This window comes from Saccopteryx bilineata, chromosome 4 (assembly GCF_036850765.1).
Source record: "Saccopteryx bilineata isolate mSacBil1 chromosome 4, mSacBil1_pri_phased_curated, whole genome shotgun sequence".
NCBI classification, from domain to species: domain Eukaryota; kingdom Metazoa; phylum Chordata; class Mammalia; order Chiroptera; family Emballonuridae; genus Saccopteryx; species Saccopteryx bilineata.
In genome coordinates, this window is record NC_089493.1 from 154,274,249 (window position 1) to 154,417,996 (window position 143,748).

General features: G+C 45.5%; 2 protein-coding genes across 7 annotated transcripts in view; one reads left to right on the plus strand and one right to left on the minus strand.

The window, feature by feature from the left end:
• Window positions 1–24,521: 24,521 nt before the first annotated feature.
• FAF2 (Fas associated factor family member 2) lies at window positions 24,522–102,820 on the plus strand. 2 transcript variants are annotated; one of them, XM_066272269.1, is made up of 12 exons: window positions 24,546–24,659; window positions 57,780–57,880; window positions 60,151–60,219; window positions 78,002–78,136; window positions 78,770–78,846; window positions 81,363–81,501; window positions 83,995–84,080; window positions 84,167–84,258; window positions 88,846–89,023; window positions 90,404–90,575; window positions 91,649–91,792; window positions 99,703–102,820. In XM_066272269.1, the coding sequence occupies exons 3-12, from the start codon at window positions 60,172–60,174 to the stop codon at window positions 99,883–99,885; spliced, it is 1,254 nt and encodes a 417-aa protein (XP_066128366.1). In that variant the 5' UTR covers window positions 24,546–24,659; window positions 57,780–57,880; window positions 60,151–60,171; the 3' UTR covers window positions 99,886–102,820. The 2 variants fall into 2 exon arrangements, with proteins under 2 accessions (XP_066128365.1, XP_066128366.1); XM_066272268.1 differs by lacking the exon at window positions 57,780–57,880 and having other exon boundaries at window positions 24,522–24,659.
• Window positions 102,821–129,127: 26,307 nt separating this feature from the next.
• RNF44 (ring finger protein 44) overlaps window positions 129,128–143,748 on the minus strand; it is a 17,980-nt gene continuing 3,359 nt past the window's right edge. The window contains exons 1-12 of one of the 5 annotated variants that reach the window (XM_066272276.1): window positions 139,591–140,261; window positions 134,220–134,413; window positions 133,874–134,054; window positions 133,299–133,466; window positions 132,774–132,950; window positions 132,516–132,677; window positions 132,332–132,444; window positions 132,054–132,141; window positions 131,845–131,966; window positions 131,611–131,710; window positions 131,331–131,408; window positions 129,128–131,229 (exon numbers count right to left, since the gene is read on the minus strand). In XM_066272276.1, coding sequence (XP_066128373.1) covers window positions 131,346–131,408; window positions 131,611–131,710; window positions 131,845–131,966; window positions 132,054–132,141; window positions 132,332–132,444; window positions 132,516–132,677; window positions 132,774–132,950; window positions 133,299–133,466; window positions 133,874–134,054; window positions 134,220–134,413; window positions 139,591–139,782 — 1,560 coding nt within the window. In that variant the 5' untranslated portion in view covers window positions 139,783–140,261 and the 3' untranslated portion in view covers window positions 129,128–131,229; window positions 131,331–131,345. The other 4 variants (XM_066272275.1, XM_066272277.1, XM_066272278.1 and 1 more) reach the window with 4 other exon arrangements.

Consider the following 143,748-nt stretch of genomic DNA (forward strand, 5'->3'; position numbering starts at 1 on the left):
GAGAGGGAGAGGGAGAGGGAGAGGGAGAGGGAGAGGGAGAGAAGCAGATGGTCACTTTTCATGTGTGCCCTGACTAGAAATTGAACCTGGGATGTCTGCAAACTGGGCCACGCTCTATTCACTGAGCCAACAGGCCAGGGCCTTTTTTTCCATTGATTTCAGTGAGACAGGAAGTGGGGTATGGAGAGAAAGAGCTGTTCCTATAAGTGCCCTGACTGGGGATGGAACTGGCAACCTCTGCACTTCCAGATGATGCTCTAACCAACTGAACCATCCAGCCAGGGTCATTGGTTGATTCTTATATATGCCCTGACTAGGGATCGAACCCACAACCTTGGCATATTGGAATGATGGTCTAACTAACTGAGTTACCCAGCCAGGGGTTGAATTTTCACTTTTTTTTTTAAGTGAGAGAGATAGAGAGAGGAACAGACAAACAGGAAGAGGGATGAGAAGCATCAACTCATAGTTGCATCACTTTAGTTGTTCATTGATTGCTTTCTCATATGTGCTTTGACCAGGGGGCTCAGCTGAGCCAATGACCTCTTGCTCAACCCAGCAACCTTGGGGTCAAGCCAGAGACCTTGGGCTTCAAGTCAGCAATCTTTGGGCTCAAGGCAGTGACTATGGGGTCATGTCTATGATCCCATGCTCAAGCCAGCAACCCTGTGCTCAAGCTGGTGAGCCTGTGCTCAAGCCAGAAACCTCAGGGTTTCGACCCTGGGTCTTTTGCATCCCAGTCCAATGCTCTATCCACTGTGCCACTGCTTGGTGAGGCTGAATTATTTTCCTAATTTCCTTTCCAAATTGTTCATTGTAGTATAAAGAAATGCAAATGAAATTCATGTTTGACTTTGTATCCTGTTACTTTATTAAATTTATTAATTCTAACAGTATTTTTGTGAACTCTTTAAGGTTTTTTACATATAAAATCATATTATGGCCCTGGCCGGTTGGCTCAGTTACTAGAGCATCAGCCCAGCATATGAATGTCCAGGTTTGATTCTTGATCAGGCACACAAAAGAAGTGACCATTTGCTTCTCTCTCCCTCCCTACTCCTTCTCTCTCTCTTCTCCTCCTACAGCCAGTGGCTCGACTGGTTCAAGCATTGGTCCCAGCCGCTGAGGATAGCTCAGTTTAGCATGTCAGACACAGGTGCTAAAAGTAGCTTGGTTGATTCATGCATTGGCCCTAGACAGGGTGGATCCTGGTCAAGGATAATGCAAGAGTCTGTCTCACTATCTCCCCTTCTCTCACCAAAAAAAAAAGAAAGAAAAAAAAATCATGTTATTATATACAAATTATTTGGCCAAAGATTCAAGGGCAATTTCTATGTGTATTTCTGAAAGTCTTGCCCTGCCTAGCTGCCTCTTCTCCAGTATTCTATCTTGTGAATCCTAGCCACTTACACCTCCCTGAACTCCTATTTGTCTCTTTGACACTTGAGACCATTGGGCTCTGTTAGGGTTGCCTTTTCCTATGCAGCAGTTTAGACATGTCCTCAGGTAGAAAGCCTGTAGAATCATAAGGCTTATTTGTTTGTTTCTCTTCTCTCAAGAATCACAAAACTATGCTGCCTATTGTTAGCCTTAAAATAATTACATTACATATTTTTTCCAGTTTTCTAGTTGTTTACAATGGGAAGGTAATTTTGAACCTTGTTACTTCTTCGTGGCCAGTAGAAAAATCTCCTCTTAATCTTTTTTCTTCTTAAAAAATGTCTTTTGGCTTAACCAGTGGTAGCACAGTTGAAAGAGCATCAACCTGGGACACTGAGGTTCCAGGTTCAAACCCTCAAGGTTGCCAGCTTGAGCACAGGGTCACCGGCTTGAGTGTAGTATCATCAGCATGATCTTGTGGTCACTGGCTTGAGCCCAAAGGTTGCTGACTTGAAGCCCAAGGTCTGTCTTGTAGCCCAAGGTCACTGGCTTGGCTGGGGCTCCCCAGTCAAGGCACGTATGAGAAGCAATCAATGAACAACTGAAGTGCTGCAACTATGAATTCATGCTTCTCATCTCTCTCCCTTTTTGTCAGTGTCTCTTTCTCACTAAAGAAAGAAAAGAAAAGAATCTAAAAGAAAAATGTGTTTGTGAAGGATAAATATCACTGCTTACAAAAAGCAGAGTTAAAATTCATTAGAGATATACTCCTGTGAGAGTTACTGGACTTGTTGACACTGGGCAGAGACATTGCTTTGAACAAAATTTTTTTTCTCATAAGGGACAGCGGAGGACATTCTGGCTGATACATCCCCAAAGATAGAGATGGCATTCAGAAGTTCCTGGCATCCTTGGTGCTATGGCTGGTGCTGGATGGGGCACAGGATCCCTGAGGGTCATGGAAGAAAGATGCCTCCACCATAGTTGTTTTGTTTTGTTTTTAAGATTTTATTTATTGATTTTTAGAAAGAGGAAAGATAAAAAGGCTGGGGAGAGGATCAGGAAGCAACTCATAGTTGCTTCTCACATGTGCTTTGATGGGGCAAGCCTGGGGTTTTAAACCGGTGACCTCAGCATTCCAGGTTGATGCTTTAACCTGGCTTTAACTGTGCCACCACAGGTTAGGCTACTATAGTTGTTGATTTTCACAATATTCCTGGGACATCTGTCTCTGTCTCTGAACTGCCTGTTTCTGCCTAGAGGATTCAGGCCCTCAGAGGCCACATGAATCCTCTCTAGGGACATCTAACTAAAGGATATACCTTCTCGAGACTTTCTCCTTATGCTCAAACATGAACTTCACATTTTCTCCTCTAAAATCTTCCCAATGCCTTTCTTGTTCTCCTGACTTTTAGCATCTTTACTGCCTAGAAAGGTAGCCCTGCTTTCCCCTGGGGATCTGCATAGAAGCTACTCTGACAATCTGTATTCAGGAAATGGGTTTGGCCCTGACTGGGTAGCCCAGTTGGTTAGAGCATGGTATCAATAGTCAAGGTTCCAGGTTCAGTCCCCAGTCAGGGCACATGCAAGAATCAACCAATGAATGTATGAATAAGTGGAACAACAAACTGATGTTTCTTTCTCTCTCAAATCAATCAATAAATAAAATTTAAAAGAAAAAAAAGATGTGTTTGCCCTTTGTCTTTTCTGCAGGGTAAAAGTCAGTGAAACAGCTTGACCTGTAGTGGCGCAGTGGATAAAGCATCGACCTGGAATGCTGAGGTCACCGGTTCAAAACCCTGGGCTTGCCTGGTCAAGGCACATATGGGAATTGATGCTTCCTGCTCCTCCCCCTGTTCTCTATCTCTCCCCCCCCTCTAATAAAAATGAATAAATAAAAGTCAGTGAAACAAACTAAACCTTGGCTCTAAATTAGCATTTTGAGGAGCCTTTCCTTGGTGTGATGTGAACTAGAGTGCTTCCCTTACTATGGCCTCTGTTAATGTCCTGTCCTGAGCAAGAAACTGGTCTCTAGAAGTAGTTCTCAACCTTTTTACACTTGGGGGACCAGTGAAAATAGGAGAATTATTTCAGGGACCGCTAGGGCAGAAATCACACTGAGCATAAGTGAATCTTTGGGTCTATAAGATCATTGGGTCTATAATCTTCATATAACATTGGGTGGTTAGCTCTTTCACAGACCAGCACTAAATTTCTGGCAGACCAGCCCACAGGCAGTTGAAAAGCACTGCTCTATAGTAAGGGAGATCCATACCCTACTCCTCCTTATAGTTTTCCTGGTTTGGGGGTCTCTTGGGACCTCAATCTCTACATGTGTAGTTAAATTTAACTTTGGGGACCTTCCTAACTCATAGGCTTTAAGGATGTTTCTCTTCCAAATCTTTTGACACACACACCCCTTTTTTCTTCCGATTTGTTGTTGTTAAGGAAAACCTATTGTTCTGTAGTTTCTCTCTGGTCACATTCCTGCATTGGCATTTCATATGCTCTTTGGAATCTTTACTATTTCCTATAAATTGGTAGTCAGTTTAGAGTAGTGGTTTTAAACTAGGATTGAGACCTGGGGCCAACACCATTTGGCAAAATTTAGGCACGTGTGTGTGCGTGCGCGCACATACGTGTGTTTAGAGATCTTTTTTTTTTTTTTTTTAACAGAGACAGAGAGAGAGAGAGTCAGAGATAGGGACAGACAGACAGGAACGGAGAGATGAGAAGCATTAATCATTAGTTTCTCATTGCGCATTGCAACACCTTAATTGTTCATTGATTGCCTTCTCATACGTGCCTTGACCACGGGCCTTCAGCAGACCGAGTAACCCCTTGCTAGAGCCAGCGACCTTGGGCTCAAGCTGGTGAGCTTTTTTGCTCAAACCAGATGAGCCCTCGCTCAAGCTGGCGACCTCAGGGTCTCGAGCCCGGGTCTTCCACATCCCAGTCCGATGCTCTCTCCACTGTGCCACCGCCCAGTCAGGCTAGAGATCTTTTTGTATTCTCACAATTTGCAGGGGTGCTACTAACATATAGTGGGTAGCAGGCAGGGATGCTGCTTAACATCATAAAATGCATAGGACAGCCCCTCATAAAAAAGAATTATCCTTCTCAAAATGTCAGTAATGCCCAAGTTGAAAAACCCTGGTCTACAAGCTTGATCAGATTCCAGGTGAATCTTTCACAGCAATGTTCCATTCATGGTGCTGGGTTAAGATGACAATACAGCCCAAAATGGTCTACAGATTCAATGCAACCTCTATCAAAATCCCAATGACCATTTTTGCAGAATTGGAAATGTTGACTCTAAAATTCATATGGAATCTCAAGGAACCATAAATAGTCAAAACAATTTGACAAAGAAAGATCAAAGTTGAAGGACTTACACTTCCTAATTTCAAGACTTACTACACAGTCACAGTTCCAGTAATCAAGAGTATGGTACTACCTGACCAGTGGTGGCGCAATGAATAGAGCATCAGCTTGGGATGCTGAGGACCCAGATTTGAAACTCTGAAGTCACTGGCTTGAGTACAGGCTCCCCAGCTTGAGTGCAGGGTTGCTGGCTTGAACATGGAATCATCAACATGACTTCATGGTTGCTGGCTTGATCCCAAAGGTTGCTGATTGAAGCCTAAGGTCACTAGCTTGAGCCCAAGGTCACTGGCTCGAGATCAGGGGTTCACTGGCTCAGCTGGAGCCCCCCGGTCAAGGCACATATGAGAAGCAATCAATGAACAACTAAAGTGCTGCAACCATGAGTTGATGCTTCTCATCTCTCTCTCTTCCAGTCTGTCTGTCTGTCTTTCTCACTCACTAAAAGAAAAAAAAAAGAATGTAGTACCCTCATAAAGATAGAGATAAATCAGAGGGCTAGTATTGAAAGACTAGCCTCTTTAACAAGTGTTGCTAGGACAACTGAATATGCACATGACAAAGAATGAAGTTATACACTTGCCTCCCATCATATATAAAAATTAAATCAAAATATATCAAAGACTTAAATTTAAGACTTAAAACTATAAAACTCTTAAAACATAAGTGTAAATCTTCATAATTTCGTCCTGACCAGTGGTGGTGCAGGAGATAGAGTGTCAGCCTAGGCTGCTGAGGTCCCAGGTTCAAAACCCTAAGGTCATCAACTTGAGTGTAGGCTCACCAGCTGGAGCATGGGATCAGCAATATGATCCCGTAGTTACTGGACTGAGCCCAAAGGTTACTGGCTCAACTGGAGCCTCCTCATCAAGGCACATATGAGAAACAATCAGTGAACAACTAAAGTGACTCAACTATGAGTTAATGCTTCTTATTTCTCTCCCTTCCTCTATCTCTCTTTCACTTAAAAAAAATCTTCATAACCTTGGATTTGGCAATAGATTCATAGAGATGACACCAAAATATAAGCAACAACAAAAAATAATTGGTAAATTGGATTTTATCAAAATATAAAACTATTTTTTTTAATTATTTTATTTTATTTATTCATTTTTAGAGAGGAGAGAGAGAGGGAGAGAGGGAGACAGAGAGGGAGAAAGAGGAGAGAGAGACAGAGAGAGAGAAAAGGGGGGAGGAGCTGGAAGCATCAACTCCCATATATGCCTTGATCAGGCAAGCCCAGGGTTTCGAACCAGCGACCTCAGCATTTCCAGGTCGATGCTTTATCCACTGCGCCACCACAGGTCAGGCAAAATATAAAACTATTACACACCAAAGGACACTATCAAAATAGAGAAATGGCCTGATCAGGCAGTGGTGCAGTGGATAGAGCATCAAACTGGGACACGGAGGACCCAGGTTAGAGATCCCAAAGTCGCCAGCTTGAGCATGGGCTCATCTGGTTTGAGCAAAGCTCACCAGCTTGGACCCAAGGTCGCTGGCTTGAGCAAGGGGTTACTTGGTCTGCTGTAGCCCCACAGTCAAGGCACTTACGAGGAATCAATCAATGAACAACTAAGGTGTCGCAACAAAAAACTAATGATTGATGCTTCTCATCTTTCTTCGTTCCTGTCTGTCTGTCCCTATCTATCCCCCTCTCTGACTTTCTCTGTCTCTGTAAAAAAAAAGAGGGGGGGATGACAACCTGCAAGATGGGAGAAAATATCTGCAAATTATATATATATATATAAAGGATCTAGTATCCAGAATATATAGTGAACTCTTACAAATTCAACAACTAAAAGACAATCCAATTTAAAAAATGAGCTAAGTACTTGAATGGACATTTCTCCAAAGAAGATATACAAATGACCAGCAATCACATGAAAACATACTCAGTATCATTAGTTATTAGGGAAATGCAAGTTGAAACCACAATGAGATGCCACTTTACACCCACTAGGGAGGCTATAATTTTTTGTAAAAGGATAAATCAGTGTTGCCCAGAATGTTGTAAAATTAGAACCCCCTACCTGGCTAGTGGACTCTAAAATGGTGCAGCCTTTGCGAAAAACTGTTTGGTGTTTCTTCAAAATACAGTGTGTCCATAAAGTCATGGTGCACTTTTGACCGGTCACAGGAAAGCAACAAAAGACCATAGAAATGTGAAATCTGCACCAAATAAAAGGAAAACTCTCCCAGTTTCATACCTATTCAGTGCAGTTTGATGTGGGCTCACGCACAGATTTTTTAGAGCTCCTTGGGTAGCTATCCCGTATAGCCTCTACAGACTCGTCACTGACTGATGGCCTTCCAGAACGGGGTTTCTCCACCAAACTGCTGGTTTCCTTCAACTGCTTATCCCACCAAGGAATGTTATTCCTATGTGGTGGCACTTCGTTATAAACGTGCCGATATTCACGTTGCCCTTTGGTCACAGATTTGAATTTAGCAAGCCACAGAACACACTGAACTTTTCTCTGTACCGTCCACATCTCAACTGGCATGGCCGTGGGCTGCTGCGCTGTATACACGGTATTACGTCATCATCTGCGCATGCGCACATGCTGCCACATCATCCTACAGAAACTGAGAGGATTTTCCTTTTATTTGGTGCAGATTTCACATTTCTATCATCTTTTGTTGCTTTCCTTTGACCGGTCAAAAGTGCACCATGACTTTACGGACACACCGTATTAAGCATAAATTACCATTTGACCCAAGAATTTCACTCCTATGTATATCCAAAAGAATTGAAAAGAGATATTTAAACTAAAAGTTGTCCACAAATGTTTATAGCAACACTATTAACAATATCTAAAATGTGAAAACAACCCAAAGGTTCACCAACTGATAAATGGATAAAAAATATGATATATACATACAATAGAATGCTATTCAGCTATAAAAAGAAATGAAGCAATGATACTTGCTACATCATAAATCTATTTGTGCTTTAATTTTTGTATACGGTGTAAGGCAAGTGTACAGCTTCATTCTTTGGCATGAATATATCCAGTTGTCCTAACAAGATTTGTTCAAAAGGCTAGTCTTCCTCCCTGATGGTCTTTAAAACATTACGCTATGTGAAAGAAGCCAAACACAAGGGCCACACAGTGTATGATTACATGCATATTAAATATCCAGAATGGGCGAATTCATAGCGGATGTAAATTAGGGGTTGGAGGAGGGAGAACTGAGGAATGACTGCTTAATGGGTATGGGGTTTCCTTTTGGGGTGCTAAAAATATTTTGGAACTAGATAATGGTAATGGTTGTACAACGTTGTACTACAACCATTCAGTTGTATAAATTATACAGTATAAAGTGATTTAAAATTTAAGTTTAACCACAATTTTTAGAGACTTAGTCAATGTAATTCACCATATTAACAAACCAAATGAGAAAACCGTGTCATCATCTCAATGCAGAAAAAGCCTTTGGCTAAATTCAATATCGATTCCTAATAAAAACTTATAAGCAAACTTTTTAGAAAACTAAAAATTTAAAGACCTTCCTCAGCCTGATAAAGAACAGCTTTGAAACACCTTCAGCTAACATTACATTTAATGATGAGCCTGACCTACAGTGGCATAGTGGGTAGAGAGCATCGACCTGGAACGCTGAAGTCGTTAGCTTGAAACCCTGGTCAAGGCACATATGAGAGTTAATGCTTCCTGCTCCTCTCCTCCTTCTCTCTCTCTCCTCTCTCTAAAATGAATAAATGAAAGCTAAAAGAAAACCATTCTAAAATTTAAAAAAAACTAAAAATATTTTAATTATGAAGGATTAAACTTTTTCCTCTAATATAGAAATAAGACAAGGATGTCTGCTTTCATAACTTTTATTCAACATTGTATTAGGAATTCTAGCCAGTGTAATAAAGAAAAGACAGAGAGAGAAGGGGGGAGGAGGGAGGGAGAGAGCAAAAGGGAATCTGAATATAAAAGTATAAGTATATATACATACAACATGATTGTCTTCTGTAGAAAAAGATTCTATTCAATACAAAAAAGCTACTAGAGCTAATGTGTGTTTATCAAGGTCATAAGAGGCAAGATGAGTATATAATATGAATTGTATTTTTATTTATTAGCAATGACCAAGGGGAAAAGTGAAATTTTAAAATGTCATTTACAATAGCATCAAAAATATAAATATCTGGAGATAAATCTGACAAATAATATGAAAGACCTGCACAGTAAAAACTACAAAATACTGCCTAGAGAAATTAAACAAGATCTAAATAAATGGAGAGATATACCTTGTTCAGGGATTAGAAGACTCAATATTAAGATGTAAATTATCATCATATTCATCTATAAAGTCAATTCAATCACAATAAAAAATTCCATCAGAAACTAAAATAACCAAAACAACTTTAGAAAAGAATAAAATGGAGCCCTGGCCGGATACCTCAATTGGTTGGACTGTAGTCCAGAAGTGCAGAGGTTCCTGGTTCAATCCCTAGTCAGGGTGCATACAGGAACAGCTTGATGTTCCTGTCTCTCTCTCCCTGCCTTTATGAAAAGAAAAGAAGAGAAAGGAAAACAAAAGAGAATAGAAGCCTGACCAGGCGGTGGCGCAGTGGATAGAGCATCAGACTGGGATGTGGAAGACCCAGGTTCGAGACCCTGAGGTTGCCAGATTGAGCGCGGGCTCATCTGGCTTGAGCAAAAAGCTCGCCAGCTTGGATCCAAGGTCGCTGGCTCGAGCAAGGGGTTATTCGGTCTGCTGAAGGCCCATGGTCAAGGCACATATGAGAAAGCAATCAATGAACAACTAAGGTGTCGCAATGCGCGACGAAAAACTAATGATTGATGCTTCTCATCTCTCCGTTCCTGTCTGTCTGTCCCTGTCTATCCCTCACTCTGACTCTCTCTCTGTTTCTGTAAAAAAATAAAAAATAAAAAAAAGAGAATAGAAAAAAGAAAAGAGGCCCTGGCCGGTTGGCTCAGCGGTAGAGCGTCGGCCCAGCATGTGGAAGTCCCCAGTTTGATTCCCGGCCAGCGCACACAGGAGAAATACCCATCTGCTTCTCCACCCTTCCCCCTCTCTTGTCTCTCTTTCCCTCCCACAGCCAAAACTCTATTAGAGTAAAAGTTGGCCTAGGCGGTGAGGATGGCTCCATGGCCTCCACCTCAGGTGCTAGAATGGCTCCGGTTGCAACAGAGCAACAGCCCAGATGGGCAGAGCATTGGCCCCTGGTGGGCATGCTGGCTGGATCCCGGTCAGGGGTATGCGGGAGTCTGACTGCCTCCACACTTCTCACTTTAGAAAAATACAAATAAAATAATTAATTAATTAAAATTATATAAAAAGAAAAAAGTTGGAGGACTAACATCTGACTTCAAGGTGCATTATACAGTTACAGTAATTAAGACATGTTTAGAAGCGCAATAACAAGAAATTAAGCATGACGAAACAGAGGAGTGAGACAGGGGAAAAGGAGCAGATACAAGGGGCTGGCTGCTGCTTGGCAGGAAATACATTACTCTATTGCTGGGTGGGGGATGATACTCCAGAGACCCTATTTGAGTGACTGCATATCAAGACACCTCATCAAGAAGCAGAAAATGAGGTTCCTTCTTTTCATTTTTATTTATTGACTTGAGAGAGAGAGAAACATTGATTTGTTGTTCTACTTATTTAGGCACTCATTTGTTGATTCTTGTATGTGCCCTGACTAGAGATCAGCCCCATAACCTTGGCACTCTGGGACAACACTCTAACCTACTGAGCTACTGGGCCAGGGCTCCTTCCCCTTCTTCCCCCACAGGCATGCATCCCTAAACTCTAAGGGTCCCTAGGAGACTTGCAACAAGGGAGCAGTGGGCGGCAGCAGCTCGTTCTGGGCTCACCCCCTGAACCTGTCTCCATGGCCCCTTTTCTCTGACTTCCCAGTGAGCTGACAGCAGCCCCGCTTAGGCTCACTTCTTTTCCTGTGCCTTATTCCTCGGTGAGACCCAGCAGCCCCGCCTAGGCTCGCTTCTTTCCCTGTGCCTTATTCCTCGGTAAGACCCAGCAGCCCCTCCTAGGCTCACTTCTTTCCTATGACATTTCTAGAGAGACAAAGCTGCCCCACTTGGGCTCTCTCCTGTTGCTGCTTCTGTCCTAAGTCCTTCTTTAATTGCACTGTCCCAGCTTTAATAAACATGCTCTCAAATTCACCTGGACTCGTGTTGTGAAATCTTTCCTGCATGAAGACAAGAACCCACACACTACAGGTCGGCCGAGGCAGACCTACTCTGGGCTGGTCCCTTTCCAGTAACAGCCTGGGACACAAGATTATGAGAAATTTTTATTTATTTTTATTTATTTTAGGTGTGACAGAGACAGAGAGAGGCACAGGTAGGGAAAGACAGGAAGGGAGAGAAATGAAAAGTGTCAATTCTTGGCCCCGGCTGGTTGGCTCAGTGGTAGAGCGTCGGCCTGGTGTGCGGGAATCCCGGGTTCGATTCCCGGCCAGGGCACTCAGGAGGGGCGCCCATCTGCTTCTCCACCCCTCCCCCTCTCCTTTCTCTCTGTCTCTCTCTTCCCCTCCTGCAGCCGAGGCTCCATTGGAGCAACGTTTGCCCGGGTGGTGAGGATGGCTCCATGGCCTCCGCCCCAGGCGCTGGAATGGCTCTGACTGCCGCAGAGCGACGCCCGGGATGGGCATCGCCCCCTGGTGGGCATGCCAGGTGGATCCCGGTCGGGGCACATGCTGGAGTCTGTCTGACTGCCTCCACGTTTCCAACTTCAGAAAAATACACAATACACACACACAAAAAAAGTGTCAGTTCTTTGTTACAGCACCTTAGTTGTTCATTACTTTCTCATATGTGCCTTGACAAGGGGTGGGGGGCTGGGGGGGCTACAGCAGAGCAAGTGACCCCTTGCTTAAGCCAGTGACCTTGGGCTCAAGCCAGTGATCACGGGGTCATGTCCATCATCCCATGCTCAAGCCGGTGACCCCACGCTCAAGCTGGTGAGCCCGCACTCAAGCCAGTGACCTCGCGGTTTTGAACCCGGGTCTTCCGTGTCCCAGTTTGACGCTCTATCCACTGGACAGGCAGATTATGGAAATCTTTATTTTTGTTGATTTTAGAGAGAGTGGAAGGGAGAGGAAGAGAGAGACATCAACTTGTTTTCCACTTATTTATGCATTCATTCGTTGATTCTGGTATGTGCCCTGACTGGGAATTGAACCTGTAACGTTGGCATAGTGGGGTGATGCTCTAACCACTGAGTTACCTGGCTAGGGCAGATTGTAGAGAAAACTTAAATGCATCTGGGTTAGCTAAACCATATGTACATAGATATACTGCTTTTATCCCTTTCCCATCCTGCCAACTGAGATGTTGTTTGAATTTTTCACAATTCATGAATCATGTTATTTTTGAACATGGTGTTTTAAAAGAACAATAAAGCCTGACCTGTGGTGGCACAGTGGATAAAGCGTCGACCTGGAAATGCTGAGGTCGCCAGTTCGAAACCCTGGGGTTGCCTGGTCAAGGCACATATGGGAGTTGATGCTTCCAGGTCCTCCCCCCTTTCTCTCTCTCTGTCTCTCCCCCCCCCCCCCGTCTCTCCCTCTCCTCTCTAAAATGAATAAATAAAAAATTTAAAAAAATTTTAAAAGAACAATAAAATATCTCCACTTTAAAGGACAACTGTTACCAGGATTTTTTCCGCATCATTCAAAATTCAGGTGATATTTTTTTGTTCTGATTTGAGGTGCTCTAATTAAAGACCAACCCTCTCTATCCCAAAAGCCTTAACTATATTTCCCGATTTAGTTCCCATGGCTTAATTCCCATAAGTCCATCCACATTTATGAGGACTTTGTTCTAAGGATCTAGCTGGACCCAATATTTATAGATCTTGTACTCTGTGTCCAGTGCAGTTCTCAGCACTGGGGACTCAGTGGTGGCTGAAGCCAACCTGGTCTCTGTTATCTTCATGGAATGCAGACCTGGAAGATAAACAGTAAACAGGTAAAAAGGATAAATCTAGTGGTAAGTACTTTGAAGAAAACATTACATATTTAGGTATTCTCTGAGTATGCAGTATACACATGCTGAGATCTGAATGCCAAAAGGAGCTAGTCATGTGAGGACTCAAGGAAAGAGCTCCAGGCAGAGGATACAGCCTGTGCAAAGTCCCTGTGGTATAAATGAGAATAATGAGGAGGAAGCTCGCAGCTGATGAGTTTCCAGTAATGAGGTCAGAGAAGCAGTAGGGGCCAAATTACATAGGACCTTATAGGCCACAGTAAGGAGCTTAGATTCCATTCTAAAGACAATGGGAAGCCAATAGGAGGGGATTTTAATCTGAGGGGTGATAGGATCTGACTTTTTTTTTTTTTTTTAGTGAGAGAGAGTAAAGAGAGACAAAGACAGAAAGGGAGAGAGATGAGAAGCATTAACTCATACTTGCATCACTTTAGTTGTTCCTTGACTGTTTTCTTTTTTTTTTTTCTAGATTTTAAAAATTTATTCATTTTAGAAAGAAAGGGGTGAGGAGGAACAGGAAGCATTAACTCCCATATGTGCCTTGACCAGGCAAGCCAAGAGTTTTGATCCAGCGATCTCAGCATTCCAAGTCTACGCTTTATCCGCTGCGCCACCACAGGTCTTAACTGCTTTCTCATACATGCCTTTACCAGGGGAGTCCAGCTGAGCCAGCGACCCCTTGCAAAAAGACAGATTGCCGCAAGTGCTCTGACCTGGATTCATCCAGCAACTTGTCTGGGGCCGATGTTCTGCCCATCTGGGGGCATGCTCGCAACCAAGCTGTGTTTAGCACCTGAGGCGGGGTGGAGGCGTTCCATGGAGCCATCCTCTGCACCCAGGGCCAATGTGCTCAAATCAGTCAAGCCTTGGCTGCAGGAGGGGAAGAGAAAGAGAGAGAGAGAGAGAAGGGGACAGGGTAGCCGATGGGTCCAGATTGGGGCACATGTGGGAGTCTATCTTTTCTATTCTCACCTGGAAGAAAAAAATACATATATAAAACACTAAAGTTAATTTTCACCTGTGTTAAATGTAGCTATTTAAGTATTTAAACTTATGCATAGCTCACATTATATTTAGATTGGAGAACACTGCTCTAAAAGGCAAAATAAAGATAAAGGAGAGAAATTATTCTTTAAACAAGAGGGTAAGCCAGGTACTCTCCCTCTTGGTAAAATGCTCATGCCTTTCTTCCCTCTCAGGAGTGCATCTCCTAAACTCTAAGGGTCCCCACAAGATTTGCAACCAGGGCACACTGGGCAGTGGCAGCTTGTCCTGGGCTCACCCCCTGGACCTGGGGCTCCATTTTCTCTGACTTCCCAGTGAGCCAAAGCAGCCCCGCCTAGGCTCACTTCTTTCTTTCTCTTTTTAATTTTTTTAAAAATCGATTTTAGAGAAAAGGAAGGGGAAAAAGTGAGACAGGAACATCGATCTGTTCCTGTATGTGCCCTGACCAGGGATGGAACCGGAAACTTGTGTGCTTTGGGATGAAGCTCTAACCAACTGAGCCATCTGGTCAGGGCACTTTCTTTCTTTCTTTTTTTTTTTTTTTTTGTATTATTTCTGAAGCTGGAAATGGGGAGAGACAGACTCCCGCATGTGCCTGACCGGGATCCACCCGGCACGCCCACCAGGGGGCGACACTCTGCCCACCAGGGGGCGTCACTCTGTTGCGACCAGAGCCACTCTAGCGCCTGGGCCAGAGGCCAAGGAGCCATCCCCAGCGCCCGGGCCATCTTTGCTCCAATGGAGCCTCAGCTGCAGGAGGGGAAGAGAGAGACAGAGAGGAAGGAGAGGGAGAGGGGTGGAGAAGCAAATGGGCGCTTCTCCTGTGTGCCCTGGCCGGGAATCGAACCCGGGACTTCTGCACGCCAGGCCGACACTCTACCACTGAGCCAACCGGCCAGGGCACTTTCTTTCTTTTAAAAAAATTTTAGCTTGGCCTGCAGTGGCACAGTGGATAAAGCATTGACTTGGAAAGCTGAGGTTGCTGGTTCTAAACCCTGGGTTTGCCTGATCAAGGCACATATGGGAGTTGATGCTTCCTGCTCCTTCCCCTTCTCTTCTCTCTCTGTCTCTCTCTCTCTCTCTCTCTTTCTCCTCTCTAAAATGAATAACTAAAATCTTTTTTTTTTTTAATTTTTCTGAAGCTGGAAACCGGGAGGCAGTCAGACAGACTCCCACATGCGCCTGACCAGGATCCACCCGGCACGCCCACCAGGGGGCGATGCTCTGCCCATCCGGGGAGTCACTCTGTTGCATCCAGAGCCATTCTAGCGCCTGAGGCAGAGGCCACAGAGCCATCCTCAGCGCCCGGGCCAACTTTGCTCCAATGGAGCCTTGGCTGCAGGAGGGGAAGAGAGAGACAGAGAGGAAGGAGAGGGGGAGGGGTGGAGAAGCAGATGGGCGCCCCTCCTGAGTGCCCTGGCCGGGAATTGAACCCGGGATTCCCGCACGCCAGGCCAACACTCTACCACTGAGCCAACTGGCCAGGGCCATAAAATGAATAACTAAAATCTTAAAAAAAAAAAAAAACAAACTTAAAATAAATGCCTGACCGCGTGACCAGGCGGTGGCGCAGTGGATAGAGCATCAGACTGGGATGTAGAGGACCCAGGTTTGAGACCCCAAGGTCGCCAGCTTGAGCGTGGGCTCATCTGGTTTGAGCAAAGCTCAGCAGCTTGGACCCAAGGTCGCTGCCTCCAGCAAGGGGTTACTCGTCTGCTGAAGGCCTGTGGTCAAGGCATATATGAGAAAGCAATCAATGAACAACTAAGGTGTTGCAACGCGCAATGAAAAACTAATGATTGATGCTTCTCATCTCTCTCCGTTCCTGTCTGTCTGTCCCTGTCTATCCCTCTCTCTGACTCACTCTCTGTCTCTGTAATAAATAAGTACATAAATAAATAAAATTAAAAAAAAATAAATGCCTGACCTGTGGTGATGCAGTGTTTATTTTATTTTTTATAACTTATTTCTTTTAAGACCGCCTCCTTGCAATTTCCAGAGAGAAAATACAAAACAAGAAACAGACTTGGTTTCAAATACACAGACAGTGTGCTGGAGTTGAGAGCACTGCTGATAACATCCTTACAGAAGAATGCCAGCTTACTCCAGGGCACTTCAGTATTCCTGAGGAATAGACACTTCTCCTCTCCTCCCACCAGGACGTTCTTGGGTGCAGTCACTGCTTCTGCTCTTTGATATACTTTCCATGTAGAAGATATGGAGCCTGAAAATCATGCTGACAGTTGGAGTAGGCCATTCCCAATCCCATGCCAGAGCCGAAGGCCAGGGGCCACATTCTCCTTTTAAAGAAGGTAAGTGAGAAAACAACTCCTAATCCAAAACCAGTACCGTTTTCCACTGGAAGAGCTCAGCGCCTCTCCTGCCACCTGCCAACCCAACCCCCACCTCCTCGGGGCTGCAACTCCACTCCTCTCCCTCGAGCGTGGCCGAGGCTCCCCCGGCCCTGGTGCCCCGCCGCCCCAGTGACCTACTGCCGGGTCTTGGGCAGCTCGCGCTGGCTGGAGGGGCTAGGACAGGCTGGGAGGCCTGACCTCTTATGGAGCTACCCTTCCGCCCTCCAGGTCAGCGGAGCCTTGAGCTGGCAGCCCGACTCCAGAGGGGCCAGCCCGGAGCAAGAAGCCCCTTACCTATCTTTGGTGATGCAGTGTTTAAGCATTGACCTGAAGTGCTGAGGTTGCCGATTCAAAACCCTAGACTTGCTCAGTCAAGGAACATATGAAAAGCAACTACACTACAAGTTGATGCTTCCCACTTATCTCCCCTCTCTTTCTTTCTCTCTCTCTCCCTTCTATCTAAAAATCAATAAATAATTTTTTAAAATTGTTTTAATTGATTTTAGAAAGGAAAAAAGATTGATTTCTTGTTCCACTTATTTATACATTTATTTATTTATTATCAACTTTTTTTTTAGATTTTATTTATTCATTTTAGAGAAAGAGAGAGAGGAAGGGGGAGCAGAAAGCATCAACTCCCATATGTGCCTTGACTAGGCAAGTCTCTGAGGTTTTGAAATGGCAACCTCAGCATTCCAGGTCATTCGACACTTTACCCATTGCACCACCACAGGTCAGGCCATTTATACATTTATTGATTGAATCTAATACATGCCCTGGCCAGGGATCAAACCTGCAACCTTGGTTTACTGGGATGTTGCTCTAACCAAATGAGATACCCAGACAGGGTGGCTCATTTCTTTCCTGTAACATTTCTACAGATCCAAAACATCCCGGCCTAGGTTCTCTCATGTTGCTTCTTCTATCTTAAGCCTTTCCTTGTTTCACTGTCCCCAGCTGAAGGTCATCCCAGCATGTGGATGTCCTGGGTTTGCTTCCCAGTCAGGGCACACAGAAGAAGCAACCATCTGCTTCTTTATCCCTCTTCCTCCTCCTTTTCTCTCTCTCTCTCTCTCTCTCTCTCTCTCTCTCTCTCTCCTGCTCTTCCTCTCCCGCAGCCATGGCTTGATTGGTTTGTACACATTGTTCCTGGGCTCTGAGGATGTCTCCTTGGAGCTTCTGCTTCAGGTGCTAAAAATAGCTCAGTTGTGAGCATTGTCCCAGATGGGCAGAGCATCAGCCCCAGATGGGAGTTACAGGGTGGATCCCAGTTGGGGCACATGTGGGAGTCTGTCTCTCTATCTCCCCTCCTCTCACTTGGAAAAGAAGAAAAAGAAATAAGTACGTAAATAAATAAAGAGAAGAGGGCAAGCCAGTAATTGATGACATTTTCCACACTCTTAATCTTGAATTTATCAAAAATAATCTTAGGTTTCTGGCCCTTGGCAGGTTGGCTCAGTGGATAGAGTGTTGGCCTGGTGTGCAGACATTCTGGGTTTGATCCACGGTCACAGCACACATGAGAAGCAACCATTTGCTTCTCTTCCCCTCCATCTCCCCCTTCTCTCCCTTTTCCTCTCTCATAGCCAGTGGCTCAGTTGGTTCTAGTGTCAGCCTTGGGTGCTGAGGATAGCTCAGCTGGTCTGAGCATCAGCCTTAGGCACTGAGGATAGCTCAGTTGATTTGAGCATTGGCCCCAAACAGGGGTTGGTGGGTGATCCCAGTCAGGATGCGTGCAGGAGTCTCTCTCTCTATCTTCCCTTCTCTCACTTAAAAAAAAGAAAAATAAAATCTTAGGTTTCTTACAGGTCTGGCTTCTCTCATGGCAAAGGAGGCAGGCTGGCATAAACTCTAGGGGCTGCCCTGGCTGGTTGGCTCAGCGGTAGAGCGTCGGCCTAGCGTGCGGAGGACCCGGGTTCGATTTCCGGCCAGGGCACACAGGAGAAGCGCCCATTTACTTCTCCACCCCTCCGCCGCGCTTTCCTCTCTGTCTCTCTCTTCCCCTCCCGCAGCCAAGGCTCCATTGGAGCAAAGATGGCCCGGGTGCTGGAGATGGCTCTGTGGCCTCTGCCTCAGGCGCTAGAGTGGCTTTGGTCGCAACATGGCGACGCCCAGGATGGGCAGAGCATCGCCCCACGGTGGGCGTGCCGGGTGGATCCCGGTCGGCGCATGCGGGAGTCTGTCTGTCTCTCCCTGTTTCCAGCTTCAGAAAAATGAAAATAAATAAATAAATAAACTCTAGGGGCTGACAGAGTAATTTTCCTAAAAACTGAGTTAATCACCATTTTATTTATTTTTCTTCTTTTTCAAGTGAGAGGAGGAGAGATAGACTCTTGCATGCACCCCAACCAGAGCCCACCTAGTGACCCCCATCTGGGGCTGATGCTCTGCCAGTCTGGGGCCATGCTCGCAACCGATCTTTTTTTAGCGCCTGAGGCAAACGATCCTTGGGAGCCTGAGGCTGATGTGCTCAAACCAATCAAGCCATGGCTGCAGGAGGTGAAGGGGGAGAGAGAAAGAGAAAGAGAGAGAGAGAGAGAGAGAAAGAGAGAAGGGGGAGAGGGAGGGGTGGTGTTGGGCAGACCAGTGTGTTACAAGTGTGTTAGGTTTGCTCACTTGCACTTTGCCTGATTGGTGCATGAGCACGGGGCAGTGCCATGTGTGTACAGTCTATGTAAGGCTGAGGGTGCTTGCCCACAGGGTAGCAGATTGCAAATTGCGGATTGCCTGCCACCATTGGGAGGGGCCATTGTTTGCTATTGTTTACCAGAGAAGGGGTCCTCATCCCCTCACCTGTTTTCCTTGTGAGTTCTGAGAGAGAGGGGGAAGCTGTTCTCCCTGCCTGCTTGCTTGTCTGCCATTGGCAGACTCTAATATAAACGAAATTGGCCACCATCTTCCAGCTTCCAGTTCCTTTACCGTCTGCCTAAATCCAGTGTTAACCTGCATGGCCATGGACACCACCAGCCTTACAGGTGGAGAAGCGGATATCACATCTCCTGTGTGCCATGACTGGGAATCAAACCCAGGACATCCAGACACTGGGTCAACGCTCTACCACTGAGTAAACTGGCCAGGGCAGTTATCACCATTTTAAAATGGGGAGAATTCACATGTAGACCCAAATTTGTAGGTACTCTCTAAAAGTGAGTAGTTCTGACAGTAGTGGTCTTACAGGGAAGCCATTGGCTACAGCTAAAAGCAGAAACCACCTTTGAACAGAAAAGGGACTTCCAAGTTTGCCATTTTGTATGCCCCACATCGAGGCAAATTCCTATGGTGGAGTGAAAAAAAAAGGAAGCCCTCTGTTGGGTAAACAAATGTTTTTTTAAGGTTTGATCCCCAGCCAGGGCACATACAAGGATCAACCAATGAGTGCATAAATGCGTAATCAATATTTCTTTTTCTCTCTTGCCCCCTTCCTCTCTGTAAGGCCAGTGGCCATGGCCATGCAGGTTCCCATTAGATTTGGGCAGACGGTAAAAAAACTGTGGAGCCAGAAAATGGTGGGCCATTCCATTTATTAAAGTCTCATAATAATGGATGTGCAAATAGGCAGGGAAAAACTGCTTCCCTCTCTCTCAGGACCCACCAGCAAAACACACTGGGAGAAATAGTCCTTCTCCAGCCAACAATAGCAAATAATCTACCCTCCCAATGGAGGCAAGCAATCTGCAATTTGCAACCTGCTGCCCTGAGGGCAAGCACTCTCAGCCTTACATAGACTATCCACACATGGGGCTGTCCTGTGCTAATGCATCAACCAGGCAAAAGTGCAAGTGAGCATTATTTATTTTTAAATTAACACACTGGTTTGCCCAACACTAACTATCTCTACAATTTTTTAAAAAAGTAAACGGTTCAATTATTTGTATATTATTATTATTATTTTTTTATTTTTAGTGAGAGGTGGGGAGGCAGAGACAGACTCCCACATGTGCCCCAACTGAGATCCACCCAGAAAATGCACTATGGGGTGATGCTCTGCCCATCTGGGGTCCTTGTTCCATTACAACAGGAGCCATTTTATCGCCTGTAGGCAACGAAGCCATCCTCAGCTACTGGGGACAACTCACTCTAATTGAGTCTTGGCTGCAGGAAGGGAGGAGAGGAGAGAAAAGAGAGAGAGAGAGAGAGAAGCAAGAGGGGGAGGGGTAGAGAAGCAGATGGGCGCTGCCCTGACCAGGAATCAAACCCATGACATCCACACACCTGGCCGACGATCTACCATGGAGCCAATGGGCCAGGGCTTATCTGTATATTCTTTTTTCTTTTTTTTCCCGAAGTTAGAAGCAGGGAGGCAGTCAGACAGAATCCTGCATGTGCCTGTAAAGCTAGTAGCCACGGCCACCATCATAGCCGCCTGGCCCATGCAGGTTTGCATTTGATTCAGACAGTGGGTAATGAAACAACGGAGCCAAGAACTGGTGGGCCATTACCTTTAATCCTAGCTTGCACCCAGCAGGCCAGTAAAAACACACCCTGGGCTCTAAAACCCACTCATTCAGTGCTCACAAACCCACTGACTTATCCGAGTTTTCCTAGGATGAAAGGTTTCTACCTCACCAGCCTTATTCACCTCTGTTCCCCATCTCCTTCTTCCCCCTGAACAAACTGGCTTCTCCTTCAGCACTCCACCATGTTGGCTGCTTCTCCTCTCCTCCACATGGTCTTTCTCTGCTCTCTCCTCTAATGCTAATCTCAGGAACCAAGAGAGAGCAAGCTCCTGGTCTGCCCCACTTTATAGTGTAGATTCAAACCTTTATTTTATTTTATTTTAATTTATTTATTTTTTTTTGTATTTTTCTAAAGCTGGAAACGGGGAGAGACAGTCCGACAGACTCTCACATGCGCCCGACTGGGATCCACCCGGCACGCCCACCAGGGGCAACGCTCTGCCCACCAGGGGGCGATGCTCTGCCCCTCCGGGGGGTCGCTCTGCCGCGACCAGAGCCACTCTAGCGCCTGGGGCAGAGGCCAAGGAGCTATCCCCAGTGCCCGGGCCATCTTTGCTCCAATGGAGCCTTGGCTGTGGGAGGGGAAGAGAGAGACAGAGAGGAAGGAGGGGGGGGGTGGAGAAGCAAATGGGCGCTTCTCCTATGTGCCCTGGCCGGGAATCAAACCTGGGTCCCCCGCACGCCAGGCTGACGCTCTACCGCTGAGCCAACCAGCCAGGGCCAGATTCAAACCTTTAATCCAATATACAAACAAGGAAGTCTCTGATACAAAGTCACTTATCAGAGGCATAATGGGATTCCTCATGAGAGTGCACCATCCTCAGCGCCCAGGGCCAACTTTTTTTTCCAATGAAGCCTTGGCTGCAGGAGGGAAAGAGAGAGATAGAGAGGAAGGAGAGGGGGAAGGGTGGAGAAGCAGATGGGCATTTCTCCTGTGTGCCCTGGCTGGGAATCAAACCCGGGACTTCCCCATATCTGTATATTCTCAAATAGTAAAATATTTCACCTGACCAGGTGGTGGCGCAGTGAATAGAGCGTCGGACTGGGATGCGGAAGACCCAGGTTCAAGACCCCGAGGTCGCCAGCTTGAGCACGGGCTCATCTGGTTTGAGCAAAGCTCACCAGCTTGGACCCAAGGTCGCTGGCTCAAGCAAGGGGTTACTCGGTCTGCTGAAGGCCCGCAGTCAAGGCACATATGAGAGAGCAATCAATGAACAACTGAGGTGTTGCAATGCACAATGAAAGGCTGATGATTGATGCTTCTCATCTCTTCATTCCTGTCTATCTCTCTCTGACTCTGTCTCTGTAAAAAAAAAAAGTAAAATATTTCTTGTAATTATGTCTTTACTTAAAGAAAAAAAACAGAAATGTAGACCAAGAAGATGTCTGTGATTTTGAGGAAGTGAAAAACATCCAGTGGTGTTTAATATAACGACAAAGTATGTCTGTAGAATCAGAATGATGCAGCAACACCAGAGGGCATCTGACTTTGCCATCCCTCACCTAGTTTGTCTGAATCCAGCTTTGTTGAAGATGTTGAACAGTACTACATCTACTCTGAGCTTGGAGTTAAAGTAATAAGTTCTTTAAAGTCACAGGCCTGACCAGGTGGTGGCGCAGTGGATAGAGCGTCGGACTGGGATGCGGAAGGACCCAGGTTCGAGACCCCGAGGTCGCCAGCTTGAGCGCGGGTTCATCTGGCTTGAGCAAAGAGCCCACCAGTTTGGACCCAAGGTCGCTAGCTCCAGCAGGGGGTTACTCGGTCTGCTGAATGCCCACGGTCAAGGCACATGTGAGAAAGCAATCAATGAACAACTAAGAAGTCGCAATGCGCAACGAGAAACTGATGATTGATGCTTCTCATCTCTCTCCTTTCCTGTCTGTCTGTCCCTGTCTATCTCTGCCTCTGTTAAAAATAAATAAATAAATAAATAAAGTTAAAAAAAAAAAAGTCACAGTTATTTACTTCCAATTTTACCTTAAAGGTGTAAAAAAATTTCCAGGATATTGAAGTTTGTACAAACCTGTTAAAAGCTGATACAGGCCTGAAAGGAAGAAATAGCCCAAATAGAAGTCCTTCCATCCCTTAATGTGTTTTTATAGAACTTGAGCTTTCAAAGCACTTTCTGTCCTGTTTCACCCTGTCAACCCTCTGCAATGGGCAGTCGTGGGGTTCCGCAAATGGGGAGAACATTGGGGCCTTGCTAGGAGTCACACGGGGCATCTGTGGAAAAGTGTGTACTGGAACCCGACCCTTCTGCCTCCCCAAGGCCTCCTGGATGGTGGCCAGAGGAGGCATATGTCAGGAGGTGTTGATCAAATAAGTTGGTAAATATGATATATATATATATATATATATATATATATATATATATATATATATATATATATTTGCTTGCTTGTGGTTTGCATTGGGCATGGGGGACAGGCTGTAGGCAGACAGGATCCTTATAGCCCAAGGCTTAGTTTTAAAACTGGGCTTTTCCCCACACCCTTGACTGTTGCATGGTGGGAGGTGGTGCACTCTCATGAGGAATCCCATTGTGCCTCAGATAAGTGACTTTGTGTCAGAGACTTCCTTGTTCATGTGTTGGATTGAAGGTTTTTGTTTTGTTTTGACAGAGACAGAGAGAGATAGATAGGGACTGACAGACAAGAATGGAGAGAGATGAGAAGCATCGATCATCAGTTTTTCGTTGCAACTCCTTAGTTGTTCATTGATTGCTTTCTCATATGTGCCTTGACCGTGGGGCTACAGCAGACCAAGTAACCCCTTGCTGGAGCCAGTGACCTTGGGTCTAAGCTGGTGAGCTTTGCTCAAGCCAGGTGAGCCCGCACTCAAGCTGGCGAGCTTGGGGGTCTCGAACCTGGGTCCTCTGCATCCCAGTCTGATGCTCTATCCACTGCGCCACCGCCTGGCCAGGCCCATATTACTTCTTGATTGGCATCCTCACTTACAATTTCTTTCACGTATGGACGGAATGAACATTACTACAGGCGCTTAAAGTATGCTGTTGCACAGATGAACATTAAAAAAGAGTAAGGAATATAAAGTTTTGATTTCCATATTGGGTAGCTGCCCAGGTGCCCACCTTAGAGAGAATCCTGATTACAAGTGCCATTTTAACAACCTGTTTGCTGAACTCAATGCACTGAGAGAATACACTGAGGCCCTGTATCAGGGATACTTGGACCCCCATTCCACCAATGGCAAAACGCAGTCCACAAAGAAGGTTCCACCAGGAGTCCAGCACTTTGCAAGGCGGGCATCTGAACGCAAGTCTCCTGGACCCCAGTCCCACCGGTCTTCCTCTGTCGGTTCTGGCCAGTAGGGAGGAGTGCAGGCCCGCGGCAGCAGGGGTCGAGCTGCAGGGAGGCTTTGCCCACGGCTGGTAGCGCCATTAAACATAAAGTCCCAGGGAGCTAAACGACCCCAGCAAGCTACTTCAAAACACTTCCCGGGCCACAGCCTGCCGCTGCTTCCGGCTAGGCGCCGTGGGAAATGCCCGACCAATATCTAGAGACTTTAGGAACCTTCAGGAGATGGTTAGGATCTTTCGGAAATATCAGAGCAGGTATCAAATATCAAATGGCCAATATTTTGGAAAGGCCTCGCTTTCCTAAAAAACATTCAGGAATATCGAAGGTTACCAGCGCATTTACGTAACTGCAAAACACAGCCTAGCCGCTTTCGGGGATTTCCGGGACTTCTCGGCTCTTTGCGATCTCCTAGCTTCCTCGCAGACCGTTCCTCGCCGAAATCATGAGGGCGACTGGTACCAACCGTCCGTCGGTAATTTCCGGAAGTGTTCGGGATCTACCCGAGAGTGCGCCCTCTGGCGGCATGAACTATCACCACCACCACCATCAGCAGCAGCAGCAGCAGCAGCGCACGCTGGGTCCGCACGCGCAGACGCAGTAGCGCGTCGGCGGCCGTTCAGATCAGACGTAGTCGCTGCTGAGGTCAGTTCCGGCGGGTGACGGTGCGGACGGGTCAGCAGCGTAGAGGCGGCGGCAAAATGGCGGCGCCTGAGGAACGGGATCTAACCCAGGAGCAGACAGAGAAGCTGCTGCAGTTTCAGGTAGTAGCAAGTACTCGCTGCAGCGGGCTGGGGAGTGGACTCCTGGAAGAACCCAGAACCCTCCTGAGATTGGGCCCGGGGTTCTTCTCAGGCCAGCGGGCGGCCCTCTTCCCCACAGACGCCAACTGCCCTGCTGCCTCCGAGCCTGTCTGTTCCCGGCCTTCCAGCGGTGGCTGCTACTAGACCGGCCTGCCCTCATCCTTCAGAGGGTCAGCTTTCCTACTGTCCTCCCAGTGACTCTGGATCTACCGGAGATGCTTAATTCCCACCGCGGAGTTGGCCTTGTTTCGGGCCCTTGGAAAACCTACCAGCATCCAATGCCATTTTATAAACATCTACTGAAGGCATTTTGGATGCCAGGTCTTGTGTTGGACGATCTGGTGGGGGAAGGGCAGGCCTGGCCTCCGCCGTAAAGGTGTGGGAGAACACTACATAAGGAAGCAAACACAACATTAGAAGTGTTATCAGTGGCTTTGGCGGGTTTATTATTCTGGCCCCATTCCTGGACTCACGAGCTTGACCGTGCTTGAGGAGGGTGGTAACTTGCAGGAATCTGCCTCCTTTTAAAGTGGATGTGGGGGTTAAGACTTGAGCAGTAAGCATTTATCTCTGAGCTGGAGAACTTGGGTGAAGGGACGCTTTTAGGGTGGGGAACTTGACTCGGCTACCCTGATGGATACCAGTTTCCTTACTTATAAAATACATATTTTAAAGATGTTTTCCCCCTAAGGATATTGTGGATATCAAATGAGTTTATAGATGTCTGAAGGACTCTGTAATGTAAAATGCACCCAGACAGTATTGCTGTTTATTAATCATTATTTAACTTAGGAGAGAATTAAAGTTAATGATACACTTATTTCATAATATAAAACGATAAATATTCATTAATTTCTGTAATTATTTACCAAAAACCTTAATACTCGGGCACTCCTAGTTAGAATACCATTTGTTACTGAGTATGATGTTGTAAGTACTAAACAGCAAACATTGCGTTTCATACAACACTATGAGATTCATACTGTTACAGTCCCTGTTTTACAGATGAAGGCTATGAGGCTTAAGTAAGGTGCTTAGGTTGCACAGCTAGGAAGTGGTGGTGTCAGATTTAAAGACAAGTCCATCTTTTCAGAACTTTTCCTGAGCCCTTTACTTGCGTGCTATACAACTTGTGTATCACTGAGAGTGGAACACAAAGCTGTAATCTGTTTTTTTTTCAGCAAGTTATCACTTTTCTATAATTTTCTTGATTAGATTTCATTGTAATTTTGGAGGTTTTTTTTTTTTTTTTTTTGTATTTTTCTGAAGCTGGAAACGGGGAAAGACAGTCCGACAGACTCCCGCATGCGCCCGACCGGGATCCACCCAGCACGCCCACCAGGGGCGATGCTCTGCCCACCAGGGGGCGATGCTCTGCCCCTCCGGGGCGTGGCTCTGCCGCGACCAGAGCCACTCTAGCGCCTGGGGCAGAAGCCAAGGAGCCATCCCCAGCGCCCAGGCCATCTTTGCTCCAATGGAGCCTCGGCTGCAGGAGGGGAAGAGAGAGACAGAGAGGAAGGAGGGGGTGGCGGTGGAGAAGCAAATGGGCGCTTCTCCTATGTGCCCTGGCCAGGAATCGAACCTAGGTCCCCCGCATGCCAGGCCGACGCTCTACCGCTGAGCCAACCGGCCAGGGCCTGGAGGGGTTTTTTTTGTCCCTTAAATTGAACTGTGGCACCTGAAACTAATAGGATCTTTAAAAGATTTTATTTATTGATTTTACACAGAGAGGAGGGGGAGGAGCAAGAAGTATTGACTCATAGTTGCTTCAGTTTAGTTGTTCATTGCCTGCTTGTCCTATGTGCTTTGACAGGGCAAGCCCAGCGTTTTGAACCGGTAACCTCAGCATTCCAAGTTGACTATCTACGCACTGTGCACCACAGTCAGGCTAATAGGATCTTGTATGTTAATTATACATCAACTGAAAATTGAGCAGTGGGTTGGACGTGTATAAATGGAAAAATACTATCATAGAAGTTAGTTGACATTTGATTGGAATTTTGAGTAGAGGAATTGATGATATAGCAAATTTGAATCAATGAATAAACAGCTTCCACTTATTGCAGACCACTAATGTCAGTTTTGTTTAACTTTGGCAGACCATTTTACTCCCTACAACTCTCACGATTATCCCACATTGATTAAATGTAATGAGGTGATGTGAGTTACTAGTCATGATGTACTAGAAGAACGTGAATATATGGTAACATTTCTGAACTAAAGTACATACGAACCTTTGTTTTTGTCTTCATTGGACAGCTGTATCAGTAAGAGAGATGAGTAGCAGGTTAAAGTTATATTAAGATCACTGTGTGAAATTGGATTTCATAAGACAAGTGTATTCTATTTTATTTCTTTTTATTGATTTATTTTAGAGAGACAGGGAGAGAGAGAGAGAGAAGCATTCATTTGTTGTTCCACTTAGCTGCACATTCATTGGTCACTTCCCATATGTGCCTTGACTAGGGACTGAACCTGTAACCTTAGTGTTTTGGGACAACACTCTAATCAACTGAGCTAACTGAACATAAGGGAAATGTATTATATATTTATGTATTCTTTAAACAATTTCTGGGTCAGGTTCATCATCCAGATTGCCATTTATACAGTCTTTGAAACTTAATAAATGTCATACATTATGCCGGATATCTGATATACTTGAATTCTTTTAAATCTCTTACTAATACTGTAAGGCAGGGGTCCCCAAACTACGGCCCGCGGGCCGCATGCGGCCCCCTGAGGCCATTTATCCGGCCCTCGCCACACTTCCGGAAGGGTCACCTCTTATTGGTGGTCAGTGAGAGGAGCATAGTTCCCATTGAAATACTGGTCAGTTTGTTGATTTAAATTTACTTGTTTTTAATTTAAATATTGTATTTGTTCCCGTTTTGTTTTTTTTACTTTAAAATAAGATATGTGCAGTGTGCATAGGGATTTGCTCATAGTTTTTTTTATAGTCTGGCCTTCCAACGGTCTGAGGGACAGTGAACTGGCCCCCTGTGTGAAAAGTTTGGGGACCCCTGCTATAAGGTGTTAACGTCTATTCAATTTATTGATGAAACAGGTTCTGAGAGGTCAGATAACTTGAACAATTTTTTTTTTTTTTTTTTTTTTACAGAGACAGAGAGTGGGATAGATAGGGACAGACAGACAGGAACGGAGAGAAATGAGAAGCATCAATCATTAGTTATTCGTTGTGACACCTTAGTTGTTCATTGATTGCTTTTTCATATGTGCCTTGACCGTGGGGCTACAGCAGACCGAGTGACCCCTTGCTCGAGCCAGCGACCTTGGGTCCAAGCTGGTGAGCTTTTGCTCAAACCAGATGAGCCCACGCTCAAGCTGGCGACCTCGGGGTCTTGAACCTGGGTCCTCTGCATCCCAGTCTGACACTCTATCCACTGCGCCACCAGCTGGTCAGGCTTCCTGTCTTTTTTTTTTTTTCATTTTTAGAGAGGACAGAGAGAGGGAGAGAGAGAGACAGAGAGGGAGAGAGGGGAGAGAGAGACAGAGAGAGAGAGAAGGGGGGAGGAGCTGGAAGCATCAACTCCCATATGTGCCTTGACCAGGCAAGCCCAGGGTTTTGAACCGGCAACCTCAGCATTTCCAGGTCGACGTTTTATCCACTGTGCCACCACAGGTCAACTTGAACAATTTTTAAGTGGCCGAGATTTATAAATCCATGTCTACCTTGTCTCTAACCTAATTGAGAAGCCAGATACATATATGAAGGAGTATCTTGCAGTTTGACAGTATACATGTGTGGTATTATGGTATAAATAGTGGGAATTTATGGAAGCTTTGAAGGTGGGAGAAAAGGATGGCTGAGTAGCTACCATTAAGTATCTACTATGCCTTAGGCATGGTGCTAGATAGGTAGTTTATAACGATTATGCTTAATCCTCACAATAGCCTTACAGAGTACCATAGGAGGTATGCCTGCTCCTAGGTGAGTAAACAGATCTGTTGAAGTATTTGCTTAAGGTCTTAAAGCTATGTGATAGAGGTGGAATTAGAGTTAGAAATACAGTATAGTGCGTCTGGATTTGGACTTCAATGCTGGGCTCTTTCCACTGTACTTTGCTACTTTGAAGGAGGAATAAAATTTCAGCAAGTGGTGGACAGGAAGCTGTTCAAAGCGGAGGAAACAGCTCAGGCAAGGGATGGAGATGGATTGTGGAGTGTGTTTGTGACAGATTTAGAGAATTGTAAATGGAAAATAAGACTGGAAGGCTAATTTAGAGCCAGGGCCTCCCAAAGCCTTTAAAAGCTGAGCACAGTGGTTTAAATTTTAATCTGTAGGCGTGGGGAGTCATCAAAGGTTTTTTCACCTAGTGTGTGACATAACACGAGGTTTCAGGTTTGCTTCACTAACAAACAGTATGGAGCATGTGCTTGTAATCTCCACAGGGGTCAGGACAGAACAGGGTGATACTGCTAGGAGCTACTTCTTTTTTTTTCACTGCCTTAGTTTTGTTTGTGCATATAGCACAGGAGGACACCAGCTCCGTGCAGACGGCAGCCCAGAGGTCACACCAGTCCTTTGGTCCTCACATTGGTGGACAGAGAGGCCTCTACGGTGGAGCCTTCATGGGGTTCTGAGTACCTTTGGGAGCCTGTCCTGAGCTATAGCCACATCCTCAGCCTGGGGCTTGGTTTGAGCCTTGGCCTTTGGCCAGCAAAGCCTGAGACCCTTGGTGATATGGGCACATGGCCAGCACAGCCTGAGACCCTTAGTAATATGAGCATGAGCATGTTTCCCAGACTTGGGATGAGTAATGTAGGCAAGTTGATTGAGCTTGTGGCTGCTCCCCTTTAGGATCTTGGTTTTGATCTCCTGGGGCATTATGAGGACCTTGACAGCCTCCGTACATGTGCTCATGGTCTTGGTGGTGTTGACCTGCATCTTCTTCAGGCCCTTTTGGGACAGGAGAAGGGGTGGGGCAGAAGGCGAAGAGAGAGAGAAAGAGAGAGAGAGAGAGAGAGAGAGAGATTTGTTGTTCCACTTCTTTATGGATTCATTGGTTGATTCTTGTATGTGCCCTGACTGGGGATCAAACCCTCAACCTTGGCGTATTGGGGTGATGCTCTAATTGAGCTACCTGGCCAGGGCTTCTTTAGATCCTTCTTGTTCTTGGAAAAGTGAATGTTCCTCAGGAACTTGGGTCCACACCCTTAAGAGATTTGTATATTTGTGATTGGGGTTTCTTGATTCCATTTCTGTGCCATTTTCAGGGATGATTGTGCATGGTGTGATACTTGAATTTGGCCATATCTGTACTGGGACCCATAGCTCCCAAAGCACTTGGGACCAGAAGAGAAAGAGCAGAGCTAGTTCATAATATGCTGTTTTACATGATATATTGAAATTAGCAAAAGGAAAACAGTTTAGAACTCTCAGGTGTCTTCTGTTTCACATTTTTTGATGACGTGATTTGATTGGAACTCCCTAGGGCCTAGGGTATATTTATCATGCTTCTCAGTGTGTTTGCTGTCTTATGATTTTTGTAGTTACCCTTTTCTCCTATTTATTTTGGAGCTGGTTGAGTTATGAATAACTAGTTCAGACATTTGTTTTAAGCTGTTTCAAATGGGAAAGAATAGGTTGTAAGAAGAGCTAATGCAGGTATGGGGAAGTTTACTTTTATTGAAGTTCATTTTCTCAAATATAACAGGTTCCTGTAGTACCTTGGTTTGCTGCTTTTAGGGTGCTGTGTGAACACTTGGAGCAGGGGTCCCCAAATTACGGCCCGCGGCCCCCTGAGGCCATTTTCCAGCCCCCACCGCACTTCTGGAAGGGGCACCTCTTTCATTGGTGGTCAGTAAGAGGAGTATAGTTCCCATTGAAATACTGGTCAGTTTGTTGATTTAAATTTACTTGTTCTTTATTTTAAATATTGTATTTGTTCCCGTTTTGTTTTTTTACTTTAAAATAAGGTATGTACAGTGTGCATAGGGATTTGTTCATAGTTTTTTTTATAGTCCGGCCCTCCAGCGGTCTGAGGGACAGTGAACTGGCCCCTGTGTAAAAAGTTTGGGGACCCCTGACCTGGAGGATACATGACAGGAGGAGGAGGGACTAAAGCAGCTATCTGTGCAGGGCCAGTAGGGGGAGAAATGATCTTTCTGCTTGTGTAGGAGTAAGAAATTTCTTTCCTCTTAAATGGATAGGGTCTGACCTTTTTCTTATGAACTACAGAAAATTAAGCTTGGACTCTGGGCTATAGAATCAAACTCACTTTGAAAATCTTCCCTTTTGGCTTCATCAGACTCATTATTACCTAAAGGAAAAAATACATGATGCATTTTGTTCATGTATTTTAAAAAAATAATGATCTGTTTGAATTTTTTGTCAAGGAATTTGGTATTATAGAGAAAACATGAGCTTTGAAACTTGAGGCAAACCAGAATTAGCTTTTCGACTTAGCTTCTGGTGATTTACCTAGGCAAGTTCTTAGTTCTTTCAATCTTTCCTCATCTATAAAATGTGGATATTGCTATCTAATTCACAGCTTTTCTTTTTTGTTACTTTATTATTTTATTTTTAAAGATTTTATGGAGATGGGAGGGGGGAGCGAGGACTATCAATTCATCGTTGCTTCACTTTAGTTGTTGCTTGTCGTATGTGCCTTGACTGGGCAAGCCTAGGGTTTCAAACTGCGACCTCAGCATTCCAGGTTGCCGCTTTATCCACTGTGCCACCACAGACCAGGCTTTTTTTTTTTTTTTTTTTTTTTTTTTCATTTTTCCGAAGCTGGAAACGGGGAGGCAGTCAGACAGACTCTCGCATGCGCCCAACTGGGATTCATCCGGCATGCCCACCAGGGGGCGATGCTCTGCCCCTCTGGGGCGTCGCTCTGCCGCATCCAGAGCCATTCCAGCGCCTGAGGCAGAGGCCACAGAGCCATCCCCAGTGCCCGGGCCATCTTTGCTCCGATGGAGCCTTGGCTGCAGGAGGGGAAGAGAGAGACAGAGAGGAAGGAGAGGGGGAGGGGTGGAGAAGCAGATGGGCGCCTCTCCTGTGTGCCCTGGCCGGGAATTGAACCCGAGATTCCCGCACGCCAGGCCGACGCTCCACCGCTGAGCCAACTGGCCAGGGCCAGGCTTTTTTTTTTTTTTAAGTGAGAGGAGGGGAGATAGACTCCCATATGCACCCCAACCAGGATCTACCAGGCAACCCCCATCTGGGGCCAGTTGAATCAACCAAGCTATCCTCAGCACCAGGGCCAACATTGGAACCAATCAATCGAGCCACTGGCTGTGGGTGGGTAAGAGGGAGAAAAGGAGGAGGGTGGGTGGGGAGATAAGTAGATAGATGGTTGCTCCTCCTGAGTGCCCTGACTGGGGATGGAAACTGGGATGTCCACATGCCTGGCCAATATTCTATCCATTGAGCCAACCTGCCAGGGCTTTTTTTTTTTTTCACTTAAAAAATTACCAAGTTAATACATGCTTATAGCAAGTGAGCAGCATAAAATTGTATAAAAAGGTAATTATATCTCGTTTTGCCCCCCTTAGCCTCATAACTGGTCTGTTGTAATATCTTTATACTCTTCTGTGTATACAGATACACAAAAGTTTGAGAGATGTCCTCCATTCTCTAAGGCCTAGTATCTAATATGCCCAAATATTTTTGTTCACCAGTTGAGTTGTGCTCTTGACAAGTGTCAATTGTGTTAGTTCCCAAACCAGTGTGTGCTGGTTATATTTGTCATATAAATATATCACATAAGTCAATAAAATGGCAAAGGAAAAAAGTTTTTGTTTATCTGAAAACTAAGTTAAATGTTTCAGAAAGACTCTAGGGGGCAAATTGCTGAAAGACTGCTGTACATGTAGGTATGGGCAAGGCAGGTGTCAAGGTGTCTTTGGGGAACAGCATTGAGGTAAGGGTTGTGCACTTACTACTCAGCAAGTGTTCGCGGTTGCACTCCACTTCAAGAAATCAAATTAGCCTGACCTGTGGTGGCGCAGTGGATACAGTGGATAAAGCGTCGACCTGGAAATGCTGAGGTTGCCGGTTTGAAACCCTGGGCTTGCCTGGTCAAGGCACATATGGGAGTTGATGTTTCCAGCTCCTCCCCCCCTTCTCTCTCTCTGTCTCTCCTCTCTCTCTCTCTCTCTTTCTCCCTCTCCTCTCTAAAATGAATAAATAAAAAAAAAATTAAAAAAAAAAAAAGAAATCAGGCCCTGGCCGGTTGGCTCAGCGGTAGAGCGTCGGCCTAGCGTGCGGAGGACCCGGGTTCGATTCCCGGCCAGGGCACACAGGAGAAGCGCACCCATTTGCTTCTCCACCCCTCCGCCGCGCTTTCCTCTCTGTCTCTCTCTTCCCCTCCCGCAGCCAAGGCTCCATTGGAGCAAGGATGGCCCGGGCGCTGGGGATGGCTCTGTGGCCTCTGCCTCAGGCGCTAGAGTGGCTCTGGTCGCAACATGGCGACGCCCAGGATGGGCAGAGCATCGCCCCCTGGTGGGCAGAGCGTCGCCCCTGGTGGGCGTGCCGGGTGGATCCCGGTTGGGCGCATGCGGGAGTCTGTCTGACTGTCTCTCCCTGTTTCCAGCTTCAGAAAAATGGAAAAAAAAAAAAAAAAAAAAAAAAAAAAGAAATCAAATTAGCCTGACCAGGCGGTGGCGCAGTGGATAGAGCGTCGGATTGGGATGCAGAGGACCCGGGTTCGAGACCCTGAGGTCGCCAGCTTGAGCGCGGGCTCATCTGGTTTGAGGAAAAGCCCACCAGCTTGAACCCAAGGTCGCTGGCTCTAGCAAGGGGTTACTCAGTCTGCTGAAGGCCCACGGTCAAGGCACGTATGAAAGAGCAATCAATGAACAACTAAGGTGTTGCAATGCGCAATGAAAAACTAATGATTGATGCTTCTCATCTCTCTCCGTTCCTGTCTGTCTGTTCCTGTCTATTCCTCTCTCTGACTTACTGTCTCTGTAAAAAAATAAATAAATAAAAATTAAAAAAAAATCAAATTAGTGTCCTAGGGATATGGTTTATGCTAGAAACACTTCAAAGAGTCAGTGGAGCCCTGGCCAGGTATCGGCTGGTTAGAGCGTCATCCTGATACTCCAAAGGTTGCGGGTTCGACCTGGCCAGAACCACATACAAGAATCAACCAGTGAATGAGTAGTAAGTTCTTTCTTTCTCTCTCTCCCTCCCTTACTCTCTCTCTAAAATCAGTAAATAGCCTGACCAGGTGGTGGCGCGGTGGATAGAGCCTCGGACTGGGATGTGGAAGGACCCAGGTTCAAGACCCCGAGGTCGCCAGCTTGAGCACGGGCTCATCTGGCTTGAGCAAAAAGCTCACCAGCTTGGACCCAAGGTCGCTGGCTCAAGCAAGGGGTTACTCGGTCTGCTGAAGGCCCGCGGTCAAGGCACATATGAGAAAGCAATCAATGAACAACTAAGAAGTTGCAACGCGCAACGAAAAACTAATGATTGATGCTTCTCATCTCTCTCCGTTCCTGTCTGTCTGTCCCTGTCTATCTCTGCCTCTGTAAAAAAAAACAAAAAAAAAACCAAACAATAAAAAATCAGTAAATAAATTTTTCAAAAAGCATGTCAGCGAACCCATTCCCTAAAGAATAGAATAGGCTTTCATCAGAAGATTGCTGCATAAATGTGTATGCTTTATATTTAGATGAAGTATTTAATGTATGTAATATTTTTATTCCTCTCTTTAAGTGACTTTTTTTTTTTTTGGTATTTTTCTGAAGTTGGAAACGGGGAGGCAGACAGACAGACTCCCACATGCGCCCGACCGGGATCCACTCCGCATGCCCACCAGGGGGCGATGCTCTGCCTATCTGGGGCATTGCTCTGTTGCAACCAGAGCCATTCTAGCGCCTGAGGCAGAGGCCACAGAGCCATCCCCAGCACCCGGGCCATCTTTGCTCCAATGGAGCCTCGGCTGCGGGAGGGGAAGAGAGAGACAGAGAAGAAGGAGAGGGGGAGGGGTGGAGAAGCAGATGGACGCTTCTCCTGTGTGCCCCGGCCGAGAATCGAACCTGGGACTTCTGCACACCAGGCCGACGCTCTACCACTGAGCCAACCGGCCAGGGCCAACTGAGCTTTTTTTTTTAGCACCTGAGGCAGAGGCTTTACAGAGCCATCCTCAGCTCTTGGGGCCTCTGTACTCAAACCAACTGAGCCATGGCTGCAGGAGGGGAAGAAAGAAAAGGGGAGGGGAAACAGTGAAGAAGCAAATGATCATTTCTGTGTGCCCTGGCTAGGAATTGAACCCAGGACATCCACACGCCAGGCCAACCCTCTACTGCTGAGCCAATGGGCTAGGTCTGTCTTCTCTATTTTTAAAAACTTATGTATTAGTAATATTAACCCTAGAATGCTATAATACCAACATATCTTTCGACTGCAAAAGGATGAAGTTAGAAATGATTAGCAGTGCCTGACCAGGCGGTGGCACAGTGGATAGAGCGTCGGACTGGGATGCGGAGGACCCAGGTTCGAGACCCCGAGGTCGCCAGCTTGAGCGCAGACTCATCTGGTTTGAGCAAAACTCTCCAGTTTGGACCCAAGGTTGCTGGCTTGAGCAAGGGGTTACTCGGTCTGCTGTAGCCCCACGGTCAAGGCACATATGAGAAAGCAATCAATGAACAACTAAGGTGTCACAACAAAAAAAAACACTGATGATTGATGCTTCTCATCTCTCTCCGTTCCTGTCTGTCCCTATCTATCCCTCTCTCTGACTCTCTCTGTCTCTGTAAAAAAAAAAAAAAAAAAAAAAAAAAAAAGAAATGATTAGCAGAAATAAAACCAGAAAATTCACAGATTTGTGTATGTTAAAGAATACATTCTTGGCCCTGGCCAGATGGTTCAGTGGTAGAGTGTCGGTCTGGCGTGCAGGAGTCCCAGGTTCGATTCCCGGCCAGGGCACACAGGAGAAGCGCCCATCTGCTTCTCCACCCCTCCCCCTCTCCTTTCTCTCTGTCTCTCTCTTCCCCTCCCGCAGCCAAGGCTCCATTGGAGCAAAGTTGGCCCGGGCACTGAGGATGGCTCTGGTTGCAACAGAGCGACGCCCCAGATGGGCAGAGCATCACCCCCGGTGGGCATACCGTGTGGATCCCGGTCGGGCGCATGCGAGAGTCTGTCTGCCTCCCTGTTTCCAGCTTCAGAAAAATACAAAAAAAAAAAAAAAAAACATTCTTAAGCGACCAATGGATCACAGAAGTAATCCAAAGAAAATTAGAAAATAGCAGAGAGACAAATGAAAATGAAAACGTAACATGCCAAAACTTACAGGACACAGCATGAAGTGCTAAGAGGGGAAATTTATAGCTATTAAACACTTACTGTATTTCCCCATGTATATGACGCGCCTTAATTTTAGGACCCGAAATTTGAAAGAAAAAAAAAAGTCTTACATAAAGTTATTAAACCCAAGTTTTATTCATCATAAAATTCATACAACTCCTCATCACTGTCAAAACTCCCAACCATTAGCTTGTCCTCACCTGTGTGTGATGACAGTCACTGTCTTCAACAATGAGCACAAAAACAAGCGTGAAAAATTGGGTAATGTAAGGAAAAAAATCTACAACCACTGTATAAGATGCACCCAGTTTTTAGACCCCCAATTTTTTAAAGGGTGTGTCTTATACATGGCGAAATGTGGTACATTAAGAATAACAAAGATCTCAAACAGCAACTTAAGGAAATGGAAAAAGATGAGAAAATGCAATTCAGAGCTAGCAGAAGGAAGGAAATAATAAAGATTAGAGCCTAGATAAACAAAATACTGAATAGAAATTAATGAAACAAAAGGTTGGTTCTTTGAAAAGATCAACAAAATTGACAAACCTTTGGCTAAATGGACTAAGAAAAAAAGATGCAAATTACTAAAATCAGAAATGAAAATGGAGACATTATTGTCAATTCTACAGAAATAAAAATTAAAAGAAAATACTGTGGCCTTGGCTGGGTAGCTTAGTTGGTTAGAGTGTCATTCTGAGATACCAAAGTTGCAGGTTCAGTCCCTGGTTTGGGCACATATAAGAAGCAACCAATGAATATCTAAAGTGGAACAACAAATCAATGTTTCTCTCTCTCCCTCTCTCCTTTCTTCTCTAAAATCAATAAAAGAAAAGTTTTTTTAAAAGAGAGTATGTACTGCGTGACCAGGTGGTGGCGCAGTGGATAGAGCATCAGATTGGGATGTGGAAGACCCAGGTTTAAGACCCAGGTCTCTGGCTTGAGCAAGGGGTCACTGGGTCTGCTGTAGCCCTCCCCCCGGCCAAGGCACATATGAGAAATCAATCAATGAACAACTAAGGAGCCGCAAGGAAGAATTGATGTTTCTCATCTCTTTCCCTTCCTGTCTGTCTGTCCCTCTCTCTGACTCTCTGTCTCTGCCACAAAAAAATAAAAATAAAAAATAAAGAGAGGCCCCTGGCCAATTGGTTCAGCGGTAGAGTGTCAGCCTGGTGTGCGGGGGACCCGGGTTCGATTCCCGGCCAGGGCACATAGGAGAAGCGCCCATTTGCTTCTCCACCCCCCCCACCCCCCCGCCCTCCTTCCTCTCTTTCTCTTCCCCTCCCACAGCCAAGGCTCCATTGGAGCAAAGATGGCCTGGGCGCTGGGGATGGCTCCTTGGCCTCTGCCCCAGGCGCTAGAGTGGCTCTGGTTGCGGCAGAGCGACGCCACGGAGGGGCAGAGCATCGCCCCCTGGTGGGCAGAGCGACGCCCCTGGTGGGCGTGCCGGGTGGATCCTGGTCGGGCGCATGCGGGAGTCTGTCTGACTGTCTCTCCCCGTTTCCAGCTTCAGAAAAATACAAAAAAAAAAAAAAAAAAGACAGAGTACGTACTATGAATAATTGTATGTCAACAAATTGGATAACCTAGGTAAGATGGACAAATTCCTAGGGACACAAAATCTACCAAGACTAAATCACAAAGAATACAAATTCTGAATAGACATATATAACTAGTAAGGAGATCAAATCCGTAATCAAAGCCTTGGAGCTGATGGCTTCACTGGTAAAGTCTACCAGTTACTTGAAGAACTAATTCTAGTTCTTCACAAATTTATTCAAAATACTGAAGAGAAGGGAATACATTCTAAATCTATGGGCAAGCATTACCCTGATACCAAAGCCAGATAAAGACAGTGCAAGAAAACTACAGACCAGTACCCCTTATGAACATTGATGTAAAACTTCTTAACAAAATACTAGCAAATTAAATGCAGCAGTATATATAATAAAGGGATTATACACTGTGACCAAGCAAGGTTTATTCTTGGAATGTAAGGATGGTTCAACATACGAAAATCTAGCCCTGGCCACATACCTCGTTTGGTTAGAATATTGTCTGTCTCAGTCTGCCAAGGTTGCAGATTTGATCTCTGGTCAGGGCACATGCAAGAATCAGCCAATGAATAAATAAATGGAATAAGTTGATATTTCTCTCTTTCTCCCTTCCTCACTTTCTAAAATCCATAAGCAAAAAAAATTTTTTTTATATATATAAATAAATTTTTATTTTAATGGGGTGACATCAATAAATCAGGGTACATACATTCAAAGAAAACATTTCCAGGTTATCTTGTCATTTAGTTATGTTGCATACCCATCACCCAAAGAGAGATCGTCCTCTGCCACCCTCCATCCAGTTCTCTCTGTACCCCTCCCCCTCCCCTCCCCCTCTCCCTCCTTCCCTCCCCCCACCCCCCATAGCCACCACACTCCTGTTCATGCCTCTATAAGCAAAAAATTTTTTTAAATCATGAAAATTGGCCCTGGCTGGTTGGCCAGTGGTAGAGCATCAACCCAACCTACAGAAGTTCCAGGTTCGATTCCCTGTCAGGGTACTCAGGAGCAATGACTATCTGCGCTTCTCTCCTCCCCCTTCTCTCTCTCTCCTCCTGCAGCCATGGCTCAACTGATTTGAGCGTGTTGGCCCCAGGCGCTGAGGACTGCTTTGCAGAGTCTTTGCCTCAGGAACTGAAAATTGCTGGGTTGCGAGCATCAGCCCCAGATGGGTAGAGTATCGACCCCAGACGGGGGTTGCCGGGTGGATCCCAGTTGGGTGCGGGAATCTATATCACTTATCTCCCCTCCTTTCACTTAAGAAAATAAAACAAATAGCCCTGACCTGTGGTGGCACAGTGGATAAAGCGTCAACCTGGAATGCTGAGGTTGCCGGTTCGAAATGCTGGGCTTGCCTGCCCAAGGCACATATGAGAAGCAACTACAAGGAGTTGATGCTTCCCATTTTCCCACCTCTCTCTCTCCTCTCTCTCAAATCAATAAAAAAAAGAAATCTTAAAAAACAATAATCAGGAATTTTCAAAAGGGAGATTTGGTATGTGGCATTTGTCAGTTTTATTTGACAGCAAACTCATTGTCAACAGAGCTAAACTAATACCAATAAACTGTTGACCCTGGGCATAAAGGCAAGTGGTTTAATATACATCTGTGAGCTGATATTTAGCTATGAGAAAATATAATGAAGAAAGAAGAACCCTGGCTGGTTGGCTCAGTGGTAGAGCATCGGTCCGGCATGAAGATGTCCTGGCTTTGATTCCCGGTCAGGGCACACAGGAGAAGCAACCATCTGCTTCTCCACCCTTCCCCCTCTCCCTGCTCTCTTCCTCTCCTGCAGCCAAGGCTCCACTGGAGCAAGTTGGCCCAGGTGCTGCAGATGACACTGTGGCCTTGTCTCAGGTGCTAAAATAGCTATAGTTGCAATGGAGCAATAGCTCCAGATGGGCAGAGCATTACCCCCTAGTGGGGGCTTGCCGGGTGGATCCTGGTCGGGTGCATGCAGGAGTCTCTGCTTCCTCGCTGTTCACTTAAGAAAAATATATTAAAAAAAAAAAAAAAAAGGAGGCCCTGGCCGGTTGGCTCAGTGGTAGAGCGTCGGCCTGGTGTGCAGGAGTCCCGGGTTCAATTCCCGGCCAGGGCACACAGGAGAAGTGCCCATCTGCTTCTCCACCCCTCCCCCTCTCCTTCCTCTCTGTCTCTCTCTTCCCCTCCTGCAGCCAAGGCTCCATTGGAGCAAAGTCGGCCTGAGCGCTGAGGATGGCTCCATGGCCTCGGCCTCAGGCGCTAGAATGGCCCTGGTTGCAACAGAGCAATGCCCCAGATGGGCAGAGCATCGCCCCCTGGTGGGCATGCCGGGTGGATCCTGGTCGGGCGCATGCGGGAGTCTGTCTGACTGCCTCCCCATTTCCAACTTCAGAAAAATACAAAAAAAAAAAAGAAAAGAAAGACAAGACCAGGAATAAGAAAACTGGGCAGTTCTGCCAGACTGATGCTCTGTGACTTGGGAAAGCTTGTTCACTCCCTAAGCCTCCGTTTCCTTTCGTGAAGAATGAGGGGTTAAATTGTTGTCGTCAACTTACTTTTACTCTTTAATGTGAAAATTCAAAAAATTCCAGACATTTTCCTTTTTTTTTTTTTTTTTTTTTTTAGTGAAGAGGGGAGATAGTGAGACAGACTCCTGCATGTGTCCTCACCAGGATCCACCCAGCAACCCTCATCTGGGGCCAATGCTCAAATCAGTCAAGCTATTTTTAACACCTTGGGCTGACACTTGGACCAACCAATCTACTGTCAGTTCCCAGGGCCAGTACTCAAACCAATCGAGCCACTGCAGGAGGGGGAGAGGGAGGGGAAAAGAAACAGATAATCGATTCTTTTGTGACCTCTGACCAGGAATCAATATTGGGACGTTCATACTCTGGGCTTTATCCACTAAGCAAACAGGTCAGGGCCAATATTTAACTTTCAATAAAATGAAAATCTAAAGTTTTCTGAATTGAGAATTTATTGAAAATTTGTTATTTTCTAATATGAGTTAAATAATAATATAAGGCAGTGTCACAGAGGAGGAGACAGCCTGGATTTTTGAGGTAGTTATTCTAGTTTTCAGTCTCAATTCCACCACTTATTCTAGACAGAGATATTATCAGACAAGGTACAAAACTTCTTGTAATCCTTGGCTTTCTTAGTAGTAGAAATGAAAGATTTATTACTTAGAGAGTGGGTGCTTATAAGTATTTATAAGAGTGGGAAGCTACTAGTATTTGGGAAATTATTAAATGCAAATAATAAAGATCTGAGTATAAGAGTTTAAGTTATAGGTCAGAGGCTAGTTATAGGTCATCACTTTACTTTCTGAAGGGACTTCATATTCCATTTCTCCTGTTGCTTCCAGAGAGGGCATACTGCTTATTGCGTAAAGCAAAGCTATCTGTGTGGTGAGGAGAGAACAAAGATCCCTGGTTTTGCCAACTTTCTCTCTGGGAAAAACTGAAAACAAGTTAACACATGCATTCTCAACAAGCTGAAGTCAATAAGCCAACAGGAATTTAGGGAGTACTGAGGTTCAACTGAGATTTCACATCAACCTCCTACCGTGCTAGTATAAACAGATGAGGTATGGAAAGAGAAACACTTCTTAGGAAAGCAGTCTAGTAATTAACTCGAATACCCAATCCCTATCCAAATAGTTAAACATTAGTTAAAACATTATATAATTGCCCTGGTAGGTGGCACAGTGGATAGAGCTTCACCCCAGAGCACCAAGGTTGCTGGTACAACCCTGGGGTTGCTGGCTTGACCCCAAGGTGGCCTATATAAGAATCAGTCAGTGGATGTACAGCTAGGTGAAAGGAGTTGTTGCATCTCTCTCTCTCCATATCCCTTTCCCTCCCTTCCTCTCTCTCTCTACAAAAAACCCACAATTTATTGTTTGTGATACTTTCAGTTGTGGGATTCAGCCAGTTTGCCCCGGTTCAGCAGAACCGATACCTAACTTTTTGTGTTCGGCAAACTGGTTGTTAAAATGGCACCTTGTAATTAGGGTTCTCTCTAAGATGGGCGTCTGGGCAGCCGCCCAATGTAGAAATTACAAATTTATGTACCTTTACTCTTTTTGTGTGTGTGTGTGGTGACAGAGACAGAGTCAAGAGAGAGGGACAGATAGGGACAGACAGACAGGAAGGGAGAGAGATGAAAAACATCAATTCTTCGTTGTGGCTCCTTAGTTGTTTACTGATTGCTTTCTCACATGTGCCTTGACCGCAGGCCTTCAGCAGACCGAGTAACCCCTTGCTGGAGCCAGCGACCTTGGGTCCAAGCTGGTGAGGCTTGCTCAAATCAAATGAGCCCTCGCTCAAGCTGGCGACCTCAGGGTCTCGAACCTGGGTCTTCTGCGGCCCAGTCTGACGCTCTATCCACTGAGCCACCGCCTGGTCAGGCCCTTTACTTTATCTTAATATTCATCTGTGCAACAGCATCTTGTAAGCAACCGTAGTAATTAATGTTCCTTCGGTCTGTAGATGAAAAAAAATTTGACGGAACTGTGCTTGTAATATTTATTCATTTCATAAAACTCACTATACCTTTGATGAAATGCTACATTTTAATTCCCTCCTGTCTGTTATTTCAGTAAATAAACATAACTTAAAGAGAAAAAGTGCCAAACAACCAGGGGGAGACAAGCTGTCATTGGAAATATCTTAATAGTTTTATTGTATTTTGTCAGGTGGTAGTTGTTTAATATCTTTTTGTTAATATTTTAAAATTCTTATGACATAATTTAGTTTTCTGTTCCTCTTTTATTCTTTAAGTATTAAATGCATGAAATAATAAACTACCTTTTGGTATGTTCTTTTTTTATACTTAAAACGGTCATTAGGGCAGAGAACCAGTTGTTTAATTATTTGAATCCCACCACTGGATACTTCCCTTGAGTCATACTTAAGCAACAGGTCAGTCAGGATAAAGAGTGGGTTGCCAAGTGGTTTGGCATCCTCTTCTTACTTGGGAAAGGAGGAAGTTAGATCAAGGTTGGAGTAAGAGAAGTGTCTAGAAGAGTTAACACACTTCCTCAAATTCTCCCTTCTGCCTTTTACTACATACTTAAAAGCTGATTGGGATTCAGGGTTTGGTTTTTTGTTTTGTTTTTGTCCTAAAGATAAATATTGCCCTTTTCCTACTAATGCTAGGAGTTATACTTTTTTTTTTTTTTTTTTTGTATTTTTCTGAAGCTGGAAACGGAGAGGCAATCAGACAGAGACTCCCGCATGCGTCCTACCGGGATCCACCTGGCATGCCCACCAGGGGGCGGTGCTCTGCCCATCTGGGGCGTTGCTCTGCCGCAATCAGACATTCTAGCACCTGAGGCAGAGGCTACAGAGCCATCCTCAGCGCCCGGGCAAACCTTGCTCCAATGGAGCCTCGGCTGCGAGAGGGGGAGGGGAAGGGCGGAGAAGCAGATGGGCGCTTCTCCTGTGTGCCCTGGCTGGGAATCGAACCCAGGACTCCTGCACGCCAGGCCAATGCTCTACCACTGAGCCAACCGGCCAGGGCCTAGGAGTTAACACTTTTGTGTAAATTGTTGTAACTAAATACAGTGTTATCCTAAATCTTTGGGAGAACAATTCATGGAAGGGAAGTTAGCTCTGAGTGGGAGGAGGAGAAGGAAGGGAAATAGTCTTGGAGCAAGGATGTTTCTCCTTAAGATAGATCCGGATGGACCTGACCAATAGGGCTGTGGTTTTCCACGAAATAGTGCCGGACTGCCAGAAATTTCTTCGTACATGAGGGTGATAAACTCTTTCATACACCAGCGGTTGCAAACTACTGCAATAGGGAATTCACTAGCTCTGAGAGATTAGAGGAGAGGTACCAGAGTTAAATTAACCTTTATATCCATTGCAGCTATTTTGTTTAGTGCCATCACAGATGACCTCAGTGGTATTTGATCTAAAAGTAAACAAGGGTTCTGAAGAACTAGCTACGTAGGAAAGATTGTAGATTTAGCTAACCTTTATTGAGCACTTACTGTGTGTTCCTGGATTGGTGTGTGGGGGGGTACTTTCACAAAATTTAAAGAATTAGGATATTCTCACTTGAGAATGGGCATGATGGCATATCTCATAAGTTTGTGGAGGAAATTGTGGTGAAGATGACTAGAATAGTTACAAAAAGGAATAAATGAGTGATAGTGAGAAGAATAATATTTAAAAACTATAGAGCCTGACCTGTGGTGGCACAGTAGGATAAAGCATCAACCTGGAACGCTGAGGTTGCCAGTTCGAAACCTTGGGCTTGCCCGGTCAAGGCACATATGGGAGTTGATGCTTCCTGCTCCTCTCTCTCTCTCTCTCTCTCTCTCTCTCTCTCTCCCCACCCTCTAAAAATCAATCAATAAATAAAAATAAATTAAAAATTAAAAATAAATAAATAAAGACTTAGTATTAAAAAAAAAAACTATAGAGGTAGCCTGACCTGTGATGGTGCGGTGGATAATGCATCGACCTGGAAAACCCTAGGCTTGCCCTGTCAAAGCACATATGACGAGTAAGCAGTTGAGCAGCTCAAGTGAAGCAACTGTTGAGTTGATACTTCTCGCTCCCCCCACTCCTCTCAGTAAAATCAGTAAATAAAATATTTTTTAAAAACCCCAAAACTAGAGAGTTAAAAAAAAGCATTGATTATTGACACAAGATAGGACTCATTCATTTATTCAAACATTTTTCTCTATTGTATGGTAAGGCACTGAGCTGGGACCCCCTTTTTTTTTTGAGAGAGAGAGACACACACATACAGGAAGGGGAGATGAGAAGTATCAACTTGTAGTTGCATCACTTTAGTTGTTCATTGATTGCTTTCTCATATGTGCCTTGACCGGGAGAGGGGGCTCCAGCTGAGCCAGTAAGCCAGTAACCCCTTGCTCAAGCCAGCGACCCTGGGCTTTAAGCTAGTGACCTTTGGGCTCAACCCAGTGACCATGGGATCATGTCTATAATCCCATGCTCAAGCTGGTGACCTTGCATTCAAGCTGGGTGAGCTTGTGCTCAAGTCAGATGAGCCCGTGCTCAAGCTGGCAACCTCGTGATTTCAAACCTGGGTCCTTAGTGTCCCAGGTCAACGCTCTATCTGCTGTGCCACCATGGGTCAGACTGGGTCTTGAGGATATAGAGATAAATGAGTTCTCTACAAAGAGAATTACAACTTGTTGAGTCCTAAATAAATTAATTTTGGAGGAGCTTGAAACCAGTGACTGAGCATATTGAACCTACCATACCCTTGTCTTACCTGTTTCACTCCCTTCCCTAAATGCTGATAGCCAAATATGTTATTGTTGAAGAAATAGTGGCAGCAAAGCGAATGCAGCGTCTCCAGCCAAAACTGCAATATTCTTTCGGGTCAAAGCTGGCATTGTAAGACTCGTTGGAACTGAAATGCTGATGAATATTGAGACATATTTAGCTTTTGACTCACTGAAAGCAGCCCCGTCCAGTGTAAACTGGAAAAGTCTTTTGAAGTACAGTTTGTCAGTATGTATCAAGAACTTTAAATATATATGCATATTTCTTGGCCCATAATTTTAACTGAATCTCAAGGGAGGCGAAATCCAAAATTCAGAGAAACTTTATAAACAGAAATAGATGTTCATCAAGGTGCTATTTCAATAGTGGAAAATCCGAAGTAATTGTAACATCTCTATATAAGTTGTTTTAGCAGTTGGAATGTTATGTAAGCTAGGGGTCCCCAAACTGCATGCGGCCCCCTGAGGCCATTTATCCGCCCCCACCGCACTTCCAGAAGGGGCACCTCTTTCATTGGTGGTCAGTGAGAGGAGTATAGTTTTCATTGAAATACTGGTCAGTTTATTGATTTAAGTTTACTTGTTCTTTATTTTAAATATTGTATTTGTTCCCGTTTTGTTTTTTTACTTTAAAATAAGGTATGTGCAGTGTGCATAGGGATTTGTTCATAGATTTTTTTATAGTCCTGCCCTCCAACGGTCTGAGGGACAGTGAACTGGCCCCCTGTGTAAAAAGTTTGGGGACCCATAGGTGAGCATCATCCTGAAGCGCAGAGGTTGCTGGTTCAATCCCAAGTCAGGACACATACAAGAATGGCTCAGTGTTCTTTGTCTCCGTCTCTCGCTAAAATCAGTAAAATTTTTTAAAAAGAATGAAAAAGAGATAAAAGAAAATAAAAAAGCAAAGGTAGCCTGACTGGTGGTGGCACAGCGGATAGAGCATCGATCTGGGACACTGAAGTTTCAGGTTCAAAATCCTGAGGTCTCTGGCTTGAGTGCAGCCTCATCAGGCTTGAGCACAGGCTCGCTGGTTTGAGGGTGGGATCATTGACAGGAACCCAAAGGTTACTGGCTTGAGCAAAGGGGTCATTGGCTCAGCTGGAGACCCCTGGACAAGGCACATATGAGAAGCAATCAATGAACACAACTAAAGTGTTGCAACTACGATTTGTATCCCTACCCCTCTCAGTAAAAAAATAAAATAAAATAAAGCAAAAGCAAAGATAAATGGACTTCTCTCAAGATGCTTACAGCCTAGAAGGAAGAAGCAAAGTCCATTAACCAGTTCCCCCAATAACTGGGGGGGGGAAAGGATTCAGACAGGTTTAATCAACACCCTAAATCCTTTCCTTGGAATACAGAGAGCTAGAAGGAAATACACTGAAAAGTAAACCAGTTGTATAATAGTTTTTGGGACCACAGCCCCCTTCCCCAGTCTCTCTAGTACTTAAGCTTTCTTTACCTAACTTATACCAGCTTTAAGAAAATACAAAACTTAGCCTGACCAGGCGGTGGTGGCCCAGTGGATAGAGTGTCGGACTGGGATGCAGAGGACCTGGGTTTGAGACCCCAAGGTTGCCATAGGGTTTGAGCAGGGCTCACCAGCTTGACCCCAAGGTCACTGGCTCGAGCAAGGGGTCACTTGGTCTGCTGTAGCCCCCCAGTCAAGGCACATATGAGAAATCAATCAATGGACAACTAAGGAACCGCAATGAAGAATTGATGTTTCTCATCTCTCTCCCTTCCTTTCTCTCTGACCCTCTCTCTCTGACTCTCTCTGTCCCTGCCACAAAAAAAACCAAACAAACTTAAAACTTAGGTAGCCAATCCTATCAGAGTTATGAGTGCACTGTTTTGAGACAGTGCCAAATGAGTTCAGCAGGTTTTTCATTTGACCCTTTGGATGGATTCCTGGCCCTCCTGCTTGCTAGCATTGGGGTCAGCAGTTCTTTCCCACATGGTGCATTCAGCATTATGATATAAATAAACTGCATTCATCTTTGTTTTCCCTTAATCTTTTATGAAAAAGTCTTTATTTTAAAATTTCCTCATCTTCTAAAAGATTTTTCTTTACCAAAAATAAATCTCTCTCACAGAGATAAGCAAAATGATTTCTACAGTTTTTCTCATTCTTAGTAAGTGGCGCTATTCATTTGCTTACTTCCATCTTCGTATTTCTCTTCCACCCCTACATATTTACTTTGTCATCCAATCCTGTTGGCTCTACCTTTAGAGTGCACTCCACACCTATCTCGGTCTTTTCCTCTTCACTGTCACCATGCTGTTCTCAGTCACCACTGCTCCCCTTGCACTCCTGGGTGGTCTCCTTGCTGGGTTCTTACTCTCTTTCATGACCTCTAATTCCTCACACAGCAGCCAGACTCACATTTTTTAAAAAAAATCCCATGATTGTGACACTTCTGCTGAATTTAGAATTAAGGTTTGGGGTTAGTGATTCTCTGACCTGGCTGTACATTAGAATACCTCTCAGCTCCCCCTTCCCTAGGAAAAAATTTACCTATGCCTCAACTGCACAGAGAATCTGATTAAATTGCATAGGGTGGGGGGATCTAGACCAGTAGTTTTCAACCTTTTTACACTTGGGGACCAGTGAAAATAGCAGAATTATTTCGGGGACTACTAAGGCAGAAATCACCCTGAGCCTAGTGAATTCTACTAAAATCATTGGGTCTGTAATCTTCACACTACATCAGGGTGATTAACTCTTGTGGACATGCATGAAATTTCTGGTTCGTACCTTCAGTTGAAAGACACTGGTTTAGACAGCTGTAGACTCCCCTCAGGTGTTTCTAATACACATTGAAGGTTGAGAAACACTGTCTTAGATAGATGTTCTCTTTCTTGCCTGCTACTCAGACCTTATTGTCAGCTTGCCAAGTTTGTTCTCTCAGAAGTACCCCTGCATACTTTTGTTTTTTCACTTTTTAAATAAACTTTTATTTTAGGATAGATTTAGATTTACAGAAAAGTTAAAAAAACAGTACACAGACTTTCCATATACCCTGTACTCATTGTTCCCTATTAACACATTACTATTGCATCCACCGGGTACGAGAACAAGCGTCGGAGACTTTCAGGAGATTAGATCGTACTTTATTGGCCAAGTTTAACCTGCACAGGGGTGAACCTCCAAGATGTCCGGAGACACCGTACTCACAAGGAGCTGCAAACAAGAGTCGCGCCTGGTGCTTACAACTAGGTCCTTATATATCCTAAGTGAGCAAGCATTATACAGAAGTAGATATGGCAGTTAGCTATTCTCTAGGGAGGTCGCACATAGCATAGCAACAGGGGCAGGGTTTAGTTTAGTGGCGAATTTCAAACATAAACTTCTGATAAGGGTTTCTGACCAATAGAATGCAGGATGTTTGTCCTCCTTTGTGCTGATCTTCTTAGTTCTCAGCCTCACAGGGGCCCTATCAGCACCTCCCTGTTCCTTCAATAGTTACACTCTGGCAGCCACAGCACACCTCCCCGAATCTAACAATTATTAGTTTGGTGCATTTGTCACAATTAATGACTCAATGCTGATACATCATTATTAACTAAAGTTCATGCTTTATTCAGATTTCCTTGCAGTTTACCTAATGTCCTTTTTCTATTCCAGAACCCCATGTAGGATACCACATTGCATTTAGTTATTTAATAGTCAAGTCTCTTTAGACTCCCTTGGCTGTGACAGTTTCTCAGATTTCCTTGCTTTTGATGACCTTGACAGCTTTCAGGAATACTGGTCAGGTATTTTGTAAAATGCCCGTCAGTTGGAATTTGTGTAATGTTTTCTCACGATTAGGCTGGGATTATAGGTTTTTGGAAGGACCACAGAGGTGGAGAGCTTCTATATCTTATCAAGGAGATACTTGCATCAACATTCTTTTTTTTTTTTTGACAGTCAGAGAGGGACAGATAGGGACAGACAGGGAGAGAGATGAGAAGCATCAATTCTTCCTTGTGGCACCTTAGATGTTCACTGATTGCTTTCTCATATGTGCCTTGACCAGGGGGAGCAGAGCAAGTGACCCCTTGCTCAAGCCAGCAACCTTAGGCTCAAGCCAGCAACCATAGGGTCACGTCTATGATCCTACACTTAAGCAGGTGACCTTGGATTTTGAACCTGGGTCCTCGTGTCCCAGTCTGACACTATCCATTGTGCCACTGCCTGGGTTAGGCTCAACATTCTTTATCACTGTTGATGTTGACTGATCACTTAGCTGTTGTGGACCATAGGTGGCAGAAAGCCATTGTAGATTCGAGGCTTGGCAAAGGGCTGAGTTCTCCCCCCTCCACCTCCATATTGGCTCTGAGGCTGAGTGTTTGCACCCACTTCACTTGCTTCCTTGACTTGCTGGAAGCAATTTACATGCCCTTCCTCTGACTGTTTGTTTTCAGATGTTGGTAGATTTCACTAATGCATCCTGTTTATGCCTTGGGAGAGTTCCTGTTTTAGCCTTGGATGTGTAATTTTGTATCAAGGACTTCCTTGATTTGCATATGGCTATATAATAAAGCAAACTGGAGCTATGGAGCGCCCGGATATTGCCATCAGCATTTGAAGAGTCCTCCTGGCCCTGGCCGGTTGGCTCAGCGGTAGAGCGTCGGCCTAGCGTGCAGAGGACCCGGGTTCGATTCCCGGCCAGGGCACATAGGAGAAGCGCCCATTTGCTTCTCCACCCCTCCGCCGCGCTTTCCTCTCTGTCTCTCTCTTCCCCTCCCGCAGCCAAGGCTCCATGGGAGCAAAGATGGCCCGGGCGCTGGGCATGGCTCTGTGGCCTCTGCCTCAGGCGCTAGAGTAGCTCTGGTTGCAATATGGCGACGCCCAGGATGGGCAGAGCATCGCCCCCTGGTGGGCAGAGCACCTCCCCTGGTGGGCGTGCCGGGTGGATCCCGGTCGGGCGCATGCGGGAGTCTGTCTGACTGTCTCTCCCTGTTTCCAGCTTCAGAAAAATGAAAGAGTCCTCCTGGTCCCATTTTTTCTTGATGAGTATGTTTCCTTAATTCCGCACTGTTTATTAGGAGCCGCTCTGGTCCATGGCACTTAGCTGAGGTGTTTGTCAGGTCTCTCCACTGTACTGCTATATCTGTATGGACTCATGGGTGTTTGGTTTGTATTTTGGATTATAATTCATTACCACCCTATTATTCTTGAGTACCCCCTTCCTTTCTGGCACTACAAGCCTCCAATCCTAGAATCAGCTAACTTCTTCAAGGAACCTGGTTCAATTTTTTGTACAGTGCTATTAAAAACCAAGATCTGGACATTAATTATGTTGTGTGTTTGCTATGGGGTACATTTTGTTGCTTATAGGCCCTCTGCTAACAGTGAGGACATACATGTGAACTAAGCTCACTAGTTCAGTATGTAACCATTTATATTAAGCTAAATGTGTTGATTCAGATGTCTCCAGCTATGATCCATTACCACATGGATCATTCTAGCTTTCTCCCCTTGCTTATCTGTAACTTCCTACAATGAGAAAACTGGCCCCATCATCTGTTTTCTTAATTCAATTCTGGTAGGTAGGTAGGTAGACAGACAGATACAATGGCTTCCAAATTAACATTTGGGAAGCAACTTGACCAACTAGAGAACAGTGCTATATGCAGTTCCTTTTGCATTTATTACAAACTCCACTCATTTCCAAAGTTACTTAGGTCAGTAACTTTTTCCCCCACCACCTTTAGAGAGATTGTTTTATATATTTCTAATACAATTAGATTCTTTTGTTTGCCTGTGTGCCATCCTGGGATCTTCTGAGGTTAGAAATTATTTATTTATTTATTTAAAGATTTTATTTATTGATTTCTTTTTTTGAGAGAGAGAAAGGGGAGAGGAGTGGGAAGTATCAACTCATAGTTGCTTCTCGTATGTGCCTTGACCCGGCAAGCCCATTGTTTTGAACCAGTAACCTCAGCATTCCAGACTGATGCTTTATCTACTGTGCCACCACAGGTCAGGTGATTTTTTTTGTTTGTTTTATTTAGACAGTTAAATTTAACAGGGTGACATTGGTCAACCAGAGTACATAGATTTAGAGAAAACATCTCCACATCATTTGGACAGTCCATTATGTTGTACAACCATCACCCAAAATCAAATCATTCTCTATCACTCTATATTTGTTTCTCTTTATGGCCCTCCTTTCCCTCCCTCCCTTTTTTCCCTCTCTTCCCTTCCCCTCCTCCTGGTAACCACTGCACTCTTATCTATGTCCATGAGTCTGAATTTTGTGTCTCATCTATGTATGGAATCATACAGTTCTTAGCTTTTTCTGATTTACTTATTTCACTCAGTATAATGTTATCCAGGTCCATTCATGTTGTCGTAAATGATTCTATGTCCTCATTTCTTATGGCTGAGTAGTATTCCATTGTATATATGTACCACATCTTCTTTGTCCAGTCATCTATTGAAGGGCTTTTTGGTTGTTTCCATGTCTTGGCCACTGTGAACAATGCTGCGATGAACATGGGGGTGCCAGTGTCTTTACATACCAATGTTTTTGAGTTTTGGGGATATATACCCAGTAGAGGGATTGCTGGGTTATATGGTAGTTCTATTCTTAATTTTTTGAGGAACCACCTACTTCTATAATAGTTGTACTAATTTGCATTCCCACCAACAGTAAATGAGGGTCTAGATGATTTTTTATATTTATATACTTTAAGGTCCACTCTGCTGTACAGTTCTGTGGATTTTAACAAGTGCATGGTGTCTAGAGTTTTTGCATTTGTTGTCTTTCTGTCTAAAGTACTCTTCTGCATATTTTCCAGTGGCTGGACCTTTGTCTTTCATCAGCTAGATCTCTGCTGACATGTTACCTCCTTGAAGAGACCTTCCTTGAGCACCCAATCCAAACAAATCCCTTAGCATAATATTTTGTTCATTTATTCTGTGTGTGTGGTTTGTTTTGGTCAGTCACTCTCTAGTAGGATACAAACTTAATTAGAGCAGGGACAGTATCTGTATTCTGGATATATAGAATACTGGATCGATGAATATTTGTTGCTCTAGTCCTAGGTGTGTCTAGCATTACTTATTCCTAGTGCATATTTTAATACTCATCAGTAGTAATTGCAAGCAGGCTTGTTCAGTTGAGCTTCCAGCTCACCCTGACTCATTGCTTACAAAGGGTTTTGCTGGCAAATTAGGTTAAGTATTTCAGTATATAAAAGATGTGCAATTACCCTGATTGTTCTCTTCTACAATGTTCATACCCTTTTTTTCCTTTATTCTTTTCCAAGTGAGAGGAGGAGAAATAGACACCCACATGTGCCCTGACTGAGATCCATCTGGCAATCCCTGTTTTGGGCCGATGTTCTGTCCATCTAGGGCCATGCCCACAACTGAGCTATTTTTAGTGCCTGAGCCAGAGGTTCCATGGAGTCACCTTCAGCACCTGGGACCAATGCACTTGAACCAAATGAGCCATGGGTACAGGAGCAGGAGAGAGAGAGAGAAGAGGGGGAGAAGCAGATGGTTGCTTTTCTTTTTTTTTTTATTTTTTTATTTTTCTGAAGCTAGAAACGCGGAGAGACAGTCAGACAGACTCCCGCATGCACCCGACCGGGATCCACCTGGCACGCCCACCAGGGGTGATGCTCTGCCCACCAGGGGGCGATGCTTTGCCCCTCCGGGGCATCACTCTGTTACGACCAGAGCCATTCTAGCGCCTGGGGCAGAGGCCATGGAGCCATCCCCAGCGCCCGGGCCATCTTTGCTCCAATGGAGCCTCGGCTGCAGGAGAGGAAGAGAGAGACAGAGAGGAAGGAGAGGGGGAGGGATGGAGAAGCAGATGGGTGCTTCTCCTGTGTGCCCTGGCCGGGAATCAAACCCGGGACATCTGCACGCCAGGCCGATGCTCTACCACTGAGCCAACCGGCCAGGGCCAGATGGTTGCCTTTTTTTTTTTTTAAACAGAGAGAGTGAGTCAGAGAGAGGGATAGATAGGGACAGACACACAGGAATGGAGAGAGATGAGAAGCATCGATCATCAATTTTTCATTGCGACACCTTAGTTGTTCATTGATTGCTTTCTCATATGTGCCTTGACTGCGGGCCTTCAGCAGACCGAGTAACCCCTTGCTCGAGCCAGCAACTTTGGGTCCAAGCTGGTGAGCCTTGCTCAAACTAGATGAGCCCGCGCTCAAGCTGGCGACCTCGGGATCTCAAACCTGGGTCCTTTTGCATCCCAGTCCAACGCTCTATCCACTGTGCCGCCTGGTCAGGCTGGTTGCTTCTTCTGTGTGCCTTGACCGGGAATTGAACCCAGTACATCCACACACCAGGCTGACACTAGACCACTGAGCCAACTGGCCAGGGCTGTTCATAACTTTTTTTTAAAAAAGAAGTTATTTTTTTAAAATAAGTTACTTACAATCTTTGGTCCTACTAAAATTGTACAATACCATGGATTTCTGAGTCTACATTAGAATCGGCTGTGAAGCTTTAAAAAAACACTAATTCCTTAGCCCATTCCTGACTTAACTGAGTTCCAGGAAAATTGTACAAATTTTTATGTTTTTTTTTTCATTTTATTAAATTTATTAGGGTGGTATTGGTTAATAAAATGATACACGTTTCAGGTGGACAGTTCTATGATACATCATATGTATATTACATTGTGTGTTTACTGCCCAAAGGCAATTCTCCCATCACCATATATTTGACCCCCTTGACCCTTTACTACCCTGAACACCCCTTGCCCTCTGGTGATCAACATGCTTTGTCTGTGTGTTTTTGTTTGTCTGTTTGTTCATTTGTTGCTTTCAGTTTTATATATCACATTTGAGTGAAATCATATGGTTCTTGACTTTTTCTGTCTTATTTTGCTTAGCGTAAACTCTCAAGATCTATCTATGTCGCAAATGGCAGTGTTTCATCTTTCTTATAACTGAATAGTATTGTTGCATATATATATACCACATCTTTATCCAATCATCTGTGGAAGGGCCCTTTGGTTGTTTTCATGCCTTGGTCACTGTGAATAATGCTGCAGTAAACATGGAGGTACACATATCTTTGTGAAGAAATGTTTTCAAATTTTGGGGGCAGCCTGACCAGGCGGTGGCGCAGTGGATAGAGCATCGGACTGGGATGCGGAAGACCCAGGTTCAAGACCCCGAGGTTGCCAGCTTGAGCACGAGCTCATCTGGGGTTTTTTTTTTTTTTTTTTTTTTTAAATATATTTTTTATTTATTCATTTTAGAGAGGAGAGGGAGAGACAGAGAGAGAGGAGAGACAGAGAGAGAGAAGGGGGGGAGGAGCTGGAAGCATCAACTCCCATATGTACCTTGACCAGGCAAGCCCAGGGTTTCGAACTGGCGACCTCAGCATTTCCAGGTCGACACTTTATCCACTGCGCCACCACAGGTCAGGCAAGCTCATCTGGGTTGAGCAAAAAAAAGCTCACCAGCTCGGACCTAAGATCACTGAGCAAGGGGTTACTCGGTCTGCTGAAGGCCCACGGTCAAGGCACATATGAGAAAGCAATCAATGAACAACTAAGGTGTCACAATGAGAAACTGATGATTGATGCTTCTCATCTCTCTCTGTTCCTGTCTGTCTGTCCTTATCTATCCCTCTCTCATGACTCTCTCTGTCCCTGTAAAAAAAATAATAATAATAAGTAATAATAAATAAAAATAAAAAAATTTTGGGGGCAGATACCCAGAAGAAGGATTGTTGAGTCATATAGTGTTATTGTTGTTTTGATTGATTTTAGAGAGAGAGAAACATCAATTTGTTGTTTCGCTCATTTATACATTCATTGGTTGACTTTTATACGTGCCCTGACCAGGAATCGAACCCACAACCGTGCCACATTGGGACAACTTCCATACTGTTTTCATAGTGGCTATACCAGTTTACACTCCCACCAGCAGTGATGGATTGTTTTGTTGTTGTTGACTTATATGAAATTTTAGGTTTTGTTTTTTGTTTTGTTTTGTTTTGTTTTTTAGCAAGAGAGAAAGACAGACAGGAAGGGAGGAAAAGAAGAAGCATCAACTTGCAGTTGCGTGGCTTTTAGTTGTTCATTGATTGCTTCTCATATGTGCCTTGACTGAGGGCTCCAGCCAAGCCTTAGTGAACCTTTGCTCAAGCCAGCAACCTTTGGGCTCAAGCTAGCGACCTTTGGACTCAAGCCAGCAACTGTGGGATCCTATCTATGATCCCCCATGCTCAAGCTGGTGAACCCATGATTAAGCCTCTGGCCTTGGGGTTTCAAACCTGGGACCTCAGAGTCCCAGGTCGATGTTCTATCCACTGTTCCACCACCAGCCAGGCCTGAGTATTTTATATATTTTCGGTATTAACCCTTTATCACAGGTGTTGTTTGCAAATACATTCTCCCATTTGGTTGGTTGCCTTTTTGTTTTGTTGACCATTTCTTTTGCTGTACAGACGCTTTTTAGTTTGATATAGTCGCATTTATTAATTTTTACATTTATTTTCGTTGCCTCTAAACTAAAGTCAAATTTGTAAGATCCTCTCTAAGAACAAGGTCCATATGTTTTGTACCTATGTTTTCTTCTATCAATTTTATGTTTTGGGTCTTATATTTAGGTCTTTGATCCATTTTGAGTTAATTTTTGTATATGGTGACAAATAGTCTTTTGTAAAGACTTTATTTCTTCATTTTTAGAGAGGAGAGAGGAAGGGGGGGAGGAGCAGGAAGCATCAACTCCCATATGTGCCTTGGCCAGGCAAGCCCAGGGTTTTGAATCGGCAACCTCTGTTCCAGGTCGACGCTGTATCCACTGTGCCACCACAGGTCAGGCAAATAGCAGTCTTGTTTTATTCTTTTGTATGTGGCTTTCCAATTTTCCGAGTGCCATGTATTGACAAGGCTTTTTTTAATCCATTGTATCTTTTTAGCTCCTTTGTTGAAGATTATTTGCCCATATACATGTGGGTTTATCTCTGGACTCTCAGTTCTGTTCCATGGATTTGTGTGTCTGTTTTTCTGCTGGTACCGTGCTCTTTTGATTATTATTGCTTTGTAGTATAATTTGAAGTCAGAGAGTGTGATACCTCTGGCTTCTTTCTTTTTTCTCAGAATTGCTTTGCTATTCAGGTTTTTTTGTGGCAAATTCATATTTTTAAGAGCCATCTTGTATTTGTCAAAACATGTAGAGTTTATTATTTTTATTTTTTTTGTGGCAGAGACAGGGAGAGTCAGAGAGAGGGACAGATAGGGACAGACAGACAGGAAGGGAGAGAGATGAGAAATATCAATTCGTTGTTGTGGTTCCTTAGTTGTTCATTGATTGATTTCTCATATGTGCCTTGACCTGGGGGGCTACAGCAGACTGAGTGACCCCTTGCTTGAGCCAGCGACCTTGGGCTCAAGCTGGTGAGCCTTGCTCAAACCAGATGAGCCCACACTGAAGCCAGTGACCTCGGGGTCTCGAACCTGGGTCCTCCACGTCCCAGTCTGAGATCGATCCACTGTGCCACCACCTGGTCAGGCAGAACATGTAGAGTTTAAAAACCCCAGGGTAATAGTGTACAATGAGGACTGGTGAAAGTGTGTAGAATATTTTTGTTTGTAGCTATGACAATTAAAGCTCATACAAAAGATCTTTTTAACTTGGACTTTTTCTGCAACTTTTTAAGCCCTGTATGCTAGATACTGGGGAATATTATGTATAGATGAGTCACAACACTGCTGTCTAGAAACCTACATTCTCTGATGAGATAGGGTAGAAAATAATAGGCATGTAAGAAAGGTAGAAAACAATTTTGGTATTTAAAGACATTCACACTCTGGGAAGAAAGTAGGAGTCCACTTTTTTTTTTTAGAGAGAGAGAGACATAGAGAGGGACAGACAGGCAGGAAGAGAGAGAGATGAGAAGCATCAATTCTTCGCTATGGCATCTTAGTTGTTCATTGATTGCTTTCTCACATGTGCCTTGACCAGAGGACTGCAGCAGACCGAGTAACCCATTGCTTGAGACAGCAACCTTGGGTCCAAGCTGGTGAGCTTTTTGCTCAAACCAGATGTGCTTGCGCTCAAGCTGGCGACCTCGGGGTCTTGAACCTTGGTCCTCCACATCCCAGTCCAATGCTCTGTCCACTGTGCCACCGTCTGGTCAGGCAAGAGTCCACTTCTTTTTTTTTTTTTTTCATTTTTCTGAATCTGGAAACAGGGAGAGACAGTCAGACAGACTCCCGCATGCGCCCGACCGGGATCCACCCGGCACGCCCACCAGGGGCGACGCTCTGCCCACCAGGGGGCGATGCTCTGCCCATCCTGGGCGTCGCCATATTGCGACCAGAGCCACTCTAGTGCCTGAGGCAGAGGCCACAGAGCCATCCCCAGCGCCCGGGCCATCTTTGCTCCAATGGAGCCTCGGCTGCGGGAGGGGAAGAGAGAGACAGAGCGGAAAGCGCGGCGGAGGGGTGGAGAAGCAAATGGGCGCTTCTCCTGTGTGCCCTGGCTGGGAATCGAACCCGGGACCTCTGCACGCTAGGCCGACGCTCTACCGCTGAGCCAACCGGCCAGGGCAAAGAGTCCACTTCTTAATGAGAATGTTCAAAGACTGCAGTGGACTGAGAAGTGGAAGTTGAGGGGGAGCCTACTATAAGCCTGAAGGCAATAGCCAAGCTAGTAAGAGGCTGGGAATGGTCCGGCACTAGAATCCAGACTGTCAAAGCTATGAAAGCTAGTGGTTCTCTTAATAGAGCTCTAGAGTTCCTAAAAGAGCTTTTCAATTTTAGTATGAAAATTTTACAACATTTTAGACAAAGATTTATTAGCGAAGTTTATTACCTCTGGCATAATTTCAAAAAAATAAACAATTGCACTCAGACTTCAGTTTTTTGTTTTGTTTTTTAAGCTCTGGAATGGATATCCAGTCAAAATTAAATCCCTCATGTTGCACGTAAAGGAAGCTAAAATCTGAAGGTTGAACATTTCTGGTCCACGGTCACAGGCAAAAGTGTCACTCTCCTGATTCATCACATTCTTTTCAGGTTGAGATTGGTCTCTTTCTCCTGTTGCTTACTGGTTGTTTAGAAGAATTTCTTGAGGATGGAGGCTATTACAATATTCATCTCTAAATCCCTTGGACATTGTAAGGAATAGACAATTACAATAGATATTTGTTGCATGAATGGATGGATGGACGGATGGATGGATGTGGCTTTTTTATTAGACCTTGAAGGAAGGCAAGGATTTAGCTGTATGGAAATTCTGGTCATTAGATGTTCATATGAACTGTTAAATTTGTTGAGTATTGTATACCCACAGGGAAATAAAACAATCTTGCAAGCTAGGTTGGGGCTATATTACAGGAACACTTGAATGCCAAGCTAAGGATTTTGAAATTTATTCTTCAGTCAACTGAAAAGTTTTGAACAGAGGAGTAACACACACACACACACACACACACACACACACACACACCCCAAATAGGAAAAAGAGTTAGAAGGAAGAAGAGAACTGAATTTGAAATTTATTCTTCAGTCAACTGAAAAGTTTTGAACAGAGGAGTAACACACACACACACACACACACACACATACACACCCCAAATAGGAAAAAGAGTTAGAAGGAAAAAGAGAACTGAATTTGAAATTTATTCTTCAGTCAACTGAAAAGTTTTGAACAGAGGAGTAACACACACACACACACACACACACACACACACACACACCACACACACCCCAAATAGGAAAAAGAGTTAGAAGGAAGAAGAGAACTGAATTATTTTCACACACACACACACACACACACAAAATAGGAAAAAGAGTTAGAAGGAAGAAGAAAACTGAGTTATTTTGACAATTCTTTTTGAGGTATTATAAAAGCTTGAATAAAGATGCTGGCTGTCGGAATGGAAATGTGGTTATAGGTATAATACAGAAAATGGTCAACTTGATTTGAAGTGTGGAGTTCAAGGGATAGAGAACTCCAAGATAAGTCTGAGATTGCAGATGCCATCTCAGCCTGTATATTTGGGAGAGTGGTTGTTTGTTAACACATATAGTGTGGTTTTAATGATGCACTTGAGGTACTGGTGTCAAATTTGGTAGAAATATTGAATATGCTATTGTAAAAGTGCTCCTAAACTTCAGAAATTAAATTAGGAGTCATCTGAGTAGAAAGGGTGGTTAAAGCCTGAGGATTAAATAAGATTGCCAAGGAGGGAGGTGTAGCGAGTCAAAAACCGAGGACAGCATAGGGAACTTCCTGTGTTAACAGGGACAGAAGAAGCCAGAGAAGGGACTTTGGTCAGAGACAAAGTGAAATCTGAGAATAGTCCAAGAAGAAGGGAGTAGAGAAAAAACTTATTGTAGGCAAATATCTGAATTACAGACTTTTTTTAGGTGAGAGAAGAAGAGATAGTGAGGCAGACTCCCACATGCTCCCCATCCAGAATCCACCTAGCAACCCCTTCTTGGGCCAATGCTTGAGTACTTAGCTATTTTTAGCACTTGAGCCTGACCCACTCAAACCAATCGAGCCACTGGCTGTAGGAGGGGAAGAGAAAGAGAGGGAGGGGAAGGGAAACAGATGGTCACTTCTTCTGTGTGCCCTGACCAGGAATCAAATCTGGAATGTCTATACACTGGGCTAATGCTCTATCCACTGAGCTACTGTAGGCCAGGGCCTAGACACTTTTTAATAAAAAGTTGTACATAGTTCATATTGGAAAGTAGGTTATGTGCCAAGAGGTAAAACACGTAAGTTAATGAAAGTCATTATATTTTTCAGGAAGCCTACATTATTATATCATTATGTATTTATTATAAAGAGAATAGTTGTTTAGCATTGAAGAATATTTTACTGGGCCCTAGCCAGATAGCTCACTTCATTAGAGCATTGTCCCAACATGTCAAGGTTGTGGGTTCAATCTTTAATCGAGGCACATACAAGAATCAACCAATGACAGCATGAAATAGGAGGAGCAACGAATCGGTGTGTGTGTGTGTGTGTGTGTGTGTGTGTCCCTTTTTCTCCTCTCTAAAAATCAATAAGTAAAAATTTAAAAGAATATTTTGCCGGACCTAGGGATTGAAGAAATCTTTAATTTTTTTTAAACATGAATTTGAGAGGAGAAAATTAATTTTAATCACTTGTCTTCTTAATTGAAAGCCTTGAAGTTTTAAAAGACCAGTATTTTTTTTTTAAGACATTTCCATCTTTTGTTTCATGGGAATAATCAGTTATAACTGATTGGGTAAATTCTGAATTAGTGAAGTGTTAATGTATTTGACCATCTATTACAACACTTTTAAATGTATTTTCCTACAAGTATTCATAAGTATTCTACTAGGGATAAAAATATCTATAAACATACTGTTGATTTTTCCCAAAGTACCTTTTTGTTATCTTTTTCAGGATCTGACTGGCATAGAATCTATGGATCAATGTCGTCATACGTTGGAACAGCATAACTGGAACATAGAGGTATAACAGGATTTATTCTGAGCTTATTTCTTTTTTCATAGTCTGACAATGATTCAAAGACATGTATTTTTCCACAGCAGGAATCTTTTCTCTCAGTAGATTTGTTTTAGAAATTTATAGCTCTTAAATCTTTAAAAATGGGCCCTGGCTGGTTGGCTTAGTGGATTGAGCATCAGCCCAGCAAATGGAGTCCTGCATTCAATTCCCAGTCAGGGCACAGAAGAGAAGCAACCATTCTCTTCTCCTTCCTCTCCCTCTTCTCTCCCTCTTCTTTCATAGCCAGTGGCTTGATTATTTCAAGCAAGGGTCCAGACTGGGGTTGCTGGGTGGATTCCAGGTAGGGGGCATGCAGAGTCTCTCTCACTATTTTCCCTCCTCTCACTTAAAAAAAAAATGGCCTGATTTGTGGTGGCGCAGTGGATAAAGCGGTGACCTGAAACTCTGAGGTCACCAGTTCGAATCCCTGGGCTTACCAGTCAAGGCACATATACGAAGCAACTACTACTAGTAGGTGCTTCCTGCTTCTCCTCCCTCTTTTTCACTCTCCCTCTCCCTCTTGCTCTCCTTCTCTCCGTGTCTCTGTCACCCTTCTTCTCTCACTATCCCTCTCCCTCCCACTCTCTCCCTCTTCCACTCTCCCTCCTCTCCAGAAATCAATAAATTTTAAAAAATAGTGTGAAAACTGAAGATTTATGACCAAAGTGTATGATATCATAGAAAAGATAGTGACTAAATTTTTTAATATAGTGCCACTCCAGGTTTATTTATTTATTTATTTATTTTCTTTTTTTCTTTTTTTTCATTTTTCTGAAGCTGGAAACAGGGAGAGACAGTCAGACAGACTCCCACATGCGCCCGACCGGGATCCACCCGGCACGCCCACCAGGGGCGACGCTCTGCCCACCAGGGGGCGATGCTCTGCCCATCCTGGGCGTCGCCATGTTGCGACCAGAGCCACTCTAGCGCCTGAGGCAGAGGCCACAGAGCCATCCCCAGCGCCCGGGCCATCTTTGCTCCAATGGAGCCTTGGCTGCGGGAGGGGAAGAGAGAGACAGAGAGGAAAGCGCGGCGGAGGGGTGGAGAAGCAAATGGGCGCTTCTCCTGTGTGCCCTGGCCGGGAATCGAACCCGGGTCCTCCACACGCTAGGCCGACGCTCTACCGCTGAGCCAACCGGCCAGGGCTCCAGGTTTATTTTTTAATGATTTTTTTGAGAAAACTATTTTTTGTGTATATATTTGGTTTGTACCCAGATACTTTAATGTGAACCTTTTTATTACATACTCTATAGTGTCTTCTTTTGGGTTTTCTAGATAGTTGTGTCATCTGAAACTCGGTGAATTTTTCCAGTACATGGATCTTTTGTTTCTTTTACTTGAATATTGAATGGGTTAGAAATTCAGAACAATGTCAGTTAATAATGGTTGATAGCAAACATCTTGTCTTCACTATAATGTGTCTTATGTTTTATTATCACTGTGATGTTGGTTGCTTTTTCTTTTCTTTTTTTTTTTTTTACAGGGACAGAGAGAGAGAGAGTCAAAGAGAGGGATAGACAGAGAGGAACGGAGAGAGATGAGAAGCATCAATCATCAGTTTTTCATTGTGACACCTTAGTTGCCCATTGATTGCTTTCTCATATGTGCCTTGACCGCAGGCCTTCAGCAGACCAAGTAACCCCTTGCTCGAGCCAGCGACCTTGGGTTCAAGTTGGTGAGCTTTTTGCTTAAGCCAGATGAGCACGCGCTCAAGCTGGCGACCTCGGGGTCTCGAACCTGGGTTCTTCCGCATCCCAGTCCGACGCTCTATCCACTACGCCACTGCCTGGTCAGACGATTGCTTTTTCTTTTAAGTTACTTTATTATTTTTTTAAAACTTTTTAAATTTGGTTTTGGAGAGAGAGAGAGAGAGAGAGAGAGAGGAGGGAGACAGAAATATCATTCTTTTCCTATATGTGCCCTGACTGGGGATCAAACCCACAAACTCGGTTTATTGGGACAATGCTCTAATCAATTGAGCTTTCTGGCCAGAGCTGTTGGTCGTCATTTTCAGATAGATCCACTAAGGCCCTGGTCAGCAAACTGTGGCTCACGAGCCACATGCAGCTCTTTGGTCCCTTGAGTGTGGCTCTTCACAAAAATACCACGTGTGGGCGCTACCTTGATAAGGAACGTACCTACCTATATAGTTTAAGAAATTTGGCTCTCGAAAGAAATTTCAATTGTTGTACTGTTGATATTTGGCTCTGTTGACTAATGAGTTTACCGACCAGGGCACTAGAGTATAAGCTTCATGAAAGCTGAAATTTGTGTGTGTGTGTGTGTGTGTATGTGTGTGTATTTTTCTGAAATGAGTAGCAGGGAGGCAGAGACAGACTCCCACATGTGCCCAACTAGGATCTACCCGGCATGCCCACCAGGGGCAATACTCTGCCCATCTGGGGTGTTGCCCCATTGCAACCAGAGCCATTCTAGCACCTGAGGCAGAGGCCATGGAGCCATCCTCAGGGCCCAGGCCAACTTTGCTCCAGTGGAGCCTTGGCTGTCGGAGGGGAAGAGAAAGATAGAGAAAAAGGAGAGGAGAAAGGGTGGAGAAGCAGACGGATTCTTCTCCTGTGTGCCTTGGCTGGGAATTGAACCCGAGACATCCACATGCTGGGCTGATGCTCTACCACTGAGCCAGCCTGCCAAAGCCCATAAGCAGAAATACTTTTTTTCCAGTTTTGTTAAATGGTATATTTCTAGCATCTAAATAAACTGATATTAGTACCTCATAAACTTTTCCTCTTTTTTATATATATAATTTATTTTTTAGAGAGGAGAGAGAGAGAGAGAGAGAGAAAGAGAGAGAGAGAAAGAGAGAGAAAAGAGAAGGGAGTAGGAGCAGGAAGCATCAACTTCCATATGTGCTTTGACCAGGCAAGCCCAGGGTTTCGAACCGGTTACCTCAGTGTTCCAAGTTGACACTTTATCCACTGCACCACCACAGGTCAGGCACTTTATAAACTCTTAATAAATATCTGTTGATTGTTCCTCCATTTCTGGTACATTAATAGTGTCTGTTAAGAGTGAATGTTGGCCTGACTAGTGGTGGTACAGTGAATAGGGCATTGACCTGGGATACTGAGGTCCCAGGTTTGAAACTCCAAGGTCGCCAGCTTGAGCACGGACTCATCTGGCTTGAGCAAGGGGTTACTGGTTTGGCCGAGCCCCCTCGTCAAGGCATGTATGAGAAGCAATCAGTGAGCAACTAAAGTGACAGTCAAGTTGATGCTTCTCATCTCTCTCCCTGTCTGTCGGTCTGTCTCACTTTCTAAAAAAAAAAATGATGTTGAATTTTTTAAAATTTTATATTTATTGGTTTTTCGGGGCGGGGACAGTAGCAAGAAGTGTCAGCTCATAGTTGCTTTACTTTAGTTGTTCATTGCTTGCTTATTGCTTGTCATATGTACCTTGACAAGGCAAGTCCAGGGTTTCAAACCTGTAACCTCAGCATTCCAGGTTGATGCTCTATCCACTGTGCCACCACAGGCCAGGCTGGTTGTTGAATTTTATCAAACACCCTTTGATTTTCCTTGAAATTACTGTTTCAATTATGGTATGTTATGTGAATAGTGTGCTGGATTTCTGGAAATATTTTTCTTTTTTAAGAGAGAGAAAGAGGCAAGCAGACAGAGACAGGAAGGGAGAGAGATCAGAAGCATGAACTTGTAGTTGCAGCACCTTAGTTGTTCATTGATTGATTCTCATATGTGCCTTGGGCGGGGGGCTACAGCCAAGCCAGTGACCCCTTGTTCAAGCCAGCAACCTTGAAAAACTTGGGCCTAAGCCAGTGACCTTTGGGCTCAAGCTGAGGAACTTTGGGATCATGTGGACGATTTCCCCTCTAAAGCCACCGCAACCCTACACTGATGAACCCAGGCTCAGAACCAGCAACATCAGAGTTTTAAACCAGTGAACTCAGCATTCTACACTGATTCACTGCACCACCACCAGTCAGGCCCCTATTCTGTTTTTTTAATATTTCTTTTCCTTTTTTAAAAATGAGACTGGCTAGTCCTGACCAGATGGCTCATTTGGTTAGAGCTTTATCCTGAAGCACAAAGGTTGCTGGTTTGATCCCTTCAAGGCATATACAGGAACAGATCAGTATTCCTATTTCTCTCTCCCCTCTCTTCCCCTACCTTCTCCCTCTCCCCCCCTACCCCCTCTTCCCCCTCTCCCCATCTCTCCCCCTCTCTTTCCCCCTTTCCCCCTCTCCCCATCTCTTTCCCCCTCTCCCCATCTCTTTCCCCCCTCTTCTCCTCTCTCCCCCCTTCCTTTCTCTCCCTCCTCTCCCCACCTTTTCCCCTCTCTCCCTCTCCCTCTCTCCCTTTCTCCTTCTCTTTCCCTCTCTCCCTTTACCTCTACTCTCTCATTCTCTCCCCATCTCCCTCTCCCTTTTCTCCCCCCCTCTCCCTCTCTTCTCTCCCACTCTCACCCCCCCTCTCTCTCCCTTTATTCCTCCCTTCTCACCTCCCTTCCTCTTTCTCTCAAATCAATAAATAAAAGAAAAAAAATTTTTTAAAAGATTTCCTGAGGAGGAAATCTTTTTATTTTTTTTATTTTTATTTTTTACAGGGACAGAGAGAGAGTCAGAGAGAGGGATAGATAGGGACAGACAGGAATGGAAAGAGATGAGAAGCATCAATCATTAGTTTTTTGTTGCGACACCTTAGTTATTCATTGATTGCTTTCTCATATGTGCCTTGACCGCGGGCCTTCAGCAGACCGAGTAACCCCTTGCTTGAGCCAGCGACCTTGGGTCCAAGCTGGTGAGCTTTGCTCAAGCCAGATGAGCCCGCGCTCAAGCTGGCAACCTTGGAGTCTTAAACCTGGGTCCTCTGCATCCCAGTCTGACATTCTCTCCACTGCACTATCACCTGATCAAGCTCCTTTATTTCTTTCTTTCTTTTTCTTTTTTTTTTTTTTTTGTATTTTTTTTTTTTTTTTCATTTTTCTTAAGCTGGAAACAGGGAGAGACAGTCAGACAGACTCCCGCATGCGCCCGACCGGGATCCACCCGGCACGCCCACCATGGGGCGACGCTCTGCCCACCAGGGGGCGATGCTCTGCCCATCCTGGGCGTCGCCATGTTGCGACCAGAGCCACTCTAGCGCCTGAGGCAGAGGCCACAGAGCCATCCCCAGTGCCCGGGCCGTCTTTGCTCCAGTGGAGCCTTGGCTGCGGGAGGGGAAGAGAGAGACAGAGAGGAAAGCGCGGCGGAGGGGTGGAGAAGCAAATGGGCGCTTCTCCTGTGTGCCCTGGCCAGGAATCGAACCCGGGTCATTCCCGGGTCCTCCGCACGCTAGGCCGACGCTCTACCGCTGAGCCAACCGGCCAGGGCTTTTGTATTTTTTTGAAATTGGAAACAGGGAGGCAAACAGACTCCTCATGCACCTGACCGGGATCCACCCGGCATGCCCACCAGGGGGCGATGCTCTGCCCATCTAGGGCGTTGCTCTGTTGCAATCAGAGCTGTTCTAGCTCCTGAAGCAGAGGCCACAGAGCCATCCTCAGTTCCCGGGCCAACTTTGCTCCAATGGAACCTTGGCTGCAGGAGGGGAAGAGAGAGACAGAGAGGAAGGAGAGGGGGAGGGGTGGAGAAGCAGATGGGTGTTTCTTCTGTGTGCCCTGGCCGGGAATCGAACCCAAGACTCCTGCACGCCAGGCCAACACTCTACCACTGAGCCAACCGGCCAGGGCTCTCCTTTCTTTCAAAAATTTTTTTTATTTATTGACTGATTTTAGAGAGAGTAAGGGAAAGGGAAACATTGATTTGTTGTTTCACTCATTTAATCAGGGATCAAACCTGCAACTTTGGTGTACTGGGATGATGTTCTAATCAACTGAACTATGCGACCAAGGCAGGAGGAGTATTTTAATAGCCTTTTCAGGTAACTCTGGGTAGTCTTTGATACTGTAGTAGTTTTTTTTTTTTTTTTTTTTTAATTTTTTTTAAAAGTACATTTTATTTTATTTATTTATTTGTTTATTTTTATTTTAACAGAGGCAGAGATAGACAGGGACAGACAGACAGGAACGGAGAGAGATGAGAAGCATCAATCATCAGTTTCTCGTTGCGCGTTGCGACTTCTTAGTTGTTTGTTGATTGCTTTCTCATATGTGCCTTGACTGTGGGCCTTCAGCAGACCGAGTAACCCCCTGCTGGAGCCAGTGACCTTGGGGTCTGGAATCTGGGTCCAAGCTGGTGAGCTCTTTGCTCAAGCCAGATGAGCCCACGCTCAAGCTGGCGACCTCGGGGTCTCGAACCTGGGTCCTTCCGCATCCCAGTCCGACGCTCTATCCACTGCGCCACCACCTGGTCAGGCGATACTGTAGTAGTTTCTTTTTTTTTTTTTTTTTTTTTTTTGTACTTTTCTGAAGCCGGAAACGGGGAGAGACAGTCAGACAGACTCCCGCACGCGCCCGACCGGGATCCACCCGGCATGCCCACCAGGGGGCGATGCTCTGCTCCTCCGGGGCGTCGCTCTGCCGCGACCAGAGCCACTCTAGCGCCTGGGGAAGAGGCCAAGGAGCCATCCCCAGCGCCCGGGCCATCTTTGCTCCAATGGAGCCTCGGCTGCGGGAGGGGAAGAGAGAGACAGAGAGGAAGGAGAGAGACAGAGAGGAAGGAGGGGGTGAGGGTGGAGAAGCAAATGGGTGCTTCTCCTATGTGCCCTGGCCGGGAATCGAACCCGGGTCCCCCGCACGCCAGGCCGACACTCTACCACTGAGCCAACTGGCCAGGGCCTGTAGTAGTTTCTTAAAGGCAAAATGGAATTTGAAATCGTATTCAGGAACTTTTCATCATCTTTTACATTGAAGTCTTGTTGGTCTGTCTTCTACTTTGAAAGGGTCTCTTTTACCAACGCATGATTTCATAATTTCATGCATTGGTTATTTGGAGAATAGTGGTTCACTGAATTAATACCGATCTTCCAAATGTTGATGCATTTTATTATATAATGTGATTCATTAATAGCACCACCAGACTCATCAGAGAAGCCTTTACAAGATATTAGGAAACTGTTGGCCCTAGCCAGTTGGCTCAGCGGTAGAGCGTCGGCCTAGCGTGCGGAGGACCCGGGTTCGATTCCTGGCCAGGGCACACAGGAGAAGCGCCCATTTGCTTCTTCACCCCTCCGCCGCACCTTCCTCTCTGTCTCTCTCTTCCCCTCCCGCAGCCAAGGCTCCATTGGAGCAAAAATGGCCCGGGCGCTGGGGATGGCTCTGTGGCCTCTGCCTCAGGCGCTAGAGTGGCTCTGGTCCCAACATGGCGAAGCCCAGGATGGGCAGAGCATCGCCCCCTGGTGGGCAGAGCGTCGCCCCATGGTGGGCGTGCCGGGTGGATCCCGGTCGGGCGCATGCGGGAGTCTGTCTGACTGTCTCTCCCTGTTTCCAGCTTCAGGAAAAAAAAAAAAAAGAAAAAAGAAAAAAAGATATTAGGAAACTGTCAAGGTTACAGTGGCAAATTAAAGTTTTTCAAAATTCTACTTTTTGCCTGAAACCTATAATTTTTTCCTTTTTATTGAATTTATTGGAATGACACTGGTTATCAAAATTATATAGGTTTCAAGTGCACAATTCCTTAGCATGTCATCTATACAGTGTATTGTGTGTTCACCACCCCAAATCAAGTCTCTGTCCATCACCATTTATCCCTCCCATACACTCCTCTATCTCCCCCACACCCATCCCTCTCAAACCTCTAATTTTATAATTGAGGACCAGTGCTATCAGTTGAGGTTTTTATTTTGTATTTATTTATTTTTTTAAGTGAGAGGAGGGGAGACAAACAGACTCTCGCATGTGCCCCAACCAGGATCGACCCAGCAAACCCCATCTGTGGCCAATCGAATCAACCGAGCTATTCTCAGCACCTAGGGCTGACACTTGAACAAATCAAGCCACTGACTGCAAGAAGGGAAGAGAGAGAGAACCGGGAGAGGGAGGGGAAGAAAAGCAAATGGTCACTTCTCATGTGTGCTCTGACTGGGGATCGAACCTCGGATGGCTGCTTGCTGGACTGAAGCTTTATCCACTGAGCCAACCGGCCAGGGCCAGTTCTGGTTTTTAAATAACAACTTTATTGATATGTAATTAACATTAAACAATTCACCCCTTTAAAATGTGAAATTAAAAAAATAAAAAACAGCTTGACCGGTGATTGCCCACTGGATAGAACATCAATTTGGGATGCTTAGGTCCCAGGTTTGAAACCCTCAGGTTGCTGGCTTGAGCAAAGGCTTGTTGGCTTGAGCTCAAAGGCTGCTGGCTTGAAGGCCAAAGTGAGTAAGGGGTCACTGGCTTGGCTTGAGCCCCACTCCCCAGGCATGTATGAGAAGCAATCAGTGAACAACTAAAGTGATGTAACTACAAGTTGACACCTCTGGTCTCTCCCTTTCTTTGTGTGTGTCTCTTAAGGAAAGAAAAAGATAGAACAAAAAAATAAAAGAGGAAAGAAAAAATAAAATGTGAAAATCCGTTGTTTTTAGATATTCACAGTTTTATGGCCATGACCACTATCAGTTTTAAAACATTTCATAAATTGCCTGACCTGTGATGCCGCAGTGGATAAAACGCTGACCTGGAATGCTGAGGTAGGTCACCAGTTTGAAACCCTGGGCTTGTCCTGTTAAGGCACATACCACAAGCAATCCGTTAAGTGACCAATCGTCCTCCTTTAGGGAGGACAGTCCTTCTTTTGTAAGTTTCGTCCTACCTCGAAAAGTCCTACATGTCCTCCTTTTTGATATTAGAAGACTAATCTATAAATGTCCATATTTGATCGATGCAGAGTTGATCCATTGCATGTGATGTGACATATTTGTATTTTGACATGACGATTCATCAAGGATCAGTTCAGTGCAGCGAGACGCGATTATGAGATGCATGCGCTCCACACGGCAGACCTTGAGAGAGTGCGCGATATACCAAGCACGCAAATAGCTTTGTGCACTTCTTACTGAAACATGACACGGCACATACGACATTGTAGACTCACGATTATTTTTTTCTCAGTGAATATTCAATCATAGGTAAGCAAAATTCACGTTTTATTAATTCATTATCTATTTAATAATTTCCAAATACGTATAATTTTATTTACAAGTATTTTCCCAAAATTCAAGTTTTAAAGTGGAAATTTAACCTCAGACCGTATCTATTAATAACGCATTTTGATTAAATAGATGCATAAAACAGACGTTCTTTAATTAGAAAATGATAAATACACCCGAATATCACTCTAAATTGGTGGCTTTGATATTTAGTTTCGTTAATTTAGCTTCCGGAAAATTCGCCTACCATGATGTAACATTTTCAGTTCCTAATGTGCTTGCATCGTTCGTGTAGCTCTGTATTTTATTTTTAATTTTTAATTTCATTTAAGGGATGGGAAAATCAAAAAAGAGAAAATGCCATTTCAACGATAAACTGGAAAAGGAGTTTCCAATCCTCTTATCAAAGAAAGATACCATTCTTTTCTGCAATATTTGCAGTGGAGAATTTTGTATTGCAGTTGGGGGCAGAGCAGCGATAACGAAACACTTGACCACCAACAAACAGAAGCAATCATTGGATGCATCAGCTTCCACTTGTAAAGAAACAAGTTTATTTAAAACTTCAAATTATTCTGAAGATGAAAAACAGTTGGCTGCAATGGAGGGAACATGTACATTTCATACCATAATTCACAATCAAAATTTTCGTAGTATGAATTGTACGACTAAATTATTGAAAAATGTGCATTTTCAATGTCAAATTTTCATGTGCCAGGACAAAATGGGAGGCTATTTTGAAGTCAGTATTGAAAAATTACTGTGACAACATTTAAAAAATGTATGGAATTTATTTTTAAAAATTTACTGATTTTACAGAGATAGGAGGTGGTAGGGGGAGCGAGAAGTACCAACTCATACATGTAGTTGCTGCACTTGAGTTGTTTACTGATTTAAAGTGACCAACTTTTTTACAATGAAAAGGAGGACAAAAATAAATTGAAGAAAACAATATCATAAATAAAAGAAACATTTTATTCATTGCAATAATAATACACTATAATATGATAAATGCAGAATAAAAACATTTGTAATATTTTATATTGTAATTATGCTTATATGCCTATTAATTTTTAATAGTAATTATAAGAAAAAGGTACTCATTTAGATAATATTATCTAAATTCATTCCATTGAATAAGTATTTTTTGTCAATGTATCATCTTATAACAATATATTGGAAACATTTGAACAAGAAATGTCCTTCATAAATGCTGCAGCTAGAGTATCAACATTCAATCTCGATCTCTCACTTGTCAAAAATTGTTAGCAATTGAAAAAACATTTTCAACTGCTGCATTAGTTCCAGGGCAGCACAATGTAAATTGAACAAGAATAAATAAATGTTCACATGGAATATGTTCATTTTTGAAATGGCCGAATATTTCCACCCATCTTTTTATCAATTTCAACGTGTTCATTTTCCCATTGTATTAACTTTTCAGAATTTAAATACACATTCAGTCTTCTAATTTCTTCAAAGAGACAATTGTCTATTTTGATGTCTGGCATTTCTTTATAGATTAAAACTCAAGACAAGATTCAGTATCTGTCCAATATACTTGTGATGAGGTAAAAAAAAAAACCATTGAAAACTGTTATTTCCCATCATGTTTGTTTCAGACCATTTTTCGATATATTGAAAACATGTCTGGTAAAAATTCTGCACTTCTGCCTGACCTGTGGTGGCGCAGTGGGATAAGGCGTCGACCTGGAACACTGAGGTTGCCGGTTCGAAACCTTGGGCTTGCCTGGTCAAGGCACGTATAGGAGTTGATGCTTCCTGCTCCTCCCCCTTCTCTCTCTCTCTCCCCTCTCTCTAAAAATCAATAAATAAAATATTTTAAAAAATAAAAAAGAGCATTTCACTGTCCTTTAAAAAAAAAATCTGCACTTCTTTGATAAACTTTTCTATTATGCCCAGATTTGATTCCTCTAAGTCTGACAATTTTCTTTTTATAATTAAAGGAAGAAATTTTTCTTCAGAAGGAGATTTATATTGCAGGATTAAGTCATTCAAAATAAGACTAACTTCCATAGCTGAAATGTGTTCGCCTTCAATCTTTTGAATCGTTTTGTGAAAAAGATGCTTGAATATGTACAAAATACATTAATATCTCAGATATTTTATTATTGAAAAACGACTCCAGGATTTTAGAACATTTGTCTAAACTTAAAAAATATGAACGAAGAGCCTGACCAGGCGGTGGCGCAGTGGATAGAGTATCAGATTGGGATGAGGAGGACCCAGGTTCGAGACCCTGAGGTCGCCAGCTTGAGCAGAGGGTTACTCAGTCTGCTGAAGGCCCGTGGTCAAGGCACATGAGAGAGAGCAATTAATGAACAACTAAGATGTCGCAACATGCATCGAAGAACTGATGGTTGATGCTTCTCATCTCTCCATTCCTGTCTGTCTGTCCCTGTCTATCCCTCTTTCTGACTCTCTCTCTGAAAAAAAAAAAATGAACGAAGAGGCTCAAGTAATTGTAGAACACGCTCTATAGCAGGTTAGCAAGCCATCTAACCTTTGAATATCCTGAAAGTTTTTTGTATTCAACATTTGCTTCTTCACAAAATTGTTTTAAAGTAGCAACACGAAAGGTAAAATGACTAAAATGCAAATAAATTGTAGTTATTGTTACTTCTACATCAGTTGGCATGGCACATGACGCTGTGTTGATTGCATTTGACAAAATATGTGCATTAGAACCTATTCCTAGTATTTTCTCCTGGAGTAACTCTTGTAATTTTACATACACATTATTCACCTCTTTGCGTCTTCACCCACCAAAATTAGTATTTGTATTATAAGCAGTTAGTTAGTTCAACAACTTTGGATTTAAAATTGTTTTTATTTATTACTCTGTATAGATGGTTTGACAAAATTTCAGAAGTTTTGCCCTCAATGGATTCTAAATTTAAAATTATTGGCCCTGGCCGGTTGGCTCAGTGGTAGAGCGTCGGCCTGGCGTGCAGGAGTCCAGGGCTCGATTCCCGGCCAGGCACACAGGAGAAGCGCCCATCTGCTTCTCCACCTCTCCCCCTCTCCTTCTTCTCTCTCTCTCTCTTCCCCTCCCGCATCCAAGGCTCCATTGGAGCAAAGTTGGCCCGGGCGCTGAGGATGGCTCTGTGGCCTTTGCCTCAGGCGCTAGAATGGGTCTGGTTGTGGCAGAGCGAAGCCCCAGATAGGCAGAGCATCGCCCCCTGGTGGGCATGCCTGATGGATCCCGGTTGGGCGCATGCAGGAATCTGTCTGACTGCCTCCCCATTTCCAACTTTGGAAAAATACAAAAAAAAAATTATTACTTGAATGTCCTTGGTAACATTAAAATATCTTACTATTATTGGATACAATTTAATTTCATTATGATTTGAGGCATCAGATAAAATCCTTACAAATGCTGCAGTTTCCAAGTCCTCTGTAAGTATTTTGTCACAGTAATTTTTCAATACTGATTTCAAAATAGCCTCCCATTTTGTCCTGGCACATGAAAATTTAGCATTGAAAATGCACATTTTTCAATAATTTAGTTGTACAATTCATACTATGAAAACTTTGATTGTGAATTATGGTATGAAATGTACATGTTCCCTCCATTGCAGCCAACTGTTTTTCATCTTCAGAATAATTTGAAGTTTTAAATAAACTTGTTTCTTTACAAGTGGAAGCTGATGCATCCAATGATTGCTTCTGTTTGTTGGTGGTCAAGTGTTTCGTTATCGCTGCTCTGCCCCCAACTGCAATACAAAATTCTCCACTGCAAATATTGCAGAAAAGAATGGTATCTTTCTTTGATAAGAGGATTGGAAACTCCTTTTCCAGTTTATCGTTGAAATGGCATTTTCTCTTTTTTGATTTTCCCATCCCTTAAATGAAATTAAAAATTAAAAATAAAATACAGAGCTACACGAACGATGCAAGCACATTAGGAACTGAAAATGTTACATCATGGTAGGCGAATTTTCCGGAAGCTAAATTAACGAAACTAAATATCAAAGCCACCAATTTAGAGTGATATTTGGGTGTATTTATCATTTTCTAATTAAAGAACGTCTGTTTTATGCATCTATTTAATCAAAATGCGTTATTAATAGATACGATCTGAGGTTAAATTTCCACTTTAAAACTCGAATTTTGGGAAAATACTTGTAAATAAAATTATACGTACTTGGAAATTATTAAATAGATAATGAATTAATAAAACGTGAATTTTGCTTACCTATCTATGATTGAATATTCACTGAGAAAAAAATAATCGTGAGTCTACAATGTCGTATGTGCCGTGTCATGTTTCAGTAAGAAGTGCACAAAGCTATTTGCATGCTTGGTATATCGCGCACTCTCTCAAGGTCTGCCGTGCGGAGCGCATGCATCTCATAATCGCGTCTCGCTGCACTGTACTGATCCTTAATGAATCGTCATGTCAAAATACAAATATGTCACATCACATGCAATGGATCAACTCTGCATTGATCAAATATGGACATTTACAGATTAGTCTTCTAATATCAAAAAGGAGGACATGTAGGACTTTTCAAGGTAGGACAAAACTTACAAAAGAAGGACTGTCCTCCCTAAAGGAGGACGATTGGTCAACTTAATTTACATTATTGTGCAGACATCACCATCTTCAGAACTTTGTCATACCAAACTGAAACTCTGTGCCCATTATACAGTTACTTCCCAGTACCCCCTCCCCACAACGTCTGGTAACTACAATTCTTTGTCCTTATAAAATATGCCTTTTCTAGATACCTTTCATGAATGAAATCAGACAATATTTTGTTTTTGTATCTGGTTTTCCCACTTAGCATACTGTTTTTAAATCTGTAGTTTATTGTTTTACTTTTAATCAGGTGTTAGTAATCGAATTAAGGAGACTGTAATGAAACTAAAAGATAATAAAGTTTTAGAAACGTATAATTTTGTATTTTTGATGACTGAAGCTTGAAGTGACATCTCACTGACTACTTGTCCCAATAAAAACGTTTTTTTCTTTTATTACTTTTTTTTTTTTTTTAGAGAGAGAGGAGAGAGAGTGAGAGAGAGAGAGAAGGGGGAGGGAGGAACAGGAAGCATCAACTCCCATATGTGCTTTGACCAGGCAAGCCCAGGGTTTTGAACCGGCAACCTCAGCGTTCCAGGTCGACGCTTTATCCACTGTGCCACTACAGGTCAGGCCCCAATAAAAACTTTTGGCTTTGATTCAGCTTTAAAGAAATAATCCCCTCCCAAATAAAAGATTTATTCATGCCCTTTATATTGTCAGGTAATATTCCCTTGTACAAACATCTCTTTAGTCTTTCATCAATTAGACATTTGGGTTGTTTCCACTTTCAGCTACTATCAGTAATGTTGCAGTGAGCATTAGTGTGCAGTTTTGTTTTGACACTATGTTTCATTTCTCTTGGGTATAGACTTAGGCCGAAATTGCAGAGTCATATGGTAACTCTGTGTTTAACCTTTTGAAGAACTGGGAGATTGTTTCCAAAGAGTCTACACCAGGGGTCCCCAAACTTTTTACACAGGGGGGCCAGTTCACTGTCCCTCAGACCGTTGGAGAGCCAGACTATAAAAAAAACTATGAACAAATCCCTATGCACACTGCACATATTTTAAAGTAAAAAAACAAAACGGAAACAAATACAATATTTTTTTTTAATTTTTTATTTATTCATTTTAGAAAGGAGGGGGGGAGGGAGAGAGAGAGAGAGAGAGAGAGAGAGAGAGAGAGAGAGAGAGAGAGAGAGAGAGAGAAGTGGAGGAGGAGCAGGAAGCATCAACTCCCATATGTGCCTTGACCAGGCAAGCCCAGAGTTTCGAACCGGCGACCTCAGCATTTCCAGGTCGACGCTTTATCCACTGCTCCACCACAGGTCAGGCCATCAAATACAATATTTAAAATAAAGAACAAGTAAATTTAAATTAACAAACTGACCAGTATTTCAATGGGAACTATGCTCCTCTCACTGACCACCAATGAAAGAGGTGCCCCTTCTGGAAGTGCAGCGGGGGGCCAGATAAATGGCCTCAGGGGGCCGCAGCGGTCCACGGGCTGTAGTTTGGGGACCCCTGGTCTACACTATTACATTCTCAACAATAGTGTAGGAGTATTCCAGTTTTCCACATCCTCACCAGTATTGGTAGTGGGTGTAAAAGTGTATCTTGTGATTTGGATTTGCATTTTTCTGATGGCTAATGATGTAGAACGTCTTTCTGTGTTGTTTGTTGGTTATTTGTATATTTTCTTTTGAGAAATATATATATTCAAGTCCTTTGCCCTTTGTAAAATTCAATTGTCTTTGATGATGAGTTGTGAGAGTTCTTTGTGTTCTAGATATTAAACCCTTATCATGTATAGTATATGATTTGTAAATATTTTCTCCCATTTTTCTGATTTGTCTTTTGACTCTGATAGTGTCCTCTGATGCACAGAAGTTTTTAGTTTTGATGTCCAATTTTTTTTTTTTCTTTTGTTGCTTTTCGTTTTAGTATGACATCTAAGAAATCATTACCTAATCAAAGGTCGTGAAGATTTCTACCTGTGTTTTCTTTTGAGTGTTTTATAAATTTTGTCTTTACAACATTTAGGTCTTTGATGTATTTTGAGTTAATTTTATACATGGTGTGATTTAGGGGTTCAGCTTCATTCTTTTGCATGTGGATATCCAGTTGTCCCAGTACCATTTGTTGAATGCCTATTTTTCACTTTTGGATTGTACCTTAATACTTGAGAACATAAAAACTACAGGACTACTTGGAGTTAGCCGCACTGTAAAGTTTAATTAAAGCCAGCTCTCAAGGTGAGAGGGCACATCAGTCCTCCAAAGGACCACCCTCACTCAGACATCATCTGCAGGTCCTGGGAGTTCCCCAGACCACTCTCAGGTTTGATAATTCACTAGAAGGGCTCACTGAAAGCTGTTATACTTACAAAAACAGCTTATCACAGGGAAAGGGTACAGATGAAAGTCAGCTAAGGGGAGATGCTCATGTGATGGTCTAGAGTTCAAATGCAGAGTTCTGTACTTCCCTCTGGTGGTGCAAGGACACATTCCCCTACTGGTGTAAATGTGTGATGGTGTGCATTAAGTATTGCCAACCAGGGGAGCACACCTAGCTTCAGTATCCAGAATGTGCACTGGGTCCTCATTACACAGGCAGTGTTGACTTGATTGGTTGCCTGTGTGACTGAACTCAGTCTCCAGGTTGACTAATACTGCATTACCCAAAGTCCCCACCCTGAGTCACATAGTTTGGTTTTTCTGGGGTGGCCTGCCCCACCCTAAGATTTGGTAACAAAATCACTCCTATCTGATATGATATAGGTATCTCCTAGAAGCCAAAGGAAAAGACCAGACTTTTCTTTGGTTAAGGCCAAATATTTTTTTATTTATTTTTAAAAAAATTATTGATTGATGTAGAGTTAGGGAAACATCAATGTATTGTTCTACTTATTTATGCATTCATTGGTTTCTTGTATGTGCTCTGATCAGGGTTTGAATCGACAACCTTGGAGTATTGGGATGATGCTCTAACTCAGTTTTCAACTACCGGTTCCCAGACCATTGCTGGTCTGCCAAAAATTTCATGCCAGTCCACAAAAGAGTTAACCACCCTGATGTTATATGAAGATTATAGAGTCTATAATCATAGCTGGCCAGGGCAAGCCCAAATTTTTTAGTACACTGAAACACTCATTTTCAGGGTCATAATTAAGAAGGGAATGAGTTTTTTTGTTTGTTTTTTTGAGAAGGGAATGAGATTTTTTACAGACTGCCAGATTTCATCTGTCTGCCAGGAATTGTATTAGGATCTTCATGTATGGTCATCTCATTAAATTTTCAAATCAATACTGAAAAGGATCATTCTTTCATTTTGCACGTGAGGAAACAGGCTTATAAGCCAAGCAACTTCTGAGTGGTGGAGCTGGGATTCAGCTGAGTTTCTCTACTCCAAAGCCAAGGCCTCCATTAAACAGCACCAGTCAGGACTATTCCATTGCACAGCGATAGGGGCACTGTCTACATTGTACTCTCTGTGGGTGGCTCTCCTTGGGCTTGTACGGTGAAGCACCTCGTATTGCAGCTCCCCGCAGTGACACTTGTTGTATGAATAATAAGCAGAATACTTGCTGCATAAAGGGAGCTAGCTCCCAGACAAGCGCCTGTACTCTTTTGTATGTGGATTCTGGAGCCATCACCACACTTCACCTCCCACCATAGCAACAAGATACATTTCTCAGGTTGCCTGGGGATTTTTTTTTTTTTTTTTTTTTTTTTTTTACTGACTTTACAGAGAGGAGTGAGAGAGAGAAAGAAAGGGGGGGAGCAGAAAGCATCAACTCACAGTTGTTGCTTCTCATACGTGCAATGACCAGGGAGCTCCAGCCGAGCCAGCGACCTTGGGCTTCAAGCCAGTGTCCCCTGGCCTCAAGTCAGCAGCCACGGGGTCATGTCTATGATCCCACGCTCAAGCCAGCGACCCTGCACTCAAGCCAGTAACCTCAGGGTCCAGAACGTGGGACCTCAGCATCCCAAGCCAACACTCTGTCCACTGCACCACCACAGGCCAGGCCAGGGTAGGCCAGGTTACCTGTTTTTCAACAACAAGCAACAGTTGCCTCATCTCTTCTGAGTTGATGAGAGCATCACTTAAATTCTTTCTACTCTTTTTCTCCTCAGGCTGCTGTACAGGACAGACTGAATGAGCAAGAGGGTGTGCCAAGTGTATTCAACCCCCCTCCGTCCCGACCCCTGCAAGTTAACACAGCTGACCACAGGATCTACAGCTATGTTGTCTCGAGACCACAACCAAGGGCAAGTTTTTTCATAGCTGGAATTTCCCTTATTTTATAAGTCCATTCGCTTGATTATGTTGATATCTGTGTGATAGAAACAAAAGATATATTGAGTGTATAGCTGGCTCCTTGGTAGGTTTATTGAGTTTATTATTTTTCCTTGATTCTTTAATGAATTGATATAGTAACTACCCATTTTTGGGGGTGGGGGTTGCCAGTTATTTGAAGTGTTATCTGCATTTTGTTTTGAATACACAGTAGTTGTATTTACATGTCTAATAGTGGTTATCTTTCTTGCTCTTTCTGTATACCATATTTTAATGTGTAAGTCTGAAAAAAGGGAAGAATGAATAGTTATGATCTGGGGGAAAAACTTGCACTTGAGTTTGACAACTAATATAACTAGCTGCAGAAAAGCGTTGAAGCAGATTTAATATAAAAATTGTGTGATAAAAGAAAAATATGATAGTATTAGATGAAATGAGATCAAAGGCAATTGGTCTTCAAGAAGGGTGAGGTAGCCAGGAAGAGGGAACCGAATTGCACAGGGAGAAATCATGCAAAGGCCAAAGCAGTGAAAAACTGAGCTAGCAAGTTTGTCAAGTCTTAGGGAGTGAGTGAATGGTATCTAACTCTGTTTTTGAAATTTCAGGGGCTGCTCGGATGGGGTTATTACTTGATTATGCTTCCATTCCGGTTTACCTATTACACAATACTTGATATATTTAGGTATGTACTTTTGTATCTATGTGTCAGTAGCAACAGGGTGGACCTTGGAGCTGAAAGGTGGACCAGAGTGAGGTTTATGCTCTATGTCAATTTTGACTTGCAAGTTTGTCATCAGATTGAATACTCTTCCTAAACAATCTTTTTATATAGTATGAAAATATTTTAAGTTATGCAAACATAACAAATGAAATTGTTTTAAAATAGTCTTGTGTATCATTTTCAAGACTCGGGTTACCTACATTTATCATTATCCTCCCTCCTCCCACCGTGTTTGTCACCTCAACATTCCCTAGTTAATCCTCACGCCCTTTCCTTTCTAACCACCATTATATACTAGCTTCAAACTCCTTGGAACCATCTGACCAGTAATTATCCCAACAAATTCTGCTCTGAGATTATTCACTTTTCTCTAGAGTCCGTCCCAAGTTTCACCTTCTAGACACTCTGGTATAGTTCCCTCTGTCCGGGCCACCCACAGGTACCAGTGCTGGAGCCTTTCTGTATGCAAACCCCCTTGCCTAACACCGTGACCTCTCTTCTCTCTTCATGTACCATTTAGAGAGCTCAGCACTAGAAGCTGCAGAGGGGCAGGGCTAGAAAATGTCCGGTGGCCCCAAATTGCTGTCACATCAGGATTGGGCGCCTGATCTAGAGCTGAGTAGTAGATCAACCCACATCACCTACGCTTTTATGGAGAACTAAGATGTCTGTAGGCCTCCAGGTTAACAGACAGAGCTGGACTCAGTGGTTGGGGCCTGGCAGGCAGGGCAGCCTGGACCACCCTCGGGCACAGCGTGGCCTATGCCTTGCTCTAGGGAGAAGTGCCAGGAGCAGGCGACACCTCTCACCTTGGCCATTTGCTGTTGTGTGAAACTGCTTGCTTAAGTGGCTTCCTTGATTTAGCAAACTTCTTGTAGGTCAGCAATTAAACAATTAGTACTCTTTCTATCCCTGTTGTATTTAAGAATGGGCACATAAAAAACCTTTAAAATCATAATGAAAACTGAGTTGACATCTCTTTTTTAAAAAAGCTGATTGTCTTAATTTATGTAAGCCATCCATGGGACTATATTGTAATGAGAAACAAAGAAGTTAAAGCCTTTATCCATTCATTTATCAAAATGAAACTTAAAGACTAATAAGGTAATCCTAAAATGTTTAATTTCAAGGAAAGTTATCAAACATCAGTCTTCTGAAGGATCTCTACCCATATAAAGAGCTTTTTTAAAAATTGAATTGGGGCAACATTGGTTAATATGACCATATAAGTTTCAAGTGTACAATTCTAAAGTATATCATCTGTATATTGCGTTGTGTGCTCACCACCCAAAGTTTAGTCTCCTTCAGTGACTATTTATTTGACCCTACACAGCTTCTTACATTTGTTTTTAATTTGCTCTGGAATGTTTATGTCAGTCAGTTTGATTTGATTACTCATGAGAAATTACAAGTGAAATTGTGTACACATGGGAAATTTTAGGGTATAAGGAATTAGAATTGGCTCAAGATTTGGTAAAGAAAGTGTCATAGTTGTTTAGTCACCTTTTCTGCGTTGAAAATTCCTCGAGTATATGAATATTGTTTGTTTTCCTAGGAAAAAGTATGCATGGCATGTGTTACTAATATTAATACTACTGTATCATCCAAGCGACTTGTTTAATGTTATGTAGCACAGTGACTTATCAAGCAAGCCTCTGCTCCATTGCCTTCTGTGCAAATCCAAAGGATAAATAAATAGTGCTATGCAAATATGATAAGATGGGCTCTTTAAAAACAGATGTGTGGTACCATCCTTAATCTTACAATAACTGCCAGGTCTCCATATCTGCCCGTGCACTCTGAATCAATAGAGTAATTTCCTCCATGGATGCCATCAACCATAATCATCAAGCAGAATTTACTTGCCCCTTTGAAGAGCAAGTGAATCATGGCTGCAAATTGGGGTTTTAAGTTCCTATTTGTAATTTGATAGCTGGGAGTATGATTCAAAATTCCAGGAAAACGGAGAAGGAGAGGCAAATAAGAAAGTCAAAAAGAGACCTGCACTGTCCAGTAGCAGTCACTAACCATATATGGCTTTGGGGCACTTAATGTGACTGGAGTGACTGGGAAACTGAATTTTTATTGTATTTCATTAATTTAAATTTAGACAGCCACATGGCTAGTGGCTCCTGTATTCAACAGTGCCACTCTGGGGAGCCTGGGGCACAGCTTGACCCTTGATCTTTTTGAATATTGTGTCTTCCTTTCCCAGTTCTTCTAGCCCTAAATTTTTCTGCAAAAAGCACTCAGGATTTGTGTAGGCAGGTGTTGAAATTTACAATCCTCATAGTTCGCATTCTTCTTAAGTAGTCATTTGAACGACACTTGCTGCTTTGCAGCTTTTGAGCCAGGTGTACTCCCAGGCCATCACCTCCCCTGCTGCCATGTGTCTGGTACAGGAATCTTTACAAACTGGCCGCTCCATGTGCACTGCAGTAAGCCAATTCATGTGATATTTATTCCTTCCTCCCCAGGTTTGCTCTTCGTTTTATACGGCCTGACCCTCGCAGCCGGGTCACTGACCCCGTTGGGGACATTGTTTCATTTATGCACTCTTTTGAAGAGAAATATGGGAGGGCACACCCTGTCTTCTACCAGGGAACGTACAGCCAGGTCAGTGCCACAAGCCATATAGGTGCCAATTTATTGATATGATTCTGTCCACAAAGAAAAGGATAGCCCAGCACTGATCATGTCATTCTTTTACTGAGAAACCTTAAATAGCTCTTCATTGCTTACAAGAAAAATGACCAAACCTTTTAGCTGGGCCCTCCTTGATCTAATCCCAACCTACTTTTGAGGTCTTTCCTGCGTAACTTGTTTCCCCAGTACAGTAGCTAAACTGTCTCCTGAACAAAGTCTGTACTTTCCGCCTCTGCCTTTGCCTTGCTGTTCCCTCCACCTGCAGTGCTGTCCTCACATTTGTGCTAATTAGAGTCTTGCCCAGCCTTCAACCAGCTCACATCACTTCCATCTTATGCCCTTTCCTGATTGCTGTGCCCTACCCTGGCCTACCTTGCAATTTAAAATAGTAATCTTTCCTTTTGTGCTTTTATAGCATTGTTTTTAATCTTACAGTAATTTCACATTCTTCTCTATATTTTCGTTGTATCTGTGTCTTCTCTCCTATACCAGACAATAAGACCGTTGAAGGCAAAGCCTAAAGTTGTCTTTGATCCCTCACAGAGCTGAATAAGGGCATAGGCCATAGACTCAAGGAGGTACATCTCATTAGTCCAAGCCACACCGACCTTTGACTTGTTACCTCGGGGTGAAAATTAAGAGTTTTATGGATGTTAAGCATATCTCTAGTTTGCCAGAGAAAAATGTAGAAATAACAGTGTGGGCATAGGCCAAGTGCTGGTTGTATTCTGTAGCCTTCAGGAATCCTAAATCTGAGAAAAAGAAAAATGCTTCCTCTTGCTTCCTGCTTTGATTCTCTTATATCTGCTTTTTCTCCTAGTCAGTCTCCCTCACTGGCTGCTCTGACCCCAGTCACAAACATTAAGCACCTACTGTATACTAGGCATTGTGCTCAATGTTAGAGATGCTGAATGAGGTCCTGAGCCTCGACCATCATTGGTCATTCAGGATATCTTAATTGATTGTAATTGGCTCACAATTTTGCAAATGCAAAAGTATACACAGGAACCTTGGAGACTAGCCTTGTCTTTGAAGATCTTTTAAACCCTGGTCTCTCTTTTTTTTTTCTTTTTTTTTTTTTTTTTAAGATTTTATTTACTGAGTTTAAAGAGAAAGGTGGAGGGGGGAGGAGTAGGAAGCATCAACTCATAGTGGCTTCTAGTATGTGCCTTGACCAGTCAAGCCTGGGGTTTCTAACCAGTGACTTCAGCATTCCAGGTTGAAGCTCTGTCCACTGAGCCACCACGGGTCAGGCAAACCCCATGCTCTTTAGCAGGGGTCCCCAAACTACGGCCCGCGGGCCACATGCGGCCCCCTGAGGCCATTTATCCGGCCCCCGCTGCACTTCCAGAAGGGGCACCTCTTTCATTGGTGGTCAGTGAAAGGAGCACATTGACCATCTCATTAGCCAAAAGCAGGCCCATAGTTCCCATTGAAATACTGGTCAGTTTCTTGATGTAAATTTACTTGTTTTTTATTTTAAATATTGTATTTGTTCCCGTTTTGTTTTTTTACTTTAAAATAAGATATGTGCAGTGTGCATAGGGATTTGTTCATAGTTTTTTTTATAGTCCGGCCCTCCAACGGTCTGAGGGACAGTGAACTAGCCCCCTGTGTAAAAAGTTTGGGGACCCCTGCTCATTAGAATACCTTTGAGTCCCACCATCCTTCATTCCTGCTTGGTCTATGGCCTGGAATTATCTTTGCAGTGTTTTTTATTTACAAGAATGTCAGAGTTGTTAAGTGGCAAAATTCTCACTACCTTTTTCATGTGGTCACACACTCCTGTTTTTGTCTTTCTTTAGACTAGGAAGAGCTGACTTCTGTGATTTTGGGGGGACCTATGTTTGTCAGCCTGTCTACTCTCGGGTGCCTGATAACAAATTAAATCCTAACAACACCAAACTATTTTTCATTGATGCTTGTTAGCATGGACTTTATAGGGAGATAAACTCTCTGGGTGTGAAAGAAGGAGCCCAGAACTCTGATTTCTTGCTCACCTTTTCCCCTCATTTCTCCTTTTGTTTCTAAATGTATATGTTAGGGCCCTTAGCTTTTTTTTTTTTTTTTACAGAGACAGAATCAGAGTGAGGGATACACAGGGACAGACAGACAGACAGGAACAGAGAGATGAGAAGCATCTATCATTAGTTTTTCGTTGTGCATTGCGACACCTTAGTTGTTCATTGATTGCTTTCTCATATATGCCTTGACCATGGGCCTTCAGCAGACCGAGTAACCCCTTGTTTGAGCCAGTGACCTTGGGTCCAAGCTGGTGAATTTTTGCTGAAACCAGATGAGCCCACACTCAAGCTGGCAACCTCGGGGTCTTGAACCTGGGTCTTCCGCATCCCAGTCTGATGCTCTATCCACTGCACCACCGCCTGGTCAGGCAGGACCCTTAGCTTATTAAAAGCTCAGTCACAGCCATCATAATAATTAGCGATCTTTTGTGTCCCACAGGCACTTAATGATGCCAAGCGGGAGCTTCGCTTTCTCTTAGTTTATCTCCATGGAGAGGATCACCAGGACTCGGATGACTTCTGTCGGTAAGTGGATTGACCACTTTCTCTTTCCTGACCTCATCTGCTGAGAGTTTGTAGTAAGCAAGTTCTTCTCATGTCCCTCTCCACAGCAATACCCTCTGTGCCCCTGAAGTTATTTCCCTAATAAACACTCGGATGCTCTTCTGGGCGTGCTCCACAAACAAGCCTGAGGGATACAGGGGTAAGTTGTGTTTCCTTTGCCTCACTGTGATTGTTGGGATGCCTTTGGAATAAGCTGGAAAGACTTGCCGTTTATTGCATGTTTACTCTGTGGTAGACAGAATATTAGATGCTATTTATACATTATTTAATCTTCAGCAATCTTGAGAGATAAGAGTGTACACAGAAACAGGCCCAGGCCCTGGCCGGTTGGCTCAGTGGTAGAGCATCGGCCTGGCGTGCAAGGGATCCCAGGTTCGATTCCCAGCCAGGGCACACAGGAGAAGCACCCATCTGCTTCTCCACCCCTCCCCCTCTCCTTCCTCTCTGTCTCTCTCTTCCCCTCCCGCAGCGAGGCTCCATTGGAGCAAAGATAGCCCGAGCACTGGGGATGGCTCCTTGGCCTCTTCCCCAGGCGCTAGAGTGGCTCTGGTCGCAACAGAGCGTTGCCCCGGAGGGGCAGAGCATCACCCCCTGGTGGGCAGAGCGTTGCCCCCTGGTGGGCGTGCCGGGTGGATCCCGGTCGGGCGCATGCGGGAGTCTGTCTGACTGTCTCTCCCCATTTCCAGCTTCGGAAAAATAAAAAATAAAAAAATAAAAAAAGAAACAGGCCCAGAGTTTAAGTCTGGCCCAGGATTGCACAGGGAGCAAGTGTTGGTATAAACAGTTCTTTCAGACTCTAGCCCACTCTTTTCTTTTTATTTTTTTGAATTAAAAATATATATATATATATATTTTTTTTGTATTTTTCTGAACCTGGAAACAGGGAGAGACAGTCAGACAGACTCCCGCATGCGCCCGACCGGGATCCACCTGGCATGCCCACCAGGGGCGACGCTCTGCCCACCAGGGGGCGATGCTCTGCTCCTCCGGGGCATTGCTCTGCCGCGACCAGAGCCACTTTAGCGCCTGGGGCAGAGGCCAAGGAGCCATCCCCAGCGCCCAGGCCATCTTTGCTCCAATGGAGCCTTGGCTGCGGGAGGGGAAGAGAGAGAGAGGAAGGGGGGGGTGGAGAAGCAAATGGGCGCTTCTCCTATGTGCCCTGGCCGGGAATCGAACCTGGGTCCCCCGCATGCCAGGCCGACGCTCTACTGCTGAGCCAACCAGCCAGGGCCAAAAAAAAATATTTTTCAATTATGGTTGACATTCAATATTATATTAGTTTCACCCTGGCAGTATAGCTCAGTTGGTTAGGTTAGAACATCGTCTGATATACCAAGGTTGTGGGGATCCCCTGTCAGGGCACATACAAGAACCAACCAGTGAGTGCAGAAATAAGTGGAACAACAAATCTATGTCTCTCTCTCTCTCTCTCTCTCTCTCTCTTGCTCTCTCTTGCTCTCTCTAAAAACAATAAACAAAAATATTTTAAAATGTTAGTTTTATGTGTACATCATAGTGGTTAGATGTTTAACTTATGGAGTGATCCCCTAATAAGTCTGATACCACCTGGCACCATACATAGTCATTACAACATAACTGACTCTATTCCCCATGCTTTGCTTTATGTCCTCATGACTTCATAACTGCCAATTTGTATTTCTTGATTCTGTCCCCTTTTCACCTAGTCTCCTAGCCTAGCCCATTCTTTATAGTTAATCATTGGCAGAGCCTGTTTTTATTCTTAAAAACACCCAGTTCTGCATGGCCTCTGCTAGCGCAGTGGATAAAGCATTGACTTGGAATGCTGAGATTGCCAATTTGAAACACTTGGCTTGCCCGGTCAAGGCATATATAGGAGTTGATGCTTCCTGCTCCTCCCTCCTTCTCTCTCTTTCTCTCTTACTCTCCTTTCTCTAAAAAAAGAATAAATAAAATCACAAAAACACACAGTCCTGGCCCTGGCCAGTTGGCTCAGTGGTAGAGCGTTGGCCTAGCGTGCAGGAGTCCCGGGTTCAATTCCCGGCCAGGGCACACAGAAGCGCCCATTTACTTCTCCACCCCTCCCCCTCTCTTTCCTCTCTGTCTCTCTCTTCCCCTCCCACAGCCGAGGCTCCATTGGAGCAAAGTTGGCCTGGGCGCTGAGGATGGCTCCATGACTTCTGCCTCAGGTGCTGGAATGGCTCTAGTCACAACAGAGCGACGCCCCAGATGGGCAGAGCATTGCCCCCTGGTGGGCATGCTGGGTGGATCCCGGCCGGGTGACTGCGGGAGTCTGTCTTGACTGCCTCCCTGTTTCCAACTTCAGAAAAACAATAACAAAAAAAACACAGTTCTAGCCAGCCAGCCGCTTGCCTATAATCTTGATGGGCTTCGTACTGAAGAGTTTATTCTCATCATCAGTAATTTTATTTTATTTTTTATTTTTTTGTATTTTTTTGAAGTTGGAAACAGGGAGGCAGTCAGACAGACTCCCGACCGGGATCCACCCGGCAAGCCCACCAGGGGGCAATGCTCTGCCCATCTGGGGCATCATTCTGTTGCAACCAGAGCCATTCTAGCACCTGAGGCAGAGGCCACAGAGCCATCCTCAGCACCCCGGCCAACTTTGCTCCAATGGAGCCTTGGCTGCGGGAGGGGAAGAGAGAGACAGAGAGGAAGGAGAGGGGGAGGGGTAGAGAAGCAGATGGGCACTTCTCCTGTGTGCCCTGGCCGGGAATCAAACCCGGGACTCCCGCACGCCGGGCTGACGCTCTACCACTGAGCCAACCGGCCAGGGCCTCATCATCAGTAATTTTAATAGACCTGGCCCTGGCCGGTTGGCTCAGTGGTAGAGCATCGGCCCAGTGTGTGGAAGTTCCAGGTTTGATTCCCAGTCAGAGCACACAGGAGAAGTGACCATCTGCTTCTCCACCCTTCCCCTTTCTCTCTCTTCCTCTCTCTCTTTCTCTTTCTCGCTCTCTCTTTCTCCTTCCCCTCCCCTCCCACAGCCATGGCTCGATTGGTTTCCAGGGGTAGTCAACCTTTTTGTACCTACCACCCACTTTTGTATCTCTGTTATTAGTAAAATTTTCTAACTACCCACCGGTTCCACAGTAATGGTGATTTATAAAGTAGGGAAGTAACTTTACTACTTTATAAAATTTATAAAGCAGAGTTACAGCAAGTTAAAGCATATAATAATAATTACTTACCAAGTACTTTGTCGGATTTTCGCTAAGTTTGGCAGAATAAATCTTTATAAAACAACTTACTATAGTTAAATCTTTTTATTTATACTTTGGTTGCTCCACTACTGCCCACCATGAAAGCTGGAACACCCACTAGTGGCCGGTAGGGACCAGGTTGGCTACCACTGGCTTAAGCAGTTTGGCCCCAGGTGCTGAGGATGGCTCCATGGCTTCGTCGCAGCACTGAAATAGCTTGATTGCCAAGCAATGGAGCAGCAGCCCCGGATGAGTAGAGCATCGATCGCCCTGTAGGGGGCTTGCTGGTTAGATCCCAGTTGGGATGCGTAGGGGAGTCTGTCTCTGCCTCCCTGCCTCCCACTTCTCCCTTAATAAAAAAAGTTAATAGAGCTTCTTGCACAATGACTTGTTTGAGTACCTTAAGTGCTGATAGGGAGTCAGAAAGTTCAGCTTTTTGCTGACAATAACTTTTACTGTAGGTGAGTATTTTTAGAAGTCATTGTGAGATACAAAGGCTTTCAATGAAGGAAAATGTATTTACTTTGCAGTTGTAGGCTCAAGCCAGTGACCTTGGGCTTCAAGCCCCAATTATGGGACCATTTCGATGATTCCACACTCAAGCTGGTAACCCCGCACTCAAGCTGGTGACCTTGAGGTTTCAAACCTGGGATCTCAGCATCCCAGTTTGGCGCTCTATCCATTGTGCTACCACCAGTCAGGTTCAGTAACTTATGAGCATATACCAGCCATTGGGTTAGATCTTGAGAACCAAAGATGTAGCAGATGTTTCATTTACATCCTAGAATCCGAGTCTTTACTCATAATTGGTTTTTATTTTTATTTATTTTTATATTTTTTCTAGTTGGTTTTTAAGCATCTGATAAGTTCCTGTTGCATGCATTTGCCATTCTGATATGGCTTTGGGGATGGTGGATGATGAATAGGAGACTAAGGATACTTTTTTTTTTTTTTTTTTTCATTTTAGAGAGGATAGAGAGAGAGACAAAGAGAGAGGAGAGAGAGTCAGGGGGGAGGAGCTAGAAGCATCAACTCCCATATGTGCCTTGACCAGGCAAGCTCAGGGTTTCGAACCAGCGACCTCAACATTTCCAGGTCGACGCTTTATCCACTGCGCCACCATAGGTCTAAGGATACTTTTTAAAGAAACTTATAAAATCTCTTTTTTTTTTTAACTGGAATAAAATCATAGGTAAAACTTTGTTGTGGTAAAATCTTGGTTATTTTATTCTTTTATTTTAATTTAATTTAATTTAATTTAATTTTAGTTACTATTTTTTAATTGAGAGGAAGGGATATAGAGACTGATTCCTGCTTGCAGCCCTACCGGGATCCACCTGGCAGCCCCCGTCTGGGGCCATGCTTGAATCACCTAAGGCCAACACTTAGAACAACTGAGCTGTCCTCAGCGCCCCAGGCTGATGCTGGAATTATTCTGGCTTGCTCATTGTGAAGTCTTAAGAGTTGATCTGTTTTATCCCAAAGTCCCGCCCTTTGACCTTTGGCATCCTTTTTTCTGTCAGTTTCTCAAGCTTTACGAGAGAACACATATCCATTCCTGGCCATAATTATGCTGAAGGATCGGAGGATGACTGTGGTGGGACGGCTAGAAGGACTCATTCAACCTGACGACCTCATTAATCAGCTGGCATTCATCATGGATGCAAACCAGACTTATTTGGTGTCAGAACGCCTAGAAAGGTATACAGGGGAGTTCCTCTCTGGAACTGAGGAACCAGATGACCTCGGGCTCCACATAACATGGCTTCTCTCTCGTAGTCAATGTTAACAACTTTGTTAATTTAGTGTTAAAATATTTATATACTTTGACGTAAGTAACTCTCCATCAGATCATCTATTCTTAAAGAGATGTGAAACAAAATACAGACATGGCTCTGTGCTGCAGAATATATATTGTGTCATTTAGACTAGCAGACCCTTGATATAAAAGAGCTTAAATGTAAAAAAATGAAAGATGATTGTAACTCTTCTCCTAATGATGTAATGTTCATGTAGAAAATTTGGAAAACACAGAAGAGCACAAAGAGGAAATTTAAAATCACCCATAATCCTACTACAAGTTTTGACATTCTAGTTATATTTTCTTTCAATTATATAGAAACACACAGAGTCCTATGTACACGTACAATTTTTTGGAGAGAAAATAGGATATACACCAATATGTTACAGTGTTTTCTCTTTGGCTAGAACTCTGAATGTTTCTGCATTTTTCAGATATTCTGAGATTGGGTATGTGGTGGTTGGTTTTAAAAATACTTTATTTATTGGTTTTTACAGAGACAGGAGAGAAAGGGGAGCATGGAATGGGAAGTATCAACTCATAGTTGCTTCATGTTAGTTGTTCATTGCTTGCTTGTTGTATGTGCCTTGACCAGGGAAGCCCAGGGTTTCGAACTGGCGACCTTGGCATTCCAGGCCGAAGGTTTATCCACTGCGCCACCACAGGCCAGGCTGTGGTGGTTGGTTTTATGAAAACAACTTACACAGAAATGTAGTAGCCCAAAAAGTTATTTACCTGTAAAATATGATCTGTTGATTATTTTATAACAATAATACTGTGTTACTCTTGTTAGAATTTGGGAAAATGATAGCTTAACAGTAAGTAAAGTTAGAAGAGAAGGAAAAAGCTTGCCAATTCTTTTTTTGCCTATTAAACTGGGAAAAGAAGTGGCTCATTCAAATTCTGCCCCACTCTGGTTTGGATCCCTTTATGGTACTGTGAAATAGTTCTCTGCCAACATTGTCAATCTCTTCACTCCCCCCCCCCCCCCGAATTTCAATATAAGAATACCCAAAGTGTCTGACCTGTGATGGCACGATGGATAAAGTGTCAACCTGGAATGCTGAGGTTGCTGGTTCAAAATCCCAGGCTTGCCTGGTCAAGGCACATATAGGAAGCAACTATGAGTTGATGCTTCCTGCTCCTTCCCCCCTTCCCTCTCTTTTCTCTCACCCCCTTTTCTGTAAAAATCAATAAAGTAAAAATTAAAAAAAAAAAGAAAAACCCCAGAGCTTGGTGAGCTTGCTCTTTTCCTTGTGTGACTTTTGATCTGTCTGTAGGGAAGAACGAAACCAGACGCAGGTGCTGAGGCAGCAGCAGGACGAGGCCTACCTGGCCTCGCTCCGGGCTGACCAGGAGAAGGAGAGAAAGAAGCGGGAGGAGCGCGAGCAGAAGCGGCGGAAGGAGGAGGAGGTAAAGCAGCAAAAGTTGGCAGAGGAGAGGCGGCGGCAGGTAATGAATGTGTCTCTATTCCTGATGACTCCCAAATCAGTCTTATCTTTAGTGTGAAAGGAAAGAACTAGAAGAGGGTGAAATCATGGGGATTTAAATTCTCCTTGCCTTTTTTTTTTATTTATACCTGAGATAAGGTGAGGGCATGCTTCAGTGAGAGCCCTGCACTAGCTTCCTTTATCTTGAAGGGTTTATTTTATTTTATTTATTGCTTTGAGAGTGAGGGGCAGGGAGAGAGAGAAACATCGATTTGTTGTTCCACTTATTTATGCGTTCATTGGTTGTTCCTTGTATGTGCCCTGACTGGGGATCAAACCCTCAATCAACCTTAATGTATGGGGACAGTGCTCTAACCAACTGAGCTATTCAGTCAGGGCTCTCCTTGCCATTTTTATATTTGCTACATTTTCACAAAAAGTATTTTTAAATGTGTAAAAATTTGCCCTGGCTGGATAGCTCGGTTGGTTAGAGCATTGTCCCAAAGCTCTGAGGTTGCTGGTTCAATCCCTGGTCAGGGCACATTCAGGAACAGCTCAATATTCCTGTCTCTGTCTCCCCCCTGCCCCCCTCCCTTTCTCCCTTCCTCCCTTCCTCTCTTCCTCTCTCAAATCAATAAATAAAAATAAATAAAAATGTTTAAAATAAAATAAAATATAAAAATTTTAATTAAAAATATACAACAGTGAGTAAAAGGTGTAATAACTGTGTTCCATGGGAAGTAAATATAGGTAGTAAACAGTTCACAGTGCTATTTAAACTGTTCATTCATAGTAGCAGTTTTGACTCGTTTGGCACTTTATTCATGGCCTTGTTTCATTATATGTTACCACTTGATTATAGCCAGTGTCCTCTGGTCATTCCTTTTTTTTTTTGAACAGTTAAATACCTGAAACAGTCAGTAAATAGTACATGTGATGCAATAGTATTTTGAATTCAGTTGTTTCTGACTCTTGGCAACAAGTTTTTCTGATATTAGTTACTAATTTTCCTTTGCATAATAGACCTAGATGGTGATTGCATTTCCAGTTTCCTTGTTGGAGTCCTAGCCTTACCTTTGCTTTGTGTTTCTACAGAATTTACAGGAGGAAAAGGAACGGAAGTTGGAGTGCCTGCCCCCTGAGCCTTCCCCTGATGACCCTGAAAGTGTCAAGATCATTTTCAAATTACCCAATGATTCTCGAGTAGAGAGACGATTCCACTTTTCACAGTCTTTAACAGTAAGGACTGCCTGAGTACTGTGACATGAAGATGTATCTGGCCTGTAGACTTGGAGAGTTTTAAGGAATTGCTGGAGTGTTGGTGTGTGTGCTACTCTGGGGAGCCGGGAGGAAGAGGGGCAGAGAAGAGGGCTGTGAACTACCGCACATGCCCTCAGTTCTAGCTGCCAACTCCAACAGTATTAAGGGTTCCTTTCTTTATGTTTGAATCTAAGATAAAAAGGTCTTTTAGCCCTGGCCGGTAGGCTCAGCGGTAGAGCGTCGGCCTGGCGTGCAGGAGTCCTGGGTTTGATTCCCCGCCAGGGCACACAGGAGAAGCACCCATCTGCTTCTCCACCCCTCCCCCTCCTTCCTCTCTGTCTCTCTTTTCCCCTCCCGCAGCCAAGGCTCCATTGGAGCAAAGTTGACCCGGGCACTGAAGATGGCTCTGTGGCCTCTGCCTCAGGCACTAGAATGGCTCTGGTTGCAACAGAGCGATGCCCCAGATGGGCAGAGCATCGCCCCCTGGTGAGCATGCCAGGTGGATCCTGGTCAGGCGCATGCGGGAGTCTGTCTGACTGCCTCCCCATTTCCAACTTCAGAAAAATTAAAAAATAATAATAAATTTTTTAAAAAAAAGGTCATTTTAGTAGGAAGTCCCACAAAAGACTGAGGTGAGAGGCTCACAGCAGAACCCATTGCTCTGTAGAGAAAGCTCCGGAATCGCACACCTGAATATAGAAGCACATGCGCTTCATAGGCACATGTCACTCTTCTCTCTTCCTATGTAGGCTTTGCGAGGACCCGCTCTGGGGCTACCGTATAAATCTGGCTTCCATGGGTAAATGCTATTGGTCATTCCAGAAAGAAGGACTTAAAAGCAGACTCTTATTAAAGCCTTTCAGAATGAGGTTCAGATTTATTCTTCCAGAATTATTAGATGTGTTTCTTTGGTCAGTTGTTTTAATCTCTAAGCCTTAGTTGTTTTCATCAGTCACACAAGTGTAATAAGCATTCTCAAATATAAGATTGTTAGGATTAAATTCATATCTAAAATGTTTAACATTGTGCTTATCATAATTTAAACACCAGCTTGTTTTTGGTATTTAAAAAAAAGAAGTTTCTGTTTATATTAAGAGTTGATTTCCACATTTATAACTGCAATATATTCTGCCATTTCCCTGATTACTGGAAATAGGCAGGAGTAAATTTCATACTGGAAATGAGGATGCACTGTCCTCGTGGGGATTCTTGGCACCTTCATTATGTCTCCCTGTTTAAATGGAGAGCACTGGACAAGTTGCAGTCTGTTACAGGACCTCAGAGAGCCCATCTGTGAAATGGAAATATAATCTGCCCTCTGATAACTTTAAAGTGAATGTATGTCAGACACTGTGCTTGGCACTCTAGGGGTACAGTGATGCATGAGTGAGATGTGGTTCTGGAGTTCATGGAGCTTACTTGCCAATAGGGAATGTAAGACTCAGAGAACTGCGTGACCAGGTGACTGCGTGACCAGGTGGTGGCACAGTGGATAGACCATTGACCTGGGATGCAGAGGACCCAGGTTTGAAACCCCGAGGTTGCCAGCTTGAGCACGGGCTCATCCGGCTTCAGCACAGGGTTGCCAGCTTGAGCATGGGAGCATAAACGTGACCCCGTGGTCGCTGGCTTGAGCCCAAAGATTATTGGCTTGAAGCCCAAGGTCACTGGCTTAAGCAATGGGTCACTGGCTCAGCTGAAACCCCCAGTCAAGGCACATATGAGAAGGCAATGAATGAAGAACTAAGGTGCCGCAATGGAGAATGGTACTTCTCATCTCTCTCCCTTCCTGCCTGTCTGTTCCTCTCCTCCCTCACTTTCTCTCTCTCTTGCTTGAAGAAAAAATAAAAGATTCAGGGCTAATACAGAGTAAAAAGTTATGAGCCATCCTGGTTAGTGAGAAGCAAATATCTTCTTTTATTTCTCTAATTTATGTATATGGGTAGAGGTGCACATCTGTCACTTTGGATTTTTTAAATAGGGATAAAATGAATGAGCTTCACATGGCACCTGCGATGTAGTAGGTGGTTACCAAAGAATGTCCTTTACCCGGTGTGTTTCCTAACCACTGGTGTGCATATGGGTTTTAATTTTCTTTTTCAGTAACAGTTTTGCTGCAGCCGGAGCTCCTACTCCCCAGACTCTTGCTGCATATGTGAGAAACCCAACCAAAATTTACTCTTGATAATTTTTTGAATATCTGTTAGAATTGTGGAATAGAATAGGCTTGTGGCCAAAGGGAAAGCAACCTATTTGTTAACTATTTAATTTTTTAAGGTTTTTATTTTATTTATTTTTTTATTTTTCTGAAGCTGGAAACGGCGAGAAACAGTCAGACAGACTCCCGCATGCGCCCGACCGGGATCCACCCGGCACGCCCACCAGGGGGCGACGCTCTGCCCCTCTGGGGCCCTTGCTCTGTTGCCACCAGAGCCACTCCAGCGCCTGGGGCAGAGGCCAAGGAGCCATCCCCAGCGCCCGGGCCATCTTTGCTCCAATGGAGCCTCGCTGTGGGAGGGGAAGAGAGACAGAGAGGAAGGAGAGGGGGAGGGGTGGAGAAGCAGATGGGTGCTTCTCCTGTGTGCCCTGGCCGGGAATCGAACCCGGGATTTCTGCATGCCAGGCTGACGCTCTACCACTGAGCCAACCGGCCAGGGCCTAAGGTTTTTAAATGTATAGGTGCTCAGTAAAAGTTACTTAAAAAACAAAAAAGTCCAGACTGAGAAGTACTTGGTCTAAATGGGGACAAGGCTTAGGGATGGAAAGAAGTGGCAGAGGGGAGTCTGGTAGTTGTGCTGGCCTTTAATTTAACATTCATAGAGGTAATAACCTACAGCTGAATAATTGATAGGTTTTTCTTACTCTTTTTAGCAAGAGAGAGACAGACAGACAGAAAGGAGAGAGATGAGAAGCATCAATTTGTAGTTGTAGCACTTTAGTTGTTCATTGATTGCTTTTCATACGTGCCTTGACCAGGGGCCTCCAGCTGAGCCAGTGACCACTGTTCAGGGCACCAACCCTGAGTTCAAGCCAGCGACCATGTGATCATGTCTAAGATCACACACTCAAGTTGGCAATCCACATTCAAACCGGTGAGCCTGCACCCAACCCAGATGAGCCTGTCCTCAATCCAGCAGTCTCGGGTTTTGAACCTGGTTCCTCAGCATCCCAATTTGATGCTCTATCTAGTGTGCCACCATTGGTCAATTAATACTGGGGTTTTTTGTTTGTTTGGGGTTTTTTTTTGTCTTTTTTAGCGGGTGAGGCACCCATAGGGACATATAGACAGGAAGGGACCATAGTTGTTCATTGATTGCTTTCTCATATGTGCCTTGACTAGGGGCTCCAGTCAAGCCAGTGACCCCTTGCCCAAGCCAGCAACCTTTGGGTTCAAACCAATGACCATGGGGTCATGTCTACAATCCCACGCTCAATCAAGCAGGATGAGCTCATACTCAAGCCGGTGACCTCAAGGTTTCAAACCTGGGTCCTCTGTGTCTTGGGTCAGTGCTCTATCCACTGCACCACCACCTAGTCAGGCCTGGTCAGGCAGGCAACTGATAGTTTTTAATGCTCTTGCAGACTATGTTGTCTTCCTATGAGCTTTGTTTTTCATAAAGAACCTCAAGGAGGAGTGAATGTTCAGTGAAATAGTTTGCACATGATGCCTTCTCTTGATAGTAGTAAAATGATGAGATAACAAAGGATAAACTGTAAAAACCTCTCTAGGCCCTATGAGTGGGCGAAGAGTGGCAGCTGACCTCCACTTAAATGCTGAACATACAAGAGAGTCCCAATTATACTCAGCCCAGGACAATCTTCTGCCCACTTGGAACCAAAAGGAACCTTTGAGGTGCTGTCATCTGTTTTCAGTTGCCCATCGCCATGACAACAAAAAATGCCAGTTTTGTGTCAAGGTTGAAAATAGTAGTCCCCCCTTTTCTGTGGTTTCAGTTACCCATGATCAATTAGGGTCTGAAAATATTAAATAGAAAATTCCAAAAATAAGAAATGTGTAAGTTTTAAATTATGCGCCATTCTGAGGAGCGTGGTGAAGTTTTGCTGTCCTACCTGTGCTTTCCACACTCCCCACCCCGTTCTTGGCTGTCAGAGACCACATGCATATAACCCCATTATAGTATACTCTTCTAGTTCTAGTTTGTCATTGTTGTGATCTCTTACTGTGCTTAATTTAGAAATTAAACTTTGTCTTAGGTATGCCTGTGTAGGAAGAAGCATAGTAGGTGTAGCATATATAGGGGCTCAGTCCTATCCAGTTTCAAGCATTCACTGGGGGTCTTGGAACGTATTCCCCATGGATATCAGGAGACTGCTGTATTCTCAAGCAATGATTAAAAATAAAACAAAAAAATAAATAAAATAAAAAATAAAACGAAATACAGAGTGGGGCAAAAAGTAAGGTTACAGTTGTTCATATGGAAAATAATAACAGTAATAAGTACAACTATAAGAATAAGTAGTTTTATATGCTCACAACTGTCAGCCTACCTTTGCCACACCCTGTGTTATTTCATCCTTAAATAAAACCCATGATGAATTCAGACGAAGAACACTTGATGCAAGTCTAATTGATGCATCTCAAGAAAAGAAAAGGAGCCTGGCCTGTGGTGGTACAGTGGGTGAAGTGTCGACCTGGAATGCTGAGGTCGCTGGTTCAAAACCCTAGGCTTGCCTGGTCAAGGCACATACCACAAGCAATCAGTGAACAACTAAATTGAAGCAACTGTGAGTTGATACTTCTTGTTTCCCCCTCCTCTCTCCTTGCTCTGTAAAATAAATAAATCAATTAAAAAAAATCTTAGAAAAGAGAGTATGGCCTGCAGGCCAAAGCATCAACCTAGAACGCTGAGGTAGCCAGTTCAAAACCCTGGGTTTGCCTGACCTGTGGTGGCGCAGTGGGATAAAACGTCGACTTGGAACACTGAGGTTGCCCGTTCGAAACCTTGGGCTTGCTTGGTCAAGGCACATATGGGAGTTGATGCTTCCTGCTCCTCCCCCTTCTCTCTCTCTCTCTCTCTCTCTCTCTCTCTCTCTCTTTCTCTCTCTCTCTCCCCTCTCTCTAAAAATCAATAAATAAAATATAAAAAACAAAAACAAAACCCTGGGCTTGCCTGTCAAGGCACATGTGAGAAGCAACTACTATGAGTTGATGCTTCCTATTCCTCCCCACTTCTCTCTTCTAAAGTCAGTTTAAAAAAGGAAAAGGAAAATCAACACATCTGATTTTTTTAAGAAAAGGGAGAGAATATTAATGGAAATTGCAGAGTCAGTGAAGGGAACTGAAAATAATTGATGTTGGTAGACTAAAATATTAGAAGTTAATTAAAATCATGAATGAATTAAATAAGAGGACCATGGATTTACTCCTTAAATCCTAGAATTATAGCCCCTAAATGCTCTAAGGAGGTTAGTGTAAGGCAAATGAAGGAAGGACTGCTTCACACAGAGGGCAATAAACATAAAATGTCCTATTCCATAGGTATTTCACATTTCAAGTTTCAGCAATGTGAGTTTTCTGATGTTGCCTAATTCTGGTTAAGAGTGTACTTGTGCCTTGTCAGAGCCAGAGCAGGGTGGGGATGGCATTCTCACAGAAGGGAGGTCCACATGGAAGGTCTCGCTCAAGTTAAGGAGGGTGTCCACCTGTGGGGGCAGCCCAGTACACAGAAGTTAGAGTCCATGTGGCCCCTGGGTGGGTTGCGGTGTTAAAACCAAAACTGGGTAAGGGGGCTTGGGGGGTGAACTCATGGTTTTTAGTATATGTATATAACAATCTAGCATACAAGGGGAGATGTGTAGTGTGTACATATATTCTCCAGCTTTCTTCACAGAGAGTACTTGAGAGTATTAGCACCCCAGTAGCAGTGAACATACCATAGTATTTAGGGTATTTAGAGTATGGCTTTTTATACCATTGTTCATTAAGAAGAACCCAGGGCTCCTTGGAGAAATGGCTTATTCCAAGCTGGAGCATCTTGTGCCCAATAGTAAGTAATTATTCAGAGAACAGTGGACACACGTCAGAAAGGCACAGAAGCCAGCTTAAATGGGCTTCTGACTCCATCTGGAACAACTTGAACATTAAAATAAATAATGCTTGTAACACTTTAACCTACTGAATAAAATAGAAAATTACTCTACAGTAATATAAATAAATAGAAAATTTGAGGAACAGAATGTCTCCATAGTTTCAAAGTATCGCCTCACAAAATACTCAATTACAAAGGGCAAAAGAATAACTTCTGGTGGAGAAGCCTGCCAGGCACCACCTTAATCAGGTGCTCATCACCTTAACCAGGTGATCAAAGTGAATATGGTAGGTGATAGAACCCGGAGAAAACATCCTCCACTGGAATAGTCCACAAGTGGGCTGCAGCCACCTTTCTGTAATACCCCTGCCCAAATATCACAACAAAATAAGGCCTGGTGGTCTTTGGAATTGCCACGGTCAGTAAAGTCAGGAAGGACTAAGGATTTGCTCCAGGCCAAAGGAGATAAGAGGTGTGACAACCAAATGCAGCACACAGTTCTAACCTGGATTATTTGCTATAAAAGGCAGCTGGTGAAACTTCAGTGGGGTCTGAAAATTATTAAATCAGTTAAATTTCCTGACTGTGAGGGCTCTGCTGGGTATGTAGGAAAGTGTCTGTGTAAGGCATACACAAGCATTCCAGGGTGACGGACACCAGCTGGCGGCTCACTCAGCTAGGTCACAGAAGACTACGTCTGGTTCTCCAGCCTCTCTTTCCATATGCTGCCGAAGCCAGTGCTACTTCCAACTTCTCTGGGACTGATGATTTTTTTAATTTCAAATTTTTTATATATTTATTTTTTAGAGAGAGGGAGGGAGAGAGACAGAGATCAATTTGTTTCCCTGAAATACACATTCATTGGTTGAATCTTGTATGTCCCTGATGGGGGATTGAACCCACAACCTCAACTTGTTCTGACAATGCTCCAACCAGCGGAGCTACCCAACCAGATTCTGATTATTTCTCAGTAAAAAATGTTAGCTTTATATCAGTCAGTTTGGCCCTGGCTGGTTGGCTCAGTGGTAGAGCGTCGGCCTGGTGTGCAGGAGTCCCGGGTTCGATTCCTGGCCAGGGCACACAGGAGAAGTGCCCATCTGCTTCTCCACCCCTCCCTCTCTCCTTCCTCTCTGTCTGTCTTTTCCCCTCCCACAGCCAATGCTCCATTGAAGCAAAGTTGGACCAGGTGCTGAGGATGGCTCTGTGGGCTCTGCCTCAGGCACTAGAGTGGCTCTGGTTGCAACAGAGTGATGCCCCAGATGGGCAGAGCATCGCCCCCTGGTGGGCATGCCGGATGGATCCTGGTTGGGCGCATGTGGGAGTCTGACTGCCTCCACGCTTCCAACTTCAGAAAAATACAAAATAAAATTTAAAAATTTTTTTAAAAAATTGTATCAGTCAGTTTTGTCAAAGAAGAAACATGATGCATTCAGAGTAGGGCTAGATTAGACTGTAATTTTTTTTAACTGATTTTTTAAAGCGAGGAGACGAGACGTGGGAAGCATTAACTCATTGTAGTTGCTTTCTTTTGTGTGTGTGTGTGTGTGTAGTTGCTTTCTGTATGTGCTTTGACCAGGCAAGCCCAGGGTTTCAAACCAGCAGCCTCAGCATTCCAGGTCCATGCTTTATCCACTGTGCCCCCCCAGGTTAGCCTGTGTGATCTCTTTAAAAGAGCTGCCCTACGAATTTGCTCTGTGAGTTGGGGAGACCTTGAGGTGGGGTTCCAAGGTAATGTGATTGCTTCCTGTCTCAAGTCATCCTGGAGAGAGCTGGGGGACATTTGATTTTGTGGTCTGTGGCTTTTTCTCACCGCCCTTCTTTTCTGTATGACTTCTGCAGGTAATCCACGACTTCTTATTCTCCTTGAAAGAAAGCCCTGAAAAGTTTCAGATTGAAGCCAACTTCCCCAGGCGGGTACTGCCCTGCATTCCTTCAGAGGAGTGGCCCAACCCCCCCACGCTGCAGGAGGCCGGACTCAGCCACACAGAAGTTCTCTTTGTTCAGGACCTAACAGATGAATGACACTTTTTTTCCTCTTCCCTCCTCTATCAATTCCTAAAAGAAATTGAAAAAAAAGAGAGAGAAATTCATATTATTATTATTATTATTATACAATATTTTTTTTAAAGACTGCTGCATCCTAAGGAAGGATCAGAAACCATGCTGCCTGCGAGTCACCACCTGCGTGTGCAAGGTTCCCAAGTAGTGTTCCAGTGGCAGCCCACTTCCCTACTGCCTCCGCACCCACAGCTCCCAGCAAGAGACCTCACCTCCCGCCCAGCCACTGGCCCAGCGTGGAAGAGGGCACAGGTTCTCCTTCATTCTTGCTTTTATGGAAAATAAAAGTGACAAACCTCCGTCAGCCAGCTCTGGCAGCATCTCCTGAGGATGAGCTCTCCCCCAGAGGAGCAGGGAAGGAAGGCACACAGCAGAGATGTTCCTGAACTTCGCACAGTTTATGAATTACTCAGAATTTTCTGTTGCTTTGTAATGACCAAAGGAGTGAGGCTGACAAATGTTTATTCCCCCCCCCCCCTTCATTTGATAAAGAGCCAATTCTTAAACCCTTGACATGATTTCATGCCCTGGGCTCCTTAGCCCACAGAATGTAATAAAGGTGCCCCAGACTGGTTTGTGCTTATTTCTGCCATTGCCCCTCTCAGGTTTCCAGAGAGGTTGTTCTTTTTGGTCTAACTCTTGCAGTCCTTTTTGTCACTTGTGCACCCCACTTGGAGCAGCGGAAGGAAGTCTGGGTTTGTGACCCCTACAAAGGTTGTGATGCTCAGAACACCTACACATGCAGTGAGCTCCGTGCATACTCACCCATACACATGGCTGCAGCCTTCCTTGGAATCTCCACCAGGTGGCTATTACAGGGTCAGAGCCAAAATACAGCTGCTCTTCATTCCTCTTCTGACATGTACATGCTGTTCTGCCCAGTCCTGAGCTTTCCTGAATTGCCAAGTTTTGTGCCTTTCCAAAGGACTAGCGTGGCCTGTGGTGGAACCAGCAGGACCATGTGAGAGTGCCCTGCCTGTCTGGGGGCGTGTGGTAGTTGTGGTTTAAGGGTAGGAAGAGTCGAGGCTTTGGGGGAGCTAAGACAAACTCAGGCTGTGTAAACTCTTAGAAAGCAGACTTCATTTCTGATGTAGGCACCTACTGGAGGCAGTTTTTATCTTCCTCTATTGCTGTGTTGAAGTAATAGGATTTTCTAACCTGGATGTCTCGTCTGTGGTTGAGTTTATGGTAATGGGTGCTTGGGGCAGGCTATGTATTAACAGATGCCAGCATGAATTGACAGTATTCCAGTGTTCTATGGCTAGACTGGTACACTCGTGGCACTGCAACCTACTGAAGTCACTGTAGTTGCAGGCATGCTATGTGGCCAGGGGGTTCATATCAAGACAAAGCATAACTTGGTGGATTTGCAGTCTCCTAAGGCTTTCTCTGTTGCTTAACTAAAACCTGAGAACTTGGCTACTGTTCTCTGCAGCCTCAGTGGTTGGGGCACACATCCAGGGACAGGGTGAAGAGCCTTGTGGATATCACCTGGGGAGCCTGAGAATTTTCCAGTGGCTTTGGCACAGGTGTCTGGAACATCATCTCTAGAAAATTGAATTCTGCTCCTGGCCATCTATTATTCCACTTTGTTTCCTGCTGTTCCCAGGCCATATGAGCAAGAAATCGCTGTCTATTGTCATAAAATGTATTCTGAATGAATACCAGGATAAACCGTATTCTCCACTCAACCTTGTGTGAAGGCTGCTTCCTGCTGGCAATTATGCCAGGAGGAATTTCCACTCACCCAGCGCCTCCCTCCCTGGTGGGCGCACAGCTGTTTCTTGGCGGAGTGCGGGAGGGGCTCAGCCTTCACTAGGCTGGCGGTACTGTCTTTGAGAAGTTGTATTTTTTTCCCTTTTAGTAATTCAATCTGCTTATTCTACAGTGTGCACTTTATGCCTGTTGCCTTTTGAAAACTTGAGTGAAGGTCAGATTCCATAATATTAAAAAATTTGTGTCGGTACAACTCTTGGGACCGCCTGTGCATTTGGGTTTCCAGAGGCTTCTGAAGCATCTACTCTCCTGGTTCATGTTGAAATAGCCCATAACCCGTTCCCATCTCCTTGCCGCCTCTAGAGCCACTGCTGAGGTGCCGTCTCTTCCCTGAAAGATGCCCAGTTTGTCAATGCCAGAACAATCTATGTTACTCACAAGGACCTCTGGGAACTCAATGGGACAAGCAAAGGAGAAAATATTGAGAAGCCGGTGATACACAAGCATTTGCTTGTTTTCCCAAATCACCTTTCCCAAATACCAGCTGTTATTTCCAAGTGGCAAGTCATCAACTAAGAAAAACACTTTTTTCGAGTTCCTGCTGCACTCCCAAGACTGAAGTTGTGGATTGAGCTACGTGACCATGGGAAAGGACCAAGTGAAGACACCCAGATGGACACCCAGTTGAATTTCTGCAGCCTCAGTGGGAGCCCTTCTAGTGCTTCTATTTCTGCAGAATTGCCTGCAGCAAATATTTTTTTATCCTTGCTTGCCTCCACTATGATGTTTAGATAAGAGATGGCCGGGGGAGAATATTTATTTCTTTAAAAAAAAACCAAAAAACTAGAACCTTGGAAATCTTCAACTGAGCTGTTATTATGAAAATTGCTAATGGTGCCAAGGCCAAGGGGAGAATTTCAGAAAATGATAATGGGAAGGAGTAATAACCCCCAGAATGCAGAATCGGGAGTGTTTCTGGTGCTGGAACAAGAAGCCCCACAGCTGGTTCTTTTGTGTCTTGCGAGGAACGCAGCAACAGGAAGTCTATCCACAAGGGATGCAGTGCCCTGACTTGGACTGCACCTGAATAGTTACGTGTAATTTACTGAAAAAATCTAGTGTACTTAAATTTTTTCATAAAAAGTTTACATTGTATTGTAGGTTAACATTAAATGTTTTATAACAAAAAAATTTATAAGTTGTTTGTGGGTCTTTCTGTCAAAAGGTGGTAGGTTTTTTTGTTTTGGGGGGGGGTTTGGTATTTTTCTGAAGCTGGAAATGGGGAGAGACAGTCAGACAGACTCCCGCATGCGCCTGACCGGGATCCACCTGGCACGCCCACCAGGAGCGATGCTCTGCCCACCAGGGGGCGATGCTCTACCCCTCCGGGGCGTCGCTCTGTTGCGACCAGAGCCACTCTAGCGCCTGGGGCAGAGGCCAAGGAGCCATCCCCAGCTCCCGGGCCATCTTTGTTCCAATGGAGCCTCGACTGCGGGAGGGGAAGAGAGAGAGAGGAAGGAGAGGGGGAGGGGTGGAGAAGCAGATGGGCGCTTCTCCTGTGTGCCCTGGCCGGGAATCGAACCCGGGACTTCTACACGCCAGGCCGACGCTCTACCATTGAGCCAACCGGCCAGGGCCTGTTTTTTGTTATTTTTATAGAGACAGATAGGGACAGGAACGGAGATAGATGAGAAACATCAATCATCAGTTTTTCGTTGCGACACCTTAGTTTATTGATTGCTTTCTCATATGTGCTTTGACCGTGGGCCTTCATCAGACGCGAGTAACCCTTTGCTCGAGCCAGTGACCTTGGGTCCAAGCTGGTGAGCTTCGCTCAAACCAGATGAGCCCTCACTCAAGCTAGCGACCTCCGGGTCTCGAACCTGGGTCTTCCGCATCCCAGTCTGACACTCTGTCCACTGAGCCACCGCCTGGTCAGGCAAGTAGGTATTTTTTGGTGTTTTTTTTTTTTTAACAGAATGAGAGAGGGATAGACAGGGACAGACAAACAGGAATGGAGAGAGACGAAAAGCATCAATCATAAGTTTTTCATTGTGCGTTGCAACACCTTAGTTGTTCATTGATTGCCCTCTCATATGTGCCCTGACCGCGGGCCTTCAGCAGACCGAGCAACCCCTTGCTGGAGCCAGCGACCCTGTGTTCAAGCTGGTGAGCTTTTGCTCAAACCAGATGAGCCTTCACTCAAGCCGGCAACCTCGGGATCTCGAACCTGGGTCCTCTGCATCCCAGTCCAACGCTCTATCCACTGCGCCACCGCCTGGTCAGGCAGGTATTTTTATATGTGAAGGAATGGCTGGAAATCATTGGGGAGGGAACAGGGTATTGCATTGCCAAGGGAGTCAGGGAAGCATGGATTTAGAGTAGACCTCGTGCGTTCCTGTGGAAAGCAGCCACTCTGGCAGGGAGCTATGGTGGACAGCAAACATGTGGGCTCCATCATCTGTCAGCTTCGTGACCTCAGAATGTTCTTTAGCTTCCTGGGCTTTGATTTCCCCAAAGGGAAATGAAAACATCTTCTTCAGCGTAGGTTTGTGGATTAAATCAAATGTGCATGAAGCATCTGTCACAGGTGTCACTGAGAGTTCTTTCTCCCTGGGAGTGTAATTTAAAGGAATACTTTCTTGCAGTAATAACTTTCTTAAAGAGTGTCATTTCTGCCACAGACCTGTGTCCGTGTGGAATTACTATAGAAGAGTCACTGTGATCTGACAATTTGTGGACTAACTGAGCTCCCCATCTAAGGTGTTTTGCATATATTTTAATTTCTGAGAGGAAATTTAAGCCTGAGTTCTTTGCCTTTTCTTCATTGTCTTGTGCAAAGAACTCCTGTGAGTTATTCTTGTCACCTTCAGAGTCTGCTCTGTTGCTTACCCAAAGATGTGAGGGCTTCATTTTTTAGTGTTCTTAAGTGTAAACTAGAACATCTTCCACTCAGTCTGAAATGTCTGCAGGAGTTTATTCATCCTAGGTCCAAATCACCAAGAATGGACATTACACATTTGTGAAGTTTACCTAGAAAATTTGACCACCAGTTAACAGTCAAGATTCAAACTGATGCCAGATACAACTGGTCTCACATCCTACCTGTGGCTATGGTTTTAGCCAAGTGACCTCAACTCGAGGCTTTAGCGTCATCTGTAAGCCAGGCCAATTGTAACATTGCTGTCAGCCAGTGAACTGCAGCCCGTCTGGTGTGCAGTGGACATTTTGTAAATAATAGCTCCTGTTACTGTTACAGAACAGTTTGTAGCTTGCCCACTGCTCCTGGTTCACCCTGGATGTGGTTACCTGGAGGAGAGAAGACAGGGCAGGTTCAGTTGAAACTTGGCTGAAGGCAGGTGATGCTGCACACATGATGACATGCCTTCGGTGTTGCAGTGGAACTCCTGTGTGCTCTTGCCCTGATGGAGCCATGAGCCCAAGGGTCCCTTCCTCAGCCTGTGATTCAGCACTGTGTCAGCTGAGTTACCCACCTACTACAGCCCTGCCCCTTCCCCATCCTGCCCCCCCCCCCCTGCCCCTTTGCTAACGCTCAGAATGGTGTCCAGGACTCCCAGGTTTCTTCCTTTTAAACCAAAACCTGATTTTGCCATGAAGACACCACTTCAAAAAACCCTTAAGCAGGTGCCACTAGGAGGCAGGATCTGTATTTCTTTTCTGCCACTTTGGTGCACTGTCCTCCCGAAGAAGCACTGCCATCTCCTGGGACTACCCATTCCGGTGCTGCCGGCCATTCCCCAGATGTTGGCGCTGATATTGCCCTGCCATCTAGAGCAGTGGTCCCCAACCTTTTTTGGGCCACAGACTGGTTTAATGTCAGAAAATATTTTCACGGACCGGCCTTTAGGGTGGGACGGATAAATGTATCACATGACTGAGACAAGCATCAAGAGTGAGTCTTAGATGTAACGGAGTCTGGTCATTTTTAAAAAATAAAACATTGTTCAGACTTAAATATAAATAAAACGGAAATAATGTAAGTTATTTATTCTCCGGTCTGCAGCCCAGGGGTTGGGGACCACTGATCTAGATGATTCACATCTCCACACGTGGACTCTAAATTGATCCTACTGTTCCTGATGAAGCAGCAGCTGCTGCGTATGGTGGGAAGAGGATCAGAGTTATATCTGGCTTTGAAACTGTCCTGCAGCCTGCTGACAGATGAAGGCTAGTTGCACCCTCTGTAAGTAGCATGGCATTATGTCCTTACAAGTTTCAGGTGCCCTTACACGTGCTGGCATCTGTGAGGTGCCTGGCAGTGAATAGATGGATGCCAAGTAAATATTGGCTTCCTTCCATGTCCCTCCCAGCAGTACCATGCTTTGAGCGTGGCCTTCACTTGAAACTGCTTCATCCTTAGGATCTCAGAACCAACCCCTCACTGGACTGTTTGAACTCCACTGTCCCTTCTCTGCCCTCAGAACCTGTCCCTCCCTGTTCATCTTCAGTTCTACTGGAATTGTCTTGGCTTCATGTCCCCCCCCCACACAAGCCATTGCTCCACAAGCCATTGCTCAGTCATAATTCCTGAGGGCAACTCAACCACTAAGCTGCAGACTCCTAGCATCTGTCACAGCACCCTGAGGAGCCTGGGTGGGTGCCCACACCTTTTTTTTATTATTATTCATTTTTAGAGAGGAGAAGGAGAGACAAAGAGAGAGAGAGGAGAGACAGAGAAGGGGGGAGGAGCTGGAAGTATCAACTCCCATATGTGCCTTGACCAGGCAAGCCCAGGGTTTCGAACCGGCGACCTCAGCATTTCCAGGTCGATGCTTTATCCACTGCGCCACCACAGGTCAGGCCACGTGCCCACACCTTTGATCCAGCTGTAAGGGGCTCTCTAGGTGCTCTGCGTATTGGCACACCCCCACGGTGCTCCTTGCTCAGGTCTGAACCTCCTGCTTCTCACTCTGATCCCATGACCACACAGCCTACTTCTTGAAAAAATGTAGGTCTCATCAGAGAACTTCCTTTATCACTTCAAAATTGTTCTGTGATATCACCTCCTTCATCTTCTCTGTGGGTATATATATTTTTAATGTTTGTTAATTGATTTTAGTGAGAATGGAAGGGAGAGAGAAACAGGAACATCGATCTACTCCAGTATGTTCCTGACCAGGGATCAAACCGGCAACCTCTGTACTTCAGGGTGATGCTCTGGCCAACAGAACTACCCAGCCAGGGCAGCATTTTCTTTTAATTTTTATTTATTCGTTTTAAAGAGGGGGGAGAGAGAGAGGGGGAGGGAGAAAAGGGGGAAGATCAGGAAGCATCAACTCCCATATGTGCCTTGACCAGACAAGTGCGGGGTTTTGAACTGGCAACCTCAGCGTTCCAGGTCGACGCTTTATCCACTGTGCCACCACAGATCAGGCCGCAGCATTTTCTTTTAAAAGAGATAATTTATACACAGTAAAGTGCCCAGATCTTGCCTGACCAGGCAGTGGTGCAGTGGATAGAACATCGGACTGGGATGCGGAAGGACCCAGGTTCGAGACCCTGAGGTCGCCAGCTTGAGTGCGGGCTCATCTGGTTTGAGCAAAGCTCACCAGCTTGGACCCAAGGTCGCTGGCTCGAGCAAGGGGTTACTGGGTCTGCTGAAGGCCCACAGTCAAGGCACATATGAGAAAGCAATCAATGAACAACTAAAGTGCCATAATGAAAAACTAATGATTGATGCTTCTCATCTCTCTTTGTTCCTGTCTGTCTATCCCTATCTATCCCTCTCTCTTAACTCTCTCTCTGTCCTGTAAAATAAAATAAATAAAACAAAACCTTAAGAAAAAAAATTAAAAAAATATAAAGTGCCCAGATCTTAAATCTACAGCTTAATAAAACTTTACCTATGTGTACCCCCAAATCAAGATGCAGAATACCACTCAAAAAGTTCCCTCAGACGTTTTCCCAGTCAGTAGCCCCTCAGAGAACCACTACTCCTTTTTTTTTTTTAATTTTATTAAGTAAGAGGAGGGGAGACAGAGAGACAGACTCCGGCATGTGCCCCGACTGGGATTCACCCAGCAAGCCCACTAGGGGGCGATGCTCTGCTCATCTGGGGGCATTGCTCCATTGCTCAACAGCTGAGCTCTTAGCACCTGAGGCAGAGGCCATGGAGCCATCCTCAGAGCACAGGGCCAACTCACTCTAATCGATCCATAGCAGCAGGAGAGGAACACAGAGAGAGAAGCAAGAGGTGGAGGGGTGGAGAAGCAGATGGGTGCTTCTAATGTGTGCCCAGACTGGGAACTGAACCTTGGACATCCACACACTGGGCTGACGCTCAACCACTGAGCCAACCAGCCAGTGCCTATTCTGACTTCATTCACCATAGAAATTTGTTCTTAAACTTCATGTAGCCTGACCAGGTGGTGCCACAGTGGATAGAGCGTCAGACTGGGATGCAGAAGACCCAGGTTCAAGACCCCGAGGTCGCCAGCTTGAGAGTGGGCTCATCTGGTTTGAGCAAAAACCACCTTGGACCCAAGGTCGCTGGCTCGAGCAAAGGGTTACTCGGTCTGCTGAAGGCCCGTGGTCAAGGCACATATGAGAAAGCAATCAATGAACAACTAAGGTGTTGTGCCTGACCAGGCGGTGGCGCAGTGAATAGAGCATCGGACTGGGATGCAGAGGACCCAGGTTCGAGACCCCGAGGTAGCCAGCTTGAGCGCGGGCTCATCTGGCTTGAGCAAAAAGCTCACCAGCTTGGACCCAAGGTAGCTGGCTCCAGCAAGGGGTTTCTCAGTCTGCTGAAGGCCCACGGTCAAGGCACATATGAGAAAGCAATCAATGAACAACTAAGGTGTCACAACAAAAAACTGATGATTGATGCTTCTCATCTCTCTCCGTTCCTGTCTGTCTTTCCCTCCCTATCTATCCCACTCTCTGTCTCTGTAAAAAATAAAAAAAATAAACTTTATGTAAATGGACTAGTGTATATATGATTCTATAAACTGTTTTCCTGATTCAAGTATTTTTCTATTCATGACAGGAAAATTTAGGAAATGAGAAGAAACAAAAAAATTCATAATGCCACATTGTCCAAAGATGTTTATTGTTAATATTCTTTCTGGACTTTTCATTGCCTGGAATACCTTTTCTTTACAGAAATGGGAGGCCCTGGCTGGTTGGCTCAGTGGTAGAGCATCGGCCTGGCATGTGGATGTCCTGGGTTTGATTCTTAGGGCACACAGGAGAAACGCTCATCTATTTCTCCCCCTCTTCTCTCTCTCTCTCTCTTCCCCTCCTGCAGCCATGGCTCAATTGATTCAAGTGTGTTTGGCCCCAGGTGCTGAGGATGGCTCCATGGAGCCTCTGCCTCAGGTGGTAAAAATAGCTTGGTTGTGAAGCATGGCCCCAGATGGGCAGAGCATTGGCCCCAGATGGGGTTAGCTGGGTGGATCTCAGTTGAGGTGCATGCAGGAGTTTGTCTCTCTGTCTCCTCTCCTCTCACTTGGAAAATAAAATATTAAGCACCTGTGAAAAAGAAGGAAATCTTACCTTTTGCAACGGCATGAATGGACCTGGAGATTATTATGCTAAGTGAAATAAGGCAGGCAAAGAAATTTAAAAATCATATGATCTCACTTATATGTGGAATCTAATGAACAAAGTGAACTGAGGAATGGAATGGAGGCAGAGGCAGGGTCCCAGGGAGCAGAGGGACAGCTGTCAGAAGGGGAATGAGAGGACGGGATCAGAGAAGTGAAGGGATTAGTGATATTATATATACAAAACACAGAGATACAGATAACAGGACAGCAAATCCCAGAGTGAAGGGTAGAGTGGGACAAAGGGGGTATAATGGGGGACACAGGGTTTGGGGGTAAGGGTGGTATATTGAGTGGGACACTTGTATTCATGTTAACACAATAAATTAAAATTAATTAATAAAAAGAAATGGGATAATATTGTAAACACTGTATATCTCTATTTCACACATTTTTTTTTATATCTTCCATTGATTTGAGAGAGAAGGGAAGAGAGAAAGAAACATCAGTTTATTGTTTCACTTAGTTGATTGCTTCTCGTACATGCCCTGTTTGGGGATCGAACCCATGACCTCTGGTGTATGGGATCAACACTTTATCCACTGAGCCACCTGGCCAGGGCTTTTTTATATTTTTAATGGCTATACAGCATTTCACTGAATGAATGTACCATAAATTGATAAAAATTCTCTTGGCCTGACCTGTGATGGCTCAGTGGATAAGGTGTCAACCTGGAAACACTGAGGTTGCCAGTTCAAAACCCTGGGCTTGCCTGGTCAAGGCACATATGGGAGTTGATGCTTCCAGCTCCTCCCCCCTTCTCTCTCTCCTCTCTAAAAATGAATAGATAAAAAAAATAAAAAATAAAAAATAAATAATCATGAGTTTTCAGTACCTCTTTAAAAAAAAAATTCTCTTGTACATTTAGGTTAAAACTTTTTTTTCCTTTTCAAGACAGCAGGTTGATAATCTTGTAGTTAAATGTGCATGTCCATGCTTATTTTTTTCAGGAAAAAAATTTTCTAGATATGAAGTAACTGAGTCAAAATAAGATGGAAATTTTTACTTTTTTAAATGTTTGGCCCTGGCTAGTGGTTCAGTAGATAGAGCATTGGCCTGGTGTATGGATTGTTATAAAGTACTGCACCCCAGATTCTGAAAGGCACTGTACCTCATTTCATCGAGTTCACATAAAGACACCCAGTCCAGATGAATTTGAAGAGTTTTATTAGAGGAGGAGATATATTAACTATCCCGGCTGCATATGGTTGACATGGGGCATCTGTAGGCGCAAATCGTGCAGTTCCCAAAAGTAGTTCAGGGGCTGTTTATATATCCTTGATTATACATGGGCGGGGAAAAAACCTGACATCACGGTGTAAGCCTATACCTTTTGTTTTCTCCTATACAGGTTTGGGGAAGGGATGAAGGGAGGGGGATGGGACACAATTCATTAGCAAGTTTATAACATTCCTCTATAGCAGGGGTAGTCAACCTTTTTATACCTACCGCTCACTTTTGTATCTCAGTAGTAAAATTTTCTAACCGCTCACCGGTTCCACCGTAATGGTGATTTATAAAGTAGGGAAGTAACTTTACTTTATAAAATTTATAAAGAAGAGTTACAGCAAGTTAAAGCATATAATAATAATTACTTACCAAGTACTTTATGTCGGATTTTTGCTAAGTTTGGCAGAATAAATCTTTATAAAACAACTTACTATAGTTAAATCTATCTTTTTATTTATACTTTGGTTGCTCTGCTACCACCCACCATGAAAGCTGGAATATCCACTAGTGGGCGGTAGGGACCAGGTTGACTACCTATAGGGTTCACAAAAAGATGCTTCTACACATTAAAACTTACAAGGCAACACAATGGTAAAAATGTTACTTTACATCAGGGGTCCCCAAACTTTTTACACAAGGGGCCAGTTCACTGTCCCTCAGACCGTTGGAGGGCCGGACTATAAAAAAATATATGAACAAATCCCTATGCACACTGCACATATCTTATTTTAAAGTAAAAAAACCAAAACGGGAACAAATACAACATTTAAAATAAAGAACAAGTAAATGTATTTATTTATTTATTTTTAACAGAGACAGAGAGAGAGTCAGAGAGAGGGATAGACAGGGACAGACAGACAGGAATGGAGAGATGAGAAGCATCTATCATTAGTTTTTCGTTGCGCATTGTGACACCTTAGTTGTTCATTGATTGCTTTTTCATATGTGCCTTGACCGTGGGCCTTCAGCAGACCGAATAACCCCTTGCTTGAGCCAGTGACCTTGGGTCCAAGTTGGTGAGCTTTTGCTCAAACCAGATGAGCCCACGTTCAAGCTGGCAACCTCGGGGTCTCGAACCTGGGTCCTCGGCATCCCAGTCTGATGCTCTATCCACTGCGCCACCGCCTGGTCAGGCATGAAAAGTAAATTTAAATCAACCAGTTGACCAGTATTTCAATGAGAACTATGCTCCTCTCACTGACCACCAATGAAAGAGGTGCCCCTTCTGGAAGTGCGGCAGGGGCCGGATAAATGGCCTCTGGGGGCCACATGTGGCCTGTGGGGCCATAGTTTGGGGACCCCTGCTTTACATACTAAAAGACATTCCTATATTTTCTAGTGTTCATTTGCTATTCCTTTGTCCGGAGATACATACATTAACTACATGCTTTCAGGAGGGGAGAGGTAGTTTCCATGGGGACAAATGCCTGTAAATGGTCCATTAGTATAAGAAAAGGTTTAATTTAATCTTTTCTCTCCCTACACCTGGCTAGCTATTTACCCATTTTCCCATAGATATGGGGGAAGGTTAGATAATCCAAGTCTCCTTTCTCTTTCTGCATTTACAACACAATGTCATGAGCCATCTTGGTTTTATGCTAATCATACAAGTACAGAGATCATTTACAAAATCTCTCTGTACGTCTAGCCCAAATTAATAAAGTGTTCTTTAAGCTTCCTAAAATATTAATATTAATTCTGTAGCCTTTGGTACCTTACAACAGGATGACCTGGGTTTGATTATGGTTCAGGGCACACAGGAGAAACGGCCATCTGCTTCTCTCCTCCTCCCTCCCCACTCCTCTCCTTCTTATTCTCCCATAGCCAGTGGCTTTTTTGGTTGGAGCTTCGACCCTGGGCCCTGAGGATAGCTCAATTGATCTGAGTGTGTCATTCTCAGGTGCTATAACAGCTCCATACTCAAAATATTGGCTCTCAGACAGGTTTGCCGATGGATCCTTGTTGGAGACTGAAAGCCAACAGAGTCTATGGTGGGGGTTTTCTGCACTTGGTAGAATTCTTGGGTTGCCTTGGAAATGTGATCTCTTTGATTTGCTAATGGCCTTACTTTTTGCCCTATAAATAAAGCAGGAAGCGGGTGTTGAGTGTGCTCTGTTCTTGCCATCAGCACTGCAGAGGCCTCCTGAGCCCATCCTTTTACTCTAAGCCTATTTTCTTTTTTCTTTTTTTTCTTTTTTTTTATTTTTTATTTTTCTGAAGCTGGAAACGGGGAGGCAGTCCCGCATGCGCCCGACCGGGATCCACCTGGCACGCCCACCAGAGGGCAATGCTCTGCCCATCCGGGGGTGTCACTCTGTCGCTACCAGAGCCACTCTAGCGCCTGGGGCAGAAGCCAAGGAGCCATCCTCAGCACCCGGGCCATCTTTTGCTCCAATGGAGCCTCGGCTGCGGGAGGGGAAGAGAGAGACAGAGAGGAAGGAGAGGGGGAGGGGTGGAGAAGCAGATGGGCGCCTCTCCTGTGTGCCCTGGCTGGGAATCGAACCTGGGACTTCCGCATGCCAGGCCGACGCTCTACCACCGAGCCAACTAGCCAGGGCCCTGAGCCTATTTTCTTAATTACATGCTGTTTCCACTCAGGACATGGAATTACTAGCTGTGCTGGTTCACGGCAGATCCTGATCAGTGCGCATGCGAGAGCCTGCCTCACTATCTCCCCTCCTCGCACTTGAAAAAAAAAATGTTTTGCCTGACCAGGTGGTGGCACAGTGGACAGAGCAGGGGTCCCTAAACTATGGCCCACAGGCCACATGTGGCCCCCTGAGGCCATTTATCCAGCCCCCATTGCACTTCCAGAAGGATCACCTCTTTCATTGGTGGTCAGTGAGAGGAGCACATTGACTATCTCATTAGCCAAAAGCAGGCCCATAGTTCCCATTGAAATACTGGTCAGTTTGTTGATTTAAATTTACTTTTTCTTTATTTTAAATATTGTATTTGTTCCTGTTTTGTTTTTTTACTTTAAAATAAGATGTGTGCAGTGTGCATAGGGATTTGTTTATAGTTTTTTTTATAGTCCGGCCCTCCAACGGTGTGAGGGACAGTGAACTGGCCCCCTGTGTATAAAGTTTGGGGACCCCTGGGATAGAGTGTCTGCTTGGGATGCTGAGGACCCAAGTTCAAAGCCATGAGGTCACCTTGAGCACAAGCTTATCCAGTTTGAGCACAGGCTTAAGTGCTGGGTCTCCAGCTCGAGTGTGGGATCATAGACATGACCCCATGCTCGCTGGCTTGAGCCCAAGGTCGCTGGCTTGAGCAAGGGGTCACTGACTCAGCTGGAGCCCTGGTAAAGGCACATATTAGAAAGCAATCAATGAACAACTAAGGTGCTGCAACTATGAATTGATGTCTCTCATCTGTCTCCCTTCCTGTCTGTGTGTCCCTGTCTGTTCCTCTCTCTTTTTTTTCTCTCTCTCTCTCTTTCTCAAAAAAAAAAGTTTGTTTTGCCCTGGTGGCTGGCTCAGTGGATAGAGCATCAGCCCAGCAGTCAGATGTCCTGGGTTCGAATCCCGTCAGGGCACACATGAGAAGCAACCATCTGCTTCTCTCCCCTTCTTACTCCCCCTTCTCTTTTCTCTTCCTCTCTCACAGCCAGTGGCTCAATTAGTTTGAGCCTTGGCCCCAGACCAGGGGTGGGAGGTGCTGGGTGGATCCTGCATGCAAGAGTCTGTCTCTCTATCTCCCCACGTCTCACTTAAAATAAATAAATAAATAAATAAATAAATGTTTGTTTTGTCTCCAAACTGTAGTATAGAAAACTATACTCCTCCCAGCAGTGCTCAGTCTCCCATCGGTGTCACCACCACCAAAACCTCACCAGCAACTACCATCCCCTCTTTACCTTCCCCCTTGAAATGTTAGAAATGTTTGATGTCTCCTCCCTTAGAAAATGTTGACATTGCTATACCCAGAGGTCACCCCTGTCTCCCTGACAAGGGAATTTGCACCATCAGCTTCTACTTCTTTGTTAATTTCATGTTCACTGATCATCTCTCCTGAGACCAAATTACCATTTTCCTTGGCCTCTTTCCAGAATTTTCTGAATGTACCTAGTTCCCCAGCTAGTACCTGATGAAGAGTAAGTGTCCTCTGTTTCTCTTTCCACATGTTCGGGCTCAGATGATGTGAACTAAGTTAAGAAATGTACACTTTATCCTGAGGGCCCCTGGGAGGCTTTAAGCAAAGGCGACACATCAGATTTGGGTTTCTGAAAGCTGATTCTGTCACTGTGAAGAGACTAGATGGGAGGGGCAAGACTGCAAGCAAGACTGAGGTGACTGCCTGACCAGGCGGTGGCACAGTGGATAGAGCGTCAGACTGGGATGCAGAGGACCCGGGTTCGAGACTCCGAGGTTGCCAGCTTGAGTGCGGGCTCATCTGGTTTGAGGAAAAGCCCACCAGCTTGAACCCAAGGTTGCTGGCTCCAGCAAGGGGTTACTTGGTCTGCTGAAGGCCTGCGGTCAAGGCACGTATGAGAGAGCAATCAATGGACAACTAAGGTGTTGCAATGCGCAATGAAAAACTAATAATTGATGCTTCTCATCTCTCTCCGTTCCTGTCTGTCTGTCCCTGTCTATCCCTCTCTCTGACTCTCTCTCTGTCTCTGTAAAAAATAAAAAAAAAAATTAAAAAAAAAAGATTATTAAAGACTGAGGTGACTGACATGTGGAGTGCTGGCTTGGGAGTCGCATGGGGTGGAGAGAAGTTAGTGGCAGATGTGAGCCCTATTTACACGGCACAGCATGATTCTAGTCTTCCAGAATCCCATCTCAGACTCTGGTGAGGCTCTGGCTTCATTACAACATGGCTGTGGCAGGTAGAGCAGATCTTGTCACTACCAGTAAGGCAAATCACGTGAGACACCAGGAGCCAGTGCGCCTGATGCTCTCTCATAGCTCGGATCTGCAGTGCCTTCATCAGAGGGCTTTCGTTGGCAAGCAGCAAGCAGGAACCCCACCCTGGCTCATATAAAGGAGAAAATGGGTGCGTTGGAAGAGAGGTAGCTTCCAGAATTGAAAGCCAGACCTCAGAAAGGGTGGGTTGAGGGCAGTTGTGGGAAGATTTTTGTCAGGGATAGAGGACAGCTTTGGATGTCAGGACTCCCACCTTTGAGATTGAGGAGCATAACTAGCGAGTTTTCTTTTAAAAAATTGCAAAAAAGTATAAAAAAAAATAACCATTATTTATCATACATTCCCTGTGCCCAACATGATTAATATTTTGCATATCTCCAGCTATTTTTTCCCTCTGGCCATCCTCTGGTTAAAATTACATAAAATGTTAATATACTTACTTATGCTTAGCACCTGTGGCCAATTTCTGGCTGAGCTGGGCTCAGTGCCCCCAGGTGACCTGCAAGGTGTTGAGCTCTCTGCTCTTAGGAGGGCTTTCCCAGCATGCTTTTCCTCAGTTTCTGAGGTCAAAATAACAGGAGAGGCTGATGGTTTGTCCCAGTTCATCAGAACTGCAGAGGCTAGGAAGGGGGTGCAAGGAGTCATCATACTCATGTGAATGAATAGCTGGGAATGAGGCAGATAACAGTGAATTTCACTGTGCTGGACAGTGGGAGACAGAGTGGGCAGCCTGAGTGAGGTCGCCCTGGGCCCTGGGGCTGGGGTCAACTTCCCACATGCTCTCTCTCCCAGCAGCTCACTCGTTTGTTCACTTCCTCATCTCTTTGGAACATGCTCACTGATGCCCACTGTGTCTTCGCCCTTTTGTTAGGGTCTGGGAGTGTGGCGGATGCGATGGACCCTGATCCGGTGAAGCAGAGACCTGGGTGACCAGCAGCAGTGACCCTCACAGGAGGACACACGGAGAAGGTCAGCTGCACACCGTGCCTTAGAAGTGCAAGAGGAAGCGTGGCCTGTTCTGGCTCACGGGGAGGCTGGGGGGAAGCTCACCAAAGGTACATCCCAGCTTGCCTTTGGAAAAGAGTCTGCTTTCAGGAGGAGGAATGTCAGAGCATTGAGGCAACACAGTGCAGAATACCCTGGGTCTGACCTGACTGCTGCTTATTGGCTCTGGGCCCTGCGGAAAGTTGCTTCCCCTCTCTGAGCCTCAGGCCTCAGGCATCAGCAGAAGAAATGCAGTCACAGCTTTCCATTCAAGAAAACAGAAGGTTCCTGTTAGGGTCAACTCTGCAGCTCGGTGGGACCCCTGGAATGCAAGGGGTCTTTCAAGCACAAGGAATAGGACACACAGGGTGAGAACCACGAGAGCTGGGGTGGCTGGAGGGGAAGAGGGACGGGGGCTGACAAGAGCGTGACCAGCTTGTTGGGTGCTTTCCTTGGCCTCCAGCTCCTCCTGGAGGAGGCGGGAAGAAACAGCAGAGCAGAGAAAGAGGCAGGGAAACCCACCCCCAACCTTCCTTTGAAATGACAAAGGAGGTTTATATTTGAGGCTGAAATCAGTCTAGCTCCAGTCTCCCCACTTATAAACAAGAAAAGAAAAAATGAACAAAACTCCTTTTGTGACCACCAGTACCCCAAGAACCCCTACAAGGGACAGGGGGCTTCCACTGCCACTTGTGCCCAGGAAGTTTTTGGTGGCATGGGAGTGTGGAGGGGACACCTGCAGGAGGGCGAAGAGACTAACGAGAGGCTTGCATTAGATCTTTTCAAAGTGGAGCCCCCTGACCTGTGGTGGCGCAGTGGGTAAAGTGTTGACCTGGAACTGAGGTTGTCAGTTCAAAGCCCCAGGCTTGCCCGGTCAAGGCACATATGAGAAACAACTGCCAGTTGATGCTTCCCATTCCTCCTCCTACCCCTTTCTCTCTCTCTCTCTCTCTCTCTCTCTCTCTCTCTCTCTCTCATATCAATAAAATCTAAAAAAAAAAAAAAAAAAAAGTGAAGTCTCTGACTGGAGAATGCAGGAGGAGTGGATAGGCTACAAGCTCTCCTGATCCTCCTGTTCCTCCCCTGGGCCCAGATTCTAGCCTCTCTGCCTCTCCGTTCCTCCAAACAGAAGCCAAAGATACATACCTCAGCTCAGGGGTTGAGGAGCAAATGAAGCTCTGGTTTATGAGGCCACTGGGACCCACCTCTGCCCTCCCCTCCAGCTTCATCCTGTGCTCTCGCTCAAACTCATTCTGGCCTCTGGTGCTTTGCACCTTCTGTTCCTGCCCTCTGGAATGCTTTCCTCCTGATTAGCTTCTTCTCAGTCTTCAGGTCTCACACATCCAATTTCACCTCCTCTGAGAGACCATCCACTTGTCAGGGTGTCCCTGCCCCTGTCATCTCCTCTGTGGCCCTTGTTATAGTTTGGAAGTACTGTTTATTTATATCTATCTCTCCTTCTGAGAATGCCCACTTCCTGGAAGTAGGAACTTTGTCTCATTCACCAGTTTCCACAGTGCCTGGAACAAACAGTGCCTGGTTTTGGGTGGAGGCGCTCAGCCAGTTTTGTTGAATGAATTTATTTAGCATGAATGAGATGCTAAGCACCCTACCAGGCCCTGAGGACCAGTGGCAACTACATTGTCCTACAGAATGTCTAGGCTGTTATACCCTGAGCCCAGAGAACAACTCAGTGTTCTTCCTGTCAGTATACAGGCTGAGCTTGAAGGGCACTGAGGCCGGAAGTGGTGAGAAAGCACCCACTTCTGAAGGTCTACCCTTCTTCCTCCAAGAACTTGTGGTGTGTACCCTTTGGGAGGACATCTATTATGCCAACTGAAAGTCAAATAAAGATACACCACTGAACTGCCAATTCAGTCATTCTTCAAAAATCGGCCACCATATGCCTGACCAGTAGTGGCACAGTGGATAGAGTGTCAACCTGGGACACTAATGTCCCTGGTTCGAAACCCTGACATTTGCCAGCTTGAGCATGGGCTCATCAAAATGATCCCATGGCCTGACCCGTGGTGGCGCAGTGGATCAAGCTTTGACTCGGACGCAGACGGTTCAAAACCCTGGGCTTGCCTGGTCAAAGCACATATGGGAGTTGATGCTTTTTGCTCCTCCTCCCCTTCTCTCTCTCTCTCTCTTTTTTAAAATGAATAAATAATTTTTAAAAATTAAAAAAACATGATCCTATGGTCGCTGGCTCGAGCCCAAAGGTCACTGGCTTGAGCCCAAGGTTGCTGGCTTGAGCAAGGGGTCATTGACTTGCCGTGAGCCCTCTGGACAAGGCACACATGAAAAGCAATCAATAAACACCTAAAGTGTTGCAACTATGAGTTTATGCTTCTCATCTCTCTCCCTTCCTTTCTCTCTTTTTCTAAAAAAAAAAAGGCCAGGCACATGTAGGTGCTGATGGGCAGAGCTCTTGCCAGGACCAACCCCTCAACCTGGCCACACCAGAAAATAATAGAACTTTTGCCCAAACAGGATATTTTTATCTGATTCATAATGCTTGGTATTTATCCAATTTCCCACAGGCTTTTTTAAAATTTGATTTTAGAGAGGAAGGGAAAGAGAGAGAGAGAGAGAGAGAGAGAGAGAGAGAGAGAGAGAGGAGAAAGGAACCTGGAGCTGTTCCTGTATGTGTCTTGACCCAGGATTGAAGTAGCAACCTCTGTGCTTCAGTACGAAACTCTAACCAAGTTATCTGGCCAGGGCTCCCAAAGGCTTTTTTTTTTTTTAATATAGATTTGCAGGAAGTTGTGAAAATATTACAGAAAGGTTTTATAGCCTGGCCTGTGGTGGCGAAGTGAATAACGCATCCACCTGGAACGCTGAAGTTTCTGGGCTTGCTGGGTCAAGGCACATGCGAGAAGCAACCACTTTCTGGAGGTCGATGCTTCCTGCCCACCCCCGCCCCCACTTTCTCTCTCTCCTATCTCTAAAATTAATAAATAAAATATTTTTTTTTTTAAAAAAAGGTTTTATGGACTGGTAGTGGAGCAGTGGATAGAGCATCAACCTGGAATGCTGAGGTCCCTGGTTCGAAACCCTGATGTCGCCAGCTTGAGGCAGGCTTGTTGGCTTGAACATGGGCTAATCAGCTTGAGCATGAGGGGGGAGTCTCGGGCTTGAGCACGGTATCAGCAATATGACCTCGCTGGCTCGAGCCCAAAGGTCACTGGCTTGAGCCCAAGTTTGTTGGCTTGAGAAAGGGGTCACTGGCTCGTCTTGAGCCCCCTGGTCAAGGCACATGTGAAAAGCAATCAATGAACAACTAAAGTGAAGCAACTATGAGTTGATGCTTCTCATCTCTCTCCTCCCTCTCTCTCCCTTTCTGTCTCTCTCTCAATTCAATAAAACAAAAAGTTTGATGAACCCTTAATTTCCCTCACTGATAGTATCTTTTTTAAAACCAGAAACTTGACATTGGCACAATCCATGGATTTCATTACTTTACATGTATCCATTTGTGTGTGGGTAGGGGGGTTCTGGTTGTTCACTTCCTCACATGTGTAAACTGGTATAACCACCCCACAATCAAGATACAGAACAGTCCCATCACCACAAAGATCTTCCTCCTGCTACCCCTCCCTTTGTTTCCCTCTCTCTAATCCTGGCAACCACTAATCTTTTTTTTCCCCATCCCTTTAAGATTTTCATTTTGATAGTTATATAAATGAATTATATGTTACCTTGGTGACTGTCATTTTTTACTAAGAATAATTCCCTGAGATCCATCCAATCTGTCCTTTTCACTGCTAAGTAGTGGAATAATTCCCTGAGATCCATCCAATCTGTCCTTTTCACTGCTAAGTAGTGGATGCACTACATTTTTAAAATTTTTTCTTTTCTTTTTTTTTTTTTTTCATAGTACAGGAAAATTTTTATTAACTTAGTGTAACTCAAGATGTGTTTTATAAGTCTGTCCTCCAACCCAGCAGCATTGCCCTGGCCCCTCTTAATGCATGGGGGACGGGAACTCAGGTCTTAAGCCTTGACATCTGCAGAGCGTTTTCCAATAGCCAGACAAGGAAGTGGAGACTTGTAACATGGCCTCAAGTTTCTTCCTGTCCACGCGGAAGCGCTCCTCGCTCCACTCTGGGCTGTGCAGGGGCGCCCCGGCGACAAGGTCGTCCTCGGAGCCAGGCATGGGCGAGTCAGTACTGCGCTCACTGTTGGAGCCCGGGTCCGACTGTGCTGCCAGGTAGCCGGGCTCGCCCTAGGAGGCCATGGTGGGCACGCGGCGTCTGCCTCCGCCTCCGCCTCCGCCTCCGCCTCCGCCTCCGCCTCCGCCTCCGCCGGCGCTTCCAGCACCGCGGCGCTACCTCGTCTGCCCGCCGCCGCCGCCGCCACGGAGTCCCCGGCGCATCCCAGCCCGGGGCGCCGCCCACGCCGCCTGCCGCCCAGGGTCCCGACCGGGGTGCGGGGTCAGTGGCTGTACCGCCCCTAGCCAGCAACGCCCGCGCCTTATTTCTTATTTATTCATTTTAGAGAGGAGAGGGAGAGACAGACAGAGAGGAGGAGGAGGAGGAGCTGGAAGCATCAACTCCCATTTGTGCCTTGACCAGGGAAGCCCAGGGTTTCCTACCGGCGACCTCAGCATTTCCAGGTCAACGCTTTATCCACTGCGCCACCACAGGTCAGGCCTGGATGCACTACATTTATCTAACCATTTATTCATGAAAGATATTTGGGTTCCCATTTTTGGCTTATTACAAAAGAAGCAGTTTATGAACATTAGTGTTTATGTTTTTGTGTGGACATGTTATTTTTCTGGGATAAATGGCCAGGAGTGAAGTTGCGTGTTATATGGCTAGTGTAGGTTTAGTGGTTTAGTTTGTTTTGAAATGAGAGGAGGGGAAATAGACTCCCGCATGCCCCCTGACTGGGACCACTCAGCAACCCCCGGGGGGGGGGAGGGGGGATGATGCTCGAATCAACCTAGCGATCCTCAGCAGCTGGGGCTGACACTTGGACCAATTGAGCCACTGGCTGTGGGAGAGAAAAAGAGGGAGAAGGGGGGGGGGAGGGACGGGAAGAGAAGCAGATGTTCACTTTTCCTGTGTGCCCTGACCAGGAATTGAACCTGGGACGCCCATACGCTGGGTCAATGCTCTATCCACTGGGCCACTGGCCAGGGCCTAAAATAAATGTTTTTAACACTGTTTTTTTTTTTAAGTTTTATTTACTGATTTTAGTGAGAGAGGAAGAGAGAAAGAGAGAGAAACATCGATCTCTTCCTGTATGTGCCCTAACCTGGGATCAAACCTGCAACCTTTATGCGTTGAGATGATTCTCTAACCCAGTGGTCCCCAACCCCCGGGCCACAGACCGGTACCCGTCTGTCTAAGACTCACTCTTGACGCTTGTCTCAGTCACGTGATACATTTATCCGTCCCACCCTAAAGGCCGGTCCGTGAAAATATTTTCTGACATTAAACCAGTCTGTGGCCCAAAAAATGTTGGGGACCACTGTGCTAACCAACCGAGCTATCCAGTCAGGGTGGCAGTTTCTTTTTTATTTTTAACAGAGCCCCTGGCTGGAGAGAAATCTAATTTCTTTGAATACTTGCCAGAATTTGATAATGTCTCTATTTGTGATTTTAGTTGTTTAAATAAATGTGTAATAATCTTACCATGGTTTAATTTGCATTTCCTTAATGGTTAATGGTGTTGAAAACAAAAAAAAATCCTCTTTGCTATAAAATGTATGTTGTCTTTTGCCCATATTCTAAGTCACCAATTTTCGATTGATGGTATGCTGCAGAATTTTTAAAACATCAATACCTATTTAGTCAGGGACACTGACCTCTTTCCCCTTAGAGTAACAAATTAAAAAAAATGAGAGCCTGACCAGGCGGTGGCGCAGTGGATATACCGTCGGACTGGGATGCGGAAGACCCAGGTTCGAGACTCCGAGGTCACCAGTTTGAGTGCAGGCTCATCTGGTTTGAGCAAGGCTCATCAGCTTGAGCCCAAGGTCACTGGTTTGAGCAAGGAGTCATTAGGTCTGCTGTATACCCCCAGTCAAAGCACATATGAGAAAACAATCAATGAACAACTAAGGTGCCACAACGAAGAATTGATGCTTCTCATCTCTCTCCCTTCCTGTCTGTCCCTATCTGTCCCTCTGTCTGACTGTGTCAAAAAAAAAAAAAAAAAATGAGAACAGCCTATACAACAATAGCTGTCTGGTGTGAAAGAATAAAAATTATATTATACCCTTTTTTTTTTTGCCAGATGAGCAAAAAATATATTTTTAATGTGATGCAGAATTATAGTAAGTAGTTTATGTGTGCCATGAGATGAAAAAGGTTGAAAATTGCTGTTCTAAGTGAATTGTTTTTTGTTTTTTAAATAATAGAAACTATTTTTATTTATTGATTTTAGAGAGAGAGGGACATCAACTTGTTGTTCCACACATTTATGCATTCACTGGTTGATACTTGTATATGCCCTGATCAGGGATTGAACCTGCAACCTTAACTAATTGAGATGATGCTTTAACCAACTGAACTATCCAGCCAGGGCTTTCAGAGTTCTTTATGTATTTGAAATATAAGTCCTTTGTCAGACATGTGACTTGAAAATAATTTTAACTTATGGAGTCCATCTTATTGACTTTTTAAAATATTCTGATTTTAGTATCATGTCTAAGGACTCTTGTTTTGTTGTTGTTTAGTTTATTCATTTTAGAAAGAGGAGACAGAGAGAGAGAGAGAGAGAGAGAGAGAGAGAAGAAGAAGAAGAAGAAGGGGAGGAGCAGAAAGCATCAACTCCCATATGTGCCTTGACCAGGCAAGCCCAGAGTTTCAAACCAGTGACCTCAGCATTCCAGGTCGACGGTTTACCCACTGTGCCACCACAGGTCAGGCCATGTGTAAGGACTCTTTACCTAGCCCTATATCCTAGTGAAGATTTTCACTTGTTTTCTTCTAAAAGCTTTCTTTTTAAAATTTTTTTCCAAGTGAGAGGAGGAGAGATAGAGAGACTCCCACATGTGCCCTGGCTGGGATCCACCTGGCAATTCCCGCCTGGGGACGATGCTCTGTGCATCTTGGGCTATGCTCACAACCAAGCTATTTTTAGTGCCTGAGGCCTTATCAGTGCTCAGTACCAACATGCTTGAATCAATCTAGCCATGGCTGTGGGAGGGAAAGAGAGAGGGTGGGGGTGGAGGGGTGGAGAAACAGATGGTGCCCTGACTGGGAATCAAACCCAGGACAGCCACAAAGTGGGCTGATGCTCTACTACTGAGCCAACTGGCCAGAGCCTAAAAGTTTTCTAGTTTTATGTTTTACCTTTAAACCTATGATTCTTTTATTTTTTATTGAATTTATTGGGATGACATAGTTTAATAAAATTGTATAGGTTTCAGGTGTACAATTCTATAATACATCATCTGTATATTGTATTGTTTACCACCCCAAGTCAAGTCTCCTTCCATCACCACTTATCCCCCTGTACCCTCTTCCACCCTGCCCATCCCCTTCCCCTCTGCACGATCCATTTTGAGTTCATTTTTGTACAAAATGTGAGCTTTAGAGCAATTACTTTTTTGTTTGTTTGTTTATGGAAGTCCCAATTACTCCAGTATTATTAGTTGAAAAGAAAAGATTATTCTTCATCAAATGTTCAAAAATCAGTTGGCCATTTTTTGTGGGTCTGAGTACTTTACTCTCTTCCATTCATCTACTTGTCTATTCCTCTGCCAAAACACATGAATACAGCTCTACAGTAAATTTTAGTATCAGCTAGAGTGATTCTCCATACTTTATTCTTGTTTTTTAAAAGTGTCTTATAGCGCCTGACCGGGCGGTGGCGCAGTGGATAGAGCATCAGACTGGGATGCGAAAGACCCAGGTTCGAGACCCCGAGGTCGCCAGCTTGAGCGAGGGCTCATCTGGTTTGAGCAAAAGCTCACCAGCTTGGACCCAAGGTCGCTGGCTCTAGCAAGGGGTTACTCAGTCTGCTTAAGGCCCGCAGTCAAGGCACGTATGAGAAAGCAATCAATGAACAATTAAGGTGTTGCAACGCGCAAAGAAAAACTAATGATTGATGCTTCTCATTTCTCCGTTTCCTGTCTGTCTGTCCCTGTCTATTCCTCTCTCTGACTCTCTCTCTGTCTCTATTAAAAAAAAAAAAAAGTGTCTTATAGCACCCTGGCCAGGTAGGTAGCTCAGTTAGTTAGAGCGTTGTCCCAATATGCCAAGGTTGTGGTTTGATCCCCAGTCAGGGCACATACAAGAATCAACCAATACATGTATAAATAAGTGAATATGTGGAACAACAAATTGATGTCTCTCTTGCTTTTATTCTCCCTCTAAAATAAAATAAAAAAAACTGTCTTAGTTACTCTGGTTTCTTCACTATTTTATATAAATTTTAAAATAGGCATATCTATGTCTCAAAAAATACCCCACTTTGCTAGAATTTTGATGGAAATTGCATTAAACCTATAGATCAATTTGAGAAGTAACATCTTTACTATGCTGTCTCCCAATCAAAAACATGATATATATATAAAAAAGACAATATATGTTTCTTCATTTGTGTTGGTGTTTGATTTCTTTCATCAGTGTATTGTACATGGTTTCACTTTTGGTGGTTTCAGCTGCTCAATGATCAACTGTGGTCCAAAAATAGTGAATGGAAAATTCAGAATTAAACATTAAGTTTTAAAGTGCAATCTGCTCTGAATAGCATGATAAAATCTCACCATCCCACTCTGTCCAACCCAGGACGTGACTCATCCCTTTGTCTTGCATCTCCACACGGTACACGCTCTCCACCTGTTAGTCTTCTTGGTCATGCTAGACTGTTGTGGATTGCAGTGCTGGTGTCAAGCCACCCTTATCTTACTTAATAATGGCTCCAATGTGCAAGAGTAGTGTGCTGGCAATTCAGATATGCCCAAGATAAGACACAAAGTGTGTGTACGTATGCATTAAAAAATCACAGTACTGCCTGACCAGGTGGTGGCGCAATGGATAGAGTGTCGGACTGGGATGCAGAGGACCCAGGTTCAAGACCACGAGGTCGCCAGCTTGAGCGCGGGCTCATCTGGTTTGAGCAAAAGCCCACCAGCTTGAACCCAAGGTCGCTGGCTCGAGCAAGGGGTTACTCGGTCTGCTGAAGGCCCACGGTCAAGGCACATATGAGAAAGTAATCAATGAACAACTAAGGTGTTGCAATGCGCAATGAAAAACTAATGATTGATGCTTCTCATCTCTTCGTTCCTGTCTGTCCCTATCTATCCCTCTCTCTGACTCACTGTCTCTGTAAAAAAAAAAAAAAATTACAGTACTATTTGCCATTTAAGCAGCCACTTTGGTCCCTTGCAGATAAGAGGGAACTACTGAAGCCTGACCAGGCGGTGGCGCAGTGGATACAGCGTCGGACTGGGATGCAGAGGACCCAGGTTTGAGACCCCAAGGTTGACCACAGACTCATCTGGTTTGAGCAAAGCTCACCAGCTTGAGCCAAGGTCACTGGGTCGAGCAAGGGGTCACTTGGTCTGCTGAAGGCCCGTGGTCAAGACATATGAGAAAATAGTCAACCTCTAAGGTGCCGCAAGGAAGAATTGATGCTTCTTATCTCTCTCCCTTCCTGTCAAAAAAAAAAAAAAAAAAAGAGGGAACTATTTATTGCACAACTTGTAACGTTTTGTTAGGTTTATACTTTTTAATGACTCCAATTTGTAGTTTTTTATTTTATTTTTTAATTTTATTATTTTTTACAGGGACAGAGTCAGAGAGAGGGATAGATAGAGACAGACAGACAGGAACAGAGAGAGATGAGAAGCATCAATCATCAGTTTCTCGTTGCGACACATTAGTTGTTCACTGATTGCTTTCTCATATGTTCCTTGACCGTGGGCCTTCAGCAGACCGAGTATCCCCTTGTTTAAGCCAGCGACCTTGGGTCCAAGCTGGTGAGCTTTGCTCAAACCAGATGAGCCCGTGCGGAAGCTGGCGACCTTGGGATCTCGAACCTGGGTCCTCCGTGTCCAAGTCTGACGCTCTATCCACTGCGCCACCGCCTGGTCAGGCAGGTTACCCTTTATTGTTAGCTTGCTAAGTTTTTATCATGAATGAATCTGGGCAACTTTATTTTGCATCAATTGATATGATCATGTGATTTTTCTTTCCCAATATTCTTTTCAGTATTTCCGGAATACTGAAAAGAGCTTAGAGATTTCCTCACTTGACAATTTTCTCAGACCAGGGCCAGGGAACCACTGGTCTAGTCCATGGTGTCCCAGTGTGCTGCTGCAGTGGAATGATGCCTATAGAATGTATCCAGTCCTGGAGATGTACAACACATGTCCACATAGCCGAGACTCAGAACAGCCCTGCAGCTCAGACTCCTGTTACCTTCAATGTAGATTCCCCAAACTTACTTGATCAGAGCCCTTTTTCTTTTATTTTTTTAATTAATTAATTTTTTTTTACAGAGACAGAGAGGCAGAGAGAAGGATAGACAGGGACAGACAGGAACAGAGAGATGAGAAGCGTCAATCATTATTAGTTTTTCGTTGCACATTGTGATACTTAAGTTGTTCATTGATTGCTTTCTTACATATGCCTTGACCGCGGGCCTTCAGCAGACTGAGTGACCCCTTGTTCAAGCCAGCGACCTTGGGTCCAAGCTGGTGAGCTTTGCTCAAACCAGATGAGCCCGCGCTCAAGCTGGCGACCTCAGTCTCGAACCTGGGTCCTTAGCATCCCAGTTCGACGCTCTATCCACTGTGCCACCACCTGGTCAGGCCTATTTATTTTTTTAAGTGAGATGAGGGGAGATAGACTCCTGCATGTGCCCCATCTGGATCTACCTGACAGCCCATCTTGGGCCTATGCTCAGACCAAATGAGCTATCCTTAGCACCTGAGGCTCATTGTTGGACCAACCAAGCTATCCTCAGTGCCTGGGGTGACACTTGAATCAATCAAGCCACTGGCTGCAAGAGAGGGAGAGAGAGAAGCATATGGTCGCTTCTCTTGTGTGCCCTGACCGGGAGTTGAAGCCAGGATGACCACAAGCTGTGCCAACTCTATCCACTGAGCTAACCATCCAGGGCTAGAGTCCTTTTCCTTGCACAGACCCCATGATACTCCCACAGGCCTTCCCCTGAAACACTTAGGGACTCACTTAACTGATTCTGTCCCCAAAGGCTGAAGAAGTGCCCTGACCAAGTTTGCAGTGGCATCACAGACATGGTAACAGATCTCCGGACCCCAGCCTACTGCTCCTGCTCCAGACCACACCACTTCCTGCAGCAATACAGACCAGATCGGTAAGAGGAATGCAACATCACCATGTTACCACCTGGTCCCCTTGGGGGCCTGCAGGCCCTTCATCCCCATTGAGCCTGGAGATGAGGGTTCTAGTCCACATAGTCTCCATGGGGTCAGGTTAGGCTAGGTGGTGTGTACTATGGGCCAATCATGCTGCTGTTGTTCCCTGTGATAGCAAGGGGTTCAGGGATGGGTACACATGTAACAAGACTCCATCCCAGAAATTGTTAGAATCATGCTGAGCTACAGAAAACTAAGCTAGATCTACCAAGAATCACCACACACAAAGTACTCCTTTGAAACAAAGTTGTTACCTGACCTGTGGTGGTGCAGTGGATAAAGCACCAACTTGGAATGCTGGGGTAGCCGGTTTGAAACCCCGGGCTTGCCTGGTCAAGGCACATACAAACCAAGTTGATGCTTCCTGCTCTTTCTAGCCTCTTTAAAAAAATAAGTAAATAAAATGAACTACTCAGTTGTAAGAAATGATGACATAGGGCCATTTACAACATAGATGGATCTTGAGAATATTATACTGAGTGAAATTAGTAAACCAGGAAAAGCTAAGAACTATATTAATTTCACACATAGGTGGGGTATAAAACCGAGACTCATGGACTTCGATAAAAGTGAAGTGGTTACCAGGAGGGGTATGTCGGGGAAGTGGGGGTGATATAAAGAGGGACAAATATAAGGTGACAGAAAATGATTTGACTCTGGGTGATGGGTATACAACATAAGTGGGTGTTCTTTTTCTATTACATGGGAAGCAGGGAGACAAGAGAAACAGACTCCTGCTAGTGTTACAACTTGGATCCACCCAGCCAGCCCCCTATGGGGCGATGCTCTGCCCATCTGGGGCTTGCTCCATTACTTGGCATCCGAGCCATCCTCAGTGCCTGGGGCCAGCTTGCTTGACGTTTGAGCCATGGCTGCAGGACGGAGAAGGGGAAAGGGAGAGAGAGAGAGAGGAGAGGAGGAGGAGGAGGGCAAGGGTGGAAAAGCAGATGGTTTCTCCTGTGTGCCCTGACTGGGAATCCAACCCGGGACTTCCACACCCTGGGCCAAAGCTCTACCACTTAGCCAACCAGTCAGGGCCATAATGAATAGTTCAAATACTATAGAACTGTTTACCTAAACCCCATGTACTCTTATTGATCAATGTCATCCTGTTAAATTTTCTAAAAAAAAAAAAAAAAAGAGAGAAACGAAGTTGTAAGATGAAGGGAACCCTGACCCAGTCATGCTCGAAGAACGTATCTCTAGAATTTAAATGACAGGAGATCAGTAAGTGATGCTTTCCTCAAATTAGTTAAATGGAACCTTGTCACTTGGTAACAGAGTTGATTGTGTCTGAAGCAGGGGAAGTTATCACTGACTCAGCTGGGCAGAAGCTTCTCCATCAGGAGGTACCCCCAAGGTTCCACAGCCAACAATCTCTCTGCCTACCTCATCCCCATCCCCCACCCACCCTGAGGCCAACGCTCTGCCCCACTTCCTACCAAGAGAACACCGTAGCCAAACACAGCTTGGGCAGTACTTGATATACATCATACATTTATTAGTGAATATCCCTCTGAAATCAGCAACAATATTAAAAAAAATAATGATTGCACTACTTGGTCAAGCAGAACTAGCAACTTTCATTTTAAAAAAAGTACAAATCTGTTAAAAATTTCAATCAGTATACACATATATAATACAACATACTAGTTATGTTAAATGCTACAAACCAATGTGAATCCAATGGAATGGAAAAACACCACACATTTAAGCTTTAAGAACCATTTTTTTCTCTATATATTAGCATTTTCTCAAATACATACATGGGAAAAATGAGGTAACTGTAAAATGTGCAAGGAACAGGGCCCCCAAATTTTATTTATATATATATATATATATATATATATATATATATATATATATATATATGTCAACTTTCTAACACAGAACACAGGTGCTGGGCCCAGCCAGGCCAGGGGATGCTGCCTGCTGTCATGCCGAGGCCAGAAGTTGGTAAGAGTAAACATTGACAAGCCCCACCACAGGAAATCATTGGTAACATGGCATCTACAGCAAGGTCGGCAAATCACAAACATCCTAAATAATTTGTTTTATAAATCTGTTTTTAAATGATTTTTAAAAATGTTGTTTCTACCCCCACCCCCTCCATAGCTGCTCACTGGAACCACTGCTGCAGCGGATACAGACACAACCTAGAGCCTGCTCCATCTGCCCCAGGAAGCAGGGTGGTGGTTGAAAACCTTTTGTTGGGGTGGGGAAGGGAGGAGTTGGAGTGGTTGGTTCTGTGTGTAAAACACCAGGGTTTCAACACTGGTATAAATATAGAAACATCACCTAGAGTTATTATATACAGTAAGACTTTGGGTTCTCCATGGGGGTGGGGCCAGGCTGATGGGGCCCCAGGGCAGGTGGGGGAGGCGGGAAGCCAGGGCCGCTGTGGGAGAACGAGGGTGGTTGGAGCATCCCTGAGGCAGCAGGCGCCAGGGGCTGCCTGCTAGGATGTGCCGGCCCCACACGCTGTTCGTTCAGGGCAGCAACCCCAGCTGGGGTAAGACAGGAAACAGGAACAGCCCGAGGGAGAGGGAGGGGAGCTCAGCCAGATCCTACAGGGGGCCTCCTCCAGACCTTGGAGGGCAGGGTTCAGGCCCACGCCCTCCCTGGTCCCTGTCCTCCTGGGACTTCCATGGAGATGGGCCCTGGCTGGAGGGAGAAATGCCCTGAAAAGCATAGTCCCGGTAGGCTCTGGGGACGTGTGCAGTACAGTGCATGGCAGTTATCAGCTGAGCAGACCTCTAATTCCGCCTGTGACCACAGCCGCCAGGCCCAGCCACGCGCATGCATGTGGAGCAGGCGGCACCACCGGACCACTTCCTGACCCCTGGGCACTCAGTCCTGATTAGTCCCTATGCCCCATCCCCCACTTAACTAAAATAAACAAACTGTTTAAAAACTCATACCCCTGAATCCTAATTTGGGCCAAACAAAGGAAAACTGCTACTCCTCACATTCATGCAACATGGCAGAGGGGAGATCAGGCATGGGTCTGGCCCCCATCACTGCCAGGGAGGAGCCACCACAAGGCCACCAGGCGCAGTCACTCTCTCCGGCATGGCTCAGGCCCCTCAGGATGTGTGCAGCCCAGGCTCAGGGCCTGTCTTGCTTCTGCACAGGAGGCTGCTGGCTCTGAGTCACTGCAACCTGGGAGGGACTGGCTGCCTGAGTCTGACTGTGGTTGAGGCCAGAGGACCCAGGCCTGGGGCTCAGAAAATGGCCTCATGCCACTGTCTGTCCATGCCTGTCAGTGCCACCTGGGAAGAGGGCACGCTATTTCAGTGCAAGAGAACAAGTGATCCAGGATGTGTCCCCTTTACACATACTGGGGCCAAGGGTCCCCACCAGCTACTCTGGGGGAACATATCCCTAGTTCCCAGTCCTGTCAGGACAAGGAGACGGACCTGAGGGTGAGCAGGAGGGAGACCGAATAGGGACACACAAGTAGCTCTGTGGCAGGCAGGCAGACTGGGGGATGGAATCTTGGGAGCTTGGCAAATGCAGGAGCTTATTGCAGGGGCTCTTCTCAGGCCTGATCCTGGTACCAGCTCTGAAGCTATAGGTGGAAACAATGGGGCAGGCCTGAGCTTCTCTCTCCCTGTCCTCCCTGGGTCCCCCCCAACCCCGAGTTTCCAGAGCTTCACGCAGGGTTCTCACGGGCAGCTGTGGGCCTCACTCAGCCTCCCTGGGCACCTTGGAGGCGTCGGCCCGGCAAATGGGACACGTCCGGTTGGCCTGTGGGGGAAGTAGCTGCACATCAGACCCTAGTCTCACCTGTTTCCCATCCCATCTGGCTTGTTCCGCTGCCTGCTGGGAATGCGGCCCCCTGAATACAGCTGAAACTTCTGAATGATGACAAGGATGAGGAGGGAAGCCCCAAAGCCAACCTTCCTCCCTCACCACATGAGGAACATGGGAGTGGCCCAGACTCGGTTACCTTCAACCACTTGTCGACGCACTTGGTATGGAACTCGTGGTTGCAGGGTAGAACTCGGAGCAGCTGCCGTGCCTCGAAGTCACTGAAGCAGACAACACACCTGGGGGGAGGGCACAAAATGTCACCTCCACAGGGATGGCTGAGGGGAGGTTCACTGTAGAACCTCCTCAGGAAGGGGTCCCCTTGCAGCCCATCTGTGCTCACAAAACGCAGGAGATGGGGTACAGCACTCACAGCGTCTGCTCAGACTGATGGCTGTCTGGGTTAAAGCGGTAGGCCGGAAGCTGCTCAATGTCCGCTTTGGTGAGGCCTCGAGGCTTGGCATCTCCTAGCCGCTCCGCCAGGCTCAGGAGGGCCTGGTTACGGGCAGGGGGGTAAGGTCAGAAGCGGCCTGGGCTGGAGGTCCCCAAGCTCCCACCTCCCAGGATAGGGCTCCATGGGACCTCATAGTTCTCAATCTCCACGTCATCCACATCAAGATCCAGGCTGATGGTGGGCCCCATTGCTGTTGGTGACATTGGCAGCATCGAGCTAGGAGAGACAGGTATGAGAGCCTAGGGTCAAGGTCAGTAGGTACTGGGGTCCCAGTGTTTGCCCCAGGATGTTGTAGGAGAGGAGAGTCCAGCTGGTGCATGTGTATTTTTCTGGGGGTGCCAGATGACCTGCGAGGCCCCAAAAAAACAGAACACCGTGGCTCTGGGGCAGATGTGTTAATACTTACAGGAAATAGGGCAGGAAGCTGGGGTAATACGACGGCGGGGGTGGTGGGGGCAGTGGCTGTTGTAGGCGGTATCTCTGGGTGCTCAGTCTTCGTGGCATCATGTGGGAATAGGGCTGCGAGAGGGGGACAGTTAGCTGGAGGGCCTGGTTGCCAGTGCCCAACCTCAGGAGGGGGTGGCACTCACCACACCAAAGGACAGCTCCTGGTGCAGTGAATCGTGGGGCAGGTAGTGCAAGGGCACGGACGGGGACAGGGCTGGGCCTGGGGTAGAGGCGGAGTAGGTGAAGCTCCCTAGGGGGTACTGATCCCCCCGAAGGTCCACGTCGTTGTCCAGCCGCTGCAGGGGCTGGAAGAGGCAGGAGCGGGTCAGCCAGAGTCAGTAACAGGGAAACCCCACCCCTGTGCTGCCACCTCCAGCATCAGCCCTATCACCCAGACTCACCATACGTGGGTGCTGAGTCTGCAGCGATATAAACTGCCCCAGAGGTGCCATGTGGGTGGGCTGGGGGTGTGGAGCTGGTGGTGGGGGGTGCAAGATGTAGTGGTCACTGGAGATGAGGTGAGGGTAGGCCTGATAGGGCACGGGGAGCTGTTGCATGGTACACGCCTGAATCAGCTGCTGAGAGAGGGGGCAGGGGCAGGACCGATGCTGGTATGAGGGCCAGGGCCTATCCCATTCAGCAACAGAGCCCCACTGAAGCCCTCTGGACTACCACCCCATCCTAGGCAGGACACGACACTCTTAAGGCCCAAAGTTATCATCCCAAATGCGCTCAGTTGGGAGGCTGGATGCAGCATCTGGGAGCCCCCAATGACAGGTAATGGGGTACAGGGCTGTGTGGCCTGGAGCCAGGAGGTGCTCTGACAGCCTGGACAGGTGTCATAAGCTTGGTGCTTCTGCCACTGGCCTATGCCAGTCCTTCTGGCAGGGATGGGGGTTGAATGAGAGGTGGAGGGCCTCACTCACCGGGGGCGGGAGGCAGCAGAGCGGGTAATGCTGCCCACTGAACATCACGGAACATGCTGGGAGCTGTTGGGCGCTGCAGCCAGGGATGTGCTGGCCTGAAGGCAAGGGGAAGCCTTGGGTCGTCACTGTGGTGACTGTGTAGGACAGAGGGACTGGTCCCTGGTGTACCTGTGGTGGAGAAAGACCTGGGAATTGCAGGGGCGAAACCTGGCCTGGAGGCTGCCCCCAAGTGAAGAAGCCCTGAGGCCACCTCCCTCCCTTCTCCAGCTGAGGCCTACCCAGGAGCAGACCTGCTGTCACACTGCCCTGGGCCCTAAAGGGCAGAGAGGACCCTCTGGGAACCTGGGAGGAGCTTCCTGTTCTACCAGTCATCTACTGTGTGGCCCCAGGGCAAGCCCTTCCCGTCTCTGGGCCTCAATTTACCAACCTGTAAAGCAGGGCTCAAAATGGCTCTCGAACAGGCAATGAATGAAACAGAGAAGTCAGGGCTCTGCGTCCTCTGCTTCACAGAGGGGCTTACCAGAGGCCAGGGATGTGGGGTTGGGGTTAACGGGTGGGTAGGGGTAACTGCCTACCTGCTCATGGAGATCAACCATGAATGGGCTCTGTTGAGAAGCTGAGTGCAGCATTCGGGGGCTCCCGCCGGCAGGAGCCGAGGCTCGGTGCTCCTCTACAGGGAGGTGTGGTGGTCGGGGCAGAGGCTGCTGGGATGGTAAGCGCTCATCCTGGGCAGGCGGGCGGCCCTCACAGCCAGGGCTGCACCACAGAGAGGAGGCCCAGTAGCACTGAGGGAGGCCACTCATTCACAGAGCAGGGAGAGAAGCCAAGGGACAAACCCACTGGGGAAGGAAGAAAGCTCAGGGCCCTGGGTCTTGCTACCCCTGACCCTTGTGCCCCAGCCCAAGCTGACAGCCCCAGTACCAGAAGCCCCGGGGTCCACAGGGCTGGGAGGTTCCTTCTTCCCTTCCCCAGAGCTGGGCCAGGGTGCTGCTGGGTCCTGCAGACAATCGCCGCTGACCCACAGGGGTGGAGGGTGGCCACCTAGTCACTGCCAGAGCCCATGGTCGCATCAGGGGAGGCAGAGGGGTCGAAGGGCTGGGCCAGGGCTTAGAACCCTAGGCGTCAAAAAGACAAAAAGAAAAAAAAAAGAGAGACAAAGAGAAGTCCAGTCACTTGCCCCATTATGAGTTGAGGAGTCAGAATCAAACCTCTGACTCTGGGGCCACCGATGCCTACTCCTGCCCCCCCGCCCCCCGCTATGCACATGCTCGCAGGTCTGGCCCTCTCCTCAGCACTGGGGCTCAGGACTGAGACCAGCGTGGGCAGCCCTGCTCCCTCAGGCTGCAGCAGTTTCAGAGGATGGGCACGCTTCTGGGCCAGGTGACTTTGCTAAGGCTCCTACATTGTGGGGACCTTAGGGCAGGCTCAGGTCTGGGGGTCTGCAGCTCCAGCCTTCAGGTAGGCGGGGTTCCTGTGGGGAGTCCAGCTTCCTCCCTTCCATCTGGTTGGCTCTGGGGGGATTCCAACCAGGCCTGGGTCCCAGTTTTTCTCTCACTATTGCCAGGTAAGAGGTTCTGCCCCAGTTCCTGCCCCCAGGTGAGAAAGTGCTACCTGGGTACAGACCTGGCTGTACCTCTGTTTCTTTCCATAAGCCATTCCCACAGTGCCTACCTACTTGTTGTGGAGGCTTCATCTATTCTTCAAAGAACGTATTGTTGGCTCCATTTTATAGAAGAAAAAACTGAGGCTCAGAGAGAGGAAGGGACTTGCCCAAGGGTCAAAGCTGGGAGCTGGGGTGACCACAAGCTTCTCGCTGCACCCTGCGCTGACAGGAGGGGTACAGCGCAAGGGCTTTCCAGGAGGTGGTGAAGGAAGCCAGCCACCAGGGCTAGTCAGGGAGGTCTGGAATGCAGCTAGGCCTTTGCTCTGGGGACCCCACACAGGACTCCCCAAGTGGGAGGTGGGGTTTGCTGAGAAAAAAGGGGAAGCCAGAAGCCACGGGAGGAAGTTGAGTGCAGGGGAATGGGGTGTGGCAGGTCCCCTCCTTCCCTGGGAGCTGGGGTCCAAGTGGGGCAAGTTAGGGGGAACCACTTATTAACGCCAGAGGTCAGGATGAGGCCGCAGGCAGGGAAAGCTTTGGAACCTGTCAGGCCCTGCAAATCTGAAGGCCTTTGCTGTTTCTGCCACAGGAAGGCACTCACCCCTTTCTTCATTTGACAAAACTACTGCATCCTTGATACTCAGTTTTTTTGTTTGTTTGTTTTTAACAGGGACAGAGAGAGAGAGAGAGAGAGTCAGAGAGAGGGATAGATAGGGACAGACAGACAGGAACAGAGGGAGATGAGAAGCAACAATCATTAGTTTCATTGGGACACCATATGTGCCTTGACCAGGGGCTACAGCAGATCAAGTAACCCCTTGCTCAAGCCAGTGACCTTTGGTCCAAGCTGGTGAGCTTGGGGTCTCGAACCTGGGTCCTCCACATCCCAGTCCTATGCTCTATTCATTGCGCCACCACCTGGTCAGGCCTGATATCCAGTTTTTAATGTTCTCTTGGTTGACATGGCCAGGAGGTTGTGTGTAGTCCCTTCAGCACCCTGTTTCTTCCTGCCAACTGCGGCCTCAACATTTCCTTTGTGCTGTTCTTTAAAGCCTAGGCCCTATCTCGCGAAAGCCTGCAAGGGAGGTTCTTCTTGAGCTGACAGGATGGCAGTTGTTCCAAGGCCACAGTCAGGTAGTGGAGCTGGAATTCACACCTCTCCCACCCAACTCGCTTGGCAGAAGGGTGGTCAGGACCAGTGACCAGCTTGGTAATGGTAATGTGCCTGGTGTGGTAATGAGCACTGGAAGGCCAATCACACAGGGCCAAAGCCAGCCTGGTACAGTGAGGTTAGTGCCACAAGGACAAACAAATCTGGCTCCACTGGGCCCTCATTTGTGCTTGGACCCCCTTACTTGGAGCATGAGCTACCCCGGGACCACTCCCCATCTGCCCACCACTGGTGAGTGGGTTTGTGACCCCCGGTGTGGGCCAAGTGTACATCCTTACACATGTGTGTAAACACACAGCCTCCCGGACTCCTGCTGACAATCCAGCCTAGCAAACAAAGGCCAAGGAAGACTCAGCAGAAACCTCCAAATAACTGACATAACAGACCACTAGCTAAGTCCAGATCTCCTAGATCAGAACCTTGACAGCGTTGAGGAACAAGGGCACCTAGAATTTTATCAAATTCTTCAGCATTTTCTAAAGCACAGCCAGATTTGGGAACCACTGCTCTAACTGACCTCAGAGATCCTGGGTGAAGTCCTACGGGTAAAGAATAACAACAATAAACACAGTATTTCCCATGTGCCATCTCAATGAGTCCTATAGCAACCCATGGAAGTAGGGATAGTGAGGCTCAAAGAATTGAGATACAAAGCCAGTCAGCTAGAGTTGTGTGTGCACCGGGACATGACCCAGGCAGTGGCCTCAACTGCTCCTCTTGTGCTGGACTGTCTTGCTGAAGTCTGGGCAGTGCCAAGGCTCAGGGGTGTGGCTCCTTCAGAAGCCCAGCCTCTGAAAGACACCCACTCCTCAGGAAAGAGCTGGACCAAGAAGCTGAGGTCCCAAACCAGTAGGCAGAAGGTGCTTCAGCTGGGGACAATAGAGCCAAAGATGACAGCGATGACCCTTACACTGTCACCCTAACTTCTGGCCAGAGTCCTTGGCACATCACTTCCCCTCTCTGAGCCTCAGCCTCCTCTTCATCGTCAAGTGGGAATAGTGCAGTGACCACCTCCCAGTGGATTGGCAAGGGCTGCTCACAGGCCCCAGAAGGAGTGGTCTGTAAAGCTTAAGTGTGAACAATCACTGTTAGAAATGAGAGGCTGATGTCCACACCTACCACCCTCCCAGCAGAAATAAGGGGCCACTTCAAGCTCTAGCAGGCAGTAGCTGGGAAATATGCCTCCCTGGGAAATAAATACTCCAGCTGGCAAGGGAGGAATCCCTGGCTTCAGAAGTTCTACAAGGAACAGAGGCAGCAAAGGGGGGGCATACCCACTTCACAGTTGAGAAACTGAGACCCCCCCCAAAAAAGGGAAGTAATTTGCTCTAGGCTATAAAACCAGAGAGAGACAAAACTGGTTTTGTTGATCCTTTAGGCCCAGATTCCTCTAACCCCCTACTCTCTCATTAGCATCAGTAACCCTAAGAACCACCTAATCTCAACTCTGTTTCAGGACCTAAAGGAGATCGGGAGAGCTTTCCAGAAGGTGCCCGTGACTCGCCCTATTGTGGAAATAAAAAGCAAGAGAAGCTCAGAGTTAAAGCTGGCAACCTGCTCAAGGTCAAACAAACAGCAAGAGGGCCACCCCCTAACTGCTCTGCCTTCCCACCTGCCACTGCACTGTCCTCTCAATGAGGTGTGTGTCAATGGGTCCTGAGGATCCCATCCTTAAATACAATCTTTCCTGGAAGCAAGCTCCGTATCTTGCATCTATGCCCCTGCCCAGGAGGCGGCCAACTCCCTACTTCCAGTGCCCCAGCAGCTACCTCCATCTGAGTCTAGGGAGTGAGTGAGTCCCTTCCATGTTCTGTCACTTGGGCCCAGGCACTGTTTGCAGTAACAAGGTGCTGTTTTGCAGATAAGCAAAGTTAGCCCAAAAGCATAAACAGGCTAAGCAGGATGAAAAGCCCCCTCCCTTCTCTTCCCTCACCCACCAAAAAGAGGCAGGCCAGCACCGCCAGACTTGGAAGTAGGTGTCCTTGTTTAGCCAACCTGGACTCCCTGGGTGAACTTGCCCAAGGAAATCTAATTGCTTCTGTGAGCCGTAGTTGTCAAAACTGTAAAACGGGGACGGAAATCTCTCCCGGAGCGCTCAAATAAAACCAGAGGACACAAGATACAAGAATCCATGTGGTCGCGGTCGCATTAGTGGGGGAGAAAACCAGTGTCCCCGAGGGGCAGGTCCCTCCTCAACGCGGGCCAGGTACAGGTTGCCGGGCTCTGGGAAGCCAAGGTGTGGACACCCGACCGGAGAGGGACTTCCCTTGTCCCCATTTCACTCCGTTGTGCCGCGCTCAGAGAGACAAGAGGGACCGGAGGCCAGACTGCGGCGCTTGAACAAGAGCGCTGTGACTTTAAGAGTCGAGGATCCCGGACCATGTGCTCCGCGTGAGACAAAAGCAACAACAAAGAAAGTGGCAGCGGCAGGGGGAGGGGGCGGCTCCTTCCTCCCCAACCGCAGCGCTCACACTACGGAGAAGGGAGACCCGTCCAGCTTGGGGGCCAGGCCTTGGGGATCGTCGGGTGGTAGTAGTGGGGGGTGTTCTGATCCTAGAGGTCTCACCGTCCCCCTCCCGACCGCCCGTGATTAACCCCTGCAGAGCCAGCTATATCAACAGCCCCCAGTCCTAGGGGAGGGGTAGCAGGTTCCAGGGATGTGGAAATCAGGAGTTGGGAGCTCTGGCCCCGACTCACCTTCAGCCACCTGGACACGCGTTGATTCCTTTGTTCCTGATCTAGGGCACCAAGCTGGGCAAGGGGGGGAGTGTAGGGGGCTGACCGGACCCTTTAAGAGCCCCCGCCCTGCGGAACAATGTGCTCCCCTCCCCACCCCCCGCCACCCCCGGTCCGGGGGTAGGCCGGCTCCTTCCGGGGCCCTCTCTCTTTGTTGTCGGTCCGCTGGCGTCTACCTCGCGAGGCCCACGCGCGCTCAGCCTCTTGGTTCAGGCCCTCCGGGAACCGGACGCGGCTCAGGACGCGGACGGGTTTGCGTAGCGGCCCGAGGCTGGCCCTTTAAGAACTGTCCGCGGCACCAGCGGAATGTAACAAACCCAACATTTGATTCACAACATTCGAAGCGGCGGGGTCGCGCGCAGGGCGGGAGAAGACCTCGCGGGGGCGCGCCGGGAGGTTCCGGCAAACAGTAGCAAGCAGCTGCCCGAGGCAGCCCCGCCCCGCGCTAAGAGCTCCGCCTCGTTGGGGCCCCGAGAGTCAATCACTTGCCGCGAACAGCACGTGATTAGTAGGCCGCCATCTTGGGAGGCAGATTAAACAAACAAAAAAACCAACACACCACATCCTTCTCGCCCCCACCTTCGCGCTTCAAGTGACCGCAGCCATCATAGGCAAGGGGCGGGGCTATATGGCCTGATCTAAAGATAGAAGACTCCGAGGTGGGCAAGACTAAACTGTTGAAATTTAACCTTGCTACGCAAACTCGCCAATCACTCGCGCCTCTGCGGCTTAGTTTCCTTGTCAGAGAAATGGGTCCCGCAGACAGAACCAGAGCTCAGACTTACTGTGTTATGGCCCCTCCTCGGAGACCAGGCACCATGTGGGACACTGATTGTGATGGGGCCAACCTTCAACCAAGCTGGGGCGTCCGAGTGGTTACGAAAGCTCAAATAGCCTTGGGCCGGCAACCTCCCCAGAGATGACGTCAAGCCCCAAGTGTTACAAAGTTGCAGTGACATCATGCGGCTTGCCCGCATTTCTCTGTTCAAACTACGCCGCGCCTTTAAAAAGCTGGAACTGCCTGACCGGGTGGTGGATAGTGCGTCGGACTGGGATGCAGAAGACCCAGGTTCGAGACCTCAAGGTTGCCAGCTTGAGTGAGGGCTCATCTGGTTTGAGCAAAAGCTCTCCAGCTTGAGCCCAAGGTCGCTGGCTCGAGCAAGGGGTTACTCGGTCTGCTGAAGGCCCGCGGTCAAGGCATGTATGAGAAGGCAATTAATGAACAATTAAGGTGTTGCAACGCTCAATGAAAAACTAATGATTGATGCTTCTCATCTCTCCGTTCCTGTCTGTCTGTCCCTGGCTATCCCTCTCTGTGACTCTGTCTCTGGAAAAAAAAAAAAAAAGCTGGAACTACTTGGATTGTCTAACGGACCAATAGCGGGCAACCTATGTAAATAAATTAACGCGATGGGCAGGGGGATTGGTCCTGCGTGCGCTGTCACAGAGACATTTTTAAACCGCCCCGCCCCCAGCGTGGCCGGAGTGGGGGGGCGGGGTAGGGCAGGCCACAATTTGAAGCTTGAGCAGCCCTGGTCTGCGTTTAGGTTGCTTCTTTCCTAGGGGCATTGGGAAACTGAGCTCAATGAAATCCTTAGATTTCTACAGTACTCCCAGCAGTTAGCTATCAGACGGAAGGATTGCTACAACATGCCCATTTTACAGATGGGTAAAGAGGATCAAGAGGGTTGTCACTGACCCCAAGTCACACAGCCAGGGGCTGAGCCATTATTTGAACCTAAGCCAAAGCCAAGCTTCTTCCTTTGTCATGATGCCTTCCCGGGCGGATAGGGAAGTAGGATACAAAGTAGGATATTACCTCTATATTGATTAAACAACAACAACAAAAATAAGTAATATCCTAAATAGCCAAGAACTGGGAACAGGCCTAATAAAGAATGGTGTATTTTAAAAAAAGGAGAAATAATAACAAAAAAATGATAAGAACTAAGTAAATACATAAAAGACTGGTGTATGTATACAATCAATAACTGACTCCTCTGTATGAGCTGCACTGACACAGGGCTACCTCCAAGACAGCCCTAATAGATGCTAGAGCAAAATGCTACTACGTGTGGTGGGTTACTGTGGGTTGGGGTGGTATCATTTTCTATGCTTCTTTGGTATATTTCATAATCCTAAATTTAAAAATTAAAATAAAAAGCAAGATGCTGAACAGAGTATAACATATATCTATTATTAAAGCATTGGATACATACAATTTCTGCAGAATATTTCTAGAAAGATATACAGGATATTGGCAATTGTTCTCAGGGAAAAACTAAAAGAGACCATGGGGTCAGGAGGGTAGACTTTTTATTGTATATGCTTTTGTACATTTGCTCTTTAAAAAACCAACAAACACCTATACAGTACAACCTTCTAAAAAGTCTAAAGAAAATTACTGTCAAAAGGGTATGTTTTTAGTCTTTTAAGCCATAAAAACTTCTGATCCCTTAGAGTCAGAAATCCCCCTTCAGGAAAGGAACCGATGGAAAAATCCAGAAGTTTGGAGAACAGACTTGCTTATCATCCAAGTGTAGTTTAGCACCGTGGATGCAGAGCCAGCTACAAAATGACTGTTGGTCCTGTCTGCAGAGCTCTAGGCACAGGAAATCAAGTGCATGCTGCGTACTACAGATGGTACTTGGAAAGCCAAACTCTCTCCATTACAGTTAACACTGTGTGTGTATGATAGATGAGGATGTACAGGGTAATTGATGGCTTTCTCTAACCATCTTACCAACTTCCTCTTCTGCTATAACCTTCTCAAACTTTTATTTTTCTCACTAAGCAAAAGCAATTAGAAAGTCATTCCCACATTCAAAGATTAAGACAACCTCCCTGATTGCCTGTGTAAGGACAGAAGCTACTGCTTGGCCTTCAGGCGTGCTCTTACAAAATTTCCCCCACCCAACTTTGCAGGCTCCCTTCGCCCAACCCTCTCCAACAACCGTGGTGGTGCTTCCTCTGGCCTTCCTTTCTACCAATTCACCTTCTTTGCCCTTTGAGGTTCTGCTCCCATCTTACCCCTTATGAGAAGTTACAGTCTCCAACTTGTACTGAACTCCATCTCTGAACTCAGAGCTTGATGCACCCTGACCTTTACTTCATGCCACTTAATTTGCACACAGCTCTGCTACAGTGTCTCAATACTCCTCTCTGGCCCAAGGGGGTTCAGAATGTTAAAGGGCAACAGACACCACCAGCATCATTTTATGAGTGAAGATTTGAGGCTCCCAAAGGTTAAATGACTTGCCCCAGGCCACACAGTTAGAAACATTCCTATTACATTACCCACCCTCAGAAAGTGACTTCAACCACAATCCAGTTCTGTACTTTGAAGCCATTAAGCCTCTGATGGTACCATTCCCTCTGCCTAAAACACCCTCAACACACTCAACTCACCTCATGCAAAACCCTGTTCAACTTTTGGGGCTCAGCTCAAACATCGCTTCCTGGGGCCTCATGACCTGTCTTCTGGCAGTCTGCTACTGACTTTCTCAACATACAGCATGACTACCATCACATTGTGTCAGGACAGCAGAAGGCTATCTCCTGAGGACTCCCCCTTCCCTGGGCCACACTGGGTGGTGGATGCCCAAGGAAGGGGCTTTGGGTTTAACTCTTGCCCTTATGCTGAAATATCTGCCCTGTCTTCTCTCATGCACAACCCTCTGGGGCCCTCAGCAAATCCCCACAGCCCCTTTGGGGTCTCCCCAGGGCCAGAGGCCAAACTATATCTCCCCCTCACCTGAAAAACCTTCCTGAGTGCATGCAGACTCACTCTGGATCAAGTGGTTCACTTTTACCAGGCTTTCCAGAGAAGCCAGAAATCTGGACTTTCCTGTGAAATCCCCTCTCAGGTTCACTGATAGGTCATATGCTTTGGAACCCCACTTTGGATGCCCACCTCTTGCATCCCTTATTCTCATCAACCAACACTGCCCATTTGAAGGCCAGTTGTTACTGTCATCATACAGATGAAGAAGGTGGCTCAGGAAGTAACTCCCCTTGCCATAGATCCCAGAAGTATGGTCCAATGGGTTCCAGAAACCACAGGTAGAGGTGGCTAACCCTTGTCCAAGCATCTGCCATGATGCTCTGTGGAGAAATTGGGGTTCTAGGGTCTCCTGCATGGTCTGGGCAAGTCCCATCCTGATCACTGGCTCACCAGTTCTTCCAATGACCTAAGTGCTAGTCATGAGCATTTGCCCCATTTTATAGATAAGGAAACTCAGGGGAGAAGGAATATGACTCACCTACTATCATATAGCCATCAAGGAGTAAACCTGGGATCACGTTCTAATCTCACATTAAGTCTGGTTTATGACATGTGAATGCCAACACAGGGTCCCCAAGGGCTGCTGAATAAAAGCACAGATGTGCTGGGGCAGGGAGAGACAACGGAGGATCAGACTAGTGGGTGGCTCCCTATCACAGGGTGAATAAACAGCAGAGGGAATCAAATCCTGATAGCTTCAAGTGCAAACCACTTGATGCTACATTCCAGCTGCCCCCCCCCCCCCTGCAGGATATGGAGATGGAGGGTCTGCCTAGACTGGGAGAGGTCAGGGCATCAGTTCCTGCCAGAGCCCTGCACTGCTCCATCAGCCACCCTCCCTCCCTCAGGGTCAGAAAGTACCCACTCCTTTCTGCTAGGACCCCTCAAACCCTCCGAAGAGGGTTTGCCTCTCTCTCTCTCTCTCTCTTTCTCTCTCTCTCTCTCTCGCAGCAGGGCTCAGTAACCTAGGCATAACAGAGGATTAAGGAACCACCGAGGGATACACAGCACAGACTGGTAGAGCCAGCCCAGGACAAGCCTGAACACACCACCCTCACATTTTAATCTTTTTTTTTTTTACAGAGGCAGAGATAGACAGGGACAGACAGACAGGAATGGAGAGAGATGAGAAGCATCAATCATCAGTTTCTCGTTGCGC

Bases quoted from the DNA above. Each gene is read 5' to 3' on its own strand.
- FAF2 (XM_066272268.1), top strand. From the start codon at position 24,597: ATGGCGGCGCCTGAGGAACGGGATCTAACCCAGGAGCAGACAGAGAAG. The intron at 24,660-60,150 runs GTAGTAGCAAGT...TATCTTTTTCAG, and splicing joins AGAAGCTGCTGCAGTTTCAG to GATCTGACTGGCATAGAATC. The intron at 90,576-91,648 runs GTAATGAATGTG...GTGTTTCTACAG, and splicing joins CAGAGGAGAGGCGGCGGCAG to AATTTACAGGAGGAAAAGGA.